The sequence below is a fragment of the Lemur catta genome, chromosome 9 (assembly GCF_020740605.2).
Source record: "Lemur catta isolate mLemCat1 chromosome 9, mLemCat1.pri, whole genome shotgun sequence".
Lineage (NCBI taxonomy): Eukaryota > Metazoa > Chordata > Mammalia > Primates > Lemuridae > Lemur > Lemur catta.
Genome location: NC_059136.1, coordinates 92,147,019 through 92,291,197, shown reverse-complemented (window position 1 = coordinate 92,291,197; position 144,179 = coordinate 92,147,019). Strand labels below are relative to the sequence as shown.

Sequence of the window (144,179 nt, the reverse complement as noted above, 5' to 3'; positions counted from 1 at the left end):
GCTTTGTAACATTATTTCTGCTATCTCAAAAGACGTCAAAGAAATGTATTTTGGGGTAAGATACTTCTGTTTTCCTTCAGCCCTAAAAACCTTTCAGGATATATAGCCCCCTATAAAGCAACCGCATGTCAGCTACAACTTTAGGACTGTAGCATAAACTCCTGAGTGTCAATTACAAGCTTATCAACAGAGATAGATCACAGAAGAGATAAGATGAATCCCTCTTTCACCCACCCTTAGAAGACTGCAAAATTGACTATTTCCTCTGCTCCCTTTTTCTTGAATGTCCATCTTATCTTATGTAAAATGTAGATTTACTGAGCGGTAAATAGAGCTTTACCTGAATGCAACATTTGCCTCACTGCTCACCCCCTCCCTTCCCCGTTTTGTTGTTGTTGTTGTTGTTGTTGTTGTTGTTGTTGTTGTGGTTGTGGTTGTTGTTTGTTTCCTGGATACCCTTCCCTTTAAATGCAGAATTCTCAAATCCCTCTGCGGAGAGCCCAGTCCACAGACACTTTGTGGTCAGTGCTTTTCCTGGGCACGTCCTCAGACTTTGGCTTAATAAATCTCAGTTGAGTGTCACTCTCGTTTTTAGTCACTTATTACTTAACACAGCTCAGAATACTGTTTGGACATCTGAAGTTTGAAAGACCTATTAAAAATCCCAGTATGAGTCCGAAACTAAAGAGAAAAGGTCAGGGTTGGAGATACAAATCTCAGGGCATTTGGATGGTGTGTAAAGCCAGGAGACCCTATGAAATCACCTAGGGAGAAAGTAAAACCAGAGAAGTTATAAATAGCGTCCAGTGCCCAGCCACAGGGCATTCCATTCGCAGGGGTCAGTCGGAGAGGTTGAGGGGAAGAGATGGATCAGGAAGAACCAGGAAGAAAACCCAGGGAATATGATGTCACAGAGGCAAAAATAGAATGCATTTGAAGAAAGAAGACTGATTAACTGTATCACATGCTATTTTGAGATCAAATAAAATGGACAAAAAGTGACCTCTGGACTAGACAAAGTGGAGATATGTGGTGACTCATTCATAAACACCCACACACAAAGATGCGGTTATATTAAAGATGTTGGGTTTTTTTGTAGTATTTTAAAGAAACTGAATATCATCCCTTGGACATTTTCCATGACTATATATATGCATATATCTCGTTATTTTTAATATCTGCTTAGTCTTCCACTGAATAAATGTACTATAATTTATTTAACTGATTGATTATTGATGGACATTTGGGTTGTTTCTGGTTTTGGCTGTAGACTTGCTTCCTTAAACAGAGATCACAAACCTTTCTGTGATTTGTGATCATAATTATTGACATCAATCATTGTATGGCAGTACATAGATTTTTCTCAGAATCTATTTAGGTTTTTCAGGGCTTTGTGCACATGAAATATATTTCGACTGATGGGCTTTTTAAATTAATATATCTTTTTTTTTAAACATGGCTCATAAAGAAGCTGAACCTTTACATGGCCAATCACAGCTGGGTCTCCCAGTTGAGAAAGCACGGACTAGCCAAGCAATTTAACCCTTTAGAGTAGCCTCTCAAACAGACAAATGAAGATGAACAAACAAAAATAGAAAGGAAGATCGCTTGAGAGCAGGAGTTAGAGGCTACAGTGAGTGATGATGCCTGTGAACAGCCACTGCACTCCAGACCCAATTTCTAAAAAAAAAAAAAATTTAGTGTAAAGGAAAAGGTGCAGGGAGACCTCTCAGCAAAATCTTTGCAACTTCCTGTGAATCTATAATTATATCAAAATAAAAGTGTTTTCAAAATGGTAAATGAGAAATACATTCACAACTCCAGGAAAACTTCTCTAAGTCTTGTCTTCCTCACCCTTTCTCAGAACACCATAAACTCCTTTCAAATGTAGCCTAGTTAGTGTGTGTCTCCATTTCCTTTGTCCTCATCTGCTCTTCTATCTTCTTCCTTATAATCCCTCTTCTACACAACACAAGCCCAGGAGACACAGGCACCCTGGAAAGCAGAGGCTTGAATATTCATATTTAAACTTTTTTCTTATTATATATGGTTTAGATCTTTACATAAGGATGCCACTTCTTGCTGCTGTCACAAGCCCACAAGTGGCATTTGTAACAGCTCAAATATGCTGCTTCTAATCTGATGGGTGGGAATTCAGTTGCTTGTTACAGTTGTCAAAACTATTAATAGACTGCAATGAAATACCTAAAGGATTTCCCGATGATGGGTACAGTGCATGAAGTTAAGTGCATGGGTTTTATGACATCTTGATGTGTTTTTAGCACAGTGCTTGGTGCATCAGATATTGAATAAATGGGAAGTCATTTGCCTGCTTTTCTCTGTATCAGCTGGTAAAGTTTTATTTATTCTCTCTCTCTGTCTCTCTGTCTCACCATCTCTCTCTCTCTCACCTACACAAACACACATTGTGCACCTACAAGCAGCCAGGTGCTGAATCAGCACTGGGGACACAGTGTGACCAAGAAAGCCATGACCCCTGACCCTGTGGAGTTTCCACTGCAACAGGGAAATAGTAAGTGCCCAGATGAAGAAAGGAGTATAGTTGTCAGAAGGCCTAACATGATAAACTGAGTTTAATCTAACTCTAATCCTGCCACAGCCTGTCCGTCTCCTCCTTACTTACGTGCAGTAGTGTAGAGAACCACACTTCCTGAAGTGTAGAGCAAGAACTTGCTGTGTCTCAGAATATAGGGCCTGGATCTGATACCCGTCCCCATGAATGGAAATATACAAACCATAGGAACTGAGATAGGAGGAGTAGAAAGTAAGAAGCTCAGAGCTTATGAAATAGTGCAAATGCTCAACGGACAGGAAGCTGCAATTAAATCTGGGTTTGTGTCTTGGCTCTGCCATGAAGTGTTTACCTTTGGACGAGATGCTTTTCCTCTCCAAGGCCTTGCTTTCTGATCTGCACAATGGAGATGATTATAGTACAAGGCCCATAATGTAGACATTGAGATGAAATGAGACAGTGCGTGTGAAATGTTTAGCTTACCACTTGGCACAGTCCACGTTCAAAATTGTTTGCTGTATTATTAAGTAACAAATCCAGGATTCAGCCCCAGATTTTTCTGAATTGATGCTCAGCATTGCACCTTTACAGCCCAGTACTGTATGTAACAGAGAGGATGGCCTGAAAAAGAGGGGAAAAAACTGTTTTCTGTCTCTCACTAAAACTGGTTTCCCTGACTGTGGCCAGTGGCTGGGCAGGCTAGAGGAGTGTTTTCTTTGTTCTCTGCGTTGCAGGAGACATGGAGGAGGATGGGGAGGCAGTGGGGAGATCCTGGGCAGCTCTTGCCTTGCTCCAGACTCGTGGGGGGTCCCAACAGATTCTGGAGATAAAAGGATCAGAGCCATCAACAGAGTTGACACCACCACCCTGAACCTGAGAACCCTCTCCTTAAGTGCTTTGTGTTTTTCCTTATAGGGGAGGAAAAATTGGATTTGGGGATGATAGTTGATAGTGGGCATTTTTCCTCCTTTGCCAGCAAAGTAATAAATTATCTCTTTCCTTGTCTTCAACTACTTGTCCTCGTTTGCCTGGTGGCTGAGCTTTCAGTAACAGTACCTCACAAGAAGTGTAAGTAAGCCAAAGGGCACCTGACTGCAGCCTTAGGAAAGGGTAAGCACACCACCACTAGATAGATGTGAATCAGTCATTCAACTGATATTTATTTCATGCATTTCATTCATTCATTCATATGAATTTAGCATGTACTTTGTGCAAAGTTCTTTTTAGGTGCTAGAGATACAGAGATAAATAACACAGGCAAAGTCTCTGCCCTCAGAGGAATGCAGCTAATCAACAGGAGAACAAATACACTGTCTGATTTCTGATAAAGAAATCACCATTTATGTCATCAAAAAAGATCCGGGCAATGCACTATGTTTGGTACCAAGATCTTCACTAGCTCTCATTTAACCCACATGGTAGCACTATGAGGTGGGCGCTGTTGCTCCATGTATACACAGCATAATACTGTGAAGCTCTAGCTCCAAGCCCAGGGCATCCCTGCCATGCCTCACCACAAGGAGAAATTTATGTGCTCAAGTTAAAAGCAGGCTTGAGGACTTAGAATAAAAGAAGGGTAAGCAGTTCCTTTGATTTTGTAGTAAGTCTCACCCAATCTTGACCTTCTGAAGCTTAATCCAGGAAGCCCAAAGTGTTCATCAGACTAACTGGGCCCAACCAGCCTCACAAGCAATCTTGGCTCCTTTTGCCTCTCCAGTCAAGGAGAAATATCTTCAAAGGGACATATTGAAAGAAACCAAAAGCGAGCCATAGAGGGAGGTGATCTTGGCTTCTCAGGACAGAACAGGGCTGTTCACCAGCTAGGGTGCCACTTTCGCTTCCTTAACTTTTCCTAGACCCAGGAGAAAGGCTGAGGTTCCCAAGAGTTGGAGCACAGAAAGTGTAGAGCATACCTCTGTACGTTCATGGCCCTGGAGATGTTCTTGAACTTGGTCACTTACCGAAGTACTATTTTTCTCTGCAGATAATGGGATGAGAAGAAGAATTTTCCCCATAGATTAACAGAACAAAAAGTTGTGAAGAACCGTGAAGTGGTTTAGCACCTTGAACCACTGACTTGCTCCATCTGTGCTGAAGAGGGAAGTCAGTTCTGTTGTCTTCTTTCTGATATATTAAAAAAATGCTGAACACATTTCTGGAAATACCTGGTGAAAGTATAGTCAGTGTATGTAGCAGAGCAGTTACTATCATGCCAGGGTCTTCACATCCATAATCTCATTTAACCCTCACAACAGCGCTGTGAGAAAACTGGAGTTCAGAGAGCTTCAGCAACCTGCTAAAACTCAGTTTATGAAAGTTGCAGATCTAGTATTCAATCTCAAGGCTCTTGGACTCCTTGGCTCACATGCATGCCCTTTTATTTCAGACTTATCTCCCAGAGCTCCAGAGCTCCCTGTTGTAAGAGGAGGAGTAGGCCAAAAGGGAAGCTCTCAGCCCACTGCCCTCTTCAGTCATTGCTCTGCTGCCTTATTAAAGTGGGGGTGCAATATGAAGGAAGGGCTCCAAAGCTAAAACAAAGCAAAACAAAAACAACCTCAGCATGCCAGCTGTCTTGCGTACACCATGCTATCAGATATCTTCAATGATTTATTTATTAATTTTATTGCATTTACTTTTTATTCATTTTTCTTGAGATAAAAAAATTCATACACCCTAAAATTTGCCCCTTTAAAGGGTGTAATTCAATAATTTCTAGCATATTCAAAAGTTGTGCAACCATTACCACTATCTAATTCCAGAACATTTTCATTATTTCAAAAAGAAATGCCATACCCAATAGCAGTTACTCTCTACCCTCAGTCCCTGCCAACCACCAATGTATTTTCTGTCTCTGTAGATTTGCCTCTTCTGGACATTTCACATAAATGGAATCATACAACATACAGTTTTTTGTGTCTGACTTCTTCCGTTTAGCATAATCTTTTCAAGGCGTATCAGTGTTATAGCATATATCAGTACTTCGTTTCCTTTTATGGCTGAATAATACTTCATTATATGGATATACTACATTTGCTCATCTATTTATCAGTTGATAATTTGGGTTGTTGCCACTTTTTATTTATTATTAAGAGTGTTGCTATGAACATTTATATATAAGTTTTTATGTGAAAATATGTTTTAAATTTTCTGGGCATATAGCTAACAGTATATTTGCTGGATCATTTGGTAACTCTATGTTTAACCTTTTGTGTAACTGCCAAATCAGTTTCCAAAGTGAAAATTTTACATTCACACTAGCAGTGTATAAGGGTTCAAATTTCTCGCTATCATTGCCAACACTTACTATTGTCTTTTTTGGTTATAGCCACCCTAGTAGGTGTGAAGTATTTTATCTCATTGTGGTTTTGATTTACTTTTCCCTCATGACCAATTATTTTGAATATCTTTTCATGTGCTTATTGACCATTTATAAATCTTTTTTGAGGAAATTTCTATCAAATCCTTTCCTTATTTTTTAACTTACCTTTTTGTCTTTTTGTCTTTTTTTATTGTCGAGTTGCAGGGTTCTTTTTATATTCTGAGTATTAGACCATTATCAGATATGATTTTCAAATATTTCCTCTCATTCTGTGGATTGTCATTTAATTTTCTTTATAATGTCCTTGGATGTACAAAAATTTTAACATCAATGAAGTACAATTCATCTATTTTTTCTTTGGCTGCTAACTCTTTTGAGGATTTTATAGTTTTAGCTCTTATATTTAGGTCTTTGATTCATTTCATGTTAATTGTTTGCATATGGTGTGAGGTAGTGGTCCAAATTTATTCTTTGCATGTAGATATCCAGTTGTCCCAGCACCATTTGTAGAAAAATTGTTCTTTCCCCATTGAAATCTCTTGATACCTTTGTTGAAAATCAATTGATCATAAATGTATGTGTTTGTTTCTGGACTTTGAGTTCCATTTAGTTGATCTAAATGTCTATCCTTATGTCAATACCACAAAGTCTTAATTACTGTAGGCTTGTAGTAAGTTTGGAAATCAGGAAGTATAAATCCTTTCACTGTGTTTTTTTTCAAGATTGTTTTAAATATTCTAGATCGCTTACATTTCCATGTAAATTTTAGGATCAGTTTGTCAATTTCTGCAAAATTGGAAGCTGGGACTTTGATAAGGATTGCATTCAATCTCGAGGTCAATTTGGAGAGAATTACCATCTTAACAATATTAAGACTTCCAATCCATGAACATAGATGTCTTTCCATTTATTTAGGTCTTCTGTACTTTCTTTCAACGATATTTTGTAGTTTTCAGTATACAAGTCTTGCACTTCTTTTGTTTAATTTATACCTAAGTAGTTTATTCTTACTGATGCTATTTTGTACATGGCATTGTTTTCTTAACCTCACTTACAAAATTGTTCGTTGCTAATGTCTAGAAATAAACTGATTTTTGGATGTTAATCTTGCATCTTGCAACTTTGTTGAACTTGTTTATTAGCTCTAAGACCTTTTTTGTGGATTCTTTACAATTTTCAATCTACCAGATCATGTATTCTGAAAATAGAGATAATTTTTCTTTCCTTTTATTTCTTTTCCTTGCCCAGTTGCCCTGGATATGACTTCCAGTACAATGTTGAATAGAAGTGGAGAGAGCAGACATCCTTGTCTTGCTCCTGATCTTAGGGGGAAATTTTTCAGTCTTTTACCATTAAGTATATTAGTTGTGGGTATTTCATAGATGTCCTTTATCATGTTGAAGTAGCTCCCTTCTTTTTCTAGTGTATTGAGTGTTTTTATTAATATCATGGAAGGGTATTGAATGAATATTCCATATTCATCCAATTCACTCAGTATTGAATGTATTTACAAAGATTTAATATATATTTTTTAACGTTCAGTAGAATTCACCAGTGAAGCCACCTGGTTCTCGAATTGTCTTTTCAGGATTTAAAAAAAAAATTTCTATTTCAATCTTTTTTCTTGTTATAGGTCTATTTGGACTTTTTATTTCTTCTTGAGTCAATTTTGACAGCTTATGTCTTTCTGAAATGTATCCAATCCATCTAGGTTATCTGATTTTTTTGCAAATAATTGTTCTTACCATTCACTTATAATCCTTTTTATTTCTGTTGGATCAGTAGTAATAGCTCCTTTTCCATTCTTAATTTTAACAACTTGAGTCTTCTTTCCCAGCCCCCCCTTTTGTCAGTCTAACTAAAGTTTGTCTATTTTGTTGATTTTTTCAAGTAACCAACTTTTTGTTTTGTCAATTATTTCTATTGTTTTTTCTATTCTCTAATTCATTTATTTCTGCTATGATTTTCATTCTTTCCTTCCTACTGCTTGATTTCAGTTTATCTTGCTTTTATTTTTCTGGTTCTCAAGGAGAAAGTAGGTTATTAATTTGCTATATTTCTTCTATTTTATTTATTTACTTATTTATTTATTTTGAGACAGGGTCAACCAGACTGGAGTGGAGTGACATGATATCTCACTGCAACCTCAAACTCCTGGGCTCAAACAATCCTCCTTCCTCAGCCTCCTGAGTAGCTAGGACTACAGGTGCATGCCACCACACCAGGCTAAATTTTTTTTTTTTTTTTTTTTTTTTAGTTTTTTGTAGAGATGGGGGTCTCGCTATGTTGCACGGGCTAGTCTTGAACTCCTGACCTCAAATGATCCTCCCACCTCAGCCTCCCAAGTGCTAGGATTACAGGCATGAGCCACCATGCCTGGTCTCTTCTATTTTAATATAAGCAATTCAGTTATGTTTCCCTCTAGGTACTGCTTTGGCTACATCCTGTACATTTTAGTTTGTAATGTTTTTATTTCATTCATCTCAAATTGTTTTCTAATTTTATTTGTGATTTCTTCTTTGATCTAGTTTATTTGTAGGAATGTGTTGTTTAATTTCCACATATTTGTGAATTCCCCACATTTCTTTCTTATTGAATTCCAATTACATTCTGTCATAGAGAAGAATTTGTCTTCTGCTGTTGTTGGATTAAATGTTCTATTTATGTCTGCTATGTATAGTTTGTTTATAGTATTATTCTAGTTCCCTGTTATACTTCTGTCTAGTTGCTCTATTCATTATTAAAAGTGAGATATTCAGACTGAGACGGGGGTGGGGGGAGGGGATGGGTATATGCCTACATGATGAGTGTGTTGCGCACCATCTGGGGAATGGTCATGCTTGAAGGTGCTGACTCGGGGAGGTGGGGAGTGGGGGGAGGGGATGGAGATAAGACTACATGGTGAGTGACAGGCACACTGTCTGGAGAATGGACACACTTGAGGCTCTGACTCAGGGGGATGGGCGGGACATGGACAATGTATATAACCTGAGCTTTTGTACCCCCATGATGAGCTGAAATAAAAAAAAAAAAAGTGAGCCATTAAAGTCTCAAATTACTATTGGTGATTTCTATTTTAGCTCTTTGAGGTATCTCCAAATTCTTTTCCACAGAGGTTGCACTAACTTGTAGTCCCATCAGCAGTGTAGGAGTGTTCCTGTCTCTCCACATCCTCACCAGCATTTGTTGTTTTGGGATTTTTTGATAGAAATACCATTCAATCCAGCAATAGCACTATTAGGCATCTACCCAAAAGAGCAAAAGGCATTCTATAATAAAGACATCTGCATCTGAATATTTATGGCAGCACAATTCACTATTGCAAGGATGTGGAAAAAACCCAAGTGCCTGTCAATTCATGAGTGGATTATTAAAATTTGGTATATGTATACAATGGAATATTACTCAAATATAAGAAACAACAGTGACCTAGCACCTCTTATATTTTCCTGGATTGAGCTTGAGCCCATTATTCAAAGTGAGGTATCACAGGATTGGAAGAATAGCCTCCACATGTACTCGCCATCAAATTGGCACTGATTGATCATCACTATGGTGCTCACATGGTAGTAATATTCTCCAGGGATTAGGGGGCTGGGGGGAATAAACTCACAACTAATGGACGTGGTGAGCATTGTAGAGGAGAAGGGCATGCTTGGGTGAGGCAAAGACATAAAATGTAACCAAATGTTTGTACCCTCATAATGTCCTGAAATAAAAATAAATAAATAAATAAAAAAGAATTTACAAAGAAAGACTTAAAAAAATACTGTTGATGAATTGCCTATTTCACCTTTAAATTCTGTCAGTTTGGCTTCACGTATTTTGGTATTCTGTTGTTAGGTGCATATATGTTTATAATTGTTATAAATTCTTGATGGATTGACCATCTGGTCATTATAGAATGTCCTTTATCTCTAGCAACAATTTTTGTCTTATATTTGCTTGTCTTTCCCTCTATTATGTGTATTTCTGGAAAATATTAAATATGTTATAACCATAGCACAAACCAGAAGGTAACATAAAAATAAGGTAAATCTTTATTGTTTTAGAGTGCATTCATTTTTTTTCCCCCTAAAGCTCAAATAAATACATTTGTGCTAGAAATTTAGTTCAGGCTCACATTTGAAGAGGGTAAGGTATATATTGCCCTCTGGTGGGCAACCATGTACACTGACACCTCCTCTGTAGTTACTTAAACATGAAGAAGCAGCCACAACTCTTAGAGATGAAATTGTGAACTAGAATCCTACAAAACACTGCATATCCAATTCATACAATCAGAGCCCAGTCTCTCATACCAAATGTGGAAGCCAGTGAAACTTGGGCTTGGGAAAGCCTTCATTTTGTTTCTGTATGCCAAGGCCCTGGTTTTTACAAGATAAAATGGCAACACCATTAAGGGGCAAGATGCTCCAGACTCAGAGGTATCAGGACTAGTCCACAGGAGTTTTTCTATTTTCAGAGCATGTAAAAGAACATGATAAACTCAGCAGTGGGGCAGATTGCCAGCAACAGCTGTTACTTAACTCCCACTGACCATGTGATATTTTCCCCCTCAGGCTGCCTTCAAGATTTTTTCTTTAACTTTGGTTCTTAGCAGTTTAACAATAAAATTTTTAAGATTCATTCCTTGAATCTCTGGTTTTTTTTTTTTCATTGATTTAGGGAAATTTTTGGCCATCATCTCTTCAAATATTCTTCTACCCCTCTCTTGCTCTCTTTTCCTTCTGGAACAATTACATGTTAGACAGTTTGTTATTGTCCCACAGCCCTTCTCTTTTTCATTCTCTTTGTGTTTCAGTTTGTCTGTTTTCTATTGACTTATTTTTTATCTTCTGTAGTTTTCAGTCTGCTAGTAAGATTATTGAATGAATTCTTCATCTCTGCTCTCGGTTTTTATATCTAGCATGTCCATTTCACTATTTTCTAGTTTCCATCTTTCTAATGAAGTTCCCCACTTATTAATGCTCATTGTGCATCTATTCCACTAGATCCTTTAACATACGAACCATGGTTCAACTAGAATTCCTAGCAGGACTCATGATTGTAATTTCTAAATTTTCTTTAATAAATATGGTTAATTTTATTAATAAAAATTTTAAAACTTTGTTTTTTTAAATTTGAAGCTGAAATCTCATGTAATTATAAAATACATTACGAATAATCTGGTGGTAGAACATTATTATCACCAAAATTTTTATAAAAAAAGACTAACAACCCTATTTCTGTAAAATGAAGAAGTCATTGAAAAAAATGGACTAAGCCAGTAAGTGCTAAAGCAAGAATTTGAATTCATATCTGGTTCTAAATTCCATATTTTATCCTTTCTAGGCCTTGGGAAAACTTCTTAGAAGCTCTAAAAAAATCTGATAAGATGTTACATATTGGAACACAAAATCAAATATATAGTCAGTAAATATACAAATAACACATGGTCAGTTTGGTTTTGTTGAACCCTGGAGACAGACACAACTGTAGATGTAAACTCAATGAATCTAATTGTCCCCAAACATTCCTGCTCCTTCTCCTGTATAATTTTTATAAATTTGAGGTTTGTAACTTCTATTATTTTTTTTTTTTTTTTAGAAATGGGGTCTCACTCTGTTGCCCAGGCTGGTCTCGAACTCCTGCCCTCAATCATCCTACTTCAGCCTCGGGAAGTGCTGGGATTACGTAACTTCTTTTTATGACCAAACATTTTTTTGTCAAATGTCATGTGAAATCATGTTGAGTGAACAATGGTTAAGACATCAAGAATCGGGTAAAAAGAAATGTTTTTTTATTCATCCCAGTTAATCACAAACTTCTCCCATACCCCTCTGGCTGTATTGGCCTGTTTGCTTCCTACTCAGTAGTGTAACTCTTTTTACATTTTAATTTTATTTAATTTTGAAACAATCGCAAATTTACAGAAAACTAGGAAGCAGAGTACAAAACCTTTCTTTCTCCCTGTCCATGTGACAGTACGTTGCATACCTCACGTCCCATCGCCCACAAACACTTGAGTGTGCGTTACCTCTGAACACGGTTCTCAGCACAACCACAGTACAGTCCTCAAAGTCAAGACATTGATATTAATTCTCAGATTCCATTCAAGTTTTGCCAGTGGTCCCCAAAATGATCTTTTAAAATCAAAAGATTAAGTTCAGAATCTCATGCTGCATCTGGTGGGTGCATCTCTTTTGTGTCCTTTGATCTGGAACAGTCTGGAACAGTTCCTTAGTCTTCCCTCAACTTTCATGATTTTAGCAGTTATAGGCCAGTTATAGATTATTCTAAAAATCCCTCTAGATTTGTGTACTGCATCTCAGACAGAAATACCACAGAAGTGATGCTGCGTTTTTGTCATTACATCCTATCAGGGACATGATTTCAACTCGTCCTGTCACTGCTGATGCTCACTTTGATCACTTGATTACGATGGTATCTGCCAGGCTCCCCACTGCAATGGGATCCTTCTTCCCATACCTAGAACACAGTCACCACCCCACCAAGAGAAATAATCCACAGTCTCACCCAGTTACTGCATCCCACTCAAAATCTAACATCTCTGGGTGACACAGTAATTTCTATTGTGTCCGGGTGTGGCTTCTCATGGTGGGTCTAGCAGCCTGTCAACTAACATATAAGTTACTTGCCTACATTCTCTCACATCCTCCCAATATCCTGTTAATACATTCAGTGGCTGAATAGACCAAGATGACTGCAATAGGAACTTTGATTTGAAAGGGGAAAAACGGGTAACACACAGCAGTCACGGTCTATAACAATTATTAAATCCTACTTGACAGGACTTAGAAATACCCGCTGTCTTCACAGTGGAGTCAGCTCCTTGGAGAGCATGTCTGGATACCCAGGCTCTGTTCTCAGAGATTTAATTCCTAGTTCTTGAGCCTCTGTGGCAAGATATTACTTGTCCGTGATGCTCTGTGTTCACATTTGATGTGGGCATTAGAGAGAAGGTCTCCCCTGAGAATTGCACAGATTTCTTGAAGTTAGGTGGCCAGAAGGTGTCTTTAGGGCTCAAACAGTCACAGAATTTTGCAGAACTAACTTGGGATTCCTTTGCTAATATGAGTCATCTAAAAACTTAGTTGGCTTTTACTCTTTGTATTGGGTAATTCCATGAGCTGGTAATCATCAGTGGTGAGTTTTCTCATCTTGCAGTATGTTTCAAAATTTCATTTACTTAGGTCTTTTCTTCTAATCTTCAAGTTTTGTATTTTATGAAGTATATATTTGAGTATTCACAAACATAGTAAAATGGACTGTTATTTTACTTTTATGTGTTTATGTTATTTCTAGATTACTAATTATTTTAAAAATCAAGAATGGGTTTTTAATTTTATTAAATGTGTTTTCAGAATTGATTAAGATGATTATATAGTACTTTCATTTTAAATTTGATATTGTCAGCATAGAAAGATATTATAGTACATACACACGTACTCATTACCCACTTAAAGAAATAAAACATTACAAATACAATGGAAGCCCCTACACATCCTTCCCCCTTCTTTCCTCCTCCAAAACTCTGTACCACATCACTCCCCTGAGTTTGACTGTTACTCTTTCTATACTACCTATATACTTTGCCACATATACATTTTTCTATAAAATATATAATATTGCTCAGGCTTTTACCACACGCATTTAAGGTTTTGTTAATACATTGTGTGTATCTCACCACAAATTACTTTTTGTAAGTCAACATTATTTATGAAATTCACGCTGATACATATAATTCTAGTTTATTTTAACCACAAGTTAGTGTCCCACTGAATGAACTCACAAAATTTATTTATACATTCTCCCAGTGACAGCTGTTTACTTTGTTTACATTTTTTTGTTATTTCAATGTTATCATACATTTCTGCATGTGTTTATATGCAAATTAGGGTTGTCAGATATAGCAAATCAAAATACAGGATGCCTAGTTAAATATGAATTTCAGATAAACAATGAATAATTTTTTTGGTACATGTCCCAAATGTTACAACCCTATCGATATTTCCTTTAGAGAACACAATAAAAAATGTTTAAAATGACCCAGCACACACACACACACACATACACACACACACTAACAAAAGGTAAAGTTTCCAAAAATAATAATCGATCTCATTGATGTATACTCTATCATTTTCTTTCTATTGAAATTTATTCTATTCTCTCTTATCGCATCTTATCCCAGATGCTATGGTTTGAGTGTCTCTGTAAAAACTCATGTTGGATCCTTAATTTCCAGTGCAGCAATGTTGGGAGGTAGAACCTTTACGAGGTGGGGACTTAATGGAAGGTGTTTGGGTCATGTGTGCTCTGCCTTTGTGGTGGCTCCATGCCCTTCTCACAGCAGTGAATGAATTATTGCTCTTTCAAGACTGAATTAGTTCTTGAGAAAATGGACCTATTTCCATGACAGTGGGTTGTTCCTACTCATGTTTTGTCTCTTTTCACATGCACTCACTTTTCTGCTTTTCTACCATGTTATGAGTCAGCACAAAAGCTCTCGCCAGAAGCTGAGCAGATGCTAGTGCCACGCTTTTGGACTTTCCAGTCACCAGAATCATGAGCCTAATATACCTGTTTTCTTTGTAAATTACCCAGTCTCAGGTATTCTGTTATACCAACACAAAACAGACTAAGATGCCACCTCATTCCATAAAAAAAAGGACATGCCTTATATCAATAAATTAATTTTACCACCTATTAATGTGCCACGTCCCACAGTTTGAAAAACACTATTGGACAGTATATAGCCAGGAGTGGAATTGCAATTTGACTTGTAGGTATTGCACTTTCAACTTTACCAGAGTAGCCAAATTGTTTTTCAAAGTGGTGGGTATGAATGTTCCCAGTGCTCCACAGCCTCATCAACACTTTTGATTATTCAACTGTATAATTTTTAGGTCTCATGAATGTCAAATGCTGTTTCATTTTGGTTTAAGTGTGTATTTTACTGATTATTTGTGAGGTGTAGCATTTTTTTCATATCAATCATTCGAATTTTCTCCTTAGTGAGCTGTCTATTCATATTCTTCATGCAATTTTCTTTTGGGTTGGCTGCCTTTTTCTTATTGAATTTTAGTAGTTCACAGTATATTTTGCATACTAATGCATTGTGTGGTATATGAATTGCATATGACCTAATTTTTGACTTATCTTTTCACTTTATGTATATGGAAATTTTTGATATACAAATATTTTTATTTTAATGTGGTCAGATTTTTAAGACTTTTAAAAAATAATATATGCCTTTTGCATCTTGGTTAAATATATCTATCCTATGCCAAGGTGATAAAAATATATTTCTCCTCTATATTTTCTTCTAGAAGTTTTAACATTTTGGCGGGTGATTTTTATCTGTGTTTATTACTGCTATATTCCACATTCCTGAAAGAGTGCTGACACACAGCAGGCACTCACTATTTGTTGAAAGAATGAAAGGAAGGAAATGCTCAAGGGCAAAACAAAGTGAAAATGGAGAATCAGAAAGGTGAGGGGACTGGAATGAGTTCTTTGATTTGCCCAAGGAGGAGCACTGCTGAGACACATAAAGCCAGGATACTCAGGACATTAGGAGAGAGGATAAACAAGAAAAAATTGCTCAGCTGGACATTTGAAAGGATAATTGTCATATTTTATTTAGTAAACCAGTAGTTTAGAAGGGAATGGTTTTCAGGTTATTTAGCCTACTGTATCACAAGAAATTTACCAGTTAATGTTTGAATTATATTAATAGATTTTTAAACTTTCATCCACCCCTGCATTCCTGGGGTAAATCTTTCTCAATATTAGTTGATTTTATTTGCGAATCTTTTTACTATGACTTTTGGATTCTATGGTCATAAGTAATATTAGCCTCTAGTTTCCTTGGTGGTGCCCTTGTCTAATACTGGTATCTGGGTGTGTTAGCCTTATGGAATGAGTCAGGAAGTTTTCTAGCACTGTCTATACTTTGGAAATTTTAATATAGTATAGAATTAGCTCTTAAATGTTTATAAAACTTACACAAAAACTATGGCAGTTGTTTCCTTTTTAGGGATAAATCTTTTGTCTATGTTTTCAACTTGGTCTTTTGCAATTTTTGAGTCAATTTTGGTTATGTAATAAGATGCTAAATGACACTTCTCCTGTTGTCTCAGATTTTCAGCAGAGCACTTTAAGACTAAGAAATACGGGTGCCAGGCCCTCTATGCAGGACAGCCCAAGAGACTATGAAACCTCAGCCCATAGCCCACCTTGAGGGTATATAAGCAGAAGAAAGAAAATTCTTCAAGACAGGTCAGCAGGAAGGATTCCTCCCATGACAATTGTCAATGTGCTGTGCACGCCCCAGAAGGATGAGGGGTTCTCCAAGAACTACTCCAGGAGTTTGTTATATGCTCCTTGGCATTTCGATGGCTCAGCTAGGAGGCTTGCGGGAGCCACTGGTGTGACAGAGAAAAGACACCTCAGGAGTTGAGCAGGGCCCAGTTCATCCTCAAAGAAACTTGCTGGTGTTGAGTCATCTTAGCCAGATTTGAAAATTTGATTGTGGTAATCATTAAACAATTTATATGTATATCAAATCAGTATGTTGTACATCTTGAATGTATTTAATCTTTATTTGACAATTACGTAATTTAAAATAAAAAAAAGAAAATTGGTCAGACTGGGACTAAGACAAGAACAACTTTGGGTTCTCCCTGCAACATTGGTTATTCAGAAAAAAAAATGAGCTATTTTAAATATCATTTCTAATGAGCTCACCTTATTCAATAAACTGGTTCAATACATTTTTCTGGGTAATCCTTTTATTTAAATTTACAAGTATGTTGATAGAAACGTAGGTAGTATTTCCTTTTAAGGTTAAACATCTCTGTGTCTGTAGTTATATTCCTTTGTTGTTTTCTGTTGTTTATATGTATCTTCTTTTTCGTCTTGATCTGGTTGTCTGTTTTAGTGAGTTTTTCCATGAACGGCTTTTGATTATGTTGGGCAAGTCTGCATTTTTCATTTGTTTTCTATTTCATTAAGTTTTGCTTTTATATTTATTGATTTCTTTCTCCTGTTTTCTCTGGGGTTACTTGGCCTGCCTTCCTGAATTGTATGCTTAGTTTGTTTTCATTCTTTCCGGTTTTCCAGTATTTGTTTTTAAGGCTATATTTTCACTTGAATGACATTTTAGTTCTGTTTTAAATTTATTGTTGACAAAGACTGCGGAGACCTCTTTTACAGTACCCAAATTAATTCTTTTCACACAGCAATAAGATTCAGAAGGCTGAGAGAGGCCTCCGGTCAGATGATTTTTCAAGATGGCCTCATGTATTTTCTACTTTAAGACCATTCAAGTAAGTGGATATTCCCTGCTCTGATTTCCCAGTCATCTTCTTTTTAGGCTTTACCACGTAGTTTCAGAGCTCTGTACCGTGAAGAAACTCTGCTCTTTAGGTTTTAAGAGAGGTATAAACCAAAAAAGATATCTTCACAAGCAAGCTCCGTGGATACAGCCTGGTCATGGTATCCAAGCAGATTGGCCATGATAATATTTAGTTGCATAACTTAACATTTTTCAACTAGGAGCACTGAAAGTTTTCCTTGATTTTCTAAAAGACACGGTCCAAATCAGCAAGCATGCATCAGTTCTCACAGCTTAGAGCAAGCTATACAATTTAGCAACACGTCTCACATTTTCGTTTCCTCATTTGCTATAATTTATATAAACTTCCTCTTGGGAATGGGATGGCCTCAAATTTTGTGGATCTCCTCCTAAGTGATAACTGATGTAGCCTACCATTTTTTCTTTTTCCAAAATGAAAGAAATATTGTGATGAAGCAAATTAACAAGAAGCCTTAGCTTGCAAAGCACAATTTCTAAAGACTCCTTGTCACATTCCACCTCTTGGCACTTGTTATTGACTGAGGCATGACACATCCTTGTATTTGGCTATGATCCAATTAAAGTGAAAAAAGAAAGCTATTTTATGTCTCAGCTGCAACATAAAATTAGTGCAATAATGACAAGGACAGGGCTGTCACACGTGGGTGGCTTTACCCAGCTGCCTAGATAGCACCATTTATGAGCTCTACATGGGTTGCTATTTCATGTGATGTGTTAGGTTTGTTTAATGACTAACTCCATGGCCTCTCTATATCTATTGACCTTTTATATAGCACTAGATAATATTGTTTTATTTTGGCTTTAAACTGATAAAGACAATCCAAGCTTTAAACCTGTGGACCCAATGATGTCATCATTTCTGGCTCTCATAAGGTTTGATGTAAACATTGAATTCTCCTTTTGAGTTCTTTATTATCCTTCAGTTCATGTGAACTTCATAGTAGTACTGACAGTGACATTAATTGATTTCATTAAATTGACATTCATCGTTCTTTGGACCAATGTAAGAACTGCCCAGTACTTTTCCAAGCAGTAGCGGAGTGATACGGTCCCCATTGTCCCTTAGGCTCAGAGCAAAGGCAGGTATTTCTCAGAAGCTGCGGTGACAGTAAGCCAGGGCTCCCGAAGTGAGCTGGTAAAATCTCCTGTGGGATTATCAGTGTAGAAGGAGGGGACATGAATCACCGGAGAAAGTTAAAAATTAAACATTTGGTTGGGAGAAAAATAGAGAATTGATACTTCTGTGGATGTGAAAACTATCTGGGCAGATCTTACGTGTTTACATGGTGTGGGACTCCAATATCATACTCTAGAATTGAGGCGCATTTTTGATCTCCTGTTTAATATTGTGTTTTGGTTTATCAATTCAAATTCCTGTGTGACATACATATTTAGCATACCATGACTTATGAAATGATATTTTTCGATTTGTCTGAATGTACTTCATTATTCTACAGTTGTCTGTATTCAGTCCACAACATTCATGGATTGGGCACAGGTGTTGTTGGATAACCTGACCCATAATGACAGCTAATTATTGGCAACTCCAGTACATTGCCTTGTGAGCTGTGCTCAGTGCAACCTACCCAAGGATTTCCAGCCGCCATTCTCCCCCAGTCCCAGCCCCTCCCCTGCCCTGCACCCATTCCCACAGCCAGGTCAGAGCTGATTGATTGTTTTCTACACTTTTTAATTTCAGTTGTGCATGTTTCCCTAGTCCACATAATTTTTAATGATTATTTGGCAGCAATGAAATGTCTCCATATGGTATTCCTATTATATAGCACAAATATAAAGTTGAAAAAAGAAGAATTTCTTTAAGGACTCCATCACTTGAAATAGTGTCAGCAAACAATGAATATTTTGCTTTTTGATAGAAATTTTTAATTTATACTCAAATATTATTGGATTTCTCTGGTATAATTTCTTACTGTGTCCACACACCAGTCATGTAGACATTGTTTTAAAGTCTAACAGGTGGACACCAATTATCAATATTATTTGTCTTAATATACCAATTAACCTTATTAAATTACTTCAAAAAAGAGTTTGATCACTTGTATACTGGGGTTTGCTCCCATACAGCTCAGCCTCTTACCACAAATACCTCCCAAACATATTACTGGGCATTTTTAGTAATTAGAGTCTTTGGCTGGTTCCCCACATAGGGAGAGACCCCCATATAAGGGGAGGCTGATACATATTCAGTCTTTTCTATTTATTGTTTTATTTTTATTCTTTTCGTTTTTGAGACAAGAGTCTCACTTGGTTGTCCAGGCTGGAGTGCAGTGGCATCATCATAGCTCACTGCAGCGTCCAACTCCTGGGCTCAAGTGATCCTCCCTGCGTCAGCCTCCTGAGCAGCTGAAACTACAGGCACATGCTACCATGTCCAGCTGCAGTCTTTTCTAAACACAGTAGTCCCCTCTTATCCATGGGGATATGTTTCAAGACATTCCCCCACCCCAGTGGACCTGCAACCACGGATAGTACTGACCCCTATACATACTATGTTTTTTCAATCTGATAACCAAGACAGCTACTAAGTGCCTAACAGGTGGGGAATGTCTACAGTGTGGAGATGCTGGGTGAAGGGATGATTCACATCCCCAGTTGGACAAAGTGGGAGGGTGCAAGATCTCATCATACTACTTGGAATGTTGTGCAATTTAAAACTTGCAAATTGTTTATTTTTGGAGTTTTTCATTTAACATACTGGGAGGGCAGTTGACTGTGGGTAAATGAAACTGCAGAAAGTAAAACTGCAGGTAAGGAGAGACCACTGTACAAGGGCTTATCAGATAGCTATAAGTCATGCCACTTATCAATGAAGGAAGAGTTTCTCATTCTAAATACTATACACGGAACTTCAGTCTTGCAGAGGAGTTACTATCATAAGAGTAAGAGGATTAGGGCAAGCAGACTTGAAGAGGAAAATCAAATTAAAGGATTTATTTAAATGATGGAAAGATCTTAAGTTATATTTCCCACATATCCTTTCATTTATATGTTCAGTATTAGCCATTAATTTTTCAATTTGTGGCTTAGTTCCTGGGTAAATTTGGACAAAGTGAATTTTCCTTTTTACCTATATCTTTTTGGCACATAATAAAGTGAGTTCTTATTCTGATTTATTCAGTACATTATCAATTGTTGCCCCAGTTTGTGTAAACAAAAATTTATAAGGACTAGGCAAACACATAAAAAGTTTGACTCGAATGCAAATAATAAATGATAAACATCAAGTCCACTGATTTTGTTCAAAATGGTTAGCAACCATCAATATTTGGTATGTAATTTGTTTTTACATTTAATGATAAAGGAAAAATAATACTCTAAGATGGCTAATTTAGAACACTTGCTTTTATTTCCTCTTTATTCAAGAGTTATTTTAAAGGATGATCGTAAATTTCCAAATGGAGTAGGTTTGTTTTGTTTGATTTATTATTTATTTTATTGTGAATTTCTACACAGACTGCATTGTGGCCAGAGAATGTGGACTGTGTGAATTCTACTTTTTGAATCTGCTTGAGATTTTTCAATGTGGTCTAATATACCATCAATTTTGGTGAATATTCCATGTGGATTTCAAAATAAAGTATATATTTCTACAAGTTAAGTGCAGGGCCCTATATCTTTTTATTATATCAGAATTATTACTTGTGTTTAAATGTTTGATATCCTTAGTATTCCTAGCTTGATATATTGATAGCTGAGTTATAATAAACTTTCCTAGTATGTTTGGGGATTTGTCAATTTCTCCTTGCCATTTTGTCAATTTTTGGTCTCTCTATATTTGAAGCTCTGTTGATAGGTGCATATAGGTTCACAGTTAAGGAATGACCCTCTTTATCAATTATAAAGCTTCTTACCATACAGTCTAATTATTTTTATTTTTGCATTGTTATACCTACATTTTTTATTGGTGTTTGTCTTAAATATCTTTTCCATTCTTTCTGGTCATTTAAATTTTTTTTTAAGTGTAAGTTTTAAATGGCAAAGAACTGAAATTTGTTTTTAACCTAGTATGCGATTTTCTGTCTTTTAATAGTATGAAATTATCCATTTTATGTTTATTTTGTTTTCTCATATCTGCCTATTTTATTTTTGTTTTCAATTTTCCTAGCTTTGTTGGATTCATAATTTTTCCCCTTATATTTCATTTTCATTCTCTCTTATGGCATAAGAGTTACATATCTTATTTCAATTTTTATAGTGGTTACATTCATATTTTAAACATGTACTTAACTTACATTCTTCTGCTAACAATCAGAAATTATTCAGTGTCCTTTTGTCTCCTCAAACAGAAAAATTAAGCAGGATTTGATTTTTCTCCTCCTTATATCCCAGGAACTATGCAGAGGTAATTTACAATTTAAGTTCCAGGTTATCATTTTAAAGCTTTGGGTCTTTTCATATTATACACCAACAATTAGACTTAACTATTTATTTTGCTAGTATTAACATTATTTTTTGTATCCCATATATATCCCCTCTGTCAGAGTTACTGTTTAATTTGCTAGAATACATCCTCAAATAATTATTTCAAAATGGATATGTGGATATCTCCTTAGCTTGCTTGTGTTGAGTGCTCTTCAGTTTTTCCAGAGATCAGTCACCTGAAGCAATTTCTGACTTATCTGGCTGTGGTTTCCATGCTCAGTGTTTTCCTGTGAGGTAATTGCCACTACCCTTTGTCCATATGCGAGGGGAGAAGGATGAGGAAGTGTACCTGCTATGCATCCAGTTCCTCATGAATAATTATGCCAAATGCCCTGCTGACTCTCTCTCACTTCTTGTAGTTCTTTATTTGGGCTTGGAGTTGCTGTGAAATATACAGGCCTTTAAATCAGAACTCTTCTGCACATGTTTAAGGCTAAAACAGTTTCTTTTAGTTTTGTATCTCTGATAGGGAAAAAAGCCATCTTGGCACCTCTGTCCCTCACCTGAGTGCTTCTGAGTGTTGCAAAGGAGTCTGTCTACCTCGTACCTCAGTATGCTCACAGCAGCACAGGGCTACCCGCCAAGTAGGAGATGGGCTATGTCCAAATCAGAGAAGCTAAATCATCTCTTGTTTCCATAGTGGCCATATGTGCTAGGCTGGTGTGGTAGGTAGAATAATGGCCTTCCAAAGATGTCAATGCATTAATCCCCAGAACTTGAGAATATGTTAACTTATATGCAAAAGCTGTTGTGATTAAGTCAAGGATCATGAGATGGGCAAATTATCCTGGATTATGAAGGTGGGCCCACTGTAATCACAAGGTGCCTTAGAAGAGAGAAACAAGAGGTTGACGTTGTAAAGGTAGATGTAATCACAAAAGCAGAGTTTGGAGTGATGCAGTTTGAAAATGAGGAAGGGGCCACGAGTCAAGGAATGTAGGCAGCTTTTTGAACTGGAAAAGGCAGGTAAATGATTTTTACTCTACAAATCCTGAAGGGACACAGCTCTGCCAACACCTCGATTTTAGCCCATAAGAGCCATTTCAGACTTCTGTCTTTCAGAACTGTAAGACAATTTGTATTGTCTTAAGTCACAAAATTTGTGGCAATTTGTTACAGCAGCAATAAGAAGCTACTACAGTGGCATCTTTCTCCAGCAGTAGTGATTCTTCGGGTGCGGGTTGCCCATTCCCCATGCTATCATTAGTGAAGGACAGTCCCAGCCAGCCAGCCAAAGCTCCCCAGATAAACCTTAGTTTCCTCCCTCCTTGCCAGAGTCAAGAGAATGGACAGGTGCTTTGCTTGCCACCTCGCAGATGGGAAGCCATGCTAATGTGCACCTCCGTGGAACAATGCTGTTGGGTGGTGCTGGCTGCTGGAAAGGCAAAATGGCTCAGGAACACAACTGGGACTGGTGAGGGATGAAACATTGTTCCGAAAGGTGGGGGAAAAGAAGCAAGCAAAAGAAGGACCACCTGCCCTGATGAAAAAGGTACAGTCCTACTGGCAAAGTTCTCTGCTCTGGCTGGTCCCCAGAGACTCTTGGCTGTGACTCTGTTAGGGAAAGAAATCTCCCAGGATTATGTCTCTATAGTTCCAAACTCCAGCTTTTATATCTGCAAGCAACCTGCTCTTTGAGATGTCCAAGTACTTCCGAAGCACAAGTTGACTTCTAGAGGCGGGGTCAGGTCCAGCCAGGACCTGACCTCACGGGACTCAGATGCTCCATTCTTCACTCCCTCTCATTCTGGCTCAACCTCAGACCTGGCTTCCCCTCCAAGCTTTACATTAGGTCTATTTCAGGGGACCCATTTCATATGCCTACCCTGAAATTTTATCTGGGTCATTCTGGTTGGTTCTGGAAGATCTCCATAACTTCAAATCTTAGAGAATAAGGATGCCAGCATAGGTTCCTTTTCTTCAAGAAGTCTCCGAGCTCTTTAACCAATTGGTTCTTGGTCTTCCTAAATCAGAAAAATCTGCTCCAAGGCAACTTTTCTGTCCTTGGCTATCACTGTGAAGCAGGTGGCAATCTCTCTATAAAAAGAGAAAAATTAAACAAATGTAACTTTTGGCGGTGTACTCTTTGGATGAGGCACCCTGCCATGACTGGGCTTGAATCCTTGTTCTGTGACTTTCCGTGAATTCTCATGACTAAATTTGATCCTCATATAATAACACATCTTTAATGGTAGGAACCAATTTTTACATCTTTGAATTTCCCACCACTTAGCACAGTTTGGTACATTACAAATGCTCAATATATATTTAATACTTTGAAATAACACTGGGGCAGAGAATTCTGAATGCCTCACAATAACCTTTCTCTTTTCTTTCTTAATAACTAAACGCTGGGAAATGTGTTTGGCTAATATATGACATTTCTTAGACCATTTTGCAGCTAGCTGTTGCCAATGAGATAAAAATGTTTTGAAGCTTCTGGGAAGGCTTCCTAAAAGGAGGGGGGCTATGTCCTTTGGCCCACCTGATGTTCTTCCTTCCTGCCATCTGGAATGTGGATGTGATGGCTGTAGCAGAGCAGGAATTTTTGCATCATGAGGTGGTTTTACTTCTAGATTTACATGAGAAAAATTAATGTCTGTCTTGTTTAAGTCACTTTAGTTTAGGTTTCTCGGCAGCTGAAAATAATCGTAACTAAATCAAACATGTGTTTTCCTTGCTTATAGAGAAAAAACAAAGAAAAGAAACATGGAGAGAGGATTGAGTGGGTTTAGGAAACATTTTTAAAAAAGGCAATCTGAAATGAAATGGTCTTAGGAGTCTAGAGGTGGTGTGTTCCCTAAAGTCTTTTGGAGAACCAAAACATCCAATCTGTTCTGCTACCACATGTTTTGGTAATGTGAATTAGCTCATACAAAATTGGCAAATGGGACAATGATATCAATGTAATAGCATCCAAATTGTTTCGGTTCATATGCATGTGATTTCCTCAGGATGTGATTTCCAAGAAATCAGGCTCAAAGTTTCTCTACAATTAAAGGGCAAGTCTTGGCAATATACAAACACTTTAAGAAAAACATCCTACAGTGGTATTATTTTTTTTAGTGAAAGCAAAAGGCTGGATTACTAGTTTCAGAAACTGTTAGGCATTTCACAATATCAGGCTAGCTCATGAAGCGTAAAAAAAGATGAAGAAGCTGCCAAAAAAAAAGAAAAATCTTTCTTTGTTTAAAAGAAAATGATGAGAGCCCCTGAATCAGATTTTTAACTCAGATGAAGCTATCTCTTGAAAGCAAATGCCCTTACATCACAAAAGAGAAAGAGCAAGTCCCTGAGTTCAAAAGCTGCTTAGGGTAGTTTGCTAGTGGAGATGGACTGAGCCAGTATATTTGTAAATAGAGGCTTATTGTTTTCGTTGGTGCTCCTGTTACACAATTAAAATTATAAAAGCAAGAAGAATATCTTCAGAACAAACTATAACTGATAAAATACTCCTTTTTCATGTCTTTTTTTTTTTTTTTTTTTTGAGACAGAGTCTCACTCTGTTGCCCGGGCTAGAGTGAGTGCCGCGGCGTCAGCCTAGCTCACAGCAACCTCAAATTCCTGGGCTTAAGCAATCCTCCTGCCTCAGCCTCCCGAGTAGCTGGGACTACAGACATGCGCCACCATGCCCGGCTGATTTTTTCTATATATATTTTAGTTGGCCAGATAATTTTTATTTCTATTTTTAGTAGAGACGGGGTCTCGCTCTTGCTCAGGCTGGTCTCGAACTCCTGACCTCAAGCGATCCACCCGCCTCGGCCTCCCAGAGGGCTAGGATTACAGGCGTGAGCCACCGCGCCCGGCCCTTTTTCATGTCTTAACACCAATTTTTCAGTCAAGGTTGGCTTTCCAACCTGCTTCTTTTCATAATTTTATTTTACTTAAAATCTAGAATCAAATCTTGAAAAATGCAAAGCTTAAACATTTTTCCTTTCTTGCTCCCTTTCTCAGGAAGCTTGTAGAGGATGTGCTCTTCCACAATGAGACATGAACAGGGGGCTGCAGGACTCGGGGACTTAGCATAGGAGGGTGCAGGGGAAAGCCCAGGGTGATGGTGGACAAAGTCCCAGGAAAACTGCTGTGTGGCTAACTGAAGAGCAAGCTGCTCAGACTGGGCTCTGGATGGGGTTTCCGGGGGCAGCTAGAACTGAAAAACAATCCGATATGTTTGCGTGCATGGAAAAGTTATGTCTCAAGGTGTTTTACACATTTACTGTGGACACTGAGAAGAATTAACTGTGAGCATATGGAGGCCAGTTCCTACTTGATTTGAGAAGCAAGACATGTGACAGTACTTGCATCCTCTGCTAGGTGGAATGGATTATACATCTTAGGTTGGCCCTTAGAGTTGAAGAATAATAAAAATGGGGCCGGGCACGGTGGCTCATGCCTGTAATCCTAGCACTCTGGGAGGCCAAGGTGCGAGGATCACTTGAGGTCAGGAGTTCGAGGCCAGCCTGAGCAAGAGCAAGACCCCGTCTCTACTAAAAATGGAAAAAAATTAGCCAGGCAAGAAAATTAGCCGGGCCTGGTAGCACTTACCTGTAATAGTCCCAGCTACTCAGGAGGTTGACGCAGGAGGATCCCTTGAGCCCAGGAGTCTGAGGTTGCTGTGAGCTAGGCTGATGCCATGGCACTCTAGCCCAGGTGACAGAGCGAGACTCTGTCTCAAAAACAAAACAAAACAAAAGAATAATAAAAATGGGTGTCATCCTGTTGTAGAGTAGGACTAAAACAATACTTTAGTTTGTTTGATGGTGACTTGTTTTTGCTCTTAGCTAACAGCCAAATTCCGCTTCTGTACACAAAGCTTGCTTGCTTATTGCTTGGTTACGATAAAGAGGCCAGCTGTGCAGGGCGAATGTCCTTGGGGAAAAAAAATCTCCTGGGAAGGAATCTCTTGGGAAGGAATGAATCTCTTATCGGAAATAACTAGCAACAGACTCCAGAAAAAAAAAAAAAGTATAAAAGCTTTGTTTTTACCCCAGGGCGGGGTCCTGGTTCGTACAGAGACCACTGCGTTGGTGCTCTGGGACTTGGACCCTAGCTCGAGCTAGTCAATAAAAAAACTCCTTTGCTTTTTGCAGCCTCAGTGACTCTGTGTTTTTGTTCCTGGGGCCGAGGGGAACCGGCTGTAACACTGTTACTTTTCAAAAGTCCTTGTAACAACCCGGTACTTTTAATAGATTTACTTGTACTGAGCACGTGGAACACTGCCCTGCTTTTGTGCCAGTGGCCTCTCTCAGAGGGTCGTGCCACCTCCCAAAGTATGGTCAGGAGTCCATCTCTGCACCTCGCAGGCACAGACACAGTAATGACGCTATGAGTCTGATCGTCCCTGTTGCTCTCCTTACATATCCTTATGTAGGCCTGTGGCTTTAAATAACAACAGAACACTTATTTCTCCTAATTCCTTATGTCCAGCCCGGAGCTTCTCCTGAAAGACTGCTGTGCTCATTTGCTGCACCTCATACACGGACGTCAGGTTTATTGGGACAGAGGCCTCCCTTGTCGAGGTTGGGCCTTCATACCGTCAATCACTGGAGAAGAGGTTAATCCTCAGAGAGGAAACTAGAATTCCTAAAATACGTGCAGGATGAGATAGGGAAATCCCACCTCTTTCTGGCCTCATTTTATTGCCTTTAATTGCACAGGCAAGCTGCTTCTCGCCTAGTGGTTTTGAGTTACCTCATTGTGTAATCTTTCTGGGGGCATTTTTAGCAACAATGAGGAATCCCTTATTTAAGTTAGAAATTTGACAACTGGAGTGCTATAAACACAAATAATGCAACTGAGGCGACAATCTGCTGAAGGTTCCACGTGAGCAGGTCAAGAAAATGGCCTGACAACTGGAATATTATTTCACACTGACGATGACAGTAATCTTAAGTTCTGAATTGTTAAAATGTTAAAAAAAAAAATAATGTGGCTCTTAGAAACAAGAAAATATGGTAATTCTAGAATCAAAACTTTTAGTTTCTCAGGCACTGTGCCAAGTCTGAAAGAACACTTAAACTACAGCCCCAGATCTCAGGAGGTTCCCGTCAGAGGAAAGAATGATTAATACTCAAGAAACAACAGGGAAGAAAAGACTACTCTTGCTTCCATGTAAAATTATATGGTAAGGACTGTAACAAGAGCTGAAGGATAAGGGTGAGATCTGAGGATCAAATTAATTCAATTGACCAATTATCCACATTCAAGAAACTAAATGAATGAAAGAAGCTATAGTAATTTTCTCTATGAATACAGTTCAGAAATTGTGCATTATCCTGCCTGTGCAAATACGACTAGTGCGGCTGATTCTGAACATCTGGAACATTTTTAGTCTTGGAACTGAGCATTTGGCATCCTTTTTAAGGGTGTGTGTATTCACAACTTAGGAAGGAATCCCAAATTGAATTTCACAGTTAAAAGTAAAAACAAGTTATAACATACTGAAAGAGTACCCTCCTGTGTGGTAGAGAGAGACCAGCCAGTACATGACGGAACCCGGGGCCACCCGAACGTCAGTGGGACACATCCACTGTGGAGTGCAGATGCATTCAGAGGCTTTAGTGATTTCACTCTCTTAACAGAATCCATATTCTCTTAAATATTTCAGACAATATTAAAAATTAAACTGAATATAAGTGGCCACAAAATATTGTAGTTAGTGTTTCTATAAAAATGGTTTTAGGCTGGGCATGGTGGCTCATGCCTGCAATCCTAGCACTTTGGGAGGCCGAGGAGGGGAGCCAGGAACTCGAGACCAGCCTGAGCAAGAGTGAGACCCCGTTTCCACAAAAAATAGAAAAAACTAGCCAGGTGTGGTGGCACGTGCCTATAGTCCCAGCTACTTAGAGGCTGAGGCAGGAGGATCGCTAGAGGCTGCAATGAGCTATGATCATACTGCTGCACTCTAGTTTGAGCAACAGAGCGAGACCCTGTATCAATAAAAAAAAAATTGTTTTGAACACTGTAGAAAGAGCTGTATCTTTTTTACCAACATGGCTATGTCAAACCTACTATAGTATAGTCTTGCATATTACTGATCACCTCTTTGTACTTTCTGTTATAGGAATCCTATATAAAGTATGCTAATGTCTTTTAGAATTTCTCTCCACATAAAGTATTATTCATGATGGCCAATCCAAGAAGGTAGAAAATACGACTTTGAAGCAAAACAAATGACCTAGTCAACAATTGAAACTCCTTTTTTTTTTTTTAAAAAAAAATCACAAGTCACTTTACCTTTATGTTAAAATGTTTTGGTAGCCCCATAAAATATTTCTATTTTGTGGAGGGGAGTTATTTGTAAATATAGTAAAATTTGTTTTTATTCTTCTGGAAAGCTTTCAACATACACCTTTGAAAGAGGATCCAACACTGTCCTATAAGTAAATTGAACTTATATTTACAAGTTAGGTTTAACTTAGTCTGTGAACTAACAGTATTTTTACCACCTGCACAAGGTATGGGTCACGACTGTAATAGAATCTTTAGTATTAATACAAATAATCTCTTCACTATAGCAAAATATTCTATGCTAGGACTTTAAAAATAATCATGTAAAATAATAACTACCTGGAGATATGTTCAATTTAGAAATAGAGACTATTATTATTTACACAGGAATGTTTTTATTTTAAAATACTCAGCTACACTAAATCCAAATTAAAAAAGTCATACTAACGAGGAATAATTATTCACCTTTCACAAAAGCGTCTAGGCTTTACAAAATGATTTATTTCAAGGTGCTTTTTAAACAGGGAGCACTCTTGTGCATTTCGAAGGTGATTGAACTGACAAAATATGATCTACATATTTCTTTTTGGGACATATTCTCTTCAAAGTAAGATCCTCTAGAATGTACAAAAACAAATTTGTTTCAGGAAAGTCAGCTGAGGAGTGTTTTAAGTGGTGGTTTGGTTGTTCAACAAAGCATTGTTCATAATGTTGCTGATGTAACATAAAATCCTGAGAGAGGAAATGTGTTCTGCAACAAAGGCTGACATTATAAGGAGTTTAAAGCAGACTGGTTTGTCATGTGGCTGAGATTTTAAACAGGAAGAGGAAGTTCCATAATTCAACAGAGCAAGTGACCTGCAAATGATTGACTCTTTTATCATTTATGGTGAAGTAAAATCTTTAGAAAGAGCAACAGTGCTAATTATGATGATAGTACTATCCTGATATTTCAGAAAACTTAAAAAGAAGAAATTCTCAGTTCTGAAAATTGAATCAAAATGTATGGTAATTATTCTCATCTTTACTCCTACCCACAAGGAACATTATAAACCAGGAAGAGACCTAAGAGGTATCATTCTGAATAAAGAGTGCTGTACTTTAGGGATAGGATGGAATAGTAAAGAGATTTTTATATACAGTAAAAGTTATTTTTATGTACAGTAATATCTTTGGTTACAGTCTATTCATATTTGTCAATTTCTTTTTATATCAGACCACTGTAAATCCTGAAGACAGAAACATGTTCTGGAAAATAACTAAATTAGTATCTGTAGCTAACACTATGATCATGGTTTGGCCTAAATTAATAATATGTTGATCTTATTATGTTTACATAAATATTACTCAAAAATGAGTCATGAAGAATGATATAATTACATTTCATTTCTTGGTCAATTTGCCTCTTTTTTTCTTACCATTCTGTACTCTAAGTTCTTATAGTTAATTTATCTTTCTACTTTCCACCAGAAGCAAGAATCCCTCACTATATCCGAACATATGACTTTTCCTGGAGACGTTCCTCCTAGAATCTTCTATCATCCAATTCTAACCAGAATTTTTGCTTTCCAGGCCGTCTGTGTGGTTGTCATCCCAGTCTCTGTTCAGTGACACCCTGCCTCTCTCTTGTGCCCCTGTGTTGGGGAAACCCTCTCACCTCCTTTTTCTCTTTCTTGTTGTATTCCTATTTTTGTGGAGCAAATGCTTCATTAGCTTACTGACGAAGGGAGCAGGAGAGGTAAATGTTTTGCTTTCTCATATGGATTAAATGTCTTCATTCTATCGCACTTGAGTGATAGAGTTTGGCTCAATATAGACATCTAGGGTAGAAATCATTTTCTCTTACAACTCTGAAGGCATTGCGCCATTGTCCAACTTCAAGCATTTCTGCTGAGAAATCCAGTGCCATTCTGATTTCCAGTCATGGGTACATGACGTGTTTCTTCTCTCTGGGAACTTCCAGGATCTTCTCTTTAATGTTCTAAAGTTTCACAGTGGTATGCTATGGTGTGAGATTTTCTTAAAATTAATTCTTGTGGGCAATCAGTGCATCCTACCCACCTGAAAACACCTGTTATCCAGCTCTGGTACTGTCCTGGATTAATGTGATAATTTCTCCTTCAGGAACTTTTAATATTTGGGTGCTGGACTTCCTGGATCAATCCATTATCTTATTTTTTCTCTTTTATTTGCCATTTTTAAACTTTATTTCCTGTTTCTGGAAGATTTCTTTGACTTTATCTTCTAAACCTCCTGTGAATTTTTTACATTTTGCCATAATACTGTTTAATTTCCAAGATTTCCTTTTTTAAATGTAACATTTTGAATGTTCCTTCAAAATATCATTCTGTTCCTCTTTTATGAATTCAGTAAATTCTTTATCTCTCTGAAAAAGATTTTAAATAGTTTTTGTCACTGTTCCCATTTTTTGTTTCTTTGTTTGTTTTGACTTCTGTCTTTCATGCTAGACGCTTTTTCAAATTTTTGGGAATCTTTGGATATCTGTTTATTTTTAAGAGGGGCTAAAAAGATGCCTAAACACAAGGATGGAATTTCATTGTAGGGGGAACCAGACCAATTGTCAGTATCTTCAGGTCTTTCCTCTTGAGTCACTCAGTTTCTCCAGAGACACATCTTTCAATCTCCTGCTTGAGCAGAGGGAGTGATAGGTATAAACCTGACTATTAGTGTCCTTGGAGCCAATGGATGGATAAAAACAAGGAGGCCAGAGGTTTCACCATTCAGTGTACAGGTTTTCACTTAGCTCCCCTTCATTCACTAGGAAATAAGTCTTCAGTTTTCTGAAGACATAGGAGATCAACAGATCAAGGTGATTCTGCAGATCAAAGTGTAGACAGGGCTGGTTCTTTTTGAACCAGGGTCCAGGAAAGAATCTGTTCCTTGTTTTTTCCAACTTCTAGAAGATGCTGGCACCCTTTGACTTATGGTCACATCATTTCAATCTCTGCTTTCATCCTCTTATCTAATACTACCAACTTTGATCCTCCAGCTTTTTCCTCTTATATGGACTCTGTGATTACATCAGGCTCACCTTGATAATCCAGAACAATTTCTCCATCTCAACGTGCTTAACTTACACATCTACAAAGTCTCTCCTACTCTGTAAAGTAACATATGTACAGTTTTGGGGGTTAGGATGTGGACATCTTTTGTGGGGGGCTTGGGGGGAGCCATCGTTCAGCTTACCAGGACTGTTAACTCACAGGCCACTTCAAATTTAATAAATTCCCAAACAATCTTCTAACCTTCTCATCTCTTGTATCTGCTCATCTCAGTGGACCCCACCTCAACATCCACCCATTTTCTTGTGTCAGAAACCTGGTACTTACCTTAGATACCTCCCTGCAATGAATACACATCCCACCAATCGCCAAGTCTTCCTGATTCTTTATCCTAATCTTTTAAAAATATCTCTTATTTTTCCCATCTCCACTGTAAGTGATGCATCAGGACTGTAATAGTCTCCTAATATGTCTTCCCACATCCCAAACTTATTCCCACATCCAATTCATGATCCAAGCAGTAACCAGAGTGATTATTTTACATGCAAATCTAATCATATTACTCTTTTCAGTAGCTTCAGCCAGCAACTCCCCCCACTTCCCCAGATTCACCCTAAGACATTCCTTCTCTTCCCCCGCTGTTCTAACCCCAGTGGCCTGCAGCTCCTGAAATGCATCAAGCTTTAATTCAACTCCAATGCTTTTGCATTTGCTATTCTCTTTGTATGGAACTTTTCCTCCATTCATCACTTAACTAGTTCTTACTCTTCAGCTTTTAAAAGCCATATCTTCAAGAAAGCCTTCTTTGAACCCCTAATTTTGAATCCCTTATACTATCTTTTCATAGTCTCCTGAGCCTTTTTTTTCCAAACATCCATCACAATTTTGTGTAACTATTTCTTTTTATTAATAGACTTTTTTTAAAGAACATCTTTACATTTACAGAAAAATTAAGCAAATAGTCCAGAGAGTTTCCATACACCCCCTTTACCCTATACACAATTTTCCTTATTGTTAACATCTTGTATTAGTGTGGTAGATTTGTTACCATTGATGAACCAATATCGATACAATGTTAACTAAAGTACACAGTTGACATCAGAGTTCATTCTTTGTGTTGTACAGTGCTTTCTGTTCTGTCACCAACTGGATTCAATTCATTTCTGACACTAACTACTTAGAGTTAGTGTCACAGTCCACAAGGTAAGAACTGCTCTCCAACAAAATTGTCCTTACTTCGACATCAGCTTCAAGTGGGGTTCTCGTGCTACCTACACTGCTGTACCACTTAGCTACAAATTCAAAGGTTCCCACAGTCCCTCTTTAGGTTTAATAAGTAGCTGGAATGACTCATAGAGCTCTCTGAAAGAATTATACTTATGGTTACAGTTTTATTATAAAAGATACAAATTAACAGATAAAGAAGTATGTGGGGCAAGGTCTAGAAGGGTTTCAAGTGCAGGAAACTCTGTCCCCATGGAGTTGGGGTGCACCACTCTCTCTGGTATATGTATGCATCCACCAACCAGGAAGGCTCCTCGAGTCTTGGTGTTCAGAGTTTTTATTTGGGGTTTCATTACATAGATATGGCCAATTAAATCATGGGCCAAGTGCATGAACTCAAACTTTACGCTCCCCTCTCTGGAGGTTAGGGTTTGGGGCTGAGCATTCCAGTGCTAATCACATGCATGATGTTTCTGGTGACCAGCCTCCATCATGTTCTAGGGCCCTGTCCCTCACTGTCTGTGAGCTACTCCATTAGCAAACCAAAAACATTCTTATCAGTCAGTATACTATAAGGGCTTTTAAAGCTCTGTGATAGGAACCAGGGACAAAGACTCACTCTCTCTCTCTCACTCTCTCTCTCTCTCTCTCTCTATATATATATATATATGAACATATACATAGTTATTATGCCACATACTGTCCTATGGTTTTTGACAAAAACATGATGTCATGTATCCACTATTTTGGTATTATACAGAATAGCTTCACTACCCTAAACATCCTCTGTGCTTCACCTACTTATCCCTTTCCATCTCTCTCAATCCCCAGCAACCACTGATCTTTTTACTCTCTCTATAATTTTGCCCTTTCCAGAATGTCATATTGTTAGAATCACACATGATGTACCTTTTTTTAGACTGGCTTCTTTCACTTAGCAAAATGCTTTTAAAATTCTCCCATGTCTTTTTTTTTTTTCAGAGATGCGGCCTCGCTATGTTGCCCTGGCTGGTGTGCAATGTCTATTCACAGGCCCAGTCATAATACACTACAGCTTCAAGCTCCTGGGCTCACATGATCCTCCTGCCTCAGCTCTCCAAGTAGCTGAGACTACAGGCACATGCCACTGCATCCAGGTTTCTCATGTCTTTTCATGGCTTGATAACATGTTTTTCCAAATTGCTGAATAATATTCCATTGTACAGATGTGCCACAGTTTGTTCCTCCATTCACCTACTGAAAGACATCTTGGTTGTTTGGCAATTATGAATAAAGCTGCTATAAATATTCATGTACAGTTTTGGGTAGGACATAAGTTTTCAACCAATTGAATAAAAACCTACGAGCATGATTAATGGTTCACATGGCAAGACTATGTTTAGCTTTGTTAAGAAGCTTCCAAATTATCTTCCAAAATGTATCATTTTGCATTCCCACCACTAATGAATGAGACTCCTGCTGCTCCACATCCTAGTTGACATTTGGTGTTGTCAATGTTTTGGATTTTAGCCATTCAAAAAGGTGTATAGGTGTATAGTTGTATCTGGTTTTTTAATTTGCAATTCCCTAATGCTATATAATGTTGAGTTTCTGTTCATTTACTTAATTTTCATCTATATCTTCTTTGGTGAAATGTCTGTTCAGACCTTTGCCCAATTTTTAACTGACTTGTTTTCTTATTGTTGAGGTTTAAGTGTTCTTTGTATATTTTGAATACAAATCCTTTATCACATATGTATTTTGCAAATATTTTCTCCCAGTCTCTAGCTTGTCTTCTTCTTCTCTTGACATTGTCATTGGCAGAGAAAAAGGTTTTCATTTTAATAGTCATTTTTTTCTTCCATGGATTGTGCTTCTGTTATTGCATTTAAAACCTTTTTGCCAAACCCAAGGTCACCGAGATTTTCACCTATGTTATCTTCTAGAAGTTTTATAGTTTTGCATTTTGAATTTAGATCTATGATTCATTTCAAGTAAATTTTTTTTTTTGAGACAGGGTCTTGCTCTGTTGTCCCAGCTAGAGTGCAGTGGTATCATCACAGCTTACCGCAACCTCGAACTCCTGGGCTCCGGTGATCCTCTTTCCTCAGCCTCCTGAGGGACTACAGGCACACACCACGACACCCAGCTAATTTTTCTATTTTTTGTGGAGATGAGGTCTCACTATGTTGTCTCGAACTGCTGGCCTCAATCAATCCTTCCACCTAGGCCTCCCAAAGTGCTAGGGTCACAGGCCTGAGCCACTTCACCTGGCCTTAAATTAACTCTCATGAAGGGTGTTAGGTCTATGTCTAGATTTCATTTTTTACATGTAGAAGTCTAATTGTTCCAGCAACACTTGTGGAGAATACTATCCTATCCTTTCTCATTGAATGCCTTTGCTCCTTTGTCAAAGATCTGTTGAATATATTTGTGTGGGTTGATTTCTGGGCTTGGTATTCTGTTCCATTGATCTATTTGTCTATTCTTTTGCAGATACTGCATTCTCTTGATTACTTTAGCTTTACATTAATAGTAAGTTTAAAAGTTGAGTACTGCTGTGGACTGAATGTTTGTGTCCTTTCCATTGAATATACAATGGGAAGACTGCCATCTGCAAACCAGGAAGTGGGCCCTCACCAGGTCTCAGATCTGCCCCCACCTTGATCTTGGACTTTCCACTCTTCAGAATTGTAAGAAATGAATTTCTGTTTTTTAAGCTACCCAATCGATGATAATTTGTTATAGCAGCCTGAACTAAGACAGGTACTAAACTGAGACACGTACTGACTTTGTTCCTCTTCTTTGGTATTGTATTGGCTCTTCTGGGTCTTTTGTTTTTTCCATATAAACTTTAGAATCGTTTGCTGATATCCACAAAATAACATGGGATTTTGATTGAGATTGTGTCAAATCTATAGAATAAGTTGCGAAGAACTGACAACAATATTGAATCTCCCTATACATGAAGGTGGAATATCTTTTGACTTATTTAGATCTCCTTTGATTTCTTTTATTAGAACTCTGTAGTTTTTCTTGAATATCTTTTACATATTTTATTAGATTTGTACCTAAGTATTTCATTTTATTTTGGGGCTGATGCCAGTGATATTGTGTTTTAAATTTCAAATACCAATTGTTTATTGCCAGTATATGGGGAAATAATTGACTTTTGTATATAAGTTGAGTATCCTTCATCTGCTGTGTAATTATTTTTAAATGTCTATTTCATCAGCTAAACTATAAGCTCCTTGAGGGCGAAGTTTTCATTTTATTTAGTTCTCCCCTCTTTTATATTCAAATTTTTTATTAGTTTTACCACAGATTCAATTATTGCGGCATCAAACAATTTAGCTGGAAATAAGCCATTTTGTTAAGGACTCTGTGGTATTCCTTGGCAACTAGAATTACTCTTAGGTAACCTGTGGCTCAATTTCATTGTAATGGGATGCTGCATCTACTTTATAAATTGAATGTAAAGACCACATAAGACTATATACGTTCTTCGAACAATACCCGGCACGTACTAAGCCCTTAAGAACGAGAGTTGTCCTGTTTTGGTATTAGGATACAGCTATTACTTTCGTGCAGTCACACACATAACCTTCAACAGCCAACAGACATTAACTCAGGCGGACAGAGGGTAATACAAGTCAAAGAAAAACATTTCTAACAGAAAAATCGGGCAGCAGCTGTGAAGGGGCAGTGGGAGGGACACTTCAGAGCCTGTGGTGCGAGGGTACAGCGAGGGGAGAGCGACAGTGGGACGGCAGTGGCGGAGAGGGAAGGCTGGGCGACAACTGCCCAAAGGGGGAGCACGAGTTCTCCAGATCTCTTTGTGTCAGAGGCGATGGGAACCCAGCGACCAAGAGCGGAGATACACATTCGGCTCCTGGGCACAAAGTCGGGGGTGCGGAGAAGGTGATGACCATAACCTTGGGGGAGCAGTGCCACTCGGGGGCGGCGCACCTTGGGGACAGCAGGCAGCACGCTCTGCCCCACCGTCCCGGACCCCAGGAGTAGCAGGAAGGACCCCCAGACCCCACCCACATCTCCCCCGCCGCACCCCACCGCCCCGTCACCATGGGGACGGGACCACCTGACCCGGCGCGCGCGCCTGCGCGGGCGGAAGGCGGGGGCGGGGTCGTGACGCGCCTCGCGGGCGGTCCTCGGGCGCGCGCCGCGCTGCTTCCCTCGGGCCTCGGCGGTCGGTGCCAGAGACCGGCGGAGGCGGCGGCGAGCGGGTCCCTGCGGTCTAGGTGAGTGGTCCCCGGGGGAAGGACGGACGCCTGTGCCGGGTCCCGGGCGCGGGTGAGAGGTGGGGGGTCCCCGGGCCGCTTAGCGGAGAGCGTCCGGGTCCGCAGCGGTTTGGGGGAGGCGGCGGCGACGGCCTCTTCCCCGGGGGTTCGCGCCTCTCCCTGCGCCCAGCTGGGCCGCGGGGGCGGTTTGCGCGGCGGCGCGCTCTGCCCGCTCTGCCCCCCGGCCTCGGCGTCCTGTCCCGTCCGGGCTGCGGCGGGGTCGGGGCGGGAGAGCCCTGGGGCCGGGCCCGGGGACGCCGGCAGCCCCCGCGCGGCTCTGACTCCGTCAGGCCGTCTCCGTCGGTCCTTGTTCCTCTTCGATACGATCTTGAGCTGGGGAGGAAAGAAGGAGCCTCCGGCCGCGGTTCTTCCCCGGTCTCCGCATTTCTGGGGCTGTACTTAATCACCTTCCTTGTTGGCTTAATCGGGAGCGTCCCGGAATTGGAAAGGGGAAGGAGGTGTGTGTTTAGCGGGCGAAGCCTTGACTTTTTTGAAAGGGGGTGGGGGGAGAGGTCGTCCGCTCTGCGCTTATTTCTGGAGAAGCTGGAGCCGAGGGCAGACCGTTTCCAGTAGGGTGTGTTCACCAGGAAATGCCCCTCGAGACCTGGTGACTCAGAGCTTTCATTTCAGGATTTCCTTGTATTAATGGGAAAGTGAAGGCAGATGGGATTATTGAATCAGAGTCTTCTAATGTGGCCATTTTTGAAGAGTTTCTGAGATTATCTAATCTGTGTGTATTACCCACATACACATGTACTGTTATTTTTTTCCATCAAGTACATTACTTAGAAAGCATACTCGTTTTACTAAACTCTGAGCATCTACTTGTTTGAAAGGTAAAACAATTGACGAAAAAGAGAAAGTTACATTGAAAAACTGCTGCAGGACTTGTAAATTAGATTGCTTTTTAAATGTGTATGTGATTAGTTAAAACTCAAATTTGTCCAGTCTTTTCATTTTCTCATTTGAGGTTGAGGAAGAACAGTAAAAAATGTATTTTTTTTTTCATTTTCTCTGTTACCAGCTTAGTTCCATAAACTTTTGTGCCTTAAATAATACAGAAATATCTTAGATCCAGTGGTTTGTGGCACAGAATAAAAGTAAGCAAGGAGAGTGACTTTTAAAAGATTTAGTAGTCACTACATTATAATCTAAATTTAACGTTAGCAGATTAATTTTTATTTGTGTTTTAGGCATTAAAATATAAAAATCATGAACAAAAGGTGAAGAATTTGTTAATGGTAAATATACTGTTTAAATAGTTTCTTAAAGTGAGCGTGACACAACCATTATTTTTCCGATTTTTGCCAAATTTGGATTCTTTTTTTAGGTAGTAAATGCCAAGAGATTCTTTAAAAAATCCCCCAAACAACTTTAAGATACTTCATACATTGAGTAATAGTTATGTTGGCATTTATTAATTTCTTTCCAAATGCTGCCAACATTTTTTTGTAAGTATATTTAGTTTTTGAGTAGATAAGCAGTCACATGGCTCAAAATTTAAACAGTAAGAAAAGGATACAGTCTGAAATCTTTATTCTACATCCTCCAGCCAAATATATTCCCTTCTGGTAGGCAGCCAACTCTCTGGTTTGTTAGGTATCCATCCAGGTATATTTTATATTTACACAGGCAAGTGTACAAATATATCCCTCCATCCTTTTAACACAAATGTTAGCATGCTTTATACACTGCTCTACATTGTTCTTTTGTTTTTCCAGTTAGTGATGATATTTTGAAGCTCTTTCAGTATCAGTATAAATGGAACTTTCCCGTTTCCAGTCTTTTGCTGGTACAGTCAGTGCTGCCATGAATACATTTTTACACATATTGCTTCCTCCGTGCAAGTATATTTTTAGCAGGATTGGAGGGTATCTGAATGTTTAATTTTGGCAGATACTGCAAATTCACTCTCCATGAAAATTATTGTAGTTTGCACTCCTGCTAGTAACCTATGAATGTTTCTCAAAGCTTTGCTTATCAGAGTGTTGTCAAACTTTGGATTTTGGCCAGTTCAGTAGGTAAGAAATGGAATCCTGTGGGTAAGAAGAAATTATTCTACTTAGAGTGGACTTCATATGGACATACTTCTGGCTGATCATCAGAGCCCCTGGATATTTATTAAAAAGAAAAGTTCCTGAGTTCTTCTACGAAATCTGTGTCAGCCTGGGAAGCTATTTTTAACTAGGAAGCCCCAGGTAATTCAGATCTGATGATTAGCCAAGTTTGAGAAACATTGTTCTGGAATACTCTTTAGGACTTTATCAAATTGTATTCCTCAACACCATATATGAACCATCTGGAATGCTTACCATCCAGGTCTAATGGACACTTTTTATTTTTATTTTTTATATTTTTTAGGTCATTTTATGAATAATTTGCAGAAGTGAAAATAAGGAGATAATGAACCACAACTTTACTAGAAATTTTAATAACAGTTTTAACAAAAGAAACCCTAATTATTATTCTAGATTTTCCTGGTTTTGAAGGTATATATAACTGAAATGGACATCTTTGAATTCAGGTATTGCTCATCAACTGTCATGCGGTGTATTTTTGTTTTTAAGATCGGTGATTTTGTAGTTTTGAATTTTCATCATCCCAAGATACTTTTTAGTAGCTCAGATTCAAACAAGCAAATAAACATTATTTTAACTTAAACAGTTGCAAATCATTTTTAAGGAAGGCCAGTTATAGTGGGTGGTTTGGAAAGGGATGAGGTCAGTAACTCATCAGAAAATGATGAGTATTGCCATTCCAGATGATATTATTTGGAAAACTTTAACATCGCGTTTCTTACTTCATTAATCAGTGTTTTGCAGCCAGAAAGCAAATTAACTGTAATAGATGTTACAAAATATCACACATAGTATTTGAATTGTGAAGGCCTTTGGCGTGTGCACATATTTAAAGACTCCAAAGATATTACCCTGATATTGCTCTGAGGGGGTTGAGGGACAAATGGGAAACTTGATACTGAGGCAGAATAGATTTTTTTTTTTTTTGGTCTTTTGATATTCTGAAAAAGTCCTGAAATTACCCTAACCCCTGAGAAATCTCTTAATAGAAACTAATTTGGGGATTATTTTTTAAGGTTTGAGGATACACTAGGTTCAGGGGCCTTTCATGAGGCATGAAGAGAGTCAAGGAAGTTGCAAAGAGTGTAGAGTGCTGCAAACCTGGTTAAAACGGTAGGTAGACAACATCATTTTTTTCTCAGGGAATTAGGCCAATGATAAAAGCAGTTATGGTTAGAAAGGTTGTTATCAAACTGGCAGAGTAGTTGTGGGTGTTATATCTTCTTATTGATTGCTCAGTTGGCAGGAAAGCCTAGAAAGATAATTCTGCAGTTTAATTGATACAATAATAGTGTTAGATAAGAGTTGTAAGTGAGTTAAAATGAGAATTCTTACACTGATGTATGTAATAGTCATTTCCAGAATCCTCTTAAGTCTCATTACTGGTCATTGTGAAATTCCAGTCATAATTGGAAGGGTTTTCTAAGGGTAGCTTTGTGGTTCTTTAAAATGGGCTAAGTGTTTCTGACACTTAGCATTAGGTCAGAGATTTAAATATAATATATGTGACCTAACAGAGCCTTTTGGAAAAATAATGCAGGCATTTATTATTCTTCTGGAAGGCTTTTTACATTGTTAGGTTCAAAATTACAGACTTGCCTAAAGAATATTCTGATCTTTTCAATAAGTGTTTAATGATATCTTGTTTGCTGTTATATTTAACAAACATTTGACATCTTTGAGATTAAAATGTGCTGTATAAATAAGAAACTGAATGTGGGACCTGCCCTCAAGTAATGGAGATAAACATAAACTAGCTATAATATAAGGCAAAGTGAAACTGTGGAATTGAGAGGAGTAAATAATATCAGACTGAGGTCATCAAAGGCACCCACATTGAAGAAGTGGCACTTGAGCTAGGCCTTAAGACTGACTAGGAATTTGTTAGGTGGAAAAGTCTTTGAAAGACATTCCAGGAAGAGAAAGCACCTTTTGCAAAGATACGGAGGCACAAAAGCACATGACCTGGGTGGCAAATAATGAGTAGTTTGTACCTACAGCATTTTAATGCTTGGAAAGAAATTGGATGAAATTGGGTCAGGAAGATCATTGAGGCATGTTTTGTGATTTAGAAAAATGGTGAAAGTTAAGGTCAACACACTTGGTGCAAACCTAGAACTAGATTTTTACAAAAGTGAAATTGGGGTGTTATTTCTTATCTTAAAAATTTCTGGAAGTCCATTTGGGGGTGGGGGATGTAGATAACCACTCATTAAGTTCACCCATTCATGAGGACAGTGGGATTAATAGCTAGTGACAAAACCAAAACTAGAATTAGTGCTAGACAGCTGGCTAACACTCTTCCCAGAGCATTTTAGTTGTTGATATTGCAACTTGCTTTACATTTTGTTTATATTGATGGAATGGTTGAAAGTTTAAATGAGGTAAAAATTTGTGTTTAAAGGAAGAGCTGCTAAGAAATTGATCCTTTGCCAAGAAGATAATCAACTTTGATCTCCTGGATTAATACAATTAAGTCATATTTCATTGTGCTTTCTCAAGAATTTGCATTTTATTCACAAACCTTGCTCCTGTTTTTCCCTTAAGAACTGTACCAGGCCACTTCTGTTCATCACTGTACTGGAGGTTACAGTGAGAGCAATTAGGCAAGAATAAGAAATAAAAGGCGGATGACGTCAATAAGAAAATGCAATACGAAGTGCAGACCTTCCTTCTCCCTACAGAGATACTAATTCAACAACAATAAACACACCAATTGCCTTTATGAGGAGTCTAGAATCTAGTTAAGAGGCTCCTGCACCCTAGGTCAGCACTAAACCAGCTGCATTGAAGTTTGTAAGAAAATTCATGCCACTTGCTCACCCTGGCTTAGCACGCCATGAGTGGGAGCAAAGTCCAAACTCCTGCCTTCTCCCTTGGGGAGAGAAAGAGAAAACTGAAACATACGTATGGCATTCAGATTTTTCATAGGTCTGCCTAAGGGACTGGTTTCTATTGTGCCTGAATATAAGCAGTGACAAGTAGGGTACCAGGTTGGGGTCCATTGAAAACAAAGTTAACAGTGACTTTAGACTACCACACATTCACCATACTCCCCTTGGCTCAGCATGGAACCAAATGAAAGAATGGAAAAGATTGCCTTGCAAATGGTAACTGAGAGAGCAGGAGTGGCTATACTTACATTAGACAAAATAGACTTTAAGTCAAAAACTGTCATGAGAGACAAAGAAGGACATCATATAGTGATGAAAGGGTCAATTCATGTGGAAGAAATAACAATTATAGATATATTTGCACCCAACATCAGATCACTGAAATATATGAAGGAAATATTGACAGAACTAAAGTGAGAAATAGCAACATAATCATAGGAGGTTTCAATATCACATTTTCAATAATAGAACATTCAGGTAGAATGTAATATAAGGAAACAGGACTTGAACAATGCTGTAGACCATATGGACCTAAGAACATATGCAAAACATTTCAGCCAGCACAGCTGAATACACTTTGTTCTCAAGTGCACACAGAACATACATTCTCGTGGATAGATCACATGTTAGGTCACACAACAAGTCTTAACAAATTTAGGAATATTGGAGTCATATCAGGTATCTTTTTCAACCACAAGGAAATGAAACTAGACATCAGTAGCAGTGGAAAACTGGAAAATTCACAGATATTTGGAAATTAAATAGCATGCTCTTAAATACTTGTTTTGGTCAGAAAAGAAATTAAAAGGAAAATTTAAAAATATCTTGAGACAAATGAAAACAAAAACTCAGTACACCAAAACTTAGGGAAAGTAGTGAGAGCTGTTGTAAGAAGAAAAGTTTATAGTGGTAAGCACCTCCATTAAAAAAGAAGAAAGATCTCAAGCTAACTTTATATAATTCCTTGAGTAACAATCAAAAAGAAGAGCAAATTAAGAACAAAGTTAGCAGAAGGAATGAATTAATAAAGATTAGATTTGAAGTAAACAAAATAGTAAGAGTTAGGGTTTTTTTTAAATTAAGATCAACAAAATTGACAAACTTTAGACTAAAAACAAAAGAGAAGACTCAAAATCAGAAAAGGAGACATTCTAACTGATGCTACAGAAATAAAAACAAGACTAGTATGAACAGTTATACACTGAAAAATTGGGTAAGCTAGAAGAAGTGGATAAATTCTTAGAAACATACCGGCTGGCAAAACTGAATCATGAAGTATAAAATCTGAATGGATGTGTAGTTATACAGTACTATTAATAGTAAGAAGATTGAATCTTTATTCAAAATCCTCCCAACAAAGAAAAACTCAGAACCAAATGGCTTCCCTGGAAAAATCTACCAAACTTTTAAAGAATTGTCACCAATCCTTCTCAAACGCTTTCAAAAAATTAGAACAATTCCAAAACTAATTTTATGAGGCCAGCATTACCCTGATACCAAAGACAAACAAACCGTAAGAAAAGAAAAGCTACAGATCAATATCTCTGATGATCATAGATACAAAAATCCTCCACGAAATATTAGCAAACCAAATTCAATAGCACATTAAAAGGACCCTTTACACTGGGGGCTTATCCGAAAGAATTGAAAACAGGATCTTGAAGGAAATCCTTGTGTGTGTGTTATAATATAAATGAACCTTAAGGACATTTTGCTAAGTGACATAATCCAGTGACAGATGGGTAAATTTCACATGATTACACTTAGATGAGATATCTAAAGTAGTCAAATCAGGAGAAGCAGAAAGTAAAATAGTGATTGCCAGGGACTGTGGGGAGGAGAAATAGGGAGTTGTTCAGTATGTGTGGAGTTTCAGTCATCCAAGATGAAAACATTATAGAACTCTGTCGTACACAACATGCATATAGTTTATCAATACTATTAAAAATTTGTCTGAAGGGTGGATTTCATGTTTATATATATATATATGAGTGTGTGTGCATGTGTGTGTGTACAACTACGTTAAAAAAAAAAAACAAAACTAAAAGGCACCCAGAGTGGAAAGGAAAAGTACTGTTAACTCACTGTTTCCAAACTACTTTATCCTATATATGGAACTTACTAATGAACCCACCAAAAAAAACTGTTAGAAATAATAACAAGTTCAGCAAGGTTCAGGGATACAAGGTTAGTGTACAAAATCAGTTATATTTTTATGCCCTAGTATTGAACAATCTGAAAATTAAGAAAACAAATGAATCACAAAGCATAAATAGGAAGCAGTTTAACAAAGGAAGTGTAAGACTTGAAAACAGAAACAAAAGTCATTGAAAGAACCTAAAGAAGATCTAAATAAATGAAAAGACATCTCACATTCATGGGTGTAAGACTTCTACAAATTCAGTGAAATCCTATGAAACTTCCATCTGCTTTTTTCTCCTTATTTTGCAGAAATGGATATACTGATCCTAAAATTCATATTGAATTACAGGGACCCAGAATAGCCAAAACACCCTTGAAAAAGAAGAACAAAGTGGGAGAATTCACTTCCTGATTTCAAAACAAATGTACAGCAATCAAGACTGTGTGGTATTAGTATAAGAATAGACATATAGATCCATGGAATATAATTGAGATTCCAGAAATAAATCCATACATTGGTAATCAGTTGATTTTTAACAAGGGTGTCAAGATAATTCAATATGGAAAAAAATATACTTTTCAAAAAGTGGTGCTAGTACAACATGATTTTCACACGGAACAAAATGAAGTGGGATCCTACCTCATACCATATACAAAAATTAACATTAAATAGATCAAAGACCTAAATGTAAGAGTTAAAGATATGAAATTCTTAGAAGAAAACATCTAAAGCATAAGCAACCAAGAAGAAATATAGATTCAACTTTATCAAAATTAAAAACTTTGTGCTGCAAAGGGTACTGTAAAAAAAGGAAAAAGACAATCTCTAGAATAAAAAAGTATTTGTAAATCATATCTGATCAGGATCTATGCTATGGTCTGTTTGTGCCCCCAATTCATGTGTTGAATCCTATAATCACCAAGGGGATGGTATTAGAAGGTGGGGCTTTGGGGCCTTTAGGATTAGTGCCCTTATAAAGAGACTTCAGAGAACTGCCTTGTCTCTTTCACCATGTGAGGACACAGAGAAAAGGTGCCATATATGGCACAGGAAATGGGCCCTCAACAGGGTGCCTAATCTATGGGTACTTTGTTGTTGGACTTCCCAGCATCTAGAACCATGAGAAATGAATCTCTGTGGTTTGTAAGGTACCCAGTCAATGATAATTTGTTTTTGCAGCCCAAATGAACTAAGAATCTTATTTCTAGAGTATAAGCAGAACTTTTAACCACTCAACAAAAAAGAACAAATAATCCAGTTAAAAAATGGGCAATGGATTTGAATAGACATTTCTTTATAGATAGAAGAAGATATATTGAAGTATATATTAATAGTAAGTTATGCAGATGGCCAATAAGCACATCAAAAGATAATCAGCACCATCAGTCACTAGGAAAATGCAAATCAAAGCTACAGTGGGATGCTGCTTCACACCTACTAGCGTGGTTGTAATCAGAACTACAGCCAATAATAGTGTTGCTGAGGATAGAGAGAAATTGGAACCCCGATATGGTGGTACTGGTGGAAATACAAAATGGTACAGTCACTTTGGAACCAGTTTGACAGTTCCTCAAAAGTTAAAGGTTACCATACGACCCAGCAATTGCACTCTTAGCTGTATTCCAAGAGAATGAAAAGGTCTGTATGCAAAAACTTATATTAATCTGTGTATTATTTGCTAATGCAAATCCTCATTAGCATTTTAACTGTATTATTTGTAATAGCTAGAAAGTTCAACTAACCCAAATGTCATCAGCTGATGAATGCATAAATATACTGTGGTATATACATACAATGGGATAATATTCAGCTATCAAAATGTACTAATACATGCTCCAACATGGATGAACCTTGAAAATATTATGCTATATGAAAAAAGCCAAACACAGAAGGCCACATATTATATGATTGTACATTAGATGTTCAGAATAGGTAAATCCAGAGGCAGGAAGTTTTATGTGCAGTTGCCTTGAGCTGGAGGGAGGGTGGAACAGGGAGGAATGAGGTTTCTTTTTGGGAAGATGAAAATATTCTAAGATTAGGTGGCATTAGAGGTGATCATATAAGTCTGTGAATATACTGAAAACATTTAATTTTATAGTTTAAAAGAGTGAATTTTATAGTATGTGAATAATAATTTTTAAGAAAAGAACTATCATAACACTGTACAACCAGGAGGCAGAAACTACACAGTGATTTTAATGATGAAAGTTTAATATAAACAATTACTAGCTATAACATGATTGAAGAAATGGAGATTGGTTAGTAAGAAGTAAAAAGAATGTGAAAGAATACAGTAAGAGCAGTGACTAATTTCAGGGCTGACACAGAGTGCCATGGGAAGAGACTGCCCTCTTCCTGTGGTTGAGATCCAGGCCTTATTGGAGAGGGGGCAGTGGATGGTGGAGAAGTAACTTGCCAAGACTATGCTGGTGGAACTTACTGGAAATTCTCCCACTGATGTGCTGAACCTTGGAATTTACTATAAAGCTACATGAAGGGTGTTGGGGAAAGCTGCTTATGGGGAGATCCTTGGTGGTGGCCTGCTGCAAAGCTGCTCAGCAGAGTGCTGGGGTGGGCTGCTGGGTGCCGGAGAAGCTGCTTCCTGCAGGACACAAGATGCTGGAGAAGCAGGTGCTATGGGAACACATCGGAACCAGGAAGAGAAAAACCCCTTCCTCTTCCAGTGTACCTCCAGCTGCCTCTACTGACAAGGCTTAACATCATGCCAGCTGCAGCAGAGCAGTATTGAAAGGGCTCAGCTCTATTTTGAGAGATGGAGCAATAGAGGTAGATTGCTCAAGAACCAGTTGGCTCAAGAATCTTATGTTAAACCCTGTACCAGTTTAGCATATATTCTATTTTGTTGGGTTGAGTGGAAGTGCCAGGTGTTCATCTCAAAGTAGTACAATCTATAGTAACTAAAAAATATTGAACAATATAGAAGTCTTTAAAATGAGAAGTAAAAATTTCCCTTTTATTCCTCATTCTTTTACCTTTAATGAAGATAAAACTATTGTTAACAGTTTGTATATTTTATATACACACATATGTATATATATTTTTCTTAGTGATAGAGGTTTTGTGTATTGATACTGCATATGATCTGCTTTTAAGTTTTTGTTGTTAGAAGGAAATGTATCTGCAGTGCCTAAGAGCACTGTACTAAGGGTAGTTTCCTTATCCTGTCTTTGTTGCCAGGCACTCGTGTAAGCTAGGAATAAGTCATACAACTGTTCTATTTGATTTTCTAAACTTGTGAAATGAAGGGATTTTTACTTGAAGGTTAAAATCTGTGATGGATACAGTTCAATAGTAGAAGTAGGAGGGGAAGAGGTAGTTTGCCAACTCTTAAATACAAGTTAATTTGTATGGCCTAGATGTTTCTTTCTTTTTTTTTAACATGTTTTGCAATATTAATGTTTCTTATTATGTTAAACAGTTGTACATTTCTATGTGTATGTTGCTGGCTATGTATACTATTTAAATTTCAGTGACATTTGAATAATATAACTTTTTTTTTCTCTTTAGAAAAACCCTGCAAAAATGTCCCTCTATCCATCACTTGAAGACTTGAAGGTAGACAAAGTAATTCAGGTATGTTTAAATACTTTAAAAAAATATACTGTAACATAAATTCTACTTATAGGTGAAGTAAAGCATGAAACTAAATACAGGTATATTTGTTCATTTTTGTACTTTTCTTCAGTTTTATTAATTGCACACGAAAGTTATAGAAAAACTTATCCATTCTTTTTCATTTCACTGTGAACTATAATAGGCCTGGGATATTATTTCTTTAAAATTTGACTTAAACTCTTTAAAGGTGGCTTGATTTTCTGACTAAAATTTAAATTACATAGAACATATTTAAGTTGATAAAATATACTCCAGCTTTTTAGATAGTGATAGTTTTGTGTAAAATTGGTAAATTTTTCTTATGACCAGTCTTTAAAATAATTTTGTGCCTCTTCTTTGAAGTTAAAAATTATATAAATGGTGGAGCACATGCTACTTTTTTAGAAGAGCAGTAGTGTGAAAGCACAAGGAAAGTGTAGTGATTTCTTTCCTTTTAGAGGTGAGCAGCAGGCATTTCACTTGTTTACTCTTTAAATGACTGTGTTAGAGATTATAGCATTTCTGGCTTCTGCTTAAGAAAATGTGAGGTTGGGATCAATTTGACTGTTTTGGAAATTTTTAACGATCTTTTCAATAGGAGATTTTTTAAAGAGACAGGATCTTGCTCTGTTTCCTGAGCTGGAGTGCAGTGGCATGATTGTAGCTCCTGCAACCTTAAATTCCTGGGCTCAAGCTATCTTCCCACTTTAGCCTCCTGAGTAGCTGGGACTACAGGCATGCACCACCATGCCTGGCTAATTTCTAAAATTTTTTTTATAGAGAAAATAAATAGCCTGGCTATATTGTCCAGGCTGGTCTCGAACTCTTGGTGTCAAGCAGTCCTTCTACCTTAGCCTCCCAAAATGCTGGGATTACAGGTGTGAACCATTGCACCTGGCCTGTAACTGGAGATAATTTATAGGGTGTAATGAACCCATCTGTTTACAGTTTGCTTTCAATTTGATCTTTTATAAGCTCAGAAACTCTGCAGCTGCTGTTTATTCTTTTAATTTGACAAGATAATCCAAAAACTCATTATCCTAAAAATCATTTTATTTGAGGCCCTGACCTCAATTTACCCTAATTTCTTAATAAGTGATTAATGAGCAGAAAAAGTTTATTACAGACTTGTAAGAAGTCTTAAGCAACCTTAAGAATACAGGTGTTTTACACAAAATGTTGGCCTTACTGGGGTTGAAGGAAAAAGGAGAGCAATACTGGTAACATACATGTGGCTGGGGTATTAACCTTGTGGCAGTGGATGAGCAAATTATTATATAGAGGGAATCATGAACAACGTGGACTATTTTCCATTATAGATCCAGTATGGACATTAAAATGTGGTGTATAAAATCTTTGAAATCTAAAGTTCGGCTGCCAAGACTTTGATGCCTCAAAGTCTTAAGTGGCCTGTTCAATCATTTTGAAATGTTCTATCACTTCTTTCTTCAATATTGTCAGTGTTTTTCTCATGTGGTTTTTATTTCCACAAAGTTCATATGAACAAGTGCTCTTTCTTTTTAAAAAGCTTTTATCTGAAATATTTAGCTTCCCAGAATAACCATTAAGCCATTAGTATGACATCAGTATGTTAACTGATAAGAATTTGCAGACAGATCTGAAAGAATCTATTCTTTTTTATCTTTTGTTAGCTTTTTATGGAATTAAATTAACCACAGTTAGCTTTGAGCAGAAGCTTTTGATTTTGAAAACAACAGAAGAGTTGATAGTGACAAATGTTGGATTGAAAAATAAAGAGGGCTGCAATCTACATCAGGCTGACCTCTTTAAGGAGAAGCAAATTACATGGATATTTCCATTAAAGGACCTTTTATGTTCAGAGCAGAAAATAGAGATAGAACATTGAGTAAAGAAGGGGAAATGTTTTTTCTCTCCCCACTGGATTTAACACATTGCCACACTAGAAAAATATTTTTTCCTTGGGGCCATGGTGTTTTATTACAAAAAGAATAAAAACTTCAAAAACAAAATGATCCTCTCTAATTTATAATAAAAAATTTGTTATTTTTTATTGTTCTCCATGTGTGAGTTATATGCAACTTAAAAAATAGTTCTCACAGCTCCCCAGGTGAAGAGACATGTGAGTTACATATGCTTCACGAGGTCCTGGGCTCAAAACTAGCATGAGTTAAATACAACTAACATGACAGTTAATGTGTTAAAAATATTCCTAATTGTCATTAAATTCTTGGACTTTATTTTTTTTGCTTCATTTTCTAAGGTGAATCTCACTTATGTTTGTTTTTATCCTTGTGATCCCCATAAAAAGGTGTTAGGGAAGAAGGTAGTGTTCATTTTCTCATTTGCTAACTTTTTGCACCACAGCAAAGCTAAATTTTACAGCAGTGAATTTTTTGTAAACTATCCGACAGTGGCCAGTAGGCTATGGCTTTCAATATCATGAACCTTTCTGTCTATTCCAAATCCTAACAGGAGCCTCCACCTATGCAAATTAAGCTTTTAAGAAACAGTGATATACAGAATCAGAGCTTATCATTTTCCTAATATTGGGAGCAGAATTTGACAGAAGTGACTCCACAAAATATGTTTCTCCACATGCTTTCTGTAAATGGCAGAAGCAACATGCCCTGGCAGTAACCAGTGTTCCTTGGGGCACTACCCCTGCCTCCCCTTTTTTTTTAATAGTTTCAGATTTCTAAGTAAGTTTGAAATAGTTAGCTACATTTAGTGGCGTTTAGTACTTAAACCCTTATTGTCACATCCTTCTCTAGTTTTATTTTTACTACAAATTGCATAATTAAATTTATATAACTGCAGAGAGCTTTCTATATATATGTTCTTCAGCATTCCTTGGATAAGAACAATAGCAATGAAAGAATAAGAAATAATAGCTACTATACAAAGGTGTATTTTAAATTAATAAGCTATGTTTTAGAGCAGTTTTAGATTCACAACAAAATTGAGCAGAAAGTACCGTGAACCTTTGTCTTCACACATGCACAATATCTGCACCACAGTGGTAGGTACTTTGCATATCTTATCACCCAAAGTCCATAGTTTACAGTAGAGTTCACGCTTGGTATCATATGTTTTGTAGGTTTTGACAGATGTATAATGACGTATGCAGTCATGTGTTGCTTAATGACAGGGATGTGTTCTGAGAAATGCATTGTTAGGCAGTTTCATCATTGTATGAACATCATAGAGATACTTACACAAAATCTGTTTGATATAACCTACTGTACACCTAGGCTGTAAGATATAGCCTCTTGCTCCTAGGCTGCAAACCTGTGCAGCATGTTACTGTACTGAATACCACAGGCAGTTATAACACAATGATAAGTATTTGTGTATCTAAACGTGTCTAAACACAGAAAAGGTACAGTAAAAATACAGTATAAAATATAAAAATTGGTAAACTTGTATAATGGAGGTTTCAGGATTGGAAGTTGCTCTGGATAAGTCAAGTGAATGAGTGGTGAGTGAATGTGAAGGCCTAGGACATTACTGTACATTACTGTAGACTTTATAAACACTGTACATCTGGGCTACACTACATTTATTTTAAAAAGTTCTTCAATAATAACCGTAGCTTACTGTAACTCCTTTACTTTATAAACTTTAAATTTTTAAATTTTTGACTTTTCTACAATAACAGCTTAAAACACAAACACATTGTACATGTGTACAAAAATATTTTCTTTCTTTATATCCTTATTCTATAAGCTTTTTTTCTATATTTAAAATTTTTAATTTCTTTTTTTACTTTTTAAACTGTTTTGTTAAAACTAAGGCACAAAAATACACATTAGCCAAAGCCTACACAGGGTCAAGATCATAAGAATCACTGTCTTCCTCCTCCACATCTTGTCCCACTGGAAGTTCTTCAGGGGCAGTAACACTCACAGAGCTGTCATCTCCTATGATAGCAATGCCTCCTGGAATACCTTTCAAAGGACCTGACTAAAGCTATTTTACAGTTAATTTTTTTTTTTTTTTTTAGTAAGTAGAAAGAGCACACTCTAAAGTAAAAAGTGTAATATGGTAAATTTATAAACCAGTAACAATTGTTTATTACCATTATCAACTATTGTGTACTCCGCATAATTGCATGTACTTTTATTATGATTGGCAGTGCAGTAGGTTTGTTTAAACCAGCATCACCAGAAACACTTGAGTGATGTGTTGGCTCTGCTATGTTGTGGTGGCTATGATGTCATTTAGCAATAGGAACATTTCAGCTCCATTATAATCTTAGGGGACCACCGTCCATCCGTCGTTGATCAAAATGTTATGTGATTCATGACTGTATACCATTGTAGTAGTATATGGAATAGTTTCACTGCCCTAAAAATCCTCTGGGTTATACCTGTTCATCCCTCCCTCCCGGCAACCCCTGCAACCCCTAATCTTTTTATTGTCTCCATAATTTTGCCTTTTCGAAAATATATAGTTGGAATCATACGGTATTGTATCTTTTTAAGATTGCCTTTTTTCACTTAGTAATATGCATTTAAATTTTCTCCATATCTATTCATAGCTCATTTGTTTTTAGTGCCGAACAGTATTTTTTTGCCTTTGAGATGATTTAAGAAGTAATCCAAGTGGCCCCTAGGTCCTTTTAACTGATAGATGGTGAAAGAACTTTGAAAATTCAGCATACTTTGAATTTGTGGATTGTTATTTACAATTACAAAGGTTTTCGTGCTGCATTTTATTTCATTGTGTAATGTTTAACAAATTATAAAATGATAAATATTAAAGAATGATTGAATAACAAGTATATCAGAGCATTTTTCATTCAAATGAGTTTAGTACCATTCAAACATTTTGTAAGCTGTACTTATTTAAATTAAGCTTCAGTCTCTAAGTGTCTGGGATTACTCTTGGCATTGATTTCAGGGTTAGGTTGATTGGGTCTTCATTGATTAACATATTTCCGATTAAGTAAAAAGTGATAATTCGAGATTGGTTATGCAGTTTAATACCAAACTTGTCTCTAAATGACATATGGCTATTTCAGAAAGTCAGATCTATCTGTAAAGGACAAAGTATCTCCATCAGTGGGATACTTAATATAACTTAGGCATCCCTGAGAGGACACTTGAGCCTGAATAGCTTTGACGAATGCATACTTTGTCAAAGTAGTCTTGGCAAGTTTAACAGTTACAAATTACATTACTGTGTCATCATCCCTTTATGTCAGTGATAAAGAATGCTTTTTACATAGTTTGTAATACTTCTAAAGTTTTATAATTCTTTGCTATGTTTGGTGAAATGAAGATGTAGATTATTTCAGTGGGACATGCTAAAATGGTAGAGTAAATATTAATAAGTGTATTAAGTAAATACTAAAGTATTACTTTTTTAGGTGTTTTTCTGATATGTGACTTTATATGAATATGGCTGAGCTTTTTTTCTAACGCAAATAAAATATTTTTACTTGTTAAAAGAGTAATGGAAATGTAAAATGTGTTGTCATGCATTTTAGATTATATCTTTAATACATTAATTTATTAATTGGTTTGCAGTAGCACTATGAAATACTGGTTATAAGATATGGAGGATGGTAGTTACTCGATTTCTATATAATAGTTTTAAAAATATTTTGAATGTCACATATTTTTGATTTGCAGATTTAATACAGTCTTCCTGAAGTGTTTGAAATTAAACTTTCTTAAATAAAACTTCAATGTTTTAGTTTCTTTTTGGAAGTATTGGATTTAATTGATAAATTATATAAGAATTTTAGGTAAGTATTGTTAGCGTGCTGTTAGAATTTTCTGTTCCCTTTCAGGCTCAGGCTGCCTTTTCTGCAAATCCTGCCAACCCAGCAGTTTTGTCAGAAGCTTCTGCTCCTGTCTCTCAAGATGGAAGTAAGTGTATACTTCGGCTTCATTCTCTGAATAGAAATATTTGTTAAGCTTTCTTTTGCTGAAATAAGGAATCTAAGATTATTTTTTTTGACTGCATAAAATTGATGGTGAAATGTCTAGTAGTAAAAAGGAAAAAAGTTTATTTCAAGAAAAGCTCTAGTAGTAATAAGAAAAAAAAAGCTAATTTGAAAAAATAACTCTTTAGCTAATCAAGAGAGTGAACTGTGAATATGAAGATGTATTTTATGGCTTAATGAAAATAGATTTTAGCCTGACTCATAAGTCCCTAATATGGCTGATTTATTTATGAACAAACCTTACGTTTGAACTACAGTTGCCCCAGCTGCTGCTCTTGAACTTTCTGTACCATCCCCTATCTTTGCCAGGGGACCTTCTGAAATTTCCACCCACCTCCTTTTTGGGGAGCTTCCCAAATCCTGAAGTCTCTTTTCAGTCTCCATATCCTGTCTTTCATCCCTTTTTCTTCAAGGTTCAGAGGGATTCAGTACAGAGCCCATAAATAATATGAATTAAAATAGAAAATAAGTGTTGAATAGGTTTCTGTGGCCTGTCATGTTGGCTTATAACCATTTATAACAATGTTTCTTTTAGAAAATTCATTTTAAGTCACAGATAAACCATGTAAAAAGGAGCTTTTGGAAATAATACATAACTACTAATAAGTTAAATAATGTTAATCTTTCAAATTACTATTTCTAGGATTTCATTGGATGTGGTTAGCATTATTAAAATAATGACACTAAATAAATTTAAAAGCTTTGGTTTTTCTTTTTTTTTTAATTGTCATTAGTTCAGAAGAATCATTCCATAACCCTGTTTACTGGTAACTCATTCAATAAATTATTTCTGCTTTTCAGTATTTAGAAATCTGAGGTTATTTCAGTTCACATGTGTTCATATTTTATGGCTCTCACCTTAAACATTTTCTGTGTTTTCCATTTCTATTAATAATTGTCATTACAGAGGTGGGGGGTGCCCTTCCAAATTGCTATTAATGCTTTAAATTCATCCTAGATTTTATAACTTAAATATAACTTTTTAACACAAATTGAAACCTATAATAAAAGTAGTTCTCATTTTTAGTATTCTGCCAGTGCTTTTTTCTTCCTTCCTTCCTTCATTCATTCACTCTTTTATTTATATTAGGTCTCTATCCTAAACTGTATCCGGAGCTCTCTCAATACATGGGCCTGAGTTTAAATGAAGAAGAAATACGTGCAAATATGGCCATGGTCCCTGGAGCACCAGTTCAGGGGGTATGTATAGTGTAATTCATTTTGAATTGTATAAGATCATACTTTACACATAGATATGTTCTCCTTTTTATGGCCAACTCACAAATTTATAACTTTAGCACTGATCTGTCTTCTCAAATTTTAGACTTCTTTTTGAAAACTAGTTCTTACATAGTCTGTTTCGTTTTGTGCTATTACCACTGTTTGAATTTATTAGGACTTAAAGATTCCCAATTACCATTTACTGGTCTTCTGCATTTAGTCAGTTACTAAGATCCTAGTGATTCTCTCTTCCATGTTTCTTGTATTCATTTTATGCATTCTAATCCTACTATAACCACATTCAACATTTCTGTACTTCCTGCCTCGGTTATTCTAGTACTCTCTTACATTTCCTCTAGTAACTTCTTATGTCAGACAGTACTAGGCTGCTACTAGATAAATGATTCTAAAGTATAGGTCTATCGTAGCTTTTTTTTGCTCATAATTTTTTAACATTCTTTCTGAAATCTAAGGCTCCTTGTAATTCGATCCCAGATTCTAGACTTAAATACAGTGGATCTTGTAACCTTTTGTTAAGGTCATTGCCATGACTGTAGCACTTTGTAGCACTTACTGTAATTACAGTTAAATATTTCATGAAAGGTCCATGTCTGTCTTGTTGCCATAACTTCAGTGTTTAATACGGTACGTAGCATTCATTTATTTACCAAATATTTATTGAAAACTTGATTTTGTCAGTCAGGGTGCACTTGGGAAAACAGAAATTATGGTAGTTATTTCAAAAGAGGTAAGTTAAGAAATTAGATAAAGAGGTTGAAGAATTGAAAAAGCACAAATGGACCCAGGTGTAATTGCAGAAAGTTAGCTGCTTCTTTTAAGACTGGAGTAACACAAGGAAGTGGTTGGAGTTAACAGAACCCAGAAGCTTGGGGGAAGAGCCCCACAGAGCTGGGACTTAGACCTTGGAGCAGGGGACACTGCTTGCAGTACTGGTGCCTCTGAGAGGTTGTAATGAGGCCAGTGCTGGCAGTGTCAATAAAAGCTGGAGACTGGAACCAACTGCTGCTGCGAGGGGTAAGGGCCAAGCTCACACAGTGAACAGGAAACACAGAAAGGAACAAAGCTCTTGTCCCTTTAGTCACTGACAAAGGAAAACATTTTTTGCAGTTAGGCCCGGCATCACCTAGAGTCCAGCATCACCTAGAGTCGAGTCGAGTCCAGAAGGGTGGATTTGGAGCTGAGGACACTAGCTTAATACTTGTTACCACCTACTCCTTTGACTACTCGGTATATCTACATACTTCTACAAATATTTGAACTTCATATGGCAATAATAACAACTTTATTATAGTAACTCTTCTGGAAAATCGAGGTTCAGCATACTTTTCTAAAAAGGGCTCTATAGTAAACATTTTAGAGTTTAATGGTTATTCATGACCTCTATCACATATTGTTTGTTTGCAACCTTTAAAAATATAAAAACCATTCTTAATTCAGGGGTATAGAAAATCAAGCCAAGTACCCCTTAATATAAATGAAGTCACTTTCACACTTTTTCCAGAAAGGGATGATAGCAGTTATCTTGGCCATCTCTTGGCAGTGGTCATGGTATTGATTACTATGTGATATTAATTACTGTTCTAAGGATTCAAATTTCCAGCTGAATATTTTTAACTTAAGTGTAAAGTTAACCACTACCAACAATTCATGTATAAAGATAAAAGGAGGTATGGAGGAACAAAAAGATTAATTGCTGTATTTAGAGAAAATTTATAAATAAAGGAGAGAAAAAGATAATCATAGCTGCTGTGATTCTTATTTTAGTAATTGGTCATGAGGCTGTAGTTAGTATTAATGGCTTCCTTTGTTTACTACTTGGACTCTTTGTTCCTTGCCATTGGCCAGTACTTCAGCTGGTCTTTTAAATTTTTTTCCTTAATACCTAGAGGAGGGACCTAATTTTTCAAGTGTCTGAATCACCAGGGCTCTTCATTGCCCTGCCTTTTCTTTTTCTTTTGTTTTATTTTAATTTATTTTAATCTATTGCTGGAGATTTCTGTTAACTCTTCCTATCTAGCGAATTTTTCATTTCACATATTTTTTCTTCTGTTGATGTTCCATCTGCTTCCCTCCCCAGGTTTATTGAGTTTTAATTGACAAATAAAAATTGTATATGTTCAAGGTGTACAACATGATGTATTGAGATAGATAGTAAAATGATTACCACAATCAAGTTAATTACAACACATCTGTCATCTCACATAGTTAACCATTTTTTTCATGTGTGGGAAGAACACTTAAGATCTACCGTCAGCAAATTTCAAGTATACAGTATTATTAAGTATAGTTCCATGCCGTACATTAGATCCTCAGAACTTACTCATTTGGAATGACAAGTCTGTACACTTTGACTAACATTTCCCCCATTCTTCTCCCTCCCCTCCCCACCTCCAGCCACTGATAACTGCCCTCCTACTCTCTACTTCTGTGAGTTTCACTTCTTTAGATTCCACATATAAGTGAGATCAGACAGTACTTGTCTTATGTGTCTGGCTTACTTCATTTAGCATAATGTTCTTTAGGTTCATCCATGTTGTCCAAATGGCAGGATTTCCTTTTGTTAAGGCTTAATATTTGATAATACTCCATTGTGTGCGTGTGCGTGCACACTCATATACACACACCACATTTTCTTAATCCATCTGTCGACAGACTTGTTTGCATATTTTGGCTACTTTGAATAATGCTACAGTGAACATGGGAGTGCAGATATTTCTCTAGATAGTGATTTTATTTCCTTTGGGTATGTACCCAGAAGTAGGATTGCCAGATCATATGGTAGTTTTATTTTTACCTTTTTGAGGAACCTCTGCCCTGTTTTCCATAACTGCTACACCATTTAAAATTACTACCATCTGTGCACAAGATTTCCCTTTTCTCCACACCCTCACCAACACGTTATCTCCTGTTTTTTTTTTTTTTTGAGACAGAGTCTCACTCTGTTGCCCAGGCTAGAGTGAGTGCCGTGGCATCAGCCTAGCTCACAGCAACCTCAGACTCCTGGGTTTAAGCGATCCTACTGCCTCAGCCTCCCGAGTAGCTGGGACTACAGGCATGTGCCACCATGCCCGGCTAATTTTTTTTGTATATATATTTTTAGTTGGCCAGATAATTTCTTTCTAGTTTTTTAGTAGAGATGGGGTCTCACTCTTGCTCAGGCTGGTCTCGAACTCCTGACCTCGAGCGATCCACCCGCCTCGGCCTCCCAGAGCTAGGATTACAGGCGTGAGCCACCGCGCCCGGCCCTGTTTTTTTTGATAATAGCTGTCGTAACAGGTGTGAGATGATATCTCATTGTGGTTTTGATTTACATTTTCCTGATAATGAGCACCTTTTCATATACCTATTGACTATTTGGATGTCTTCTTTGGAAAAATGTCTCTTTAGGTCTTTTGCCCATTTTTTAATAAGGTTTTTTTTTTTTTTTTTCCCCCAGTTGAACTCTGAACTCCTTATATATTTTGGGTATTAACCCATTACTAGATACAGAGAGATGGTTTGCAAATATTTTCTCCCATTTTGTAGGTTGCCTTTTCCTTTTGTTGATTGTTTCCTTTGCTGTGCGGAAGGTTTTTAGTTTGACATAGTCCTACTTGTTTATTTTTGCTTTTCTTGACTGTGCTTTTGGTGTCTGTCTAGAAAATCATTGTTAAGATCACTATCAAGGAGTTTTCCCCTGTGTTTTCTTCTAGGAGTTTTATGGTTTCAGATCTTACATTTCAGTCTTTAATCCATTTAAAATTAATTTGTGTGTATGGTGTAATATGATAAGGGTCTAATTTCATTCTTTTGCATGTGGATATCCAATTTTCCCGACACCACTTATTCACAAGACCATCCTTTCCCCATTGTATATTCTTGGCACCCTTGTCAAAGATTAGTTGAGTGTAAATTTAATTCTTTTTTTATATCTTCTGTTCTCTCCTCATTCATGGCTTCCTTTAAATCCTTCAACATACTGACTATATTTATATTAATAGTAACTGTTTTTAAATCTGCCTGATAATTTTATGATCTCTGTCATTTTGGGGTCTCTTTCTGTTGACTAATTTTTCTTCTGATAGAGGTTACATTCTCCTGCTTGTTTACATGCCACCTGTGTATGTAATTGGATGCTGGAGATTGTGAATTTTACATTCCTAGGTGCTAGATTTTGTTGTATTTTTTAAGAATGTTGGCACTGGTTCTGGCAGGCAATTAAGTTACACGTAGATCTGCTTGATTCTTCCGAGGCTTACTTTACGCTTTGGTGGGGTAGGTCTGTAAAACTAGACTATCCCCATTAGTGAAGAAGTGTGTTTACTCTGGGGTCTCTACTGAAGGCCCTTGGTATTGAGCAAGCACTCTCCACTCTGGCTGGTGGATACATGAATGTCTCCCAACCCTGTGTGATACCTGGAAACTGTTACAGCTCCCTGAACAGTACGCCGTTGCCTGGCTTGCAGAGCCTGACCTCACACGTGTTTGGATGAGTATTCAGCAGCAGATGCAAGAAGACGCCTGTGTAGATTTCTGGGCTCTTTCTCTGTGTAGTTCCTTCCTCTCCAGACTGCCCTGCAAATTCTGTCTGCCTCACTAGCTGCCTCAGCCTTTCTGAGTTCACATCTCTGTCTCTGCAACTCAGCAAGAGCATGCGTGGTGCTCTGTCTGCTTCAGATTCCTTCAATAAGTGATTTCTTCTGCAATTGTCTTCTGCTTTCTAGTATAGTAAGTTTGTGTGTATGTGTGCATTAGGCTGCCAGCGTTATAATATTTACTTAATTAGTATTTATGGTAATTCTGAAGCAAATGAATTTCAGCTAAACTAAATAATTCATTTGCTCCTCATTTCTTTTCCTGTCCCATTACCTGATTTTTCTATGTCTCTTATAGCTATAATTCTTCTTTTGAACTTTTGTAATCCTTCGTAAGTAATTTCTTCTGGCATTGTGTTCTGATTTCTACTATAGTAATTTGTGTGGTATGTGTGTTACTCCTGTTAGACTGTCAGCTTTAGAATGTGCCGTTGGAATGACCATGAATTCTGAATGAATATATTTTTAGTCTGTGATGTTTAATGGCTGAGGTTCTTCTTTCCTGTCACTGCCACTCTGAGCATCCCAATTCTTAAACAGGTTAGAGCTTTTTTGTTTCTTATAGGAAAAAATCCCATTAAGAAGCCTTGATAAGCTCTTTCCTCACTGTCTTTTGGTTGAGGAAAGAATCCGCTTAAAACAAGAAACCAGTTTTGGTCAAGCAAACTTGAAAAAGAGTGGATGTAGAATGTTCCTAAGACAAAGAAATGATAAATGCCTAAGGTGATAGGTGCCCCAGTTGCCCTGATTTGAATTAACATTGTATGCCTACACCAAAACATCAGATGTGCCCTATAAAGATATACAACTATTATGTACTCATAATAATTTTAAAAAGAAAAAAGAAAACCTGAAAACATTAGAAACTTGAAACATGGACCTGACTCAAGTCCCTAATATAGCTATTCTGGGGCAGTCTGGTTTGTGCATCCTATTTGTTAATCCATAGATGGTTATTGAATGGGATGAGAAATGTTTGACTGTCTTCCATGTGCTGGGACCCATGCAACATGCATGGTCCCAGTTCATTTAATCCTCATAGTAACACTGTGTGGTAAGAATGTTGGTCCTTTTTCAGAAACTCTAAAAGGATAAGTAGATCATCAAAGATCATAACAGGGCTGGGCGCAGTGGCTCACGCCTGTAATCCTAGCACTCTGGGAGGCCGAGGTGGGTGGATTGTTTGAGCTCAGGAGTTCGAGACCAGCCTGAGCAAGAGTGAGACCCCGTCTCTACTAAAAATAGAAAGAAATTATCTGGCCAACTAAAAATATATATAGAAAAAATTAGCTGGGCATGGTGGCGCATGCCTGTAGTCTCAGCTACTGAGGAGGCTGAGGCAGTAGGATCACTTGAGCCCAGGAGTTTGAGGTTGCTGTGAGCTAGGCTGACGCCTTGGCACTCACTCTAGCCCGGGCAACAAAGCAAGACTCTGTCTCAAAAAAAAAAAAAAAGAAAAAGATCATAACAGAAGATAATTCCTGCAAGTGGTGTATTTCAGAAGTATGATAAGGCTTTTAAGTTCAAGGGTAATACATTTGAGATGGAGATAAGCCAAAGAACATGGGAAGCAAATGCCAGTGAATTCAAAAAGCAACAGATCGAGAGCAAATCACTGACTGAATCTACTGGAGATGATCCATGTAGGAAAAAGTTACCTGAGGAATTAGTAAATAAAAACCGTGTCATCTTTACAGAAATCAGACTTTATCTGAAGGAAATTATTTGTGGATTCCTTTTTGGAAAGCCCCAACTGAGTATGTTCCAATTATCATTGTAGATTCTTTCAGGGAGAGTATTTCTAAATACTGTCACATTGTGTATGTTTTTGTCAGCAGTTGGTAGCAAGACCTTCCAGTATGAACTATATGGTGGCTCCTGTGACTGGCAATGATGTTGGAATTCGTAGAGCAGAAATTAAGCAAGGGATTCGTGAAGTCATTTTGTGTAAAGATCAAGATGGAAAAATTGGACTCAGGCTTAAATCGATAGATAATGTAAGTATTTTTAATATCTATTTAATTTGTTTAAATTGCATACAGAATATTCTAATGCTAAAGTAATTTGAAATGGAAATGCTTTAATTAATTATAATTGTGTTTCTATCATTGAGGCTGTTTTAAATCTAATAAATTTGTTCACTTAGAGATGCCCTATTTTGAGGAGGCAGAGTTGGGACTTCCAATCCCATTACACTGAAAGATTCTTTTTCATTTTTGAGTACTCTAACTGGAGTCAAGGTCACTGGTCTACATGTACTATGATAGTTTGTATAATAGAATTCTGGCATTGAAATAGGGCAGCACATGTGAAAGTTAAAAACCTGACAAGTGAGAATTGATGTGTGTTCATATTTAAACCAAATGATTATTTAACTTGAGATGGTTCTGCAGATCTGTTACTTCTGTCTTCTAAATTTGAATTTAACAGGTCATTTTCTGAGTAAAAGTTTCTTGTCTAATTTGGGCAGCCATTACTTTACCTTTTAATTACTTTATCTCTCACCTTACCGTACTGGAGAGATGAGACAGGGTTACACCCTGAGAAAAAATTTAGAATTGTTAAGCACATGCTGGGTCTTTACCCTGATTAATGGTTTTAGCTGTGACCTTACTGGATTCTGTTTCAGTCTTATGTCTCATTAGCTCAGTATGTCCCACCTTTCCACACAGAAAGTTATAATCAGTGAGGTACACTGCTGTGAAAGGATGAGGCAGCCCTGCTTGCCCACCCCGGGGGCCGCGGGCATTGATGTCTTTGCTCACTTGTAGCTTTTTCTAGACACATCAATGTGTGTGGTTGGGAAGTTCTGACTTGTATGCTGTTGCCCCTTCTGCCAGGATTTCTCTTCTGTTCTTTGCTCTGTCCTAAAGAGAAGCGATACTTTTCATAGGACCTTTGGCCTCATTGTCAGTGTCCTTGCAGTGGGTTTGTCCACTTGGCCAAAGTACATCGGTTCATTTTTGGGGTGCTGCCTAGCTCTCACTTACCACCCTACAGTGTAACAGACACATGACAGAAATCATGTCTGACCCAGTGTAGGATTGTAGAAAGGGTCTAGCCTTGTAGATGTGTTTGTATTTTACAGGGCTTACTCTTCTTTTTACTTGTCTGTTTATATTTTGTTCAACATCTGAGAGTTTACGTAAGTAAAAATATCCATGTGGGTTTAGTTCTTAGTAAACAGTACTTGAGTTTTCTGTATTCATTTTGTAGTGTATTCTTTATAAGCCCACTCTTGTGTTTAATATGCCCATCTTTTTAAGCTGTTAAATAAACCTTAATCTTATTTGATTATGCATAATTCAGCAAATGTGTAAAGGAATCCTTCAGCTCAAAAGGTAGAATTAATGACTTTAAACTATCATTTTTTAAAATGTAAAAGAACTCACCAAACTCTTAATACTTGACTGACTTTTCCCCTGAATATGATCTGTACTAATAATTTGGTATTCTGTCAGACTCACAGAACCTTGTATTTATTCACATTGTCCTACTTTGTTTTCTTTAGTCTTTTTATTCCAAGATGAAAGGGGTGATTGAGGTTGGTCAGGTGGGTCATGATTTGGGGTAGCAAAATACCATTGAGATCTCACTTTTTTGCCTTATGCTTTGAGGTTATTGCCTTCATACATTTTTTTTCAGTTTCTTTTTAGGGGGTAATGACACAATATATTCATATAATTTTTCTTTTTTCTCTCTTTCTTTTTTTTTTTTGTTACTAGGTTAGATTTCTAACATAACACTTATTTTCTAACTTACCAGCATTTTGAAACTGTTAGTATACCATTATAGTGGTAAATGACCAAAGTTATTTTCTTATTATCTAGGGTATATTTGTTCAGCTAGTCCAGGCTAATTCTCCAGCGTCGTTGGTTGGTCTGAGATTTGGGGACCAAGTACTCCAGATCAATGGTGAAAACTGTGCCGGCTGGAGCTCTGATAAAGCACACAAGGTGCTCAAACAGGCTTTTGGAGAGAAGATTACTATGACCATTCGTGACAGGTAAGCTGTTAGTAAATAGCTCAAATGGGAATTCAGACTAGTTTTCCATTGTCTTGGACTTTGAGGATTCTGTGAATACAGTATGTTGTTGCAGAAAATGATCAAATGGTATTGATGGGCTTTATACCTTGCAGTTGTGTACAGATTTTGTTTTCATAGTTTGTTTTTAATACATAGCTTATTTTAGAGTTTATAGGATTTTGTCCTCTAAGCAGGTACTTCCGTGTCTTTACCTTTCTAGAAAACAGAAAATGTATGTTGGAGAAGTAACAGAGTAGCAGGGCATCTCTGGCCTCGCTTTCTAATTCACTGCTTAAGGAAGGGTGCTCACGCTGTGCCAGGGCCCTTCGTTGTGAGGGTCAGGGCCCACACAGCACTCCACACAGCGTGGGAGTTACGAAAACCACATAAGGCCTGTTAGGAAGCAGTAGTTGTCCAGAGGATGCAACATTCTATTTAGCAGTTAGTTCCTTTATAACTTTAGAACATTTAGCACATGAAATATGGGGCTTTGTTTATTTTCTTGCCCAGCCCTACAGGTATTCAGGGCTGTGTCACATTGTTACAGTAAAATTTTGGGTTTTTGTTTCTCAGTTAAACTTCTGTTTTATCTATCTTTGTGTTTCCAGTTTCTCATACAGGTTAGATATTTAGTAAATGTATTACAGAAGAGTGTCATTTTTACTTTTTATCTAAGCAGAGTTTCAAAGATTAAGTGGGACCAACAGGAAGATATGGCTGTTCTTAGTTTTCTAAAGACAGGTTTATCATAAAATCCTTACGATAATATGATAGAGTTGTAGAGAAGCAAGCAAGTGTAACTGGTGCGAGTGCTTTTGAGAGTGGACAGCTGGCGGCCTTGTTACAATAGCTGCATGTCTTCCTAAAAGGGCTTATGGAACTTGTCTTATTGCTTCTGCAGTTCTTTTAAAGTACAGCAGAAAAATCTTCTATAAAATTTTCAAAATCAAGATGTGAGAAATATTGTAAAAGTTTTAAGTAATGTTTCTTAAGAACAATTAGGCTCCAGAAGATACTAAAAGTTAACAAAAAAATAAAAAATTATTTTTACTACTGTGATTTAGTTCAAAGCCTATTTCATTCTTAATGCTGAAGTGATAATTTTAAAGGAAAAAGCATATTGATAAGCCACATGAAATGTCTTTGATACTTGAAGAAATGTTGATTAGTCAAACTGTAGTGGATAGATTTTCTTAAAAAAATGATCTTTTACGCAAAGATGTTCTGAGAATATATAGTATCAGAGCCATATTAAGTAGCTTTTAGTAGAAACACTTAGCGTAGCATTTATCATAACAAACTGTGTCCAATGTGGCAAAATTTATGGGATATGAAATCCATTAAAATGTTTACCTTGGAATTAAATTTTTAGTTGAACCCATTATGTTTACAGACCCTTTGAACGGACAGTCACCATGCACAAGGATAGTACTGGACATGTTGGCTTTATCTTTAAAAATGGAAAAATAACATCCATAGTCAAAGATAGTTCTGCAGCCAGAAATGGTCTTCTCACGGAACATAACATCTGTGAAATCAACGGGCAGAATGTCATTGGATTGAAGGTTAGGAACAGACCTCGTGCCTTATTCTGTCGCAGTTTAATTTTAGCAGATGTCTTTTTTATTTTTTTTGACTATTTGAGTATTGCTGGTTTCCTATTGACCTCCCAAATATAGAAACTTGGTAGGAGATGGGGGTTGTGGGACCTGGGCTCTGGCTCTGGCCAATCACAGGAATTGTCTGGGCTATTATTTGGAGTTACATTTCCTGTAATGAAGGGACTGGACTGAATGATCTCTGAAGTCTCTTGAGCTAGAATTCAGTGAAGATTTTGATGACATTCTGAGTGAATGTCCAGCTATTTTCAGTCCAGCAATATAAGGAAATGAATAATAGTTTGGGTTCACATTAGTAGTTTGTTTTTATAGTTTTTTTCCTTCACAAATTCCTAAATAAGTCTGTCATAAGATCTAAAGGTTTTATTTAATGAGACCTCATTTCATAAACTTTGGCTTAGACTACATGGTTTACTGAGAAGATATATATGGTAGTATTGCATATGGGAAAAATTATTCAATCTTCAGTAATGAAAGAAGGTTTTTCTTGTCTAATACATTCAACTCAGTTTACTTAGCAGTTTTGTTACCAGCTATAAAATTGTGTTCCTATAGAATTAAACTTAGTAAGGAAAACTGGATATTTCTAATTCAAATACCAGAGTTAGGATTTTAGAGTTGTTAGCAAAACATAATGGGGTGTATATTGTATATTTCTTTACCAAGAATAACATAGTTTTATATTTATTAAATGTATGTCTCTGTGGAATTAATTGTTAATCTGTGTTTTTATCAGGACTCTCAAATTGCAGACATACTGTCAACAGCTGGGACTGTAGTTACTATTACAATCATGCCTGCTTTTATCTTTGAACATATTATTAAACGGTAAGTAGACAGTTCTTCAACTTAATGAATATGGTATGTGACTTAAGCATTGTACTTTCTTTTAATTCCCAAGCCTTTGGTTCTTTTGCTTAACAGATTACACTGGTATTTATCTAGAAATCTGAAGTAAATTATTTAAATCAGAGGAATTGGTTGGTCATGACCCCTTACAGCTTTCCAACTGTGTAATAAAATTCACCATACACTTACTAAATTTTGATATTGCCTAGTAGAAAAAGACACTCGAGCAGAGTTGGGCGTGCTTTCAGCTTTGAATTTGCAGTACAGTTGAATGTAGCTGCATTCTGCCTGCTGCTCCTCTGTTCAGTAGAAATCTAGCCATGGTGGTTCATGATGGAGAATTCTTGTCTGTGGGATGTTAGAAGTAACAGTTTCCATTCTCTTCATCTCAGGAGGCAAGTAGAAGTGTGTGGTGTGTGGAGCTCTTTGTCTTCAGGAACTGAGGATTGGAAAGCTGAGAGTGAGAATTGAAAAGGGACAAGAGTTGCTTTCTCTAGAGCTTTTCAAGTCCTAGCTCTGTCAGTTGCTTTGGTCAAGCCAACTTAGAATCTTTCTTTCAGAATCTCTGTCATGCATGTGGAAATGAGATTTAAAAGATTCCTAAACATAACCCTTGTAATAAAATTTTTGTTTGTATTGGTTTCTGGATAGAACATACCTAGCTGCTCTTGGAGAAAAAGAAAGGTTATTGTCAACGTTAATTGTTCTAGGATTTTTTTTTTTTAATCACTGAGTCCTTCCTCTCCCATTTCTTCCCAACTTAACACAGCCTTGTCATTTTCTTTTTTAAAATCACCAGCCGTGGCTGGTCTGAAGGTAGTGAGTTATCTCACTTGATTGTTCACAGTTATAGATTGAACTCCTTGTTGTACTACTTTTCCCCCTTCTCCCTACTGCACTTGATTAGTCTTTAATAATAATAAAAAAATCACTAGCCTTAATATACCTTAATATACAAGGACTCATTTGTATCCTATCTAACTTTTCTAGCCAACATACAGATAGCCAGTGAAAACACTGGATATCTGCCAACAGCTAGATTACCAGACACCCTTCAGAGCTCATTTAAAACACCTTTCCCTTCTCCCCAGTCTCACTTGATGCTAACTGGTGCTAAATTGGAATTGGCATTTTCTTGGATTAATGTAACAATGTTGGAAAAAAATAGAACCTCAGTATATAATAAAATACTTCTCTTGCAGGATGGCCCCAAGCATTATGAAAAGTCTGATGGACCACACCATTCCTGAGGTTTAAAAGTCATGGCACAACAAAAATGTAGCTGAATTTCTCCAGTTTCCTTCTTTGGCAACTTCTATATTATGCACATGAAGCTTTCCCAGAGCCAGCGAGCATATGCTGCATGAGGACCTTCCTATCTTACATATGGCCGGGAATCTTACTGTCTCATCTGATATCTTGTTCAGATTCAAGATAGTGGTAGCCTTATCCTGGTTTTACAGATGTGAAACTTTCAAGAGATTTACTCACTTTCCTAGAATAGTTTCTCTACTGGAAACCTGAAGCTTTTACAAGCCATTGTGATTAGGATGACTGATAAAAGCTTAGCTTTATGTGAGAACCAGTCACCTTTCTCCTAGGTAATGAGCAGTGCTGTTCATATTACTTTAGTTCTGTTATATTTGCATTTTTAACGTGTTACCATGTACATTTAGAATGATTGCCTTCGATAGTTTTTTTTTTAGTTTCGTGTGTGTGTGTGTGTGTGTGTGTGTGTGTAAAACACCTATTAAGAACACTGGTTTCATTCCATGTAAGCATTATACAGTGTATGTAAGGTTGCAAGAGATTGTGATGATTGTCATTAAATTTTAACTACCTTCACTTAATATGCTTGAACTGTCGCCTTAACTATGTTAAGCATCTAGACTAAAAGCCAAAATATAATTATTGCTGCCTTTCTAAAACCCAAATGTAGTTCTGGAATAAACAGAAATGTATACTAGCCCAGACTGTTGAATGGTACTTACTGAGCTATAGCATAGCTGCTTAGTTGTATTTGAGATTTTCTAGTCAATGCATAATGGAAACTTCTTTCTTGTAAAAGTTGTCAGTATCACTTTCTGAGAAATGAATTGCTATATATTTAATGTAAAAATTCTTATACTAAACAGGATGAACTTTTGAGTCCTTTTTTTCATTTGTAGATTAAGTGGGATAATACTTAATTTTGGCATTGAATCTTAACATTATGTAACCTAGCTACTTTGGGATGGTCTTATGAATGTTTTCCCGGGAATTTGTTCCATTTCCTGACTCCTCCCTGCAAACAAAATGGCAGTGACACTTTATGCTGATTTTTTTCTTCTTTTTGGTTTATGTCTATTCTATTTTAATTAAATATGTATAAGTAAATTTTAGTCTGTTTGCATCATTTGGAAACTGCATCAGTGGTTGTAAGGGTAATTCATTTGTACAGGCAATAGGTTTCTTGGGCCAAACCAAAATAATTGCCAGTGTGTCTTCCGCCGGCCTTCGGGGAGGCATAAGTCAACACATTTATGTAACCAAGGTGTTATCTCCTGTGTGAACCCATGTGATCACACTTTCCCATGACATGTTGCCACTATTGTTCTGACCCATATATAAGTACTTGCCACGTTCTCAGCCATACTCCCGCCGTGGCTACATCCCCTGACAATAAAGAACATGTCTCCTCTGCCTGCTGCCGCCCGCCTCTTCTTTGAACTCCCGGAGGCGGTGCACTCACTGGCCACGGAGCCCACTCCCCACAGTGGCTTTCACCAAACCCGTGCGTGACCTAGACAGGCATGTGGAATTCGCGTCCATCTGTGGGAGACAGTTATGTCCCAGAGCAGCTGCCACCCAGGGGCCGAGCACAGCCCTCAGTGCCGAGAGGCAGTGGGAGGAAAACTGCTTCCAGCTGGACACCCCAGTGTGCAGGCCTGAGGGGCTGGTGCACACCCGGGCACTCGCCACACAGCGGGAACTCACGGAGGCCGTTGTCCCTGGCAACGCCGGAGAACGTGTAGTATCTAATAACACTTAAAACTGACTTGGAAAATTCTATTATTATCATGGTCTAAGTTTTTTCTCCTATGTCATACTGCCTACAGGATATAACAATGTTCTTAAAGACTACAGAAAAAATGTAAATCACATAATCGTGGTTCAGAGGTTGAATATGAAAGAAAATCAGCATTACTGCTCTACAGCTTATCTTGTTTGAAATTTGGAAAAGCAAACCAAAACATTTTCCAGTGTGCTTATTTACGTGGCTATCAACTTGGGTCTGAAGATAGATAGTTTCAAAAGTAAATGGAACTACATTCACATCACTAAGTATGATTTTCTAGAAGAATCAATACTTGTCTTAAAAGCTACTAATTCTTGTAGTAAGTTATTTAAATAAGAAAATGGAAACTGCTTTCATTACAGAAAAATATTTTTAATGTAGAAAAGATGAGCACTTAATAGGCATAATGAAATACAAACCGTTCCTATACACAGTAAACTTACTGTCATAAGAACTGCGAATTCTTCCCCAGGTTCTTAGAATCTGGGTACAGCATTATAGAAAGTAACCACTCCGTGAAAACACACATACCCTAAAACCCAATGGGCAGCAATTGTGGTAGATCAGGAAGACAAAACAGTGACTCAGAAGTAGTAGAGAATACTGCACATTTTCTTGGAAAATTCTTAATTGTTCAGTGCTTACTGGTAAGTTTCCCCAGCCCAGTTTATTATCTCTTAGTTCCTCTCCACCACCCAATCCTGTCTTCTAACCGTCATCATACTGGGATGATCATCTGCCTTACAAATGTAATGTTTTCTCCCTAACACTGCCATACTTTATCTGCCTTAAGAGAATGGCAACTAATGGCTTTCAATGAAGTCACCATGATTTAGAATGTTTAAAACCACAAATTTTCCATGTGGTAAAACTTCTAATTACTATCATTGCACATTTACCAGTTGATTTAAAAGTTTGGTTTTAAAATATGTTCAGAGTTCAATATAATATTCAAGAGAGGAAAAGGCACTTAATACTGCAATTTCCAGAACATAATCTGTCTGTCTTCCCCTCCTGTGATGATACTGCTGCACTGTTCGTTCATCCATATACACGTCACTGCACCTGGAGAGAAAGACATTGCGGTTAGGGAGGGAGCCGACCAGGGGCACCAAAGATAGGCTTTGCTGTGATGCCCACTCCTGCTTGCTATTGTCTTACTAAAGCAGTGAAGTTCTACTTTGTCTTGTCTCTTTCCATGATAACATCCTTGTATCAACTAAACACTGGTACAAAGAATTGTGAGGAATAAGAAACCATTTAAATGTAAATCAAAAGCTAAAACAACCGGGAATTATGGATACACAACAGAATGCAAATATTAATACATACTCGGGCAAAACAGCTACAGTCTGACCAAAGTCAGGGGACAGACGGGAGGGAAAAGGTGGGGAACTGGCAAAAGTTTGCTCATTTATTTCCTTTTCCATTGGAAGGAGTCAAAATGGTAATTAAGTTGAGAAAAAAAGGCACAGAATTTCTAAGATATAAAGTAAGAAGAAATAACCATATGAAACTGAGTGACGGGGAAGAGAATGAAGGTGAGAAGTTGCTGCTTACAGAAGCACGAAGGCAGAGGCACAATCTAGTGAATCTGCAGGAGATGCTACTGTACTCAAGAAACAAAACAAGGGGCAGAACAGCTGTGTATGATACTTTATGTATTACTCGATTTTATACACACACCCTCTCTCCTCAGTAGGGCACACACACAGGGAAGAATCCTGTAAGGACCACTGGGAGGCAGGAGTCGGGGTGGGAGGAAGCCTTAATTTTCATTGTAATTTATAACTTTTGTATTGTTTCTAGGTTTTTTACTGTATATTATCCTTTTTTTAAAAAAAAAAAAACTATTAACAGCATTACCATGGTTTGTAATTCTCCATATGAAAGTTAATGTAAAGATTTCCTTTTATTTGTCTGTCAACATAAATCTAAATCCTGAGCGACCTGAGAGATGCGGATCACCCGGTCGACCATGCCGCTCCAGGAAAATGTCTGCAGCCTGGAAAATGCAGGGCGCTCCTGCCTGGGAAGAGCGTGCTCCCTGATGGCAAAGGCGGGTTTGAGCCCCGTGTCTCAGGAGCAGAGATGGAGACAAGTGCAGTAGCGGCTTACCTGTGTGGCCCTGGATCCTCTCGCTGATTTTTGCTCCGAGGAGGTCCCAAACGAGCAGTTCACCAGACTGACTTCCAGATAAAACAGAATTTCCATCCCAGATGAAGCACCTGCAAGAATGATTTCAGAAATAACCACTTCTCCATCATGAAGGAAGGGGTGTGTTACGCTGGCCGCCGCAAGCCCGAGTGAAGTGATCATGAATGTGTGTGTAAATGTCTTCACCACCGGTAACTCACAAACTCTACCTCTGGGGCTCGTCTGACGTCATAGAGGAGATGAGCATCCCTGTCTGCACGTCGATTACGTTAAGACAGCCATCTGCTCCCGTGCTGAGGACATGGCGACTGTCTGCAACACAGGGTAACACTCAGACGTGGTGGCAGCTTCAGAGTGTGGTTGATGTATGCTGAATTTCATTTCTGAATCCAGTGGCCTAATTTCCATTTTCATTTTCCTTGAGATCCTTGTACTTAATGACTATTCTCACCTTGAAAAGCTTCTATTTGTTTCTATGACACTGGGATGAATACCATTTGGTATGGGTTCATTTACATCTTATAAATTAGTTTCTCTAATGAGTTGAGGGAATAAGAAAAAATAACCAATCTTGCTTTTCTGCGAGGTACTAATGCTGCAAGTATACTATATCCTGCCATGAAGCAGCCTTAGCTCTTTTTTCAGAAGAGTGTTTTTCTTCGTAAATTTTATTGTCTGTTTCAAAATTAACAACACTGTTTATTTCAAACTTCAAATTTACCCAGTATAATCTGTATTAAAAAGGATAATATGTACCTGGGCTAAAAGCAGCGTCACACACTGTCCCCGCGTGGCACGGAATCTGGTGCAATAAGGTGGCCGTAGTGAGGTCCCAGATACTCACTGTGCCTTCTTTGGTGCCGGAAACCAACAGTGTGCTTGCAGCATTTAAACTGATTGTATCTACCTAAGGAAGAAAACCCATCAGTAACTATTCCATTTAGATTTATGGTCATTAGCTATGCTTCTCTAGGCTGATTAAAATACAAGATCATAATGATATAGATCAAACTCTACTGTGCAGTGTGCTGGTATAGCTAATGCAGATGCATTTCAACATCATCCCATTGAATAGAAATTTCTTCAAAAGTGAATTAAATTCTTCATATGTTAGTGAATACAAGTAGAAATGAAAATGAAGTATTGCTAGGGTAAATGCAATACCATTTTAAAATAGCTTAAAACTGATGGTCTCAGAATAAAGTCTACAGTTCATAACTCCATGAATGATACATTGTAGTGAGGTAGGTGCCAAACTGCCTAAAGCACAGCCAATCCATGATTACTTGAGGGATCTAGGGAGAGGGGGGCGCTGTCTCAAGGTTATACTTGTATACCATCATCGATTACACACTAAGTATTTTTCAACCTCAGTTAATCTGAAGACCATGAAAATTAGGCACCAACACACATTAGAGAAAAGGCAGTACCGTAAACCACAGCGTAAGAGTCAGCACTGACCCAGTGAAACCAGCGAGCGAGAACTAAGTGCCATCTCAGCTCTGCCACCGGCTGCGTGTACTCGGCCATCCAGATACCAGTTCAATGTCCCCAATGGTTGCATGGGCGTCTCCTGGGCAGATGGTCCCTCCCACCTTCCCAGTCAGAAAACAAAAGATGATGGGTCCCGTCTTGTTGCCCCAAAGGTACCCAAATATTCAGCATCCTGCCCCCAAATTAATATTTTGGAAATCTAGTTGGATGGTAGTTAATTCTCAGAGAAATGTGCAAAGACGCTAATTGGAGGATTTTTAAAAAGTAGACTTGAAAACCTGAAGAATCAACCCAAAGAAAAGAAAATAGAATCTCCTCTAATAAGCCAAATAAAACAAAGTAAAAGAACGTAAACAGATGAAAGCAAAACCTCCTTCCCCTCCACCCCCGGACTTTGAGCTTTATGGCAGTTTTGTTGCTGGTACTCACACTGACTTCATGTTCCAGCTCGGCCAGCAAGTCAAAGTGGTGCCTTTTGGTGCCTGGCATCTCTGCGGGAACACCAGACCACACCTAGCATGGAACACATTGCAGGTGTTTTCAGATATTTGATATAAAATCATTTCTAACGCATTCAGGAAAAACTCTCTTGCTCAATTTCCATTTAACATACTTTCCAATACAGTTAAGTGAAAAACACCCCAGCTCCTCCTCCCCAATGCCTGTAGGCAGCGAGTGCTTGCTGCAGTCGCCTGCTTGTACCCGGAGTCTGTCTCCATCACTGGCCCTGCTGCTGTGACCGTGTGGGGTCGGCAGTATGTGAACTAAGGAGATGTAAGCGCAGAAGCATTGTGTTTTGAGAACACTATTAACGTTTTGAGAAGACTCAAAAAGGAAGTCACCCCGCAAAAATTACTAAAATTAGGTGTAGGCAAGTAAACTTATTTTAAAAAATGGAGGAAAAATTCGGAAAAACTCCTGAAGGAATTCTAACAATTTTAGGTTCTTGCTTTCTTTTACGGAAACACAAATTGGAAACCAAAAATGATGAATGCTGGTGTAGTTTGTGTAGGATTCCAAAAAATGGTGAGTGCTCTGGATATTTCCCTGGTCTCTAAAAATAAATAAATGAAATAAAATAAAATGATGAATGAGCGGGCATTTGTATGTTTTAAGTTTAAATAAAACACATCATCTTTTAATGATTCTTTCTGATTAACTGATCAGTAGTTCCAATCATGTCAGATAAAAGGGGCGGCTATTGTACATTTCTCTGCAACTATGCCATCGAATGAATACTAGACCATTCAACTCCCAGTGGAACACACACTACAGAAATCATATGATATAATATGATAATATATAAAATAATATGATAAACTTCATATCATACTAAGTGTAGAAATTTTTTAAAAACCCAGGCAATAGCATTCAGTATCTTTATATATCACTTACACACTTTGTGAAAAAGAATCAGGTGACTGAACATATTAACAGGTCGCTGAATGGTTTATAATATTTGTATGTATGAACATTTTAAGTTAAAAATTATATATAAACCTTTACTGTAGAATCCCACGATGCAGAATATAGCCTGTTGTCATGCCAACAGATCTTACTAACAGCATCATCATGTCCCATTAATGTGTCTTGGCGTCTTCCAAATGCTATTGAATAAAAATAGCTAAAAGACAATGAGAAGTATTAAAACAGTATTCCAGCATAATTTTAAGACTCTTAAGCACGTATTCAAGAAACATGATATTGTTTAATTCTACACTTACTAAGGCTCACTAGGATTATAAATTGCTTGTTCTCATATTAAACCAAAATATTCAGAATTTGATTTAAAACTGGAAATTCCCAAATATTGCTCATCTGTTTTTTCACCTCAATTTAAAACTTAGAGAAAAATAGATTCCAACTGGAGAAATTATTAGATTCAAATAATCATAATTTCTACAATATTGTCCTCATCTCTAGTATCTGTTCCCTTTAGGAAACAATGCAGTGTCCTGCCAACAGCCACAGGCAGCTGCTCTGCGTGTAGAATCCCCAGGGAGTGTGAGATACGTACACATTATTGTCCCATGAAGAACTTATGACAGTGGCATCTCCCGGTAAAAGTAAACAAGATGATAAAGCCTGAAATACAAATGAGTTGACATTAATAATTTATAATAATTAGTAATCCCTAACATGCTAAAACTGTTAAGTTCTCCCAAAAATTAATGCTCAAATTCTTTTTATGGTGGCTCTCCTCAGATTTACCCAGGTTTTCTCAACTGGCTAATTCCAGCTGTGGAATTTCCTCCAAAATAGCAAAAGGAATGTCCAAGCGAGTCAAGTGCACGACAACCTGGCCTAACGGCTCTCAGGGGTTCTGGCGGCTTCACTCCCCTGGGTGGAGGAATCCTGTCCCTACTCAAATGATAAATCCTGTCACCATTCTAGTGAATCGCAGGGAGGCTGGGCTGGGGATGACCCTCGAAAATGAAAGTGCCCTCTCTGAATTGAAATCTTATGTGGATAAGAAAAACTTCCCCAGATTCCCCAAAATTCCCCAAAATTCTCTAGGGAATTTCAAGATCTTTTGGATGATTTAGATTCAAAGTAAAATGTGCCCGTTCAGAAGAATTGCTTTTATCACATTCAGTATCCTACCAACTCAGAAATGCGTAAGTTATTTAGGAAGCACATAAACATTTAGTCCAATAGTTATAAAACAGGAAAGATTTTTAAGAATTCTACTGGGTAGCTCTTCAAATATGAAATAACAACAGTATGAGAAACCAGCAACATGAAAAAAGTTTAAATTGAATTTAGATGTAATCTAGCTAATTAAGGTATGCAGTAGATACTACACAGGAATAAACTCAATTGTTTGGGAGAAATGAAATATCATCATATATTTGTGTGTAAAATAGAGGACATGAATTTCTATCACAACACTAATAAAATGAACTCACCATATTTGAAAATGATATACTTCTTTGTAGCATTTTGGATTCTTTAGAAAACATCTTCAAGGTGGAATCTAATTTAATAATGAGAAAGCAGACATATCAGAAAGATTTCCTAGCCCTTGCAGATGTCAAAGAATGGCTGCCCTTCTGGTTCCTAGAGGCCAACAGGCATTATAATCCTACGGACAGCTGGGTGTAGAGGCGGCTAAATAATGTTAGGCCTCACCCAACATGAAAATTCTAGGATCTGTAACTCCATGACAAAGAAATCAATTTAAAAGCCAGCACAAATGTGTCCAGTTGACACCGAAGCATGACAGAGTGCAGAAGTGAGCTTAGTCACTGTTAGGGAAGCTAACAGTTACAGAGGAGGAAAACAGCAATTTTAAAACTAAATTAGTGATTTTAACATTAAAGAAAATAAAAAGTTCTTGGAAACATAGGTTTTTTTTAAAAAAATTAATAGCCCAATTATAGTGTGAAAACGTTGTATTAAATTAGCATTTACAGAAGGGAACCACTAACTGTCTAAGGAATAATAAAGTAGGAATTAAAAATCCAAGCTTTTAATTTCCTTGCCTAACAGAAGCTTTAAAAGTTTACCGAAACAACCTGCTAAAAACCAAGACTCACAAATTATAATGCTCTAATGTGCTTCAAAATCCCACATGTGGGATATGTACCAATTCATTTCCTAACTTATAAACATACAACATGACAAAATGTCGGAATGAGCTTTAAAGAACACCTTCTATACAGTAAGACTTAATATTCAACCTAATTTTTGCAACACCAACACACAGAAATCCTGAGAATTTATAAACATAAGCTTCAATAAGATATTCTTCAGCATTAACTCGAAAACAAAAACGGAAGAATGAGCACAAGAGCACCTGGACTTTTCCCTGAACTGTCTAATTAGCTCTGATGGTCTTCCCAGCCTGGCTTCTGATTCTATTAGGCAATTCTGAGTGTTCACCACAAAGTCTATTTAAGGTGATTAATCTGGGGCATCCTACAGCAAACCGTGAACCAGCCAGTTATGTAAAGCAGCTTTTCTCGAAATCAAAGATTCCCTCCCTGTACCAGAGGTGATCGTGTCAAAGACTGCAGTGAAAGCTCATCTCACGGGTGGAGGACCCGTGAACCCGAATCATACTGCGTATCTGAGGAAGAAACGCAACTTCGGGGTGAACATCATGACACATAAATCAGTAATACAAATTATATAAAACCTAAATGTGGCCAGAAACAAACAGAAAAAACAAAAGCTTTTGACTTTTTAAAATTTTCAACTCTCTCCCCTTCATTGGGCAAAAGCACAAAGAAGTGATATAATGATAATAAGCCTCAGGGTTTCCTAATGCTTATAAAATGCACAGTTCACAAGGTCACGCAAGTGCAGTGAGCTGAAGGATTTAACAGACCATGCCAGACAAATCTGGCTAAGGACACAGGTTTTGCTTAAAGAGAACACATTCCGCTGCGAGCTGCAACGTGGACAGACTCAGGAGGTGGAAATCCTGGCAAAACACAGACTGCTTCCTTCCATCAGAGAAGCACCTCGGGGACCCTGGCATGGCCCAGCGTGGGCACTGCATGCGACCTTCCTTGTGGTCTGCTGAAGAGCCATTTTCTATGCTTTGTGGGAAATTCTGTTTTACACAATCTGAGATAATATTTTAAGAGAAAGGAATGAAAGGCTACAGGTAATAAACCACAGTAACAGATCTGAGAGTTAGTAACTTTGATTTCCCTGGAAGTGTTTAGCTGGGTAGCACCTTTTCTTAATGGATGAAAAATATAATTTCCTACACTGAAGACTAAAGAACAAGTAGGTGTATGTTTGACAGCTACAAACTCTGTCAGAACTAGTCGTCTTATCACAGAAGCAGGAAGCTAATATTACCCTTTTCACCTCTACTTCCCCCCGAGTCCCAGCACAGCGCTCTGAACACGACAGGGACAAAGTACTTTAATACATTACGTATGGTGCAGACGACCAGGGAAAGCAATGGTGTGCATGGCAAGAGATACTTTTTGCTTGGTTGTTTTTTTTTTAAGATCAAGATAGACAAAGTCTAATATTAAAATGTAGCCATAAGTCATATCAACTACTCACTACAAAGGTTTTTATTAATATAATATCGATAATGTATTGATACATGAATTAGATTTCAAGCTAAATCCTGTAACAAATATTCTGAAGAAATATACGTTGAATGACAACACGGAAACCCCTAACTGCAAACCTGGATTTCCACTTGCCAACGCGCACCCCCGTCAGACACAGCGCTTGCCACTTGTGGCTGAACCCGGCAAGAAGACATGGCACCCTCTCGTGGCAGACGGGAAGGGCCCTGACCAAGCGAAGACAGGAAAGAGGCTCTTTCTGTCCCATCCTCTTAATTCTAGGAAACCTTATCAGCAACAGAAAGGCATTTCATGATTGCTTCTGGCAAACTACGATGAAACTTTATGTAATATGACATAAATAAACTGCTCTAAATTTATCGTATGTGGAGGCAGAACGTGCAAGTACTGTCCTTGACGGGGAGCTGAGAAACTTGGACACTTCAGGATTCTGGTTAAGCCACTTTTCAGGTAGGAAAACAAACCTTGTGATGTCGTAAAGACCGAAGACCCATTGCGAGAGACTGCTATTCCGGTGACTGCCCTGTTTAAAAACAAAGTTTTACAAGTTACTATTCATCTCGTGTCAGGACACCCCGTCTGTTTCAAGCCCTTGACTTAATTTTATGAAGTTTCCTTAATTTTTTCCTCACAGCTTGCCTGCTGGATCTGTTCCAGCACACCCCTGCCACTACCAAGTCATACTTGGCGACTTCCAATGTTGTTCTGGCAACACCCTGCGGCGAGAAAGCACCCTCACTCCTGGCTTCCCCAGCTGCCATGTTCAATGGTCAACACACTGCTGAGAATTTCTGACAGTTGGAAAATGCCTCTTTAATTCCACCTTATCTGACCATCACCAAAGTGACTGAAACTCTTTACAGCTACTTCCCTTGCTCATTACTGAATCTGATTTACCCAGCGTCGCCCACTGAGGAGACAATCGATCCTAGCATGTCCTCTTACAGGTTCAGTCATGTCCTCACTGCCCTGGGTTACAAAGTCTGTTTCTACATGCCATTTAGAGAAGTTGAGAAAAGAAAAGCCATTGTTATAACGAATACGGCAGAACTACTTGATTCCCCTGGGGAGGCTTTGCTCTCACTTGGACCCATCTAACGTAGACCAGCACGTCCAGGAACACCCATGACCAAAATGCCAGACGAGCCATCTACGGCCATGACGCAGGACAGGGCCCCCTCTCCAGGCCTGGGTTTCCTTCCTGTAGCAGGCTGGGCCGGGCCGGGCTGGGCTGGGCTGGGCCAGTGCTTTGCAAGCCTTTCTGCCAGGGCATGTGAACGTCCTTAATGACGGAGGACGGGAACACTCATGCCCCCTCTGGGTCCATCGGCAAGCCCAATTTCTTTAAAGTATAGTTAGTACTTTTAAAATTCATGTGAACTTTGCAATGTACTCTCTCTCCCTCTCTCTCTCTATATATATCCACGTTTATCATTTTTTTAAAAAGATGCATTTCCCCCTACATTACCAGTAAACTCAACACTTGAGGAGGATATATCATGCTTCTCTCATCAAAGACTCAGGGGCTGTGTACCCCAATTTGAGAGACAACACTGCCTGCAGACCCCATCTCGTACCCTAGAATGACGGATTGCAGAAATGACAGCATGATGGCCACCAGAAATCATTTTGTGCCGAACTTTCCCTTGTTATATCAACCTCAGGTGACAGAAAGATCACTATAGACATTACGGGAGGAGAAAAACAAGACAACAGTGAAAGGGAGCGTTCCCCCTGACACAGGTGAAAACAGTTTAACCCCACGCCAAGACCCTAACTTCTGCAAGGACTGGCGCCTGCTTAGAAGCAGCACAGAGATGTTCTTACTCTTTGTGGATTTTATACTGCTCGTGCAACTGCAGTTTGGTGATGTTATTCCAGGCCAGTGTTTTGCTTTCTTCAGTCAGGTCTTCAAAAGACTCTTCACCTGGAGAGACTACATTAAGTCATTGCTAAGTCAGCTAAATTACTAACAGACAATAGCATCAGATTCACAGTATTTTCTGTTAAAATCAAACAACCTAGAAAACAAAACACTCCACCAAAATATAACTCTTTTGAAATGTACTTGTTAGATAGTTGCATGTTAGTCAAGGAAAAAAAAAGGTGTAGAAAAAGATCAAAAAGTATCTTTGAATTCTAGACTCTTAGTATTTTTACCAATATTTGAAAAATTTTTACTTGGCTGCTAACTTAACAATTTCAGGAAATACAAGACTGAGCAATCATTTCCTCGTCAGCGGTTTTTTAAAAAACCTGACAGTTGCCTAAGAATGCCGCCATTTTGCTTTGGTTTTAAGGTGGAGAAAGCAGAGATGAAATCAATTACTCTAAGTGCTTCTGGACTGGAGTAATAATCCCTTCACTTCTGCTTTAAGAAGGGCTGGAGCAGTGACCTTCTTAAAGCAATCTCATGACAGTGGTTATGGCCTGGTGACTAAGCAGAGCCCAGGCTGAGGTGGCATCACAAGGTAATCCTGTGATCTTCATGACTTAACCCTCTACAGCACTATCTTGTCGAGAAGTACGCCGGGCTAACCTGGGTCATGTAACTCCAGGAAGCTCTTCCTCCACGCTGGCGAGAGTGCTCAGTTACATGTGCTCGAGGAGCCTGGGTATGCTTGCAACAGACAGTAGAATTGGAGATAAAAAGGAGTTTTGCTCCCAACATTCTGTATAGTGTCCAACTCCTTTTGGGAACTTGTAAGTTTGAGGTTGTCATATGTGAAATGTAAAACACGGATAACTGGATAAAAGTGAGTGTTCTTTCTTTCCTTTTCAGAAACTAGATGCAAGAACTTGATCAAGTTCATTTTTGCACCTACACCTGCCTGGCACAGAAGAGATACTCTGTAAATGTTTGTCAAATGTTAAATAAGAAAATAGAATCAAAGAAGACAGAGCACTTTGAATTCAAGATCCGTATGTGGGTATGGACGAGGAGAACTGGGGACAGAGGAGGTCATTCCAGGGAAAGAGAAGGGCAGACAGTGACTTCTTAGGCAGCCACGGCCAGGACTATAAGCATGACAAGGTGAAGAACTAAAAATCAAACACCAGCTTAGAAAACACAGGAAAGAAAGAGAACCAAATCAAAACAAATACGATCAACTCCTACCCATATTAAATTGCCAAAAACTAAAAGTGATTTGATTTTCCTTAACGTCAATAGCTAAAAACAAACACCACCAACAAAAACAGGTACTTGTCTTCAGAAGAACTGCACCAAGATGGTGACACACAATCATCTCTAGGCAGCACAACGGTTCGTGCTTCATCTCCTCTTCAGAATCTTCAGAAACATCTTAGTCACAGAAGAGAAACAAAAGTGCTCACGTTTATTCTCTTCACAAAACCTACCTGGGGAGCAGGCTATAGAAGCATTGTAACTGCAAGTCTGGGGCAGACTTTTCAACTTTGAGGTGATCCTTTGAGGATGTGGTGTCACAAACAGCTGCTTTGGTGTCTGCCCAAATTCCAAGATTTGGGTTAGCATGGCTACTTTCTCATCGGGATCTTCGGTGCTTTAGGATAGAGCACAGATAATGTCGCTCAGGTTCCCTGCACACTTTTCAAATAATACAGATCAACAGGAGAGATTAACTCTCAAATAACAACAGCAGCTATGCTAGGACTGTCTAAACCCATCGTGGGTCTTTACAGTATTTCCTGGGGCTCAGTAACATACTGGGGAAAGCCAAACATAATTCATTTTCAAATTTCCATACCTTAACATTCTCATATAACTGCATTAATAATTTAGATAAAGAGGTATTTTATAACTCAAGTAGAAATTCCTTACTTAAATGTACCTGTTTAAGTCTACACCTCCTTCGTAGGTCAGGGGATGAAATACTGAAAGAGAGATATAAAACACTACTGAAAGATGTACTATTTAGTTACAATATAACCCTGTTCAGAATTTAAACAATTCAACAACTTAAAATTTGTGTCCCAACTGATTGTCACTTTGCAAAACAGACTAATATCTCACTTCTATAAATATCAACGTTTATTACTATCTGCTGATGAACAAAGATCTACTTGGCGGGTTAGAGGACCTGTGATCTCAGTGCCTTTCGCAGTTGGTATTATCTCCCCCGTGAGGGAAGCATGAGTCACAGTGCTAGTTTGACCCCACACTGCCACGTGAGAAACCAGGTCTGAATTTCCAGCTCTTGTTCCTCAGGTTGTCAACCCTGAGAAGTGTGGAAGCAGAGAAGCACCGGAACTGCAGCTGCTGCTGCTGTCCTTCCGTTCAACGAAAAAGAAACCCTGGGGCCTTTCTTAAGAATTAAGGCCACAGTTCTATCAAATTTTGATTTAGTTTTAATTGCAATTATTAAATGGGATGGAAAGTATATGCTAAAATTAGAAGACTTTAGAGAAAGACCTCTTGGGACCATGGTGAAGTAAGTGTTGTTGGGCAAAAGTCCTTCCTCTTCCTCCTCAGTTACCAGCAGCTAATCCAGGGTCATGGAGCCAGTGGCACTGTTTTCTGATATAAGATGCTTCTGCTGAAGAAATAAGCTTAATTGCTCTGGCCTCATTTTTTTTGTTATTTGCTTTCATTTTCACCCAACGCTAAATGAAATTTCCATGACGATTGCATACCATTGTGGGCTCCGACAGCATCACTCCCTTTTTGCTTGTATCCAAATATTAGATCAATCCACTCGTGGAGGTGCTCTGACACGTAGCTGCTTTCCAACGCACCTTTGCTCTTCTGGAGAAAGTCCTCAGGGCCTACCAGATTAGATTCAGTCAAGAAATCACGGAGTCTCCATTGCATTTGTTCCCATGCATTTTGTCTATCCATATGCATATAAAGCTTCTAGGATAGGCCAGAGATACATGTGTCTTAATTAAGTTTTTTTCTCTATCATACGAAATTAAGTTTTTTGAAGGAAAAAGTGGCAAAAGCAATTTTCACATTTAGATTTCTCAAGTCCATATTAATGTTTTTACATCATAGATTCATAGAACACTGCTGACTTGGAATAGGACTGATAATGCCTCATTTAGATTGAGATTTATACTGTTATTTTTTTCAAAAATCTAAGCAATAAAATAATTAACAAAACTGAAGTTGCACTACTCGGTAAAGAGTGTCCACAATACGCTACCCCCAGGCTGGTACCCACCTGAGGCCCAAGGGGGGAGTTCTACATCATCCACCATCTGTCCACCTTGTCTCTTTCCCAGATCCAACTTCAGACTGTTGACTAAAAAGCTGACATCATCACCATAGAATTCTGGAATCAGCTGAAAGTTTCAGGGAGAAACAAAAAAGAACAGCAACAATCATTTTTAAAGCAGTTAGATACCACAAGCCCAGTGAATCACTAGCTTTATTAACTGCTTACCTCTTTAAAGTCTGTTGCACCATCCAAACAGTTTTTCCAAGTTTCCGCAATACTAAATATGACAAAAAAAAAAATCACCTGATTTTAAATCTAAACTAGGCAACAGCAACAGCAGCACTTCCTACGCACTTGTTTCCTTCCTACGCTTCCTTCCTGCGCACTCACAGTTCTCAACACCCACGTGAGTATCCCTTTAATGCAAGAGAAAACAGGGGCCCAGAGAGTTTACTCAACTTCTCTGGGGTCACACAGGAGTGAGCACGGAGTCCAAGTCCATAGCATGAGCCACCACCTATACACTGCCTCGTCCAGGGGCCAAACAGAGGCAGGTGCCTACTGAGACATTAGCACAGCTATGACAACCGCTCGTTTCAAAAGGAATTATAAACAGGTATGTGTAGGGCTCAGAAAGATTGGGAAAACACAGGCCAAAACATTAACAACAATTATCTTAACATGGTGAGATAACAAGTGAACTTATTTTCCTTCTTCATATTTTCTTTCCTTTTTTTTTTTTGGCAAGAAGATATTACCTTCATGATAAAAAAAAAAAAGCCATTTAAACAAACACAGGGAGTTGTATTCAATTCAAAGCAGAATTATTAAGAATAATAAAATGTTGGAAACAATCTAAATGCTCAACGATAGAGAAAAATAGTTGAAATAAATTATGGCATATGTTAGAATGTGATATAATAATTTTAAAAAATCACTGTTTTGAAGAATATCTAATAATATGGAAAAAATTCCAAGATCTAATATTAGTCTACAAAAGCCAAGACAGAACACTATTTAAAATATGTTTTCACATTTATACACACACACACACACACACACACACACACATATCATACATATATATGTCTAGGAAGAGCCTGAAAGGAACAGATAGAACAATTAAAAGTGATTTTTTACATTTTTGTTCATATCTAGTGATTTGAAACAAACATACATATCAGAAATGTAAAAATCAGAAAGTATTAAAAGTGAGGCATTTATGTCCAACCTGTTGAACATTCTATCTGCATTATCAAATCTTCCGTTCTGCAGGCACAGCATGTACTCTGGTGCTAGAGTGGAAAAAGTCAGAGTTGAGTCGAACCATAGAATCATTTAAGAATCCAAGTGAAATAAAATTTAACTGAGGGCAAGGATAAAGAATCTTACCAATCCGAACAAGGTAAAAGAGCACGTAGCCTGGGGAAGAGTAGTGACTTCCATACATGAACTTTGGCTCAGGCATCTCCTGGTATCGAGTCTACGATGAAGGGAAAACGTGGTGCCAAGTGTTGGCTAGAAAATAACTGACTCAAGGAGTAAAAGCCTAAAAGAAATCATGGCATGGATATACCACATTCCCTGATTTCTCTCTTAGATAAGAAACAGAGAAGATATGAGGGGGAGAAAATCTGTGACTACATAGCATTCCTGAGACAAGGATTTTGGTTTTCTTGACTTAGTGGTAACAATGCTGGGGCTAAATTAAAAAGAACTGATTTTATGAATTTCCTGTGCAGTTTATTAATATTACGACCACAGGTTACCTTCATGAAAATAATTCAATGAACCGTAAACAAGTTGCCCTCCTACTTCCTGAACAAAAAATGCAAATGATGAGCAGCTAAATGGATGGTGGGGGGAAAAGTAAGAAAAAAACATTATTTAGGGTCACCAAGTCACTACTGTGCATCTCCCCTAAATCTCAGAGAAGTGAGTTTCATTACTATAAAAACACAGGCTATGGCTCAGGATGTTGCTTAGAATCCAAAACCCCCTAAGTCCACTGACCAGCAGTCTCTCCAGCCGTTCCTTATTCAGGGCCCCCACTGGCTTACTGAGATCCCGGAAGGTTCCTGGGTCTGACAAATCTGCAAACATAAATAAATAAATAAGTACTATTATCCTCCTGAACTGATTCAAAAGCACACTGTCATTTCTGCAAAATAAAGTTTTTGAAAAATTGAGAGGGATCCACGAGAATGTTTCCATTAGTTACTTACATAGCTATAAAGAAAAGGTTAGAACTTTTTGAGTTTTAAGTTTGCAACATCCACTTAAGAGTAGTATCACTAATTTGACGATGCCCTGAATATTGATTTTTTTAAAAAAGAACTACTGATTTAAAAAAACTGTATTCCAAGTAAAATAATAAAAAATAAATTTAAAAAGCCATTATTCTTCTACCAAGATTTCCTTTCTAAGTTTGAATTATCATAAATACTATTATTCTGTGATATTAGCATAATTTGAGAACTGGGACCTGAATATTATCAGAGAAATATTCTCCTATTTCAGAAAATCTGTTATCTCTTTCAAGCACAGCGTTCAATTTAGTGAATTCTGAAAAGGAACTAATTGCTCAAAATATATAATTTAAAAATATTACAAAATAAAATTACAATACAATCACATTTTTATTTAAGTAATTTGAGGGAGTGAGAGAGAAGTATATACCACAAAGTTAAAACGGTTGTACCTCAGTAATACAATTAGAGATGATTTTTATTTCCTTCTCTGGTTATTTCAGTACTTTCCAGATGTTCTGTAATGAATAGATTTTCTTTTGGTAATCATAGTTTTTAATGTGAATTTTAAAATAATATAATAAACTGATCAATAATTTTCAAAGTGAGAAACTTAAATATTTCAAAAAATGGTACTTACTATGCAATAATAATAATTATCACCAATGATAATGGTAATGATAACACTGGGTTAAAATTATGCCCATTTTTTGTGTGTGTGTCCTCCAAGAAGCATGGTGGAGAAAACATATATAAAACATTTATATAATTTATTTAACATTTATACAGTATCTTGGAACGGAAACTGACAATCCTTAGCAATAAGATTGAAATAAGTTCTAATTTGTTCACACACCACATCACAATTCTAAAATAAAACTTATTCTCTCTTTTAAAGACAACAAAAGTGACCTCCAAACTCAGCTTTGTCAGAATTCCATGCATGGCATTTTACCTAATTCTGTGCTGGAATAATCATTTATTATCCAGGGAAACACAGGGTACTGGGAGAGGTCGTTGCAGCTGCGGTCGGCCAGGTTGTTGAGGTGCAGGAGGTACTGGTAGTTGGAAAGATGCCCTCGCTGCCACTGCAGCATGTAGCTCTCGGCCGTGTGCTCCGCCACGTGGTGCTCTGGGGGAAGAAGACCCAGGGTCTGTCACTTAACTTCACGAAAGGTTGGGTAATTTTAACTTAGCATGTAAAAGCTAGATGCTTAACATATAGACCCTTTGATGCATTTTTGAAAAATACATTTTAAGAAAAAGAAAAATAGGCTGTTGGTTTGTTTTCACAAAGTAGTTGTTCAGTGAAGTATGACCATCTGTAAGATCGAGGAGGGGGAATTATCAAATATGTTGAACTGCTATCCTTCCCCTGCAAAATATGACATAACCTAAAGAAATATAAAAGTATGGAGCAAATATATATTTATGGTAATAATATAATATTTATACAATAAATAACAAAGAATCCTTCCAAATGTGCTGAGTCTTAATGCATTTTAAAAACCATGGCCAGCTCATTTCCCCATTTTTTTGTGAAATCAAAATTAAAAAATCTTTCAGTTTTCTTTTGGATTTGGAAGAGATGTACTACTGCTAACTTGTCAATGACTACCTATTATTTATGCATGTGAGCACTAAGGAAAAGAAAAGAAACTCTGAAAGGAGAAAAAAGGTATTTGGCAGGGGGCCCAGTTCTCAAACTGGAAGAACCACAGAGCCTCCCCCTCCCTATAATAAATGGGATGACAGATGATACGCATCAGTGAGAACTTTCCCGTCGGAGAGTGTAAAATGAATCAACTGTCCTGCAGGTGGGTTTTCCATTTTGTTCAGAAAATTCTACTTTTAACTTTTTTCTTGAATGCATCAACCAACTTAACTTATGTTGATTGAATACTTATTCTTTTTTATTTTGCCAAGTTTCTTTCCTAATCAGCAACTAGGAAAGGGCTTCAAAAATGAAAGTACTTCCCCCCCCTTCATTTTCTGCCATTCAAACCTCTCAGAAAAATCCTAGGAACAATCTTAGGAGTAAGCTCAGTGAGAACTGACAGCTTTACAGCAGACGGATATTTTAGATCATGGCAAGGCTTTTGACTTGAGATTTAGGGACTCGCCACAGAAGTTGAATTTTTTGTTTTAATTGTGTTATAGTTAGAAAAAAAATTTTAAAAATTAAATCAGGAGATAGGGGATAAAGCAAACTTGTACCAAAGCTATACTTATGCAGTCAGTTAACCTGAATAGCTTAATGTGTGGAAAAAAAAAGATATTATTAATAACTATAAACCTATAAAATAAAGTATATTCCTTATTGAAAGCAAACTATTCCTCCTTGAGGGAAAATTTTCTTTCTAAGGGAAGATGTACTTCACTATATATCTCATAAATGGTTTCACAGTATATTAAAATAGCAAACAAAATTAAGATGGTACTAATAAAATCCCAACATCTATTTTTAAGAATCATTCTAGTCATCTGGCAACTCTGAAAATAAGAATAATTTAGTTATACAACTTAATAAAAAAGTTTATGCTTGAAAAGAAAAATACAGGTGTTCTCTCTGATAGAGGTGGGAAAATCAACATTTTCCATGAAACACTGAGGAAATAGCATTAATTAAAATCAAATTCCATTTCAAGGGTACTATATTAAACATAGAAGGTTCAATGTGTTCCTTTTTCGGCTTTGTGATCAAGACCATAATCAATGACCTCAAACATATGACTGGATAAATCAATGTTTCACATCAAGAAACTGAGTCTTGGTTTTCATAAACTATTATAAGACATAATTAGAAATAGAAATATTTGGGTAGATTCTCCATAATCCATTCAATTTCGAAGGGTATTAAAATACAAAAAACATGTAAATATATTTATCAAGAGTTTTTAGAATACAGATTTAGAATGAACTATTACCAAAATGAATTTCCCATAGTTTTAAAAATATTATTTTGGCAATTACAATACTGATGAGAAGAAATAAGCAGAACCACAGAGAGGCGATTCTAGATACAGTATTTTTCTTCTCTTATTTCCCATCCAGTTCCTTAGGAGTTGAACTACTTTCATATGAACAGATACAATGAAGGGTGAGCACCAAACCTAGATACGTGGCAATATAAAAATAGAGATCATCTCTATCTTGAGGTTCATAGAACTTTAGGTAGATGTCAGAACACAGATCATCTTCTGTGCAAAATACTTCCAAGCCCTGTAAATTCAGAAAAAAAAAAAAAGAATAAAACAAATTCATTTTGCAATCCCAATAAGTATATAAGAGCTTTTCAATTAAACATGTATATTTTTGGTTTTGAGATCTAGTATTCATATTTTTGAACTATAAATTTGATTCAGTGAGAGAGATACATATCTATAACTGTATGTGTGTGTGTATATATATATGTTGTGTTTATAAGCCTTCTGAGAAAAAGACATGTGTCTCAGCTACATTTTATAAACTCCCTTTTGCTGTTGAATATTTTTATTGATGACAGCTTTTGTGAATTTATTACTTTGAAATTCAAATGTATCTGATCCATGTCTTCACATCTTTTCTTCAAACATAAGTGTTTAGCTTTCTTTTATAAGTTAAATAATTATGTACACCTAACAATCTGATAATTGAATAATCTTCAATTAACATATTGTAATTATTTTTAAGAAAACTGTGAGCTTTGTGAATATGGTGCTGCTAAGGCTGAGACAGCATAGGAATAGGCAAAAAAAGGATGGAAGCCTAGCATTGTCCTTGGTTCAAATACAGGCTGTCACCACCTACTAGCCAGGGAATTTAAGAAGTTAACTCCTGGAGTTCCAATTTCTTTATCTGTAAAATACAGTATCATCTACCTCACAGGGATTGTGATGGCAAGTGAATAAAATACTATATATAAACTGCCTGGTACATAGAAGGCACTTAATGTTAATTTCTTCTTTTTCTGACTGCCCCTCTATAGCTAAAGGAGGAGATTTTTAATAGCATCTGTTTCCTTGAGCCTCTATTAGCACTGGAAATGGAGAGATCACCTTTTAAGCAAAATAGGCAGCAAAATAGTAAAGTTTCACAAATTAAAAACACAAAAATAAGGTGGTTAAAATTCCACAATGCTTCTGTAATACCACCAAGTTATTGGTTAATCTTCAAAGGAGAAAAATGAATTTACATTGATGTCAAATTAAAACACCTTACCATCACACCTGCAGGGACTGGTTAATAAAGTAAGTATGTAAGACAAACATACGTATGGACATACGCTTATTCAGGGGAATGGTGGGAAGAAAGGCCCATGTGATGTAAATGGTTATTTTGTCCATTTCTCTCTCTCACCAAGCCCAAAGGGAGAATTAGTGTCAGTTAACTGTGAATGCACTGTAGTTCCACTGAAGAATCGATTTGGTAATGTCTTCCAATTTTTACTTTGTGACGTAGCTGCTGGGATTGGTGGTGGCAGTAGCACTGGATGGGTCTGGATACATTATTCTGGCCTAAGCCCAGAAACTCTAAGAATACAGGAGTGAGAAACTCAATGGCACTCTAGCCCTCTTGCTCTTGGAGCCAAAAACATTTTTGCAACAGAACCTGTTCTCTACAGAAAGGAGTTATTTCTTTATCAATTTCCAACTTCTCAGAAAGCAAGAGCAGCAAATCAGAGTCCATTTGCTTACAACACAACATAACTTGCACTTTCCAGACATGCCCTACATGTTTATACGTCAATAAACTACTGGCTAACCAGAAGGTATGACAATCATGCACCCAGAACTGGAAGTCCCCTGGAACTCACCAAGGGCATGAGGCCATGCCTCCTCTTATAAATGCGGCGGACATCTTGGAGTGTTATCTGGACCACAGGTTTCTTTAAAAGTAGAAAGACAAATCTCAAACACCAATATACCAACACAATTAGAAGTTGTTCTTTAGCATCAGAAAGGAAGAAAAAAATGATCCAATCTTGCCTTCCCGATGAACAATTGGAAAGGGAGATCTTGGAACAAGGCGAATCTGGTTTGAATTCTGCCCTGCCATTTTTCACTAGCTTTATGACCTTGGACAAGTCTCCCCACCTCCATTCAGCACCCCTAAAATGATAATGCAATCATTTCTGTCTTTCAGGTTATTATAAGATTCTGGGGTGATGGAGAATATTAAAGGACTGGTATAGATAACCTCTCAGGAATTTTCTTCTATTTTTTTTTAGCCCAACAGTTTGTTCAGTACTGATATACATATATTTTTTAGAATCCTGTCTTTTATCTCCTTAAGAATTACAGTGTATCAAGGCTCAAAAATTACTACAGCATAAAGCAAGGCCTCTAAACTTTTTCTTTCTTAATAAAGAAGAAATTTTTCTTGCTTCTCTACAGCTTTAAAATACTGGTCAGAGAGGAATGAGGATAAACAAGGCACGAGACTGGCTAAAGGCAAAGCTGCCACAGTTCTGCTCTGGGGGATGGAGGGAGGCAGACCCAGAGGCAGCCTGTGCAACAGTGTGAACTGCCCTGAAGACCCCAAGTCAGGTCTTGGGCACTGCTGGTCAAGGACCCTGGCCCAGAGATTGGGAAGAGGTAAGTTCTCACCTAGGGATCCTGAAGCTATGACACATAAACATTTTTCTAAAAGTTTCTGACCCAAGCAATAGTAACAGTAGGAGCCAAACCAATTTATTGCACTACTTGAGAATTACAGAAATTTGCAGCGTCCACTGGAAACTTGGCAAGTGTGCCCCACCACCTAGTGGACACAGTCATTATAGCATCATCTTTCACTCGGGATAGTACGTGTTTTAGTGCCACACAATGACCAGCCTGGAGAATTCCCAGGGTGCAACTTTCTTTGGCAGAAAACACTCCTTGAGCTGCCCTGCCAAATGGCCCATCCGCACTACCAGGATGTATTAGGATTTCTGTTCTTTTAATGGATGCTAAAAAGGGGCCAGATCTAGATAAGCAACAAATCTTTACACGTTTTAGTGTAGAAAGCTGAGTTTATCTGTACTTTCTGGCCTAGTAAGTGTACTGTCATTGTGGAAGAGAAGACTGTTCCCAAGGTCCTGGGAGCCCCGCGGCTGCCAGACTGCAGCGTCTCTGCACACACCTCTGCACTAGCCGAGAGAGATCTAGCTCATAGTGCTTCTGCAAGAAAAATTTAGATCTGCAGATTTTGTTTATAATTAAGGAAAAACTAGAAATACCAACTTGTATGTACATATAAGCAAATACACAGAAAATATCTATTTCTTATTAATCATAGTACATTTCATTGGTCTCTTCCAGATGTGCTTCCTAGTGGAAAGGTCTCGATCTCTACCGATCCTTTACTATAATATAACTGGGAGGGGGCTGGGTTTCTTTCCACAACACTGGGAGCAAGTGCCCCACAAATGACTGCAAATTTACAGGAGGAACTCAAACTCGGTGACCATGTGTCAGGATTACACAGGGAGTCTGGAGAATACACAGATGCTGGTGGGGGTGGGTGGGGGTGGAGCAAGTGATTTTGATCCTCACCAAAATGCGAGGCTACTAGGATTGTGAAGCCAAGCTCTGGAAAGAGAGCTCAGGGACGGAGGCGGCTCTCCACCTGACCCCGTAGTCTACGCACCGGGTACCCATTGAGAGGTTGAAAGTACAGGTTTGTGTCCGTGATGCACACGTGTCCAGGATTTGTCACCAGAGGCGTCACCATTTCTGCTTTGCATTCCATGTGCAGCTTTTCTGAAACACTTTGGAATCTGAAAATGTATTTTTCAGCAAAAGTAAGAAAAATAAGAAACTGATCTACTTTCTAAGTTTACCTTAAGGGAGCTACCGGGTGACTTTGAATGATATTTGTCTAAATATCATATTTAATATCAGAAAAATAGTAATATAAATTGGTTGCTGAGATAAAACTGACATTCTTTTAAATGGCATAATGAAAACTCAAGTTTTTTTATAAAAAAATAGATGAGATTATGTATCACAGAAGCAAAAGTAGACAAATGAATAATACCAAATAACCGTTTAGCTGAACTCTTATTCCTCCCAAAATAAATCAGCCTTGAAACTATTCTTACATAAACATAATTTTCTATATTTGTGTCATTAAGACCCATTTTTATAGACCTATAAACCATTTTGGCAAAGGTGGCATTTATTTCACTCCACACTTTATAAGGCTATGACTACATAATTATAATTATTTGAATGTCAGTCCAAAAATACATTCTTTTGTGGATTTACTCTAGTAAAATCAAAGATAATCTACCCACTACCTACTGCTAAAATATTTAATCAAAAAAATACATTCTCTTTCTGCTTTACTAATTTTTAAAAAATTAGGGTAAAACAACCAAATCATCTAAATTTTAAGGCAATTACTTAGTTAAGTAATTGGGTTAAAAATAAATCTCTTTATGAGTAACAGGACAAAATGTACAGGTGCAGACTTCCAGGTCAAGTCAGGATGGCAAAGCCAAAGGCGACCCTCCTGGCTCTCACCCTAATAACCAGAACCAGCTGGATAAGCTGAACAATCCTCATGGTTTCTTCAAACCCGCTGGAAAGCCGAGGATGCAGAGAAACCGAAATGAACATAATTGCAAAAAGGAAAGAAGAGATCAACAACCGAGGAGGTAAGGGTGCAGGATGATGAGAGAGCTTCCGGGAAGCAGAAACCCAGAGTAAGGCCTGGAGAGTAATGAAAGCTGCCCAGAGATGCAAACACGCTGATGACTGGGGTGGAATGCAAGAGACTTTGCTCCGGTTCAGAAAGCTGGTGGCTGAGCTGCAAAGCACAAAGATACCTCCAGAATCCTTCAAGTGCTCAGATCCAAAGTCCCACGGAAGAGAAAGTCTTGAGCCCTTCCTCAACGGAGCTGCAGGCAGTGCGGTCTTGAATTTAACCATCGCTGCAACAAAGTCTTAATCCAGCCCAATCACAGATTCAACTAACACAGCCCCCCAACTACAAGCAGCCTCATAGAATAAGGGTGGGCATGACCACTTCTGGAGGTAAGTATTATTTAGTTCAGTCTCTATACCTCCTTTTTAAGCAAACTGTTCAGCATATAATAAGAAATTACAATACACACAAAGAAGCAAGAAAATATGCCCCATGCTCAAGAAAGAAAAGACACAATAGAAGGTGACCCGGATGTTAGATCCATCAGGAGACTGTAAGATAACTATAATAAATACGCTAAAGGATCTAGAGCAAAAGACGGACAACACAGGTGAAGAGATAGGGAACTTCAGCAGAGAAAGAGAAACTATAATATGCAAATGAACCAAAAGGAAATATAGAAATAAAAATCTGGTATCAGAAATAAAGAATTAATTAAATAATCTTAAGAACAGACTGGACACAGTAGAGGAAAGGCCCAGCAAAGTTGAAAACAGGTCAATAAAAAATGTCCTAATTAAAACAAAAAGAGAAAAAAAGTGAAAAAAAAATACAGGACGATGTATCTGAGACCTGAGGAAATATATAAAATGCACTAACATAAGTATACCTTGAGCTATAAAAGACAGAAAATAGGACAGAAGAAATACTGAAGAGAGCATGGCTGAGAACTGATGGGGGGACATCAGCTCACAGATTCATGTTATTCTGAAACTCTGTGTGAAATATTAAAAAATATGTGTTTGGTCTCTGATCCCAATTCCTGGCACATAGCTCCTAAAACTCTTGTATTTCCTGAGTGATGGGGTGCTAGGTACAATATTTGGTCTTTGGTCCCAGTTCTAACACAGAGCTCCTAATGCCTTGGAATTTCCTGGGTGACAGGAGCATCTTTTGTTGTAATGAGGAGATTCCTAATGGGCTCCTGGATGGGGACCCATCACTGGTCACCAGAAAGACCAAGCCATGATTAGAGACTTGGCACTTTCACCTCCCAGCCCATCTTCAGGAAAGGGGAGAGAGGCTGGAGACTGACTTAATAAGTGATTATGTCTATGTGCTGAAGCCTCCATAAAAATCCATAAACTATGAGGTTTGGAGAGCTTCCAGGTTACAGCCAGGCAAACTCTAATTCCATGGAGACAGAAGCTCCTATGCTTGGAACTCTTTCTGGCCTCACCCTATGTATGTCTTCATCTGGCTGTTCATCTGCCTCCTTTATCATATCCCTTATTAATATAATAAACTGGTAAACATAAGTAAGTGTATCCCTGAGTTCTGTGAGCCATCCTAGCAAATGATCAAACCCAAAGAGGGGGTTGTGGGAACCTCTGATTTATAGCCAGTTGGTAGGAAGTGAGGAAGCACAGGTTGACAACCTGAATTTCTGACTGGCATCTGAAGTGGGGCATCTTGTGGGACTGAGCTCTTTTTTTTTTTTTTTTTTGAGACAGAGTCTTGCTCTGTTGCCCAGGCTAGAGTGCTGTGGCATCAGCCTAGCTCACAGCAACCTCAAACTCCTGGGCTCAAGCGATCTTTCTGCCTCAGCCTCCCAAGTAGCTGGGACTACAGGCATGCACCACCATGCCCGGCTAATTTTTTTTCTATATATTTTTAGTTGTCCAGCTAATTTCTTTCTATTTTTAGTATAGACGGGATCTTGCTCTTGCTCAGGCTGGTGGGACTGAGCTCTTAAACTGTGGGTCTGTGCTAACTTTCGGCAGATAGTGTCAGAATTGATTTCAACTGTATAATAGAATACCCAGCTGGTGTCAGAGAATTGCTTGGTGTGGGAAAAAATCCCACACATCTGGTCACTGCTGTGTTGAGCATAGTAGAAAAAAATGGTTTACTTTTTCCTGTTATACATTCTCAAACCCTTAAGCAGGATAAGCACAAAGAAAACTACACCTTATACATAGTTAACAATACAAATCATGTGACTTTTCACAAGAAACAATGGAATGAAAATCTTTAAAGTGGTGAAAACATCTGTCAACCTGGAATTCTGTATCGAAAAATACCCTGCAAAAATGAAGGTGAAATAAAGATCTTTTCAGACAGACAAAGCTGAGAGAATTATCTCTAACAGATCTGCATTACAAAAAATGGTATAGTGAGTTTTTCAGAAGGAAGAGAAATGATACCAGATGAAACACTGGATCTGCAGAAAGGAAAGAAAAGGACCAGACTAGAAAGTATAAACACTTAAATATCTGAATAAATAGAAAATAATTATTTTTTAGTATTTTTAATTTATATACAAACAAATGTGTACATATCTAAATTCTTTAAAAAGCTTTTGACTTTTTTAAAGCACAAATAAGAATGCTGTGTTGTGAGTTTTACACCATGTGTAGAAATTAAATATAAGACAAGATCACAATGGACAGGAGAGATAAATGGAAATGCACTGGAGTGTGGTTCTTGCATTGCTGTAGTGTAAAATATTATAGTATCTGAAGGTACACTGGTACATGGTGCATATCGTAATCTCAGACTGAACACTAAGAATAATACAACGTGGTACTGCTAAAAAGTCAATGGAGTGATAAAATGAAGTACCAAAAAAAATACTAGATTTACCCAAAAGAAGACAGGAAAAGAGGAATAAAAAACAAACAAGATGCTAAAGAACAAATACAGTCACGCGCCACATAATGGCACTTAGGTCAATGACACTGCATATACTATAGAGGTCCCATAAGGTCATAACACTGTATTTTTATTGTACCTATTCAATGTTTGGATATATAAACACTTACCATTGTGTTACAAGTGCCTACAGTATTCAGTACAGTTAAGTATCCCTTTTCCAAAATGCTTGGGACCAGAAGTTTTTTGGATTTCGGATTTTTTTTCCAAATTTTATAATATTTTCATTACACCAGTTGAGTATCCCTAATCCAAAAATCCAAAATCCACACTCCGGGAGGCCGAGGCGGGAGGATCGCTCAAGGTCAGGAGTTTGAGACCAGCCTGAGCAAGAGCGAGACCCTGTCTCTACTAAAAATAGAAAGAAATTAGCTGGACAACTGAAAATATATATAGAAAAAATTAGCCGGGCATGGTGGCGCATGCCTGTAGTCCCAGCTACTCGGAAGGCTGAGGCAGGAGGATTGCTTAAGCCCAGGAGTTTGAGGTTGCTGTGAGCTAGGCTGACGCCATGGCACTCTAGACCAGGCAATAGAGCGAGACACTGTCTCAAAAAAAAAAAAAAAAAAAAAAAATCCAAAATGATCAAAAATGAGCATTTTCTTTGAATGTCATGTCAGTATTCAAAAAGTTCCACATTTTAGAGCATTTTTAGATTTCAAATTTTCCGATTAGGGATATCCCACTTGTACAGTAACATGTTGTACAGGCTTGTAGCCTTGGAGCAATAGGCTAGTTGGTATATACCTATAAACTCTATGATGTTTCACATAATAAAATCGTCTAACGATGCATATCGCACAACATATCCCCCTTATATACCTATAAACTCTATGATGTTTCACACAACAAAATCACCAAACAACACATCTCTCACAACATACCCCCATCATTAAGTGATGCATGACTATATTAAGATAGTGGGGTTAAAACCAATTATATCTATAAAATTATATAATTATAGATTATCTAAACATTCCAATGAAAAGGTAGAGATTGTCAGAATGCATAAAAAGCAAGACTTGCCAGGAGCAGTGTCTCACAGCTATAATTCCAGGATTTTGGGAGACCAAGGCAGGAGGATTGCTTGAGGTCAGGAGTTCGAGACCAGCCTGGGCAACAAAGTGAGATCCCATCTCTACAAAAAGTTTTTAAAAATTAGCCAGGCATGGTGGCAGTGCCTCTAATCCCAGCTACCTGGGTGGCTGAGGCAGGAGGATCACTGGAGCCCAGGAGTTCAAGGCTGGAGTGAGCTGTGATTGTGCCACTGCACTCCAGCCTAGGCAACAGAGGGAGAATCCCATCACAAAAAAAAACAAACAAACCAAAACTCAACTATATATTTAAAATATGTGTTTTTGGAAACAGAATAAAGAAATAGGTTAAAAGTAAGAGGATGGGAAAAGATACACCATGTAATCACAATACGTAAGAAAATTGGCGGGGCTACATTAAAGGAAGACAAAGTAGACATCAAGACCAAGAGTATTACAGGTAAAGAAGGATATTTCATAATGATGAAAGGATCTATTCATTAAGAAGATATCATACATCTTAATTTATGTGAACCTAACGATAGAGCTTGACAATACACAATGCATAAAGTGACGGAAATAAGAATCATTGTCATAATGAGTCCACAATCATCAAGCAAAGTCTTAACATCCTCCTCTCTGTATCTCACAGGACAAGTCAACAACAATAAAAAAAATCCATAAAGTATGTATGCTCTGAACAACCGTCAACCAGCTGGACCCAAATGACATTTATAGAGCACTATGTTCAACCACCACAGAGCATGCACTCCTTTAAGGGCTTACAAAATAAAACGTTCACCAAGACAGAACATATGCTGTGCCCATAAAACAAATCTCAATAAATATCAAAAGACTGAAATCATATGGAATATGTTCTCTGATCAGATAATATTAGATTAGACATCAATAATAATAAGATATCTACAAAATCCCCAAATATATGAATGCAGACACCCTATGATTCACTAGGTGTTAATTTAAAATTTTCCAAATTTGCTTTTGATCTTGTATCATTCATATGCTCTGTGTGTGTATATGACTTGTATGTATAAATATGTATATGTACATATGTCAATGTATTATATATAAAAAATATATGTGTATAATTTTTTCTGAACCATTTGGAACTAAATTCCAAGACATCATGACACTTCCCCCATGAGTACTTTGGCATGCGTTTATTGAAAGGATCTTCTCCTCCATTCCTTGACACCATTATCATACTCAATTAGCAATAATTCCATATATCATCTCGTACATAGCTCCACATTCAAATTTCCTCATTTGTACCCCAAAATGTCTTTATTTGGAATAATTTTAGATTTAAAGAAAAGATAGCAGCAAGTACAGAGTTCTCTTCACCCGTCACTCAGAATGCTCATTGTTACATGTTTAATACGTAGATGCTGCCGTCTTTCGTTGGCTATATTCCTAGATATTTGATTGTTTCATGCTATTAAAAATTCATTTTCCAATTATTTATTACTAAAATATAGAAATACAGTTCATTTTTTTTAGGTTGACCTTGTATCCTATGACTTTTCCAAATTCACTCATAGTCCTAAAGGGTTTTTTGTAGATTCCATAGAATTTTCATGTACATAATAGTGAGTTATGCATAATAAGAGTTAAGCAACATACTTCTAAATAACCTATGGATCAAAGAAGAAATAACAAAGAAAATTACAAAATATTTTTAAGTGAATAACAGATAATGAAACATTACATATCAAAATTTGTAGGAGGCTGCTAAAGCAGTGCTTAGAGGGAAATTTTTAAGTTTAAACACTTCTATTACAGAAGAAGACATAATATTGGCGATCTAGGCTTTGTTCTTAGGAAGCTAGAAAAAGAGTAAGTTAAACCCAAAGCTAAAGGAAAGAAAATGTAAATGTGGAAATCACCCATAAATAAAATGGAAACATAGAGAAATACCAACAAAGTCAAAATTTGGTTATTTGAAAAGTTAATAAAATTGCTAAGCCCCTAGCAATACTAATAAAGAAAAAAAAGAAGAGAAAGCACAAAGTATCAATATAAGGAATTTATGAGGGGTCAAAGATCCTACTGGCATTAAAAGGAGAGTAAGTAACAACTTCATTCCAATAAATCTGACAACTTAGATAAAATGGAAAAATTTTTTGAAATACACAACTTACCAGTCAGACACAAGAAGAAACAGACAAATTAAATAGCCTTATGTCTAATCAATAAATTGAATCCCAAAGAACATGTCAGCCCTAAAAGGCTTCATCAATAAATTCTATTAAAAATTTAAGGACGAAATGGCACGGACCCTACACAAACTCTGAAAACAGGGCATAAAGAAAGACCTTTAAATTCATTTTATGAGGTCAGCATAACCCTGTGCCACACCTGACAAATACATTACAAGAGAATTACAAAGCAATATCCCTCATAAATATAGATGCAAAAATACTTAACAAAATACTGGCAAAGCAAATCCAGCAATATATAGAAAGGATAATGTATCAGGATCTCAAATTAGATTTATTCCATGAATACAAGGTTGCTTTAACATTAAAAAAAATCAATCAATATAATTAATAATATTAAGAGAATAAAGGAAAAAATATGATCACGTCAATAAATGCAGAAAAAGTACTTGACAAAATTCTGCGCCTATTATTGAAAAAAATTCTCAGCAAACTAAAAATAGGAACTTCCTTATTCTGTTAAAGGGCATCTATGAAAATTCTACAGTTAGCATCATTTTTTAAACATGAAATATTAAAACTTTTTCCTATAAGATCAAGACTAAGGCAGGGATGTCCATTCCCACCACATCTATTAATAAAACAGTGCAATGAGGCAAGAAATAGAAAACAAAAGCCATGGGGGTTTCTGTGAAACTCATTATTCACAGATTGAATTATTATGTACATGAAAATTCTATGGAATCTACAAAAAACCCTCTAGGACTATGAGTGAATTTGGAAAAGTCATAGAATACAAGGTCAACCTAAAAAAAATGAACTGTATTTCTATATTTTAGTAATAAATAATTGGAAAATGAATTTTTAATAGCATGAAACAATCAAATATCTAGGAATATAGCCAACGAAAGATGGCAGCATCTACGTATTAAACATGTAACAATGAGCATTCTGAGTGACGGGTGAAGAGAACTCTGTACTTGCTGCTATCTTTTCTTTAAATCTAAAATTATTCCAAATAAAGACATTTTGGGGTACAAATGAGGAAATTTGAATATGGAGCTATGTACGAGATGATATATGGAATTATTGCTAATTGAGTATGATAATGGTGTCAAGGAATGGAGGAGAAGATCCTTTCAATAAACACATGCCAAAGTACTCATGGGGGAAGTGTCATGATGTCTTGGAATTTAGTTCCAAATGGTTCAGAAAAAAATTATACACATATATTTTTTATATATAATACATTGACATATGTACATATACATATTTATACATACAAGCCATATACACACACAGAGCACATGAATGATACAAGATCAAAAGCAAATTTGGAAAATTTTAAATTAACACCTAGTGAATCATAGGGTATCTGCATTCATTATCTTCTATCAACTTGTGAGGATTTAAAAATTTCCAACATAAAAAGTAGGAAAAAATAAATATAGTTATTCTTATATTCCTTCAACAAAACAGCATCTCCTCAGGAATGTGATGAAAGCTTATCTTAGCAAAATTTCCCTTCTTTCTTTTAGAGGAAGTACACAATACTAGAATATTTCATTTATTACTGCAAAAATTTCTCTCCCAAATTCTTCAGCCTAACACTTCAGAGATTAGCTAAACTAAAAGTTTCATAGTGAACCACTTTTTACATGAATGCCATGCTGAAATTCAGAATTCAAGCCTAAATCACTACTTAGAAAAATGATGCATTCTAAGTAGGTCAGAAGAAGCTAATTCTTCTTATTTATTTCTTTTCCTTTCTAAAATGGAAACCATTCTTCCCTCAGCAATTCACTTACCTAATATATGCTGCCAGTATAAACATGGAAAGAAAATTAATGCTATATAGTGAAACAGAAAAAGAATTAAATATACACACAAAAAACACATTACTGGACAGATGGCTTTACTGGCAAGTTCTTTAACACGTTAAGATGTAGGGCAAAGGTCAGGATAACTGATTCCCGAATTTCACAAAGACAGCAATAAAATAGAATATTACAAACTAATCTCATTTATAAACATAAGCTTCTAGCAAAAGCCTAGCACATAATAATCCATAAATGAATGAATCTATTCAACCAATACTTTGTACTTTGTCCTAAGCATGAATGATTACTAAATGCAAAAATCTAAAAAAAAAAAAGTTAGTGAATAGAGACTTGCAAATATTTCATAGATAAGATTTTGCACATATAAAGAATCTAAATGTAAAGTTAATGGAATTGGTCACAGAGTTTTATAGGGTTGTTGAAAACAAAATGAGTATATAAAAATCTATTGCATTCTATATATCAACAATAAACAGAAAATGAAATTTTTAATAACATACCATTTACAATACCATCAGAGATGTGAAATACTTAGAATAAATCTAACATAAGACAGGAAAGACCTTTATGAAGAAAATCATAAGGAAGATATTAAAGATCTAAATAAATAGAGAGAAAACTATAGATTTGCTATAATTGCAATCAAAATCCCAGCAGGCTTTCTTTTATGGAAACTGATAAGCTGATTCTAAATTTAGATTCTAAATTAGAATTCTAAATTCTATATGCCAAGAATAGTACAGACATAAGTAAAAAGGAAATTAACATCTGGGGCTCTGCACTACCAGGTATCAATAGTTACCATAAAGGTATAGTAATTAACATGATGAAGATACAGACCAATAGCCCAAATACTCTTAATATAACAAAATCTACTAAATATAAGGCAAGATACAAGTAAGAAAACAAGATAATATGAAAGTATAAAGCTATCATTTTTACAGAAAATACATTGGATAGTTAGAAAGCCAAGAAAATCAATGAAAAAACCATTAGAACAGTAAGAGTGTATTCTCTTGGTCCCTATGGGGCACCATAAGAAAGTACTTAGGACAACTTGAAAGCTTAGGGAAGACTTTCTAGAAGAACCGAGAGCTAAGCTGAAAGAATTAGTAAGAGTTAGCCAGCAAAAGAGAAGGAAGATGAGTTTTCTAAGCAAAAGGAACATGAACAAAGGTTCAGAGGTGAGAGCGCACGTGGCACAAGAGAAACTGCAGAAAATGCAAATAACTAGAGCACAGAAAACAAGAGCCAGCGACTGGAAGCAGCCAGACCCAGCATGTGAGAGTCTTGTGTGATACGGCGCTTAGACTTTATCCTGAAGGCAACGGGAGTCTTGAAGAATTTTAAAAGGCTCGTGCTGTGATTAAATATGTTCTTTAGAAAGAGCGTATTTTAAAAGGACATTAGGTACGGGGAGAGAAGAGGATGGAGAAGGAAAGACTGAAGTCAGCCAGACGAGCTGAAAGCTGGGACCGCTTTCTGGGTGGGTCGGGGAGGTGGAGAGAAATGAGGGACAGTGTGAAGACAAAGACAGGCCCTGCTGGCTGACGGAAGTCAGGATGCAAAAGAGTCAAAAAAGCCCCCGAGATTTCTCCTGCACTGAGGCTGGGCCATTCCCTGAGAAAAGCAGGTTTCGGGTGAGGCCGATGTTGACAATGCCAGTTTTGGACATGCTTGCTGAGGCACAGAGACGAAGACATCCACCGCCTTTCCAATCAGGAAACAAGATCATTAAAAACTTACCTGTTTTTGTCGAATGATGTCCTGGCCAAACGTGACTGCAAAATGGCTGTTATCTATTAAAACAGACCATTTAAAAAGTACGGATGTAAGTATTTATAAGTAAAATATCAATACAAGTTAATTCACAACCAAAGACACACATGGTTAGAAAAACTCACCATGGCAGTTTGGTCGCCCAGCTTGTCGAGGCAGGATGCTCTGTGAAGCTACAATATCATAAATACACATGAATTTATTTTTTCTCTCAGATGATAATGAAGTATTTCTTTAGAAGCAAAGAAAAACAGCAATCATCCTATTACTTAGTAGCAATCAAGATTATTTCTGCTATACCTATGGCTTCTTCCTAATATATAGTTCTCAAAGTCAACATATTGAAGTAAATCTGCTACATATCTGGAAAAGAGATGATGGTTTAAGTAAGACCTATAAATATGAAATTTATAAAAACTTTCTGCCTCAGTTTGCTTTGAATTCTCTGCCCAGTGAGTGCCTGAGAAGTCACTGGCTTACCTGAAGCAACGTCTCCACAACGTCTTCTACCTTCCCTGAAACATCTAATTCGAAGACATATTCCATTTTGCCCTAACAAAAAGAGGAATATATCAAAACACAGGAAGAGACGCAGCACGTCATTAAGACCATTAAGCACCTGCTAGATCCTACATGTTTCTGCGTGATAGCTGCCGCCCAGCAAGTCCATATGATTTACTGCCGTACTTACTATTTCCTTCCTTCTGCTAACTTTGGACTTAGTTTGCTCTTCTTATTCTAATTCCTTGAGCTATAGAGTTAGGATTCTTATTTGAGATCTTTCTTCTTTTTTTTTAATGTAGGCGTTTATCAATTTCCCTCTTAATACTGCTTTTGCTGTATCACCTAAGTTTTATTATATTGTTTTCATTTTTGTTTGCCTCAAGATATTTTCCAATTTCTCTTTTGATTTCTTCTTTGACCCATTTGACCCCATTTCTTCTTTGACATATCTGTGAATTTTCCAGTTTTCCTTCTGCTATTGATTTCTAGTTTCACTCTACTGTAGTCAAAAAAGATACATGATATGATTTAAGTCTTCTTAAATTTGTTAAGACTTGTTTTGAAACATCTGATCTGTCCTAGAGAATGCTCTACGTGCTTGAGAAAAAAAGCATATTTGGCTGCTGTTGGGTGGTATGGTTCTGTATATGTCTGTTAGATCCATTCAGTCTACACTGTTGTTCAAGACCTCTGATTCCTTAATGAGCTTCTATCTAGATGTTCTACCCATTGTTGAAAGTGGGGATTGAATCTCCTACTCCTATTGCTTTGCTATGTATTTCTCCCTTCGGTTCTGCCAATGTTTCATATAACAGGTGCTCTGAGATTGGGTGCTATTTCTTGTGATGGATAATCTTATGTGTCAGTTTGACTGGGCCACAGGGTGCCCAAATATTTGGCTAAACATTATTTCTGGGTATATCTGTGAGGGTGTTTCTGGATGAGATTAACATTTGAATCAGTAGACAGAGTAGATTGCCTTCCCCAATGTGGGTGGGCCTCATCCAATCCATCAAGGGCCTAAATAGAGTAAAAGGCTAAGTGGAAAAAAATTCTTTCTTGCTGGTCTATCTTCAAGCTAGGATACTGGTCTTCTGCTTTCAGACTGGAACTTACACCATCAGCTCTCCTGGGTCTGGACTTCTGAGCCTCTATGATCACTTGAGTCAATTCATTTTAATAAACCGCTCTCTCTCTCTCTCTCTCTCTCTGTATATGCATGTGTGTTATGAACATATACACATATATCCCCATACATGTATATATGTATATATATGTAGGTAGGTATATATATATACACACACACATCCTATTGGTTCTGTGTCTCCAGAGAACCTTAATGCATATATTCATAATTATTATATCTTTCTGGTAAATTGACCCTTTTATCATTATAGGTCCTTCTTTGTTTCTTGTGACAGTTTTTTGACTTAAAGTCCGTTTTGTGTGGTATAAATATGGCCAGCCCTGCTCTCTCTTGGTTACCATTTACATAGAATATTTTTTTCCAATCCTTTTACTTTAGACCAAATATGAGTCTCTTATAGACAGCATATATTAATGGTTTGGATCTTGGGGCTTTTTTTAATCCATTCAGCTACTCTATGTTTTTTGATTGGAGAGTTTAATCCATTTACATTTAAAGTAATTATTGATAGGACTTACTATTGCCATTTTAATTGTTTTTTGTCTGTCTTGCAGCTCTTTTGTCTGTTTTCTTCTCTTATTATCTTCCTTAGCATTGACAGTCTGTGGTGACAGACTATCACCTTTGATTCCTTCCTCATTTTCTTTTGTGTATCTTTTCTAAGTATTTTCTCTGTGTTACCATGGGGTTTACATAACACATCTTATAGTTATAATAATCTCTTTTAAGCTCACAGCAACTTTAATCACATATAAAAACTATTATTTTACATACCTGCCTCCCCTTTATGTTACTGATGTGCTAAATTATATCTTTTGTATTGTGTATTCATTAACATAGATTTATATTTATAGGCTTTATTATATTTTTGTCTTTTAACTTCTATACCAGGATTAAAACTGATTTACACACTGCCATTATAGCCCTACAGTATTCTATCTTTGTCTTCACCAGCCAGCTTTATACTTTTACATGCTTTTGTGCTGCCCCTTAGCATCTTTTTGTTTCAACTTGCAGGAATGGCTTTAGCGGAAGGTTTCATGGGCATGAATTCTCTCCGTTTTTGTCTATCTGGGAAAGTCCTTACCTCTCCCTCATTTCTCAAGGACAGTTTTGCCAGATAGAGTATTCTTTGTTGGCATTATGTTTTCTTTAGCACTTTGAATCTATCATCCAACTCCCTTTTGACCTGCAAACTTTCTGCTTAAAAATCCGCTGGTAGTTTTATCAGAGTCTGCTTATATGGAACCAGTTGCTTTTCTCTTGCTGCTTTGAAAATTCTCTCTGTCTTTGACTTCTGACAATTTGATTATAACATGTCCTGGTGTGGACATCTTTTGGATTGCTCCTACATAGAGTCCATTAGACTTCTTAAATCTGAATCTCCATCTCCTTCTTCAGATTTGGGAAGTTTTTGGCCACTATTTCTTTAGATACACTTTCTGATCCTTTCTCACTCTCTTCTCCTTCTTGGACTCCCTTATTATGTATCTGGTCCACTTGATGGTATCCCATTAGTCCCTTAGGCTTCCTTCGCTCTTTTTCATTCCTTTTTTACCTTTTGCTCCTCTGATTGGATAATTTCAAATGACCTGTTTTTGAGTTTTCTTGTCCTTTCTTCTGTTTGATCAAGTCTGCTCTGAACCCCTCTAGTGAAATTTTCAGTTAAGTTTTTGTATTCTTCAGTTCCAAAATTTATGTTTGGTTCTTGAAATTCTCATTTTGTTCATGCATAATTCTTCTGAATTCATTGAGCATTAATTATTTTGAATTCTTTGTCAGGTAATTCATATACCTCCCTTTCCTTAGCGTTTGTTTCTGGACATTTATTTTGTTCCTTTGATTGGGCCATTTCTCCTTGATTCTCTGTGTTCCCCACAACATTATGCTGGTATCAGCATATTTGAAAAAACAGTTACTTCCCCCAGTCTCTTCTCTACAGACTGCCTTCATACAGAGAATGACCTTTGCCAATCAGCCTGGGTAGAGATGCTGGAGACCTCTCAAATCTTTGCTGTGGATCTCTCTTCTCTAGACTTAAGCATGTAAATTCCTAATTAGAGAGATTTACTGCTTTCTTTTTTTCAGGAGCTTGGAGTTATCTGCTCTCTCTGGTGTCTGTCTACTGTACCACAGGTCCTCTGAAGCAGCAGCATGCTACCGGCAATTTTTTCTCTGTGGCCCCCAGGCATCTAGAGTATGCGGGGTTCCATCCACACTCTGAGACAGGTGAGACAGAAGCCAGTCCCTCAGGCACCCCTCCTGAAAAGTCAGAACATTAGATGTATCATCCAGTCTTCTTTTTCCCTCTCCAGGGAGAAGCCAGAAGCTGGGAGTTTCCTCCCAATCACATGGCACTGTGCTAGAAGGATGAAAGTAAGTGCCACAAGTTTTCCTATGATGTGGTTGGTTTTATGCTCACTTGTGGTACAAGGTCTTCTTAACTGGTTTCTGGATTTCTCACAAAGGGAATGGGTCTGTGTGTTGTTGAATCAGTGTCTTCATAGGAGGAAGGAGGGACTTGGGTTCCTATTTTGGCATCTTTCTGTTGTCACTCCCCTCCTTTTTAATTTTTAATCTGAGAATCCTTTGGTATTCTAATTCATATTGGAACAAAAGAGTTTTTCTTTGCTTAGACACCTCATTCTTATTTCCTTTCACATAAAGGCCAGGTCTATTTTTCAATAGACCATGTGCAGCTTTGCGCTTCAGTTGGGTCTTGGGAGAGCCTTTAGAGGGAGATCACCCCACACAGTGGTTCTCCACTCGGCGGGGGGAGGAGTGCGTCCCATCACTCCCAGGGTCTTTAGTCCATGTGTGGAGGTATTGTAACAACAGGGGGAGCAGTGTACTAGAGGCACTTAGTAGTTGGGAAGAGGCTTTAATATAAGGGTCTGCCCCACACACTGAAAAACTGCTCTGCCCAATATGCCAATAACACCACAGAGTAATTAAATCTCAGTATTTATACATTCTGACAAATCAGAAGATGCAAGTGTTTCTTGTCCATAAAACCCAAAGGCCACTGCATATACAGTCTGTGCATTCCATAAACAGCTGGCTAAAACACTATAGGCTGACCTGCAACTGGGAATGAGATTCAGTCTATATTTGCCCAGAAAGGGTGGCTTTTCCTAATTCACAGTGGCATTGTTATAAGAAGCACTAGCCCTGTCCCTAGGTCCTATAAAAACTCTTTTAGTAGGAGCTATCCCTTTACTGTATATTAAGCTGAAGCATAAAGAATTAAAGCACAGAATGGTTAAATGAAATGTCTATGTTTACTTGAAAGGTCCTGGGGAACCAGACATTGTAATCAACTTCCCTCATGGATTCTATCTAATTAAGGGTACTTACAAATTATTATTTGAAATAAATTTTTAGTAATATACTGGAGAAAAAATTCTCAGTAATACCCAGTAAATAAACTTAGAAATGATTCATATTCTGATTTCAATTTCTAATCTAATCATTTAAGGGTTTTTTTTTTTTTTTCCTATTAGTAACATTTTTTTCTTTAAGTCAAAAGTTAATTGAATTCTCTTGGACTAAAGTCTATGGCTCCCCTGAGTAATTTTGTTATAACTGCTAGGTAATAAGCTTTTAAAGACCCATTATTATTATATTTAATTAAAAATCTTAATAGAGTTGCAAAATCTTATTGCTCAGAACTACTATATAAATTCCTAGGAATACATGAAAAACTTTACTTACCCTTTCTATTTTATATGGTGCCACAACATTATGTTCTTTAATGAAATATACCTGAGGAAGACAAATCAATTCTAGTAAAATAATGACTAAAATATTTCATTGTAAAGAGTAACTATAAATTAGGATATTATAAATCCAACATTTTAAATTATTGTTACATAATCTCTATTTCCAAAAGTACTTGCATTAATATTAGTATTAAAGTTCTGCTGTTAAACCAAAAAATATTAAACTAAAAAGAGACGCATCCAGGCAACAAGATAGCAACAATCACTGAATAAATCTCTAAGATGTTTTATGAAGGTCATCACTTGTACCAAGTGACCAAGTAGACAGAGGAAGGAAGCTAATCTAAGCACTGATTTTCTAAGAAATGGGCAAAACAAATTTACTGTGGTATAAAATACGTTCATTAACATAAAGAGACATCTCTTCCCTAGAGGTGATCTGGGCACATGGTGCTTTCACATGCACCAGGCCACCTGTCCTCATACTTGATATTAACAACCAGTGAAACTAGCAACACAATCCACCAGAGGCATCAGGCTCCTCACACCTGCACCCTCATCCCTGCCTTTCCTTCATAACAATGGGGGGTCTGCCTGGCCCTCAAAGGCCAGCCTCTCTAATAGGGCACAGAATGTGGGCCCTCCCTCATCTGTCAGCTACTCAAACACTTTGCTCCTAGAATTATACATTGCATCCCGTCCCATTTCAAACAAACCACAGATAACCACTACCCCCACCATATACACACACACATACACACACACACATACACACACTTCCCCTTGGTCTCACATCCTCCTTTTGCCATTTCTCTGTTCCTTTTTGTGGCAAAACTCTTCGCAAGAGCTGTCTGTACATTTTCTTGGGCCCATGACAGGTTTCCATCCCTGCCATGCTATTGGAACCCTCCTCAGATGGTGACTCAAAGTGCACAAGATCTTCACATCACCAAATCCAATAATCAATTCTCAAGTCTTCCTTGACTCTCTTTCTCAGAGCAAGTAACGGAGCTGATAGCTCTTCCTGAAGCAGTTTTCCATGTGGCTTCCCAGACACCTGCTCCTGGTTCTCTCCAACCTCACTGGCTGCCCCTTCTGTCTGCTTCTGGACCCGGCTGTTTTCCCAACCTCTTATGTTAGAAAGCTGCAGGGTCTTAGTCACCAGACCCCTCTGTCCACACTCAGTCCTTGGGAAATCTCATCTAGCCCCAAGGCCTTAAAAAGGCTCTGGAAACTTCCAACTCCGCAGTTTATCTTTTTAGCCTCAGCCTCCTCGCTGAAACCCAGATGAACACATCCTTATGACTGCTGGGCGTCTCCCGGAGGTCTGCCAGGCTTCTTAAACCCCACATTCTAAACCAAGCCTGCTCCTTCCCAGGCTGCTTTATCGCAATAAAAGGCATTCCTGTCCACCTCGCTGGAGTCAGTCCTGACTGATTGTTCTCCTTTATTTCCTGCAACTAACCCAGCAGCACATCTGGTAGGTTCTTCTTCAGAATATATCTGGGCAATGACCACCTCTCACCATCCTGGTCCAAAACACCTGGGTTTCTGGAAGGCCCCAAAGGACCTCCTGACTTCCACTGGTGCCCCCATACAGCATGTTCTCTACCAAGCCTCCAGAAAGATTTATAAATACATACAAATCAGATGTGCACCTTGTCTTTCGGCTCTCCATGGATTCTCTCTGTGCTTTATTCTAAATCCTCACTGTGGCTTGCAAGGCCCTTCATGACATGGTCCCTGCCCCTGCTCCAGCCTCCCTTTGAACACTCTCCTTGACTCCCACGCCGCAGGTGCACTCACCCTCCTGCGCCTTCCACCCGTGGAGGACACACCCACCTGGGGAAGTGCGTCTCTCCCCACCTCCAACGCTTAAATAATCGCAGGGCTCACTTCCTCATGCCCTCTGAGTCTCTTGTCCAGTGGTACCTTCTCAGCAAGGCAACCCTAACCACTCCACCTGGAGCAGCATGGTAATATTCCTTATTGTTTTCTATCCTTCTGTCCTGCTTTCATTTTCTTCATAGCATTTATCACTACCTGACATTAGAGGAGATATTTGTTTATTGTTTCTCTCCCCTATTGAAAACTAAAGACCAGGGAGAGAGGCTTTGATGTTTTGTTTTTCCCTGTATCTCCAGAGCCTTGAATAGAATACTTATTCAATGCATGGGTTAAAATTATCACTAACACACACACACACACACACACACACACACACACACACAGCTCTCTCTTTATTCTAGCAGCAACAGAAGATCCAGAAGCAAAACTCTTTAAATGTAAAGCACCATAACACATTTCTGAGACCTTGTGACCTACTAAGTAATCAAAACACATAAAAGTTGCCTGGTTGTATACTTGATATGGGAAGCTTAAAACAATATTTGAAAGAGTAGCTTGTGTCTAGGTACCCGTGGTGTTAAGCTGAATTTGAATTGGTTTGACATGAGACCTTTTCAACTAACTATTAAAAGTAGGTGGAAGGATTTTAGGGCTTTATTTCTAAGCCCAAAGTTATTAAAATTTTACTAAAATAACTGAAATCTATAATTTTATAATGAAAAACCTACTTCCAACTGAAAAATTACCTCTTCCTTTCAAGATACGGACTTTTTAGAACAAGGTTATGAAGTAGAATCCTAACATAGACATGAGGGCAACGGGGGTGGACCAGAATTGTTAACGATGTTTCCATAAACAAAGGTGTTCAGTGATCCAAACAGTGCTGGGAGCCCTCTCTCCTCCTCACCAGTCACCTAGAGAATCTCCATGCACTGCCGTATGGCAGGGGCTTTAGGCCGAGTCCTGAAGGCAAGAAATCTGTGTGTCTTTGTTTCCCACAGCTTTTCCTACATTTCCTTGAACCCAGAATAATTTTTCTCGGAACACCTCAAGGAACGAGGGCTCTGCAGAGAGTGAAGGCTCACTCTTTCATTTTAAAGGTGAAAAAGGTGAAATCCAGAGCCAAAAGAAGGTGGTAGAAGACCTCTGCTCCCTTCTTATTTACAATTTTTAAAAAATCTATACATTAATTAATGATGCAACAGGAGAAAACCTGTGCTTTAACTGATCTGGTATTGCCAGTGCTGTGCTCAGCGCAGTGGTGGGTGCAGAAATGTATGCAGTACAGATTTTGAATTAACAAAAGGTCATGATCCCAAGAGACATAATGATACAGGACTAGTGATCCCCAGTCGTTGCGTGGTTGTCCCTGAGGCTGTCTAAGTAGTTTGGTGCTGGCCTCTCATCTTCTAAACAACTAGGAGTCTTCATCGCAACCCTCACACACTCCTGAGCTCCCGAGGATGGAACCACAAGCCGCACAGACCACACGCTTAGTAGACATTAAGGATTCCATTAGGGATCCCATCTTTAGACAAACGTATTTCTCAATGATTAGATTTTAAAAGTATTTAAATATCTATTCCAATAGCCTTCATTTGCTATTTCTACAAATAATTTCATCATACTAAAAAATATAAATATATAAATGTTCATTCACGATCTAAAAAAAATTTATTATGTGCTTCTTACCTGATTGAAAATGAGTGAAATCTCCCCAGATTTTGCCCTAAAATATAGATAAAAGTCATTAAATATATATAGTTTTTTGGCTGAAGTAAAATTAAACAGTAAGTGAAAATCACATACTTTGCAAAGTGTCTACTGGCTCCATTTTCTCCATGTTTTCCTATATTTATACAATCTCTCAAAGGAATCTGGATAAAATTGTGAGAAAAATATTTATAAAAATAAGCAAATGTAAAATGTACACAAAAATTGGAACATCTTTGTTCACATTTAGAATATGTTTACCTTAATGATGGGCTGGGATATTGCATCCGGTTCAAAAATCACTGATTTTGAACAAATCTTTAAGGACCCTCTGACTTTTCTAGGGAGTCAAAGTACAAAATATCATTTAATAAACATAACAAAAGTCATGAAATAATCATGATACAATTTAACTAGAAAGTAGGTTAATAAAATGTTAACTAATGAAAGATCAACAACACTATTACACACAAGAGTATTAAAGTTTGGGAAAAAACAACAATTATCCCCCTATCTCAGCCTACCTAGAGGTTAGAGAAATCTGTCCATATTGTCTTTACGGTGTGACTTGTTGAGGACTGCCTCATGCATTTTATTTTCATTACCTTATTTGGTCCTCAGCACTACTCTGAAAGGGAAACTAAAATAAATGCTGAATCTATCCTGTAAATTCTGTTGGCTTTTATAATAATTCCCTATATAAGAACTATTCAGAAGGTAATATTAAATATCTAAAATTGATTCGGTAAAGAGATTTTCTTCATATGTATAATCATGGAAAAAGTAAGAGAGTTTGAATTTAGCACATAAAATGCTTTTAACAGTGATTTGGGGTTATGTAGGAATTCAGGAAAAAATTTGTTCCATGATAATAAGCAATTTGGAAGACTACCAGGCTACCACTATAGTATCAAATAAATAAGTTATAGACTTTACCATTTTATTATTTCTTGGAACATTTATATAGCTTCAGTGAATTTTGGAAAGAAACCTGCCTGAGCATTTTAGAGGCAATGGCTAGTTTTGGTCAATATGCATCACTTGCCTGAAGCTAAGAAAAATCTACACACTTAAGAAAACTTGTTCTGCGGTGGCTCATGCCTATAATCCCAGCACTCTGGGAGGCGAAGGCAAGAGGATCCCTTGAGCTCAGTAGTTTGAGGTTGCAGTGAGCTACAATGACACCACTGTACTCTACCCAGGAGGGTGAGAGCGAGACTCTGTCTCAAAAAAAAAAAAAAGAAAAGAAAAGAAAGAAAACTTGTTCATTATTTTTAAAAAATCTACACACTTTCTTTTTTTAATTGATTGGATGTCTTTTATCAATGATGAAAACAACGCAATAGCTTATTATGTAGTCAGAACACAGGTTAAGAGATGCTGAAATATTATTAATACCTTACAAAAAAATCACCTGAAGATCAGTTTCCATTTTGTCTACAAGCAGAACTTTAAAGATCCTAGGTTCTTTAAAATCACTTAAATGACATTTGGATTTTTTCTCTAGCCATTCCTGGGTTCCCTGGTGCACTCTCTTACTGTGCCACCCCAGGGTTCCCCCGTCTCCCTGCCTTAACTGAAGCAGTTATTTCACTCATACTCTTGAACGAGCCTAATCGCTCTCCCCACTTCTGCCTCCCTATACCTCCTCCTCCACCCAATTCTTCCTCTACCAAACAAATCTCATATCCTTCCTTGTTTACAAATATGCCTATGGCCTCCTGGCCTACAGGATGAAGTCCAGACAGGCCTTTCCTGTCTACCTCATTGCCAAAATGTGTGTTACATTAATTCAGTGGTCTACTCATAACAAGGTACCAGGGACAACTTGCTCACTTACAACCCCGAGCTTTGCACATGCTATTCATTCTACCTGGAGCCCTCCTGCACTCAGCAGCGCCTCACCTAATGGCTTTAGCGGCCATTGAAGATTACTGTCTAGATCAGCAGTTGGCAAACTTTTTCCGTGAAGAGCCAGATAGTAAATGGTTTTGGCTTTATGGGCCATATGGTCTCTGTCACAACTATTCAACTCTGCTGCTATAGGGGAAAGCAGCCACACACAACATGTAAACAAATGGGCCTGGCTGTGTTCCAATAAAACTTTATTTACAAAAACAAGCGGCAGCTCAGATTTGGCCCAAGGGCAGTCGTTTGCCAACCCTGGTGTAGATCCATTCTTTCATTAGGAATTGAAATTTTATCATTCCTTCTGTGTTTATTAGCTAGAATTTGTCAACAAAGAAAAACTTTACTTATCAGCAATTTGGTTACCCTGAAGTACAATTTGTACAAGGAAAATAGGAAAAATGCTTGATTCTTTATCAAGTTTGAGAAAAATGAGTTGGTGTCCTATTCTTCACAGGTACTCTAACTGACTAGGATTATATACACACACATACACATACACATATACATGTATCTATCATTATGCACTCATGGATTTTAACATTTCTGATACACTTCAATCCACTGCAGATACCATTCTTTTTTGATACTCAATTTATTCCATTTTTGTTCCAGTGTTAGTGTAAGGCTGGTGGAGGGCACCCCTCCCCTCCGTAATGGAAAAAAGAAGCCCATGAGACCTGCTGAAAACAATGCCTGCAGGGCCCAGCTAAGTTAAAGAATAGCCACGCCCGGATGGTTACCCTGATAACGGTCTCAGTTCCTGGAATCCATACATACCAACAGCCCCTCCTGGTTCTCAGTACCCACCCTAAAACCATAACAGAAAATTCCTAACTCTTCGTGCTGAAAGACCCACATCCCCCAGCTCTAAAACATGTACAAGCCCACACAAGTCTTCTGGGTGGTGCGACTTCTCAGGCCCCTCTCTCGGGAACCGTGAACCTCACCTGGGCCCCTCTCTTGGGACCCGTTACCCTCACCTGGGAGCGCTCAAATAAAGCCTCGTTGCTTACCCCTTTCTACTCTGCTGGTCTTTCTTTCTCTGGCCCCGACCATCCAAAAACCTTACAGTTAGCTTCTTCAAGTTGGCCCTGTGTCGTTTTAATTCCTTTACAATGGTCTCTGATGTCTTCCTTACTTGCCTGTGCGACGGGATGTTCCAGGCTCACCTCACACATCTCCTGTCCCAGACACAGAATCAGTCATTTCTCCAAAAAGCCCTCATCTTTTTAGTGGGGAGTGGTATTCAGAGACCACATTCTTAGTGCTGATTGCTACTGAGTTGTTTCTAGGCCTTTTCAGAAGACAGAGGCAAGAAATACTTTCATTTAAAGAGAAAAGTACACAGGGGCAACACAAGGGTGCTCACTCTTGCCACTCCTATTCAACACAGTACTAGGAATCCTACCCAGAGCAATTAGGCAAGAAAAAGAAATAAAAGGCATCCAAATTGGAATGGAAGAAGTTAAATTGTTTGTGTTTCAAAACAATATGATTTTATATATATAGAACCCTTGGCTGGGCACAGTGGCTCATCCCAGTAATCCCTGCACTTTAGGAGGCCGAGGCAGGAGGATTGTTGGAGGCCAGGAGTTCGAGACCAGCCTGAGCAAAAGTTAGACTCCATCTCTACAAAAAATAGAAAAATTAGCTGGGTATTGTGTCACGCCCCTGTAGTCCCAGCTACTTAGGAGGCTGAGGCAGGACGATCACTTGAGCCCACGAGTTTGAGTTTACTGTGAGCTATGATGATGCCACTGTACACTTTACTCTATCCTGGGTGACAGAGCAAGTTCCTGTCTTAAAAAGGAGAGAGAGAGAGAGAGAGAGAGTGAAAACCCTAACGATTCTACCAAAAAACTATTAGAACTAATAAACAACTTTAGTAAAGTTACAGAATGCAAAATTAATATATAAAAATTAATATTGTGTTTCTACACACTAGCAATGAACTATCCAAAAAAGAAATTAAGGAAACAATTTCCTTTACAATATATCATCCAAAGAAAAATAAAATACTGAAGAATAAATTTAACCAAGGAGATAAAAGATCTGTACCCTGAAAACTATAAAACACTGATGAAAGAAACTGAAGAAGACACAAATAAATGGAACGATATCCAGTGTTCATGGATAGAAAGAACTGGTACTGTTAAAACATCCATACTTCCCAAAGCAATCTATAGATTGAAGGCAATTCCTATCAAAATCCCAATGGCATTTTTCAGAGAAATAGAATAAAACAATCCTAAAACTTGTGTGGAACCACAAAAGATCCAAAATAGCCAAAGCAATCTTGAGCAAGAGGAACAAACTGGAGGCATCAAACTACTTGCTTTCAAAATATACTACACAAAGCTATAGTAATCAAAATGGTGTGGTACTGGCACAAAAATAGACTTACAGACCAATGGAACAGAGTAGAGAACCCAGAAATAAATCCACACATTTATAATCAACTAATTGTTGATAAAAGTGCCAAGAACACAAAATGAAAAAATGATAGTCTCTTCAATAAATGGTGTTGGAAAAACTAGATATCCACATGCAGAAAAATGAAATTGGACCTTGTCTTGCCCTATATATAAAAATCAACTTGAAATAAATTAAAGACAAATATAAGTCCTGAAACTAAAACTGCTAGAAGAAAAAACAGGAGAAAACCTTCTTGAAATTGGTCTGGGCAATGATTTTTTGGCTATAATCCCCAAAGCACAGGCAACACAGCAAAAATAGACAAACCAGATTGCATCAAACCAAAAAGCTTTTGTACCAAAAGAAACAATCAACAGAGTAAAGACACAACCTCTAGAGTGAAGAATGGGAGAAAATATTTGGAAACTATATATCTGATATTGGATAACTATATATCTGATAAGGGACTAATATCCAAAATATATAAAGAACTCAAACAGCTCAATAGAAAAATAACAAATAGCCTATTTAAATACGGGCAAAGCACCTGAATAGATATTTCTCAAAAGGAGACACAAATGGCCAACACGAATATGAAAAGATGCTCAACATCCCCAATCATCAAAGAAAAGCTAATCAAAACCACATTGAGCTATCACCTCACCCTGTTGGATGGCTATTATCAAAAGACAAAAAATAACAAATATTGGTGACGGTGTGCAGAAAAGAGAACGCTTGCACGCTGTTGGTGGGAATATAATTTATTCCATCTATTATGAAAAACAGTATGGAGGTTTCTCAAAAACTTAAAAGTAGAACTACTATATGATCCAGCAATCCCACTTCTGGATATATATCCAAAAGAAATGAAATCAGTATGTTGAAGATATATCTGTACTCCAAGTTCTTTATAGTGTATTCACAATAGCCAAGATTTAGGAACAATCTAAGTGTCCATCGACAGATGAATAAAGAAGACATGATTATATATATAAATGTATAAAAATACACACATATATATACACACAACAGAATATTATTCAGCCTTAGAAAAGAAGGAAATCCTGTCATTTGTGACAACATGGATGAACTCAGAGGACCTTAAGTGAAATAAGTGAAATAAACCAAGCACAGAAGACAAATACTGCGTGATGTCATGTGGAATCTAAAGAAGTTGAATCACAGAAGCAGAGAGTAGGTTGTTGCCAGGGTTTAGAGGGTGGGGGAAATGGGAGACATTGGCCAAAGTATACAAATTTTCCATTATGCAGGATGAGTAAGTTCTAGAGATTTAATGTATAGCTATTGACTATAGTTAATAATATTCCACTGTACACTTGAAATTGGCTCAGGAAGTAGATCTTAAATGTTCTCACCCACACTCACAAAAAAGAAGGCAACTATGTGGGTTGATGGTTATGTTAATTAGATTGTGGTAATCATTTCACAACATATACTTGGTCAAAACATCATGTTGTACACTTTAAATATATATGATTTCCATTAATATTTGTTAATTATACCTCAATATAGCTGGAGAAAAAAAGGAAAAAGTACATGAATCCATATAGGCATTTCCAATTCAAATGTAAGGGATTACAAGGCTTTATTTAACTTCTTTAATATTATATTTATTTATTCGTAAATATTTTTTAGAGATAGGGTCTTGCTCTGTTACCCACACTGGAGTGCAGTGGCACAATCATAGCTCACTATAGCCTAAAATTCCTGGCCTTAAGTGATCCTCCTGTCTCAGCCTCCCGAGCAGCTGGGACTACAGGCATGCGTCACCATGTCCAGCTAATTTTTCTATTTTTTGTAGAGACAGAGTCAGGGTCTCGCTATGTTGCCCAGGCTGGTCTCAAACTCCTGGCCTCAAGTGATCCTCCCATCTTGGCCTTCCAAAGTGATAGGATTACAGGCATGAGCCACTATGCCTGGCCTTAATATTATATTTAGATCTCTTTTATCCTGAAAATCTTGGTCTTGGCATTAACATAATTATTCAATTGTTTTATCTAACTATATAAATCTATGTGCATGTGCATATAAATTAGTTTCAAAATAGCAATATCAATATTATACTATTAACAACAATACTACTACTGAAAAGTTTACAATGTTGCAATTCTTTTTCATCAAATCACTGTGTTGTGAAGTTGATTAAAATAATTCTCTGTGATTAACTCTCTAACTTTATAGTTAAGTTTACTTGTTTCATTTTCTCTTTAATTTTTAGGATTTACTGTTTCTTTTTAAAATTAAGTCTATATTAAAAATCTATAAAATATTTATATGGTTCTAAAATCAAAGTTATAAAATAAGGCACATTTGGAGAAATCTAGTTTCTATCTCTATATTATCTTCCTGATCCCTCTCTCTTCTGACTGGATAACCATTTTCCTTAGCTTTTAGTTTGTGTTTAGAATTTTAAAAAAATAACCAAATAATAATTCTTCCCCACTTCTTATAAAAGAAGCATACAATACACAGTATTCTGCCCTTGATATTTGCACTTAGTACATGCCAGAGATCACTCCCCAGCATTATACAGAACTTCACACCCTATCACAGTGCATAGTACCCCATTATGTGGACAACACATGGCATCAGTTGGTTCAATCAGTCTCCTATGAACTGTTTCTAGTCTTTTGCTACCACAAGTAGAACTGCAATAACTAACCTTGTATATATGTCCACTTATATACTTGCCATTGTATCTTTGAAATAGTATCCTAAGTATCAATGCTATATCAGTAAGTTAATGCACATGAAATCTTGCTAGATATTACCAAATCTTCCACAGAGTTGTACCATTTTTCCCTAATAATGACTTCAAAGTTATAAAAACAGGTTTCAGCTTTCTATCCTACATTTGTGTTTTAGTGATAAACACATTTAATTTTAAGCAAGGCATTACTATGATATAGGACAGAGGAATGTTAGGAGAAAAATAAGCATGGAATTAGGAAAAAGAATATGAGCAAAATTTCAGAGGTAAGAAGGCAAGGTACTATGTTTGGGAATAATAATTGTCTGATCTGATTGAATGCTAAGGAAATAGATATGTCATAAGGTACCAAACAAAAAGCCAAGTGACTTTTACTTTGGCTTATATTTAAACAAATGCTACATGTTTTTGATCCTTTAAGGATACAACCTGAAGAACGGTAAAAATAAAAATATTTATCTAATGTCAAAGCATTTTCTAAGTTGTGGCCTATAGTTGTTAAGTAACCTCCCAAAAGGAAATCACTAGCAGATATATTTTTGCTGGAGTAACTTGCATCTTAGTTAATTCTAAATTGCCATTTTAAACAAAAAAAAATCATTACACACTTTTGTACATAGATTTCAAAAGGTAAGCTCAAAGAAACAATCTGTTTTTTTAGTAGTAGTTATTAAAATATCGAGAAATCAGATTTTGCTTCTAGTTCAAATTGCATTATTGATTTTGAAAGTGCTGACTTCATACCACTCTTGTGGATTACAATAATTACTTTATAACACTATAACCCAAATAATTGAGAGCAGAGGATAGTGCATAACTATAAGAGAAATGCAAGGAAAAAATGATGAGATGGATCAGAGTCCTATCAAGCTGATTTAAGATACCCACAACCTTAGAAAAATTAGAATGAATGCTTTTTAGCTTTGAAAAATATTTGAAACTATGGCAGCAACTTATAAATCCTCTTCTCATTACTTTCCTAATAAGAAAGATGAAAAAACCCTATATGATCATACATTTAATTTTTGATATATCAGATATCAGAAAAGTCTGTTAGTCCATAGAGATCCCAAAGCTCTCTTACCTTTCATTGTGACGGCCCTTGTGCAGAATATGATTAACTGTATGTTGCTCAAAGTAGTACTCCTCCAAGTTAAGCAGCAGCAAGGAAAATCTAAACTCGGGGGTGAAAACAAACAACTTTTTGTCATGTATATTTTTAGAAAGTATAAGAAAGCAGGATATTTAAAATGTTTGCTCCCAAAGTACTTTTCCATTCATGAATTTAACAAGCACTTGTGAAGCATATATCATACGCCAGGCACTCCTCTCTACCCAGTGGAGGAGGACGCCCACAGACTGGCCTGCCTCGTGGTCAGGTAACTGCTATGCCAAAAATGAAATCATCCACCAGGTGGATGGTGAATGTATCCCAGGTGGATATATCCTTTACAGAAACCCCGAATTTCATGAAATTACACTTATTATTGCCTGAACAAAGCTCGGAGGTTTCCCACTTACTGAATTTTCATCATTTGTTTCCCCTGACTGACCACACCAGGCTTCTCTACCTCTCCCCCACCACACACCCACTCCAATGTCCTGTCTCAGGGTCATCTGAGTTTATCTTGTTACTCTCGCAAGACCAAGTGCCCCTAGGAGACAGATCTTTAGATAACTCCCTGCAATAATCAACCTAAGGCTTTAAATGAGTAAACTAAACTGAATGTGATTGAAGTATAGTTCTTTTTAAAGTTTTGAATGGGACTGCATTGTAGTTCTTTTTTAAGTGATTTAAACTTTTAAAAACAAGGTAATAAGAAAAAATATTAGTTATATGGCTACAGAAACAAATGTATGGCAAGGAAGTGAAAGAGGGCCAGGAAACATCAATAGCATCTGGAGTTAGAGAGGAAAGCCTTTATGAAAAGTGTGAGAACTGAGAAGAATCCTGAAGTTCTGATGTAATAGAGCAAGATATTTAAATTAAGTACATCAGATTGCATGTTATATGCTTATTTCACTTCCTCCTGAAACACCACTACAATGTGAATAAAAATATTTTTAAATGGTAAAACCCACAGACTAAAGCAAATTGGAGAGACATAAAAGCAGAGAAGAGATATGAAAAAATCTGTAAGGAATGGAAAGTAGAAGGGAGGAATTAGCAGTGCTCACAAATCAGAATGTCAGATGCCTCCAGAGAAGGTATCACTCAAGAGAAGACCCACTTAAGTCACAGGACTTCCAGAAAGTTCAGAAATTGCAGGTATCAAGTACCAAGAGGGCAGAAATGAAGCATGGGAGGACGGTTAAAAGTGTGAATGAGGACAGTGACCCCTGATGATTCTTTCCCTGATGGGTTATCCCTACCCCACTCTGGCACGTGGTTTTTCTACATGAAAATGGAATAGGAAGCTCCAAATTAGATATCAGGAGAGCAAGACTGAAGAGTGAAAAGAGAACAACTAGGCAAAAAGCAGAATACATGAACATTAGCAGGAAGACATACACCACGCCAGGCAGAAGTCTGGTAAATTAATTTTGGAAAAAACAAAATCGCCCTAGAGAAAAGGCCTACAGATAGTGACAACTGAGAGTCAGGTCTCTACAACATCATCTCAGAGGGAAGCCCAGCAGAAACAGCCCATGCCCTGTGACACAGAATTACATGCTCACACTTCAGTATGAATGGCCACCCACGATCAGCAACCTCAAACATGAAAGAACAAGACCCGAACAAGCAGGAAGAAAGTAACATGAAGGACTGGAGACAATGCGGAGAACAGAAGAAAAGGTCAAAGGGCTATAGTTAATGTCCTTACAAAGAAGAAATTATATTCATGACACATGAGGAGATTTCTCATTAAAAAAATAATAATCTGAACCAAAACAAAAGGTAACTCATAAAATTAAAAATAACGATAGCAGGAACCAGTTTTCCCATCCTAATAGGTAACTCTCGCTGACCTGTCCTCCATTTTTAAGTCCGTGAACAAGAATTAATCATATACTAAACAGCTGGAGTATAATATAAAATGCTCACTATTTCTACTTAATCTGAATTTCAATACAATCACAAGATCTAGGATTACTAGAAACAGTCCTTTGATATGCCAGATAGTTTCCAGAAAAGTATACATCAGAAAGATACTCTCCAATTACTTTGCCCCTTATTTTCAGCCTGTGTCTTAATGACCGAATATCCTTTGAATGGCTGGAGCTAAGCAACCCTTTCTACTCTCTCTTGACCCCCCAACTTTCTCCTACAGAGAGGGAAAAACAGGGTAAGTATTCTTCAGTAAGACATTTGTGTACTTTTATTGCTATGAAGCACAAGCAGCCTTCAGAGACAACTAGCTCTTCCATGTATTTATTAAAATATAATCATATCAACTATTTTAGAACTAACATCATCACTGTGCTTCCAAGCTCAAGTTTTCCTGGGATTTTATGCCAGGAGACATAAACACGCGGGTGCCCTTTGCATCCTCAGCCATCTTATGAAAGTTCATCCTGTCTCTTTCAGTCTGATGGTCAATACTATCAACAGAGAACAAGATAAGAGCCACTTTCTCTGTCATAAGTCAATGTCAACACTACTGGGCTGGGCCCTAGGCAGCATTTTAGTATTTCCTTGTTGGAAACACAACTTCAGAAGATTTTGGTTTCACCTTTTTTAATCTGTAGCATTTTCTAAAGCCTCTACTCATTTGGAACTTTAACCTTCTTGACACTAATTGTATATATAACCTTGCTTTATATATATAAAAAAATGATAAGCTCAAAGGAACACTACCTGTATAATCATTCTATGTTTATTTATTTGCCTGATTTCTTGTGACTCTTTACCAAAGATCATTTGGATTGCATGTTCTGAATTATATTTCTGACAGTTGCACAAACTTCCTGGGTCAATATGCTTTCTGGAACTGCCCAGTATTAATACCTATCTTTTTTCCTTGAAACTTTCAATATCTGCTTTCTTAAAAATCTAGGTTGTATGTATGACAGTATTCTTCTTAATCCCCTTGGGCTTCAGTAATAAATAACTTGACTTGCTTTTTCTGAAGGCTTCGTTCATTTCTACTTGGTTAATTAATTTCTCTTTAATGTTCAGAATTAAGTAAAGTTCTCAAGTTTCTGCCTTAGGATAAATTAAAACTTCAACAAAGGAAGTCAAGGAACTGTAATTAGATCTCACTGAGCACTTCACACATACAGCAGGACGTATTTCCACATCTGTCCTGTTTCCTCCTCTATACCAGGTACACAGCCACCATTTTTCTACCCTCGTCTGTGGCCTGTGACAAATGGACACAATTATGTTATCTCTGTTCCTCTTTCCAATAGGTTCTCTGGGTGTTTTCCCTGGGGTTCATGGAGTCCCCTGTAGATACATATATTCTTGACATTCAGAGCCCACCGCCTCACCTCCTGACAGGTCTTTCCTTTGGAAGAGGTCTGTAGCTTTTCAGGACTAGATTCCAATTCTGAGTCCCATCCTACCAAGCTTCAGCGACACCTAAAACACACACTCATCCTCTTTTGTATAATAAAACCCAGCTCATTTTATTATCCCTGTTCTACACATTTGCACAGAGACATCCAAGTGACGAAATATTATTTCTAGTTCATGTACTTGTTTTCTCAAGTAAATTACTCGCCTTTCCTCCCCCTCAGAAGCGATTCATCTCATGCCTGGTGTTCTTCAATTTCATTATTTCATCTGGTCTTTTTAGCCCTCTTCCTCAGTAGCAAGGTTAAAAACTCTCACTATCACTTACATTCTGCCCTGACCATGTGAGATGCAGTTACTTCCTGGCCAAGATGGTTCAGATATCAAAATCCCTTTCATCAACACCATCCATTAAGCCAGTCGATTCTATTTTCAAGTCTTAACAACCTCTGAGAAGAAATGGTAAAAATATCACCCACGCTGTCAAAGCCCTTCAACTTCCTCATCAAGAGTCATAGCTCACAGCAGGAAGCTTTCATGAGCCTTCCCTATCTGTCCTATATAGAAGATAAAGAGGGAAGTACAGTTTGAAAGAAGAAATAAACAGAAAAATCAAGATGAATGCTTAATTACTGTTATCTAGAGCAGTGTGTCTGACACTTTGATGTGCACACATCATCTGGGGATCTTGCTAAAATGCAGATTCTGACACAGCAGCTGTGGGATGGGCCCTGAGAATCTGCATTTCTTACAAGCTCCAGGCATGCTCATACTTCTGGCCCCTGGACCACACTTTGAATAACGAGGTTCTGATATCTACACAAACCAGGCTTCGTTCATTCCTGAATCATTCTAAACTTCAGGGATGCCATAAAAATAAGCACTGGCCAGTAGCCCACATGCCTAGTACTTAAAACAGAAGCAGTATGTTACAGTGAAGAGGCTGGACTGGGATCAAAGAACTTTTGCTCTGGCCACAGCTCAGCCATGACTTAGCTGCTTGACCTTAGTCCAATCACTTTATTTACTTATGCCTCATGTTCTTCAACTATAAAATTGAGGAGAGATATAGATTAGAGTACCTCAAAGGTCGCATCTTAACCAATGAGTCTACAGATTTATTAAGCAAACCTGAGCTTAAAGAAATCAGGGGGAATTCCATTTTGAGCATTATGGAAGTTCAAATGTATGGAGAAACAATCTCATCACAGAGCCTCTAAAATTACTGGATAAATAACGAAAAAAATCTTTTCAAATGCTTGGCTGAGGTGGTGAAAAAGTAAGGGAAAGTCTTGAAAGTGTGAAACGAACATAAAGCGTAAATCCAGAGAAGTCAGCAGGTGCTGAAGCCTTTTTCCTCGGGGCTCTCCCCAAGCCTTTGGGTAACAGAAAGCCTAAACTCCTTATGGGCCCATCTGCAGGGGACAGTACAGTAAAACCCAAGACGAATGTGGTCCCTCCTCCTACCTCAGGCTAAAACAAATGTAAACTTTCTGGAAAAACATACTTCAAACCTAGGCCTCAAAGACTTCCTAAGGACAAATTTCCAAGGAATAAGAGGACGCCATCAAAAATCATAAAACACATGGGGAAGTATAATTACTGAGTAAGAGTCAGAAGCAACAAACTACTCAATCAAACAAACATATAAAGGTTACCAATATTTTATATTCTGCATCAGATTATTCCATGTGTATGTTTAAAGAAATGAAATGACCAGGTATTTACAAATAAAACTAGAATTTTAAAATAATTGAAATTAAAAATTTAAATAATGGGTTAAACAGCAAATTAGATAACTGGAAAGAAAATTAGTAAATTTTAAGATGCACTTAAATAACCCACAATGCATCACAGAAAAATAAAGATGATAAATATTAAAGAGTCATTATAAGACATAAAAGAATGGGGGGAGAAGCCATGTTCCAAGAGCTAAAAGCTTGGCTTCAAATTTTCCAAAACTATTTCAGCGATAGATGGATGGAGAGAAAGAATTCTATATCGAGACAAACGGCAAAACACTACAAAGATGAGATCTTAAAAGCAGCCAGAGAAAAGACAGATTACTTACAAAAAACAATTAGACTTGAACAATGTTGGTTTGTTGTAGGCTGCTCTCCAAGAACAGAAGGTCCTGCAAAGCTCCAGGGAAACCTGCTATGATTTTGTGTTTAAGGCAGTCAATCCCGGTGCCCTAATCATGCCAGGAAAAGTACTGCTGCTTCCCTAACCATGAACACTGATGCAACGAATCCTGCCCCTACCCTACCACGTCATAGAGACTTAGCCCCCAATCAAGCCAGCGAGGGGGTGAAGGCAACCCACAGCCACAAATGCTAAGCTGGACTGGGCGAGCCACGGTTCCATTGCAGCAGAGGCCACCTGCTTCCTGGCCCCGGGTCACTCCATGGGGTCCAGGTTCTCCTGGAGTCTGAAGTTGGCTCAGCCAAGTAGCTCAGTGCTGCCCTGGGCACAGGGCACACCTATTACTGACCTTTTCTCTGTGAGTTTCTCCCACCCAGTTCTCCTCCAGCAAGTCTGGCACGTATTCCCGGGCCCACTTCAAAATGCTGAGAGAATTATACATCCAGCAAAACTGATTTTTAAAACAAGGGCAAAATAAGGATATGTTCAGACAAATAAAAACAGAGACAGTTTATCATCGTCAGACCTGATCAGAGGAACTTGTACAGGGTATTCTTCAGGAAAGAGAAAATAATACCATAAGGAGGAAGACATGACATGCAACGAATGCTGAACAAAGGCAGTGGTAAATATGCATGTAAAACTATAGAAGCATTAATTACACAATTATAATGTCTAATTTGTAGGCTTAAAACACAGATCAAAAATACTGGACAAGAACAGATTATAATTTAGGATGGGGTGACAAGAGTTAAGTATTCAAAGGTCCTTACATTGTTAGAGAGGAGGGTAAAGAGAATGATTAACTTCTGATCTTAAATTAAATATGTTAACATTTTAAGGGTAAGCTTTAGAAAAATGGAAATGGAATATAAAGCTTCCATACTCTTCAGCGAAAGTAAAAAGGAGCAAGGGGTCCTTATTTAATCCAGAGGGAAAGGGGAAAAAGGGCAAAATAAAAGAACAAAATAAAAAATGAGTACAAATAGATCTGTAATAATAATAAATGTAAATAGACTAATTCATTGAGACAAAAATTATCTAAATGAATTATAAAAAGTCCAATTGTGGCCGGGCACGGTGGCTCACGCCTGTAATCCTAGCACTCTGGGAGGCCGAGGCGGGTGGATCGCTTGAGGTCAGGAGTTCGAGACCAGCCTGAGCAAGAGCGAGACCCCCGTCTCTACTAAAAATAGAAAGAAATTATCTGGCCAACTAAAAATACATATACAAAAAATTAGCCGGGCATGGTGGCGCATGCCTGTAGTCCCAGCTACTCGGGAGGCTGAGGCAGGAGAATCGCTTAAGCCCAGGAGTTTGAGGTTGCTGTGAGTTAGGCTGACGCCACGGCACTCACTCTAGCCCGGGCAACAGAGCGAGACTCTGTCTCAAAAAAAAAAAAAAAAGTCCAACTGTAAGCTAATACTTATAAGAAACATGCCTAAAACCTAAGGACACAGAAAAGTTAAAACAATGGAAAATTCTGTATAATGTAAATAACCAGAAGAGAACTGATATAGCTATATTAACATCAGGTAAAATTTTAAAAATCACTATTAGAAGTAAAGAGTCATTATATATTGATAAAAGCTTCAATTCACCAAGAAATTAAGAATTCTAAACTACGTACTGAACATAGTTAAAAATAAATAACAAAAAGATAATTTCAAAATCTGTGAGCTGGATATTTTAAGACACATTCTAAATATCTGATAGGTAAAAGATGAAATCACAATGGTATTTAGAAGAAACCAAGCACTGAATTCCCTAACTGGGTAAATTCTTATGCCTTCTCAATGGCAGCTATTTTCAAGAAGTTAATTTGAGATAGTAAGGGAATAAGGGGTGAGGCTAGCAGTGCATTTTGGAAAAAGCCAAAGTAAATTCTAGGTTAATTAAAATATTTGCAACATTTATATACTCTCTCACTGTTTTTTCATGTAAGAAAAATAAACCTTATTTCTTTAAATCATCGTTAGGTCGATTTCTTGGGCCCCATTGGCACTGCTCACTAATTGAGTGCTGACGCTGCAGTTGGTCTCCATTTTCAACACCTGGTATATCCCACAAAAGATACTAAAAGACTGGGATGATCAGCCTTACAAAGGACAGGTTAAACAGGAGTACAACAACTAATCACTCTGCCTTCTCAACAAGTAAGGGTCTTTAATATAATAAATACTGACTCAATCGAAGACCAAACATGGTGAGTAAAAGAAATTTAATACCAGCATAACCGAGACACTCATGGAACATCTGAAGTAAAGCCGAAATCTCAGAAGGGCCTATAAGACTATTAATGTAAGTAAGCGCCCAATATGGAACTCAGGATTGCTAATGTTTCATCTTGGAATGACAGCTTACAAACCACAACTAAGAATTTATTCTATGACATTATAGAGATAAAACTATGACTCTCAGGAGGAACATGCCTCAACTATCTAGATTTCTACATCACCCAAGATAAAAATACCTGTCATGCCACCACACCACAACTAGATGTGAAGACAAAAAAATATTTAACAATTATTCTACTCCTAAATCTTAAAATAGAAATATCTTAAATGGCAGCAGTTTGTAGAATATCCTCTTCTGCTAACCCACTGTACACAACTGCCATTCCTTACAATGCCAAGGAAGATACATGAATTGCTTTTTAAAAATTTGTCCCATTTACCTTCATCAACACCTGCAAAGGATATTTTTAAAAACCGGTAAAATCGACATGGTTCCTGCTATCTAAATCTTAACCAGGATACTAGTGTACTTAATTTGGATGGCCAAATGTCTATTTGTTTTCTAATCCTGACAATTACCAGAGCATTTCTTTATAAACATCACCAATAAATGGCACCACTGTATAGTTATTCAAACTAGAAGTCTGAAAGTAAGATTACTATGTTAGCACATAGAAGTACAGGATATCCAGTTATATTTGAATTTCAGATAAACAACATATTTACACTTTTGTTTTTTATTGTAAGTATATCCCAAATATTGCATGAAACATACTAAAAAATTATTCATTGTTTATCTCAAATTCAGATTCAACTGGGTGTCTTGTATTTTATCTGATAATCCTAGCTGGGATTCTTCCTGTTTCATCTCTCATGTGCAATACACCTTATCAAGACCTGTCAATCCTACATCCTAAAAACATTTAGATTCCATCCATTTTTCTGCCTTTCTTCTGCCACCACCCGGCTAAGCCAGTAATGCAAAAATCTTCCAATCATTCTCTCTGCTTCTGCTTTTACAGAAATATTACTTAACTCTAAATGCAGCAGCATCAACTTAACAATAAGAAATCAATGCTAACTTCATGTTTCTCTTTTTCTAGGGTCATTATTTGGTAGCTATGGAAATCTAAAATCCCTAAATCAGTATGAGAGAGGCCAAAGAACTCACAATGACGGGGAGGCCTCTCACCTGTGAAACACTTCCTCTTTACATTTGCCAAGGAAAGCAACAGTTCTCTTGGGTATACAGGAGCCAACGAGCTCTAACAATCTGTTTGCTAATTTGTATTTATGTTTGCAAGGGGATAAGCCAGGGAAATTCTGGGCAGAAATGGTAAATAGGAGGCTCAATAAAGTTGGTTTAAAATATTCTTGTCTTTCACAATAAATTCTAAGATTCATAGAGACTACTTGATTCGAGTGCACACCTGATTGTGAGACAGATTTGTGTCACTCAGACTGATATTCCATATCCAACATCCTGGTCAGAGTATGCCCAAAAGCCCAAGGTTGCAAGGCCACGGGGCAGTCAGCAAGTAGAATTCAAATAAATGACACCAACCTTTTTCAAATTACTACTGCTCAGGAATAGTTGATGCCTCCTGACTGATAAATAAGGGTTTTGCTTTTGAGAGCTGCAGTTATCTTCCAGCACTGCTAGCCTGCCATGCTGCTGTCTGATGAATGGATTCTAACAAAGCAGTTTATACATTTAAATAAAAGTGCAGATTTTTAAACATAAATTATTTCCATTGAAATAACAGGCCCAACCAAAGAAAACAGGTTTTCCTGTGTATCAGAGGCCAAAGAATTGTTGCAAATGACTCTCAGATCATAGAACAAGATGGCAATCCAAGTGTTTCAAAGTTCTCACAATGCAAATCTGAACGTTCACCTATTTAATAATAAAGCATACGAACAAGTCTTAATGTTGTTGGTACTAAACCAAGTCAGTCCACTCAAGCTCTTTCCACATGAAACAGCCATGGTAAATGCAGTCAGAAGAGCATCCACAAGTGTGAAATATTTTAGTTATGGCTCAATTATTAATTAATAAACAAGCCTTTCTGTGACTAAAACCTAATCACACTACCAAAAACGTTTTTGGAAGCCATATGTTGTATATCTTATCTTTTTCTCTCTACAGTAGGGAAATGAAATTTCAGACTGTGGCTATCTTGGCCAGACCAACATTACAGATTAGAGAGGGATATGAATATTTGGATGAACAGGGTCGAGTCAACATCTATAAAACAAACCTTGAAGTCTCACTTGTATTTCCATGTTTATACCATCCGCTTTGCTGGGGTCCACTGATGAGACAACAGCGTCATAGGCTAGCAGCTCTCAGAGATAACTGTAGCTCCCACAATCAAAAGAGTGTGTGTGTGAAAGGATTTAGCCCTCTTTCCTTTCCGCACTTGCGGCTGCAGACCAAAGGGTCGGCAAGTTGTTTTGGTCATTATTAATGCACTGGGAAGTATACGCAGAGCTTTCTGAATGAGACTTCCTCCGGAGACAGGTTCAGAAACTCTGACAGCGCAGGGCTGTGAGAACATTTTAGCTTGGCTGGTGGGACCCCAATCCTTAGCGGATGCTGGTGCTCAGGCCGGTTCTGCGCACCGCGCTTTCCCATACACTCATAAGGTCCCACGCTCCGGGAGCAACCGTTTAGGGGAGAGGACCCCGGCTTTTCTCAGAATAAGGCCTTTCTGGCGGTCCTCCCAGCCCACTAGGTCCTGCATTTGCTTCAGTCTGAAGGAGTCGGCAGGAAAAAGGCGCGGTGATGTGAGGCGCCAGCTTCCTTCCTCCCCGGTGCAGGCGGGGTGGTCGCCGGCCTGCTCGGTCCCGCGCGGGCGGAGCAACCGTGCGGCGCCGGCCCCCGAGGCCGATCAAGGCGGACGGGGGTAGGGAGAGGGTTAGAATGGAGGGTGTCGGCCGAGCCCGCTTACTTACCCTCCCCGGTGAACGCCCGGGCTCGCGCGCCCCGGGGAGGGATCAGCGCCCCGACCCCGCGCGGCCTTCCGGGGGAGGCGGCTGCCGGGACCTGCGCGCCCGGCGGGGCTCCGCCGCGGGATTTGGGCCCAGCCCGGGCTCTGTCCCCGGTCCCCGGCGGGCTCTGACCCCGAACAGGCCCGCGGCCTCTGACCCGGACCCCGGGCCTTGGCCCCGGCCCCCGCCCGGCTCCCGCCCCTGGGCTCTCGGGCCGGCGCCCCCACGCCCTGCCCCGACCAGGCCCCGCCGGAGCGTCCCGCGGCCGGGCACGCACCTCTCCTTGGAGTAGAGCTGCAGCTGCTGCTCCTGCCGCTTCTTCCGGATAAACGCCATGGAGGGCAGGCCCCACCGCCGCCCGCCGGGAGGCCCAGAGGAGCCGCGGGGAGGGCGGGAGCGGGAGCCGGCGGGGAGCGCGTGGCTGCGGGCCCGGCTTCCCGTGCGGCACCGCTGCGCGGCCGAGAGCCGGACGCTGCGCTCCAGGCCCCCGCGGCGTCCCGGCCGCGCTCACCGCAGCATCCTCGCGTGGGGACTCCGGCGGCGCCGTGACTCAGGCCCGGAGGAGGGGCGCGCGGCGACACGAGGTGCCCCACATTCGGGCCACGCCAGGGGCTCGCCGAGGACTAGAGGCCAGAGAGGGATGGATCTGTCCTTACACTGAACGTTTCACCGCTTTACCAACCATTGCAGGGCTACGTTTTAAATATTTTATGCTTAACTACGCTTAAAAACGGATGCTTGTTTATAAACCACCAATCTGTTGGCCACAGGAACTTGAAAGAAGGTCTTGGGTCCTCAGTTGTCAAAAAACAGGCAAGCATCAAATAGAAAAAAACCCAGAGCCGAACAAAAGTTAAAGAAGTGAAGACATTTTATTGAGGACTAATGCAATAGAGGAAGCGAGACTCCAGTGTAGAACTGGGCTCCATTCCAATACACCAGGAGTAAGTGGGGATGCATAGCCAGGGAGCAGGGAGTCAGCGTTTGTAAAATTGCCAAGAGGAGACATCAGGTCTGGGGGGAATTCTGGCTGAAACAACCTAACAGGATTTCTGCTGAAAGCAGGCCAGGAGAGTCAGCTACCAAGGGAGAGGGGAGTGAAAATTTTCCTTCAGGTATCTGGAATGGGGGATTCTTGCTAAACTGCCCCGGCAGCATTACTTGCTAAAACTGGATTTTACAAGGAAGTGCACACGTGGGCCTAGAAGAACATTCAGGAGCCTGACTAAAGTTTGGCCAAGCAAAGAACCTTTGTCACCATCTCTTCGTTGTTGAAATGACTGGTTGCATGACTATTTTTATTTTTATATAATAACAGCTTTATGGAGATATAACTCACATACCAAACAATTCACCGATTTAAAGTGTACCATTCAATGATGTTTACTATAGTCACAGATGTGTTCAACTAACACCACAATTTTAGGACATTTTCTTCACCTCAAATAGAAACCCATACCTTTTAGCTATGGCTCCCTCACCAACCCAACCCACTAAATGCCAGCCCTAGAAAACATTAATCAGATTTCTGTCTCTATGAATTTGCCTATTCTGGACATTTCATATAAATGTAGCCATACAATATGTGGCCTTTTGTGTCTGGCTTCTTTGATTTAACATAATGCGTTCAGCATTCATCCATGTTGTATCATGTATCAGAACTTCATTCTGTTTTATTGCTGGAATGCATTCCATTGTATGGATAGACTACATTTTGTTTATCCATTCATCAGTTGATGGATATTTCACTCATTTCCACCTTTTAACTATTATGAATAATGCTGCTATAAATACTCATGTTTTTGTACAGATATATGTTTTCATTTTTGTTGAGTGAAATTAGAATCTAGGAGTAGAATCGCAGGGTCATATAGTGACTCTATGTCTAAACTTTAGGAAACTGCCACTGATTTCCAAAATGGCTGCACCACTTAATACTCCCACCAGCAGTGAAGAAGGCTTCCAGTTTCTCCACATCTTCACCAGTACTTGTTATTATCTGACTTTTTGTTTAGAGCTATCCTAGTAGGTATGGGTGCTGTCTCTTTGTGGCTATGACTTCTTATTTATTTATTTATTTTTATTTATTTTTTTCTTTTTGGGGCAGTCTCTCTTTGTCACTTCGGCTAGAGTGCAGTGGTGTCATCATAGCTCACTGCAACCTCAAATTCCTGGGCTCAAGTGATCCTCCTGCCACAGCCTCCCAAGTAGCAGTGACTACAGGCATGTGCTACCATTCCTGGCTAAATTTTCTATTTTTTGTAGAGATAGGGTCTTGCTCTTGCTCAGACTGGTCTTGAACACCTGACCTCAAGCAATCTTCCCACCTCAGCCTCCAGAGTGCTATGATTACAAGCATGAGCCACCAGGCCGGGCCTGACTTCTTAATATACACTGAGAATGAGCCTGTAATTATTTACCTTTGAGGGCTTCTTGAATAACAAGCTTCTAAATTGTATGTATGCTGAAACATGTCTAATAATGTCTTAAGGACCAGGTTCTGCAGGGTTAGGTTTTAAAAGCTTCAAGGTAAGTGTACATCTCAGCTTGCTCTAGTAAACAGCAGGACTCTGAGAGGAAGGTGGGGGAACCCAGAATAAAATCTGTGGCTGGGTCTTTTGAATTTGATCCCCAGCAGCATTGGACAAAATTCTATGTATAGAGTGGGTGTCCATTAACGTTTTTTGGAATGAATGAAGGTGCCTGGACACCCTGTGATTTTGATTGAGTCCCTTCCATGTGTCCAAGTGCTGCACAGAACCTATACCTGGTAAAAAGATGTCAGAGACATTGGCTCAGTGTTCCTGGAGGAAATTATGATCTTGTCCAGCAGCTGAGACATAAATACGTGAGCAGGTATGTGATGAAATCAGCTGAAATTTGCCAGGAGGTATGACAGGATAAATTTCTTTATGAGAAGTATAACAATAGGTGCTATGAGTTCAGAGGGGAGAAATTAATTTGGCTGGAATAAGGTAAAACAAAAAAAAAAAAAAAAAAACACCAAAACACAGAATGTAAGTTTTCCTCTTTTAGTTAGACATTAAAGAAGATGTGATGTGATCCTGGTAAGTGGAGAGGGACAGAGTCTCTCCTTGACCAAACTCTTAATCAGGCTCTTCTGAGCCAGCTTCTCAATTAGGCCTCAGCCCTGAACTATAAAAACCACAGACACCCAGCACAAACGATTGAGTCTGCTCCCTCCTACCCCCACGTTAAAAGACCTAAACAAACACTGACATAATTTCTAACACTTCAAGGCCACATCCATGTGATGACCTTAGCACTCTTTACAGTGCCTGCCTGAGAAAGCTCAAAGCTGCCAAAAGAATTTACTGTTTGTTCCAGCCAACACCAGATACGGGTCCCTGACCACTCTTTATTAAAACATTTACAAAGAATTGTTTAAAATTGTGAATCAGTCCTCTGTCCCTTTAAAATGTATATGTGTCTCCTACAACCGAGAGAGCCTTTCTCAAGGATTTGCAAACCATTCCTTTGAAATATAATCATCAGGAAGTGTAGGGCCCTTATCCCAGTCTGTGTGGGAAGATGGAATCCTAACTCTGAGTCTAGCCAGCTAGCAGACAAGGCTGCCTAATCACTTTACAATGACCAAACCTTTATAGCTTTTCACTTCTCTAACTCTATTGATCCCCCAATTGCCCCCCCTCCCTATACCCCCATTCTTCCTTCAAATTGTCCAGTGCCCCTTTGCACAAATCAAAATTGAGTTCAGTTCATGCTGAGCCCTCTTCCCTATTGCAATAATATATTACCGATTAAAATCTGCCCTTACCAATTGAACTGGTGTCTGGCTTTGTCTTTCTTTGGCAAGAAAAAGGGAAGAAACACTTTCGAGAGGATTTTCTTAAACAATAGCTCAGAAGAGAGATGCTTTGCTGAACAGGGTTTGTGTTTGTGGAGAATTAAGAGAGAACTGAGACCAGAACTCCCTCATCCTCCCTCTGCCAAATCATCCACCCCCCGCCAAATCATCCACCCTACTAGCATCTGCTTTCTTATGCTTTGTCTTCATTTCTGCTATTTTAACATGTTTGCCCCTATCAAAGGCCAACTTCTCTCCTCCCAACAAGTTAGTCTTTGCAATTTTCCTTTCTTAGCTCTCTCTTTTGCTTTGTCTACTTTTCCCTCACTAATGAATCATTTCCATCTGAATATATAGTTTTCAAAAAATTTCTGTTTATCCCACATCTCCCTCCAGCTCCTCATTCTCAGCAGAACTTCTTGAAACATCTGCCTACACTTGGGGGAAAACAAGTTGCATTCTCTTCAATCTATTCCAATTGGACTTCCATTTCCCCCACTCCACTATAATGGTTCCTGTCAAATCACCACATTCATCAGTCACTTTTCTAGCTTCATCTTTAATGCTCAGCAGACTACAATGTAGCGTTCAACATAGCTCCTTGTTGGAGCACTTTGCCCCATTACTTCTAAGGACCTACAGTTTCCTTCCTTGTCTCCTATCTTGCTTTTTGCTCCTTTTCCATCTCTTTGGTTGGTTTCTCTCCTGCCTAACTTCTTAATATTGTTTCTCTGTAGTCACCCTCCAGGCAATTTCAACTAGTGCCTTGACAGATGGCCTGAAGGGCAGTCGAGGAAAGAAATTTCTGGTACAGGTTGAGCATCCCAAATGCAAAAATATGAAATCCAAACTGCTCCAAAATCCAAAACTTTTTGAGTGCTGACATGATGCCCAAAGGAAATGTTCATTGGAACATTTAGATTTTTGGATTAGAGATGCTCAACCAGTTTGTATTCTGCAAATATTTCAAAATCTGAAAAAATCCAAAATACAAAACACTTCTGTTCCTGAGCATTTCAGGTAAGGGCTACTCAACCTGTAGTGGCATACTTTTTACCTAAAGAAAATGGGTAATCACCATTTCCTTATATATATCATGACTTCCTTTATGCCTCTAAGCTTCCTGTTTTGTCTAAAATGCCTTCCTACATTTCTACCATCATTTCTTCCTGTTAAAATCCTACCTGCCCTTTAAGTTCCCACTCAAGACTTTATTGAAGTCTTCCTTGATGCACCCAGGTAGAACTTATCTCAGATTCACTTAGTGTGTATTTACTTCACACCAATATTTGTCAGGCATCAAGCTGGGCACTGAGTGCCTTTGCGAAGCTCACAGTCAGACGGGGATTTGAACAGTGATCACGTTCTGCCTTGTATTATTAGGGTCCATCTCCCCATTTAGGTTAGAAACTCCTTGGGAACAGGCACAGTGACTTGTTGGTCTTTATATCCACATTACCACTCAATACAGTGTCTTACACTTAGTAGTTGCCCAATAACTATTTGTCAGATTGAATGTTACACTTTTTTTTGTCACCATTTGTGTCTGTTTTCGATTTGTCGTACTGTAAGTAACAGAAAACTCAGTCAACAGTCAGCGATCATTTGCTCATCATCAGCATGGGTTGAACAGCTCAGTAGTATAAATCTGGCCTTTCTCTTAGGCTTGTAGCCTTATGGTCGCAAGGTCACTGCTCCATCATCATGATCGTGCCCAGATTCTGATCAGAAATGAGGAGGAAGGGCAGGGTCAACCTTGTCTGTTCCTTTTACCAGGAAAACAGAAGCACTCCCAGAAACATACACCAAGCTTGCACCTATATCTCATTGGCCACAACTGTGTGTAGCAGCAGCCGAGCCTGGGAAACAAGTGTTTGATTTTCGCAGCCTCAATGGTACAAAGCAGCCACGCAGAAGGAAGTGGGAATGGCTCTTGGGTCACCAGTCAGCAGTGTGTCCCCCATTACTAAAATGAAAACTAGCCAGGAGGACACTTTGATAATTCTTCTTGAGAAAGATAACACCTGAGACTGTCACTTCCTTCATTACATGTTCTTCAGTAAATAGTCATTGACTGTTTATCATATGCCAGGAAATGTTCTAGGTGCTGGAGACATCGTCATGAATAAAATAGAGTCCCTGCCCCTATGGAACTTACATTCTGGTGAGAGCAACAGTTTTAAAAAGCAAATAACATAAATTCAGGCAAGGATAAGTACCATGAGGAAAAACAGACCAGAGTAAGGGACTGAGCATGAAGGGGTCCAAGAAGGCCCCTCTGAGGATTGACATCTGAGTTGGCAACGAAATGAATTAAGAGACTTGAATGTGAAGATCTTGGGAAAAGGTATTCCAGGCAGAAGAAACAGCAAACGTCACAGCCCTGATGCAGGATCGGGTGCAGAGGCAGCAGGGCCCAGAGCACGGGCCAGGGAGGGCACTGTTTTTTCTATTATTATTGTTATTAATGTGTGACTGAAGCCACTGGAGGGTTAAGAGCAGGAGGGTAACATGATCTGACTTAACATTAAAATTTGACCACTGTGTGACTAGCCTGAAAGAAGCTCAAAATTTATTTGCACAACATGAAAAGTTAGATAGGAACAGGGAATCGGTTCTTTCCTCTTTCACTTTTTGCTTAAATAACAAAGGGAATTGTATTAGTCTTGGTTCCCCAGAGAAACCACTAGGAGATACACACACACACACACACACACACACACACACACACACACACACACATCCCCCCCCACACACACCCCCTCCAGTGTGAGTGGGAGTCCAAAGGCAGGAGAAAACTGATGTCCCAGTTCAGAGACAGGCAGAGAGAGAGAATTCTCTTCCTCCACCTTTCTGTTCTATTCAGGCCTCCAACAGATTGGATGAGGCCTATATGCACATTGGGGAGGGCAATCTGCTGTACTCAGTCTACCGATTCAATTGTTGACGTCATTTGGAAACACCCTCACAGGCACACCCAGAATAATGCATAACTATATATCTTAGGACCCCATGGACCAGTCAAACTGACACAAAAAATTAATTATCACAGGAATTTTTAGCTCAGGTAACTGGAAATCTAAGGTATACTGTACTTCAGGGTTCATTGATCCAGTAGCTCAACAATTTCATCAGAGACTCAGTTTCCCTGCATTTCTCCGTAAGGCCCTCGGCCTATTAGCTGCATTAAAACCACTTCCCTTCCTCTTAAGGCTGGTGATGGGTTGTCCCTGGTATTGGGCCATCTGTGTGCTTTCTCCCTCAGGTTTGCAGGCCACGTCTAGCCCAGCGTGTCTCGCAAGAATCCAGAGATTCACCTTGACTGGCCCTCTTAGGCCACATGAGTGCCCAAGACCAAAGAATGGCCAGGGAAATGGCATGTTCTCTGGGATTTAGACCAGGGCCATCTCTCAGCTGGAAGTAGAAGTTAGCTTTCCCCAAAGTACCTGGGTGAAGTAGAGAAGGAGTGGAAAAACAAGTGAAAATATGCGTGTGAGTAGGGCCAGGTCACAGGGCAGCAATGAGATGCAAGGCAGTTTGGTCATAGTAGATGCCACGTGTAATCACTTGCATTTTCTTACTTTGGCAATGTGGGTGCGATCCTCATCTTCTCCCGTTCATAGTCATTTGGGCTCTTGAGTTAATGTTAAGGTAAGTGGAGGAATAAGACCTTCCATTTTTTCAGGCAATTCTTGTAAACTAGATTTTTCAAATGATTTTTCCCACGTGGTTAATATTGTTTCTGAAGTTCTGATTTTTATGTCCTGTTGGAAAAAAGGAATAGGAACTGCATATGCTCATGTTTGCATCAATTTTCCCTCCTTGGGTTATATACAATTGTCAGAGGGCACCTGTTATCTCTCATCTACACGGTTCCTCTTCCTTGCATGGGTAAAGATGAGTGTAATTGCTACGGTCACCCCTCATTTGAGATATTCTCCCTTGTATTTCATAAATCCAGGCATGTTTTTACTAGGCATGTTGCTCATCAGAGATTGGTATAGATTAGGTTAGAAGATAAGCAGAAAGTTATAAACAAAACAATAATTTTAAGATATATATTGTATTCTTTAAAATACAGAAACAACAAGTTCATAATAAGTAAATTAAAATGAAATAATATGCCATTTTCTGAGGTCAAATGGCAGATGTCAATGCTGTCAGAGGTAGTATCCAGTGCTCATGTGAGAAGGCATTCTTAAACACTGTTGAAGGAAGTAAAATTTGGTGCATTTCTCTAGTGTGTTCTGGTAAAGGTGTAGCAACCAGCATATTGGGGGAAAACAAGTTGAATTAGGGTGTTTGCCTGTTTCTATGGTGTAAAATACTACCATGGCCAATTTCATGCTACCAACCAGAAGTCACTGAATGCAGAGTTGGGAAGAGATGCACACAAGTGAACTGGCTGTTCTGGAGGCAATTTAAATAGATGGAAGACCCACTAAATTGACGTCTAGACATTTATTCCTAAGGAAATATTCAGCTGCACCAATATTTATGTCCAGGAATATTCATTACAGTTCTATTTTTAGTTGGTGAAAAACTAATAATAATCTGGTGTCTATGAGAACAATGATTAAGTAAATTGTTGATTATCTATTCAATAGAATATTATGTGGCCATTTAAAATCTTATTTCTATTAATAATTGCCTTGGGAAATGACTGCAATATATTTGTGAAAAATTAGGAAATAATTTATTTCATGTCATCTCAGTGTATTTTGGTGTACTAAAAAATACAGCAAGTGTTCATAGTAGTTATCTCTGAATGAATTTTGTTTTCTTCTTTATATTTTCTGAAGAATACAAGCGGTGCTCCCTTATCTTCAGTTTCACCTTCTGCAGTGTCAGTTACCCGAGGTCAACTGCCAGCCAAAAATATTAAATGGAAAATTCCAGAAATAAACCATTCATTAAGTTTTAAATTTCGGGCCTTTCTGAGCAGCGTGATGAAATCACATGGCGTCCCTCACCTTCTGGCTTAATCATCTATTTGTCCAGCGTCTCCACGCTGTGGCAGCCACACCCTTAGTCACTGAGCAGCTGGCTTAGTTATCAGATCAAAAAAACATAGTATATACAGGATTTGGTACTATCTGAGGTTCAGGCACCCACTGGGGGTCTTGGAACGTATCTCCCGCAGTTAAGCGGGGACTACTGTATACAGTCATCCCTCAGTAGCCATGGGGGATTGGTTCCAGGACCTCCCCATGATACCAAACCCTCAGATGCTCAAGTCCCTTACAGTGGGCCCTCTGCATCTGCAGTTCTGCATCCACAGATCAACCAACAGAGTTACAAAGGGTGGACTGTATTACTTTTGTAATTGGAAAGTATATAGTACTTGGAAAGTATATAGTAATTGGAAAATAAATAGCATTTATTACTCAATTTTCTTATGCGGAAACGGAGTATAGCATTTTGGGGAGGTACATCTTAATAGATCTTCTTTTTCTGTTTTTCTCTGGTCGCTTTCTGGACTAGGAAAACACTGAATGTGTGTTTCATTAAACTTTCTACTTCTCTTCAAGACGTCCAAGAGCCACTGTCAAAGAGCCACCCTTGGCCCAGGCTCATTTCCCCAGCCTAAGCCCGCCTCCTGGCTGTCCAACTTCTCTTTTGCTATGGTCTTGAGAATTCGGCTTGGTTTCCTTTTTTTCCGGACTCCCAGCACACACGCTATCCCTCAGGGTTTCTTTTTCCTTAAGGTTGTCCACACCAGAAAACAAATTTGTATTCATTTTTCTCCTTTGATCCTATTGAGAGAAAATTCTTCGTGAAACTCCCACATTTTTCCATGTCTATGCATCAACAATTTGTTCAGATTTATTTTCATTCCAGGATTGTAAAGATAAAGTCTGTCTGTCTGTCTGTCTGTCTGTCTCTCTCTCTCTCTTTTCTCTCTATCTCTCGACATTCCAGGGTAGTAAAGATAAAGACCTCGCCCTCCCCTCCCAGGGAAGATTTGCTAACGTCCCAGGATAACAAACATAATATCTCTCTCTGAAGGACAGGGTGAGCAGATTTGCCAGCCCCTCTACCAGGTCGGGGGCCTCCTAAGCTTGGTATTCCTCAGGTGTGACACAAAATCACTGTGTGTGCAACATCCACCTGGCCCATGCATCAGCCTGGGGGTGCTTGAGCGACAAGGGAAACTGGTGCAAACAGGAAGCTCTTGATGGGTGCTCTGCCGTAAGTAATCAGCTGTCTAAATCCGTCTGGGCTCACTGCATCCTTACCGACCAAATCTAGGGATTTTTGGCAAGTCAACCTAACAGCTGTCACCTGCTGCTCCTTAGGAACTGCTTGACTTCTTGGCAAATCTGTAAGATCACTTTGTGAGATTGTTCTATTATTTCCAATTTTCAGAAGAGGACAACTCAGGCTTTGTGCAGTTTAATTACATGAGCAATACCACTCAATTAGTAAGTAAAAGTGACATGATTTGATCCAAGGGCTGCCTGACTCAGAGTCTACTTTCTTTGCAATTATCTGTTTCCAGTGACAGTTCTGAGGCCTTTAAAAGAAACTTAGAATCAGAAATGCTCATTACTTGAAGTAAAGCTCTAAGGAACCTCATGGGAAGAAAACAAATTGTTACACTCCTGTTCCTACCCACAAGGGGAAGAGCTGCTTCAGAACGATCTTATCTCAGAAGTCCTCCTGGAAAACGGTGGCCTCCAAAGGAAGAGGGTGGGAGGGGGGAGGGCAAGCTTGATGTTTCTGACACCAGTCTTAAAGTTTGCTTTTCCATAGTTTCTTCTAGTAGCCGTTCATAATATTTATACATTTGTAAATCCATTTTCAATTGGGTTAATTGAGGTATAATTTATATACAATACAATTTACCAATTTGAAGTGTACAACTGGGTGAGTTTTGACAAATGTGGGCAGTTGTGTAACCCCCACCATGATAATGATACAGAATATTGCATCACCCTAAAATGTTTCATTGTGTAACAGCAGAAAGGAGGCTTAGCATGACTAGCTCCATCTTGCCTCTGACCACCTGCAGTAACATCCTTTAGATTAAAAGCTGCTGCGTAGCTCTGCACATAGGCCAGCTAATCATAGGAATAATTTAGTTTGTAGTTCAACTCCAGAAAAAAGATGATAATCGTCCCTTTCCCAAAGCAAACTCCCAGGGAAATAAGGAAATTGGGCACACAAGTGACAATGCTATGTTAAAGATTTATGGGAACACTGTGACCTGACCTATGTTTTCCAAAGTTAACTGACCAAAAAAAAAAAAAAAAAAAAGAAGAAGAAGAAGTTTTACAACCTACTCTGACCCCTGCCTGATGTCTAGATGTCCGTGGTCCTTGGTTACCTCTTGTAACCCTCCTCTTCTTGCCCCTTCCCTTGACATAAAAAGGAGCCTAAAGTTCATACTAACTTAAGATAGTTCCTTAGGACATTAGTCCGCCATCTTCTCGGTTTGCTGGCTTCTGGAATAAAAGTCCCTGTCCTCGCCCCAACACCTGTCTCTTGACTTATTGGCTGTCCTGTGGCGAGTAGTACAAGCATGGACTCAGTTACAATTGCGCCCTGTTGTAAGGAATCCCTGCCTCCAACTGCTGATCTGCTTTCTGTCACTATAGGCATACACGTTCTAGAATTTCATACAAATAGAACTATACAGCATGGAGTAATTTATGTCTGACTTCCTTCACTTAGCACAGTGTGTTTGAGATTCAACAACGTTGCTATGTGGAACACTAGTTCATTCATTTTTATTGCTGAGCAGTAATTCATGTTATTCATATGCTACAATTTATCTCCTCAACAGCTGATGAATATCTAAGTTGTGTTTAGTGTTTTTAGCTATTATGAATAAAGCTGCTGTTAACATTTGAATACAAGTCTTTGTCAGAATGTATGTTTTCTCCCATCTCCTGGAGCTTCTATATGTCCCCAGAGAAAATTCCAGCTCCACAGCATGGTACATGATGTCTTTTAAGAACCTCCCTCTGATTACCTTTTATACTTTATCCCTAAATATTTTGCCATACAGTTTATAGTCCACTCATTCATTATTTCAATATCTGTGCATCTGAACACTATTAAGGGCTAAGCATGAATAAGGCACATATGGTCCCAGTTCTTACAGAGAGCTTCTAGTGGGTAAACTGGCTATAAACAAACAAAAATATAAAATTATTGCAGATTATAAGTGCTACAAAGAAAATAAATAACCAAGATGGCACCATAGGGTAGAGAAAAACGTGGTGCTATGGATTGAATTCTATCCCCCCTACCAAATGCAGACATGAAGCACTAACCCCCAATGTAACTGTATCTGCAGGTAGGGTCTTTAGAAGGTAATTAAGACTAAATTAGGTCATAAGGATCAGGACTGTGGCCTTATAAGAAGAGGAAGAGAGAGAGATCTTGCTGTTTCTCTCTGCCCTGTGAAGACACAGTGAGAAGGCAGTTTCTGCAAGCAAGGAAAAGAGCCCTCGCCAGAAACTGAATCAACTGGCATCTTGGTCTTGGACTTCCCAGATTCCAGAACTGCGAGAAAATAAATTTCTGTTGTTTAAGCCACCCAGCCTGTGGTATTTGGTTATGGCAGTCCAAGCAGAAGAGGACACCTGGTTGGAGGTAAGAAGATCAAAGAGCTAAGCTACTAGAGTGCTAGATGGGTCAGCCATTGGGGTGTAAATGTCATCAAGAATAATGATGGAATGAGGAGGAGAGGACCTCAGCAAGCCCAGAGACAAAGCCTTTCATGAATCAGGTGGATTTCCCAAGATGTCAGTAGATGGCAATAACTCACTTGGATGTTAGGTGGTATAACCTGATGTCATTATCGTCTAAGGAATTTTGGGGTTTGGAGGAGGAAGGAAAAGAAATAGTTTGGAGGCAGCAAAGTGAAGCAAGGAAAACACTTATCTCTTGGTCCTAAGCAACCTGGAGTGTGAGAGCTCAGGATTACATGAGACACAGGGCTAAAACTTTGGGCCAGAAGGGGCATATGGGAGATGGATTCAGATGGGGAGTGAGTGTCCTGTGTCAGTCTATAGCCTGAGAAGCTTTGGATTTCTCATGCTGGCAAAGATGAATAGACAGAAGGAGAATGGGGAGATGAGTGGCAAAAAAGCATAGTCTTTGGTCTTGAATAAATGGCTCGGTGGCTTCTGGCTACTGCTCACTTTTGCATCTCTCCAAGATTCAGAAGGCTGGCAGGGATGCCTGCTGTAGGGGTATGAGATGCACTGAATCTTCCATGCTCATTCACACACCCAGGACTTTGCAAAGCTGTGTTGACTTTGGTAATTCCCCTTCCACCAACTTAGCATTCATGACTCAAGTCAAAATTCACCTTTTCTTTGAGCCATTTCCAATTACCATTTTTACCTACCCACATCTTAAATAGAACAGAGTAGGTACTGAATCTCAAGCATTCTCATAGTTTCCTGTTCATAATCTAATTTTAGGTCATACTATTAATATAATGTAATTATTTGTTTATATGCTTGTTTACCTTACTCTGATAAGGGCTACTTAAGGACAGAGACTATCTTACTCGTTTTTGATTCCTAGCAACTAGTAATCAAATATACATG

The 144,179-nt window shown here is 38.1% G+C and overlaps 2 protein-coding genes across 7 annotated transcripts; one reads left to right on the top strand and one right to left on the bottom strand.

The window, feature by feature from the left end:
• Positions 1-37,250: 37,250 nt before the first annotated feature.
• Positions 37,251-68,790, top strand: LOC123644659 (syndecan binding protein). 4 transcript variants are annotated; one of them, XM_045560894.1, is made up of 9 exons: positions 37,251-37,396; positions 48,082-48,147; positions 53,948-54,026; positions 55,194-55,303; positions 61,755-61,916; positions 63,750-63,925; positions 65,340-65,511; positions 66,302-66,393; positions 67,617-68,790. In XM_045560894.1, exons 2-9 carry the CDS (start codon positions 48,097-48,099, stop codon positions 67,669-67,671), a joined length of 897 nt encoding a protein of 298 aa, XP_045416850.1. In that variant the 5' UTR covers positions 37,251-37,396; positions 48,082-48,096; the 3' UTR covers positions 67,672-68,790. The 4 variants fall into 4 exon arrangements, with proteins under 4 accessions (XP_045416850.1, XP_045416852.1, XP_045416853.1 ...); XM_045560896.1 differs by having other exon boundaries at positions 37,265-37,396; positions 61,758-61,916; XM_045560897.1 differs by lacking the exon at positions 37,251-37,396 and having other exon boundaries at positions 48,081-48,147; positions 61,758-61,916.
• A 1,033-nt stretch (positions 68,791-69,823) lies between these two features.
• Positions 69,824-131,374, bottom strand: NSMAF (neutral sphingomyelinase activation associated factor). Of its 3 annotated transcripts, none has more exons than XM_045560890.1 (31): positions 131,059-131,367; positions 120,031-120,120; positions 112,151-112,229; positions 111,986-112,053; positions 111,869-111,905; positions 108,321-108,371; positions 103,436-103,507; positions 103,081-103,128; positions 102,923-102,975; positions 92,186-92,315; positions 90,369-90,440; positions 88,687-88,795; positions 86,529-86,705; positions 85,338-85,417; positions 84,717-84,807; positions 84,556-84,619; positions 83,550-83,601; positions 83,328-83,448; positions 82,798-82,929; positions 81,996-82,038; positions 81,544-81,707; positions 80,011-80,119; positions 78,648-78,706; positions 76,033-76,100; positions 75,141-75,208; positions 74,624-74,747; positions 73,553-73,636; positions 72,386-72,536; positions 71,839-71,941; positions 71,591-71,700; positions 69,824-70,537 (listed from the first exon to the last, which is right to left on the bottom strand). In XM_045560890.1, the coding sequence occupies exons 1-31, from the start codon at positions 131,115-131,117 to the stop codon at positions 70,443-70,445; spliced, it is 2,763 nt and encodes a 920-aa protein (XP_045416846.1). In that variant the 5' UTR covers positions 131,118-131,367; the 3' UTR covers positions 69,824-70,442. The 3 variants fall into 3 exon arrangements, with proteins under 3 accessions (XP_045416846.1, XP_045416847.1, XP_045416848.1); XM_045560891.1 differs by having other exon boundaries at positions 80,011-80,110; XM_045560892.1 differs by lacking the exon at positions 69,824-70,537 and having other exon boundaries at positions 71,609-71,700; positions 71,830-71,941; positions 131,059-131,374.
• Between the last annotated feature and the right edge of the window lie 12,805 nt (positions 131,375-144,179).

Excerpts from the sequence above, each read along its gene's own strand:
- LOC123644659 (XM_045560894.1), top strand. The coding sequence starts at position 48,097 with ATGTCCCTCTATCCATCACTTGAAGACTTGAAGGTAGACAAAGTAATT. Across the intron at positions 63,926-65,339 it reads ACTATGACCATTCGTGACAG|ACCCTTTGAACGGACAGTCA; the intron begins GTAAGCTGTTAG and ends TTATGTTTACAG. Across the intron at positions 66,394-67,616 it reads TTTGAACATATTATTAAACG|GATGGCCCCAAGCATTATGA; the intron begins GTAAGTAGACAG and ends CTTCTCTTGCAG.
- NSMAF (XM_045560890.1), bottom strand. The coding sequence starts at position 131,117 with ATGGCGTTTATCCGGAAGAAGCGGCAGGAGCAGCAGCTGCAGCTCTAC. Across the intron at positions 112,230-120,030 it reads AAGGGCCGTCACAATGAAAG|AAAAGTCAGAGGGTCCTTAA; the intron begins GTAAGAGAGCTT and ends TTGACTCCCTAG. Across the intron at positions 92,316-102,922 it reads ACATCATTCGACAAAAACAG|ATTCCAAAGTGTTTCAGAAA; the intron begins GTAAGTTTTTAA and ends ATACATTTTCAG.